We start from the raw sequence: 109,262 nt of genomic DNA on the forward strand, positions 1-109,262 counted from the left end.
TAGCTGCGACGCACGGGGCCCGAGAAAACAATAATCTATCTATCTAAATAAAAATGGAATGGTGTTTGTATGTCACGAAATGGCTTGAGAACGGACCATCGGATTTTGAAATTTTTCATTGAGATATGATGCTGAAGTGTTCCGACGTGTTTGTGTGTATAAAAACTCAGGGTGTACATCGGGAAAGTTAGCAAAATCGGGAGTGAATGGAGCTGCCAGTTTTGTATGGGGCGTTCCATGACGTTTCTCAGCAGCCTACTTGATGGCAAGACGAAGTTTGCCGGGACCACTAGTTATAAATAAATGTTGGTCTTGATTTCTACCGGATACATAATAAGTAAAAATTGATTTGCATTCCGTCTCCGTGATGAAAACTTTCGAAAACTCAAATGTTTGGCAACAACGTTTGACGCTGCGGTGTCGTCACTGGAATTGAGTGCCCTTGAACCGGTTCACTCACATTCCAGTACCGGTAAAAAGAGAACACGGTCGGGCGCGGCGCGGCCATATTGATTAATCTCGCTTCGTTCAGAGTGGTTTTTCTCCTTGCACCAAGCGGTTGTTATTCTCGCCCAGCAGCAAGCAGCAGGAAGTGTCTCCATCCAGAGTTCCTTTTTTTGCAGTGCAGCAGAGTTCCATACTGCTTGTAAAGAAGCCTGTTTCCCGTTTGTCTCGGAATTAGCGCCGAGTGTCCTTTTTTGGCGAACTAGAAGATTGATCTTTGATCCCTCCCCGGAAAGTGTTCCAGGGGTGCGCCTCGCGAGTTAGAAGTTCCGTTTTTCAGTTTTCTACCTCCGCCGCGCCGCGTTCGGTTTTTTCGGCGTTTCCACCCGAGAGAGCGAGAGAAAGGGAAAAGAAGAGCGGAGAAATCCGTGTGAGAGAGAGAGAGAAAGTTGGCAATTTTGCGCTGAACGCGGAGAAAAGAAGAAACCCAATATTCGCTGGTTGCGAAGTGCAGAAGAAAGAGTATAGTTTCGAACGGGCAGCATAAAGGAAAAGCCGGAAGCCTTGTCCCGAAAATCGTGTCCGACCTGATTTTGGTGTGGATTAGTCGGCCGTTTTTTCTTTCATTTCTCCCCCTTTGCACGGTGAAAAGTGAATCGGAATTGAGTGAGTGTTGCCGCGAGTGGCGTTTCGTGTCAAAAGTAGTCCTAGAGCGGATTTCGATTTTTTTCCCTTAGCGACCGGAGATTTCCGAAACAGATTCTTCATCCAATATGTCGGAACGCGAGAACAACATCTACAAGGCCAAGCTGGCCGAACAGGCCGAGCGATACGACGGTAAGTGGAACCTATTTTTTCTTCCCCAATTCCGATTTTATTTTCCACATCCGTGCGTGATGTCAGTCAAAAATCCATGAGGAGAGTGGAGCTTTCTTCTTTTTCTTTGCGGTCATCATTTCCATTTTTCCCTTCCCGAGTCTTGGAAGTGATTCCCGATCGAAACTGCGGAATGTAGCCTAGGTGATAGATGTGGGAGGGCTAATCCGGACAGGTTCACTGCCAATGTGGATCAGCTTTTGTGGATTCTAGGGTTGTCCGGATCCGGATCGGCAATTTTTTTTTGGGATGATGGCAGGCGGAAAAAAGTTGACGGTTCTTGGAAGTAGTGGTTTGGCTGGAAGTGAGAAAAAAAGCTGAAGTCTTGCACCAATACAGACGAATCATTGGATGCATGGGTGTGTTGGTGAAAGCGGTACGATTTTATGTGGGGGTGTGTTGGTGTGGTTGGCTGGAAGTCGTGTGCGTTTGATGTGCAGGGCTGCCAAAAATTTGGAATTTGCGGGAGTCGTTTATTTTCGAGATTTCAATTAGAAACAGGTGTTCGGGGGGAATAGAATGTCTATGGAGATGGGATTCAACTGAATGTTGGGTTGTTTCAACGCAATTCCGTAGTTGAGCCCAAATATTCAAATTTAAGTAAATCTTGAAAACCCTGCATTATTTTTCAATCTGACGTCTGTACAAAAATAAACAAATCTCGGTTACTTTTTCAAATCGACGTAAGTAACTTTCATACGGTTTTGAGAAAATTAATTCAGAAGAATAACAACCTGTCTTCTAAAACTGTTTTAAAATGAATCACCTTTGTAATATTCGCGTTCAAAAACTATGGAGTTCCTATTATTTCACACGAGAGTTTTATGACAAAATAATAAGCCGTTTTATTCAGTTACTTGCGACGTTTTTCTACCAGTGTAAAATCGACTCAAGTAGTGTTTTGTTTTGATTCGTGGTTAAGTCACTTTATCTCTCCATACAACGGAGCGGTGAAAGTAGCGGATAGGTTGCGAAAGTTGAAAATCTGAATTACGTCGTTTTGTAAATCAGAAAATTAAACGTTCTAAAAGTGAAAAATCAAGTTTGTTTAGAGTGGAACTTGTATAGTAGGGTCTTAAACCCTGTCCCAATTTTAGTGCCAACCGCTTCAGTTTAGGCCAAAAGCACAAATTTTGGGTGTATTTTGTTTTCCGTGTCTGCCGAAATGTCCAGGCCCATGGCAAGGGACGACTTCTAGCGTAGTCAACGTCTCGATGTGTTTACCCCATTTTCGGGTAAATTGAATCGAGAGTGCAATCATAATGCGAAGTTTTGTTTAATGTTTATGATCCGTCCGTAATCGAACAAGCGTCGCAATAAAATAACTGATTGGCTTGGAGGCATGCAAGATGCCTATAAATGTTTGCTCTATTTCCAAAACCATTGAAATATTGAATGTGCTTCAACTATTCGGCACATTATATTAGCTGATTCAACGATAGCAAAGATTGATAACCAAACCATAACAAACAATTAAACAAAGCAATGGTCTTTATTTTCACAGTTGTCACAACTGACAGTGGGCGATATTCAATTATTGCCCGGGACATCCTGGCTACGAAGAGCACTGTGTATCGATATATGGGTGTCTAGGGCCTGGAAATGTCAGATAGGAACAACCCCAGTGTTAAAACTCAAACCCCTGTGGTGTTTTTGTCGACTAAGCGAACGTCAAACATGATCAAAAGTGTCAAGGTTCATTTATGAACTCAATTTTTAAATAAAAGTTTAAATTTTATATAGCCGTTATTTGAGCCGGAAAAAATGCTTAAGTAGTTGCAGTAGCATGGTCTTTCGTGTTATTAAATAAAAACAAGATTTCATTAAATATTATAAGACCCTGTTTCACGTAGGATTGACAAACTAATTTTATTCACTCTTCTGACTTACGGCTTTTTGAATAAGTTTTCCAGAATTATGTCCTGTGCGCTCTTTACTCAGTGTTTACACCCCACTGTATACAAACCCTACGTTTGCAAAGCGACTAAACTATCATAATCGCTACATACGCTTATAGTAGAAAGACCTATGTGCAGAATCAAATCATAAAATTCATATCAGTAGATACTTCATACTGTTTCTGAATCTTTAAACATGTTGGAAATCAAGAGATTCGGATTCGCACAGCTGACGGGCGAATCAATGTGGAACATCATCTGTATTTGGTTTTACACTCAGGCAAATGGACTATCGATAAACATAGGAACCCCTTATGAAAATTCGCCACAAGGAATCGGGTGGAAATTCATAAATTTGCCTTATGAAACCGAAATTTGAAAACAAAAATAGTTTTCGCGGCAACCTGGAATCGAATCAAGGACCTTGCGATCGATAGACTCGTACGTACACCCCGCGCCTATCGACGCCTTGGAGTGGAATGATGCTAAAACGATACATAAAGCGTTCGTATTGCGATAATCGTTCCATCTTTCATAAGGCAAAAAGTATGAATTTCGATAGTCCAGTTCGCTGCGTGTAGGCAATATCTCTCACAAATCTCGCGTAACAATTTTAAAGCGCCAATGATCAAATTGTAAACGAATCTGATTTTTATACCATTCGATAGTATCTCCCAACACCCAGAAATTATGTAAACACTGCCAACATAATCATAAAGCTTATCTTTAATGTCCGCTTCTTTCCAAATTTTTCACTGCCCCTCTGTTTAAAACTAATTACGGTTTGTCGGATCGCTCCATAAAAAAAACGAAACATTTCGCTATCATTGGCCTTAGCATGGTGGGATGCCAATGACTCTTTCTTGCTCATTCGTCAGCTTCCGCGAATCTCTTATAAAGGATCACTAGTTTCTATAGGCCTTTTTACATGACGTTTCAAATAAGCTGATCTCGAAGCAAACAAATGCAAACACGAATCTGTCACAAGAAAAGGCCTACCAGGTACCCCCGTTGGTTTGACCACATTTAATCTGAATGGCCGGTACGCTGATCATAAGTACTGTGCAAAAGGATAGGACAAGAAACGGTCAAGGAATGATTCCGCTACCGAAATTACTTTAGCTGTACGCAGCTGAGAAGTAGAGCTGATTTCATAACGTCGGTAACGCCTGCCATACAAATCAAAGGGAGCTGTCACTTTTCCGAACGGAAAAATGTGGCGCTCAATTATTCCGCAAGTAAAAGTGACATTTCGCTCAAACTGAATCAGCTGTCAAAATTACTTTGGTAAAAAGGAGAAATTTTACTTGAGTGATTTACGTTTCAGGTCCGTACTTGGCTGAACACTTTGATTTGTACCCCGCTAATTTGCACATCGTTCAGATTAAAAAAGGGTTCAAACGTCATTTAGCTCATGGAACAGAGTAAAGTGAAATGGAAAGCTATGGAACGGAGCGCAGAATCAAAACAAAACAGTGAAAGAGGTAACCAGAACCACGTTGCTAGGGTGATTAGATGTTCAAATTAAAAACGAACCATGATGGTTTGCATAAGGTACCGTTCAAATTAGCGGGGTTGCACGGTATTTCAAAGCAAGTCTAGCATGTATGTATTTTCAATGGAAGGTCTCTAGTGTCACTTTTTCATTCTTCTGTCTGTAATGATGCTATGATGCTAAATCTCCAGGAAAAAAAAAAACTTCAAGAAACACTCACACAACTATTGCACAGATTCTTTAGAAATGTCTTCTCAGATTTCTCCAAGGGGTAGGTACGTATCATAGCTGGACAATCCTTAATATCCGTAAGACATGGCAAACTCCTGCACTGGCGGGACTCTAAATCACAATCCATACAGAAAAAAATCTACGCATTGATGAAGTGTAGATCTACCAAAAGTAAAAAAATACAATAAAAATTAGAAAATACAACAAAAATTAGCTACTGTAACCGAAATGAAGTGTGTCAATGAAAAGCTCAGGAACAGTTCTACACTCAGGCAAATACATTAACGAATTTCAATAACTTTCCCTCATGAAGCATTGAAGAATCTACAGAAGCCGATTTCAGAAGGCTAATATGGGTTAGCAACATGGACATTTTTTAGTTTTGTGGATCGTATGCTAGAAACATTGCGGACGTTTTTATTTTGCAAAGTTATCAGCGAAAGAGAAGTTCGATGAAGTCCGATAAGCCCTTTTGAAGGAACAGTATTGAATTATGACACAATTTCTGTACATTAAACGCGTTCAGAAATAGGTATTGTTCGCATAGTTTTTGATAAAGCGGTGAAAGTCAGCTTTATGTTACAACTGATGTACACCACTGTTCACGGTATCTTTTTCTTTTTGAAATCACGTCTACACTACTTTTCTGTCTAGTGTTGTTCTACGAGCGTCTTTATTACTGATTAGCAGAGCAGAGAGCTTTCTCGGTCAAAGTTGTCATTTTTGTGACAGAAACGATTTTAGCTATATCTCGAAAACTTATTCAAATAGTTTCAAGTCAGAAAAGTGAACAAACTTTATCGATCCTACGTGTTTCGCAGACGAAATTCTACACGTTCCGCTCTCACCCAACTAGATTTTTCACTTTTAGAACGTTTCGTTCGGGAATTACAAAACGGCGTGTAAGTAAGAATTTCAACTTTCGCAACCCAATCACTACTTTCTCCGCTCCGTTGTATGGAGAGACAAAGTGACTTAACCACGAATCAAAACAAAACACTACTTGAGCCGATTTTACACTGGAAGGAAAACGAAAATGAATGAATGAATGAATGAAACGGCTTACCAATTTGTTTTATTTATTTTTGTAGAAAATAATAGAAACTACCTAGTTTTTGAACGTGAGCTGATTGTATGCAAAATTTAAGCGATGTACACGGCAAAAAAGGTGATTCATTTTACAGTTTTAGAAGACAGGTTGTGATTCTTCTTAATTAATTTTGTCAAAACCGTATGAAAGTTACTTATATAGATTTGAAAAAGTAATCGAGATATGGACTTCATATCCAGGAAAGCCATGGTAACTTCTAACTAAAGATGCTGAGCTGTTCTCGAGTATTAATAGATTTTATATCTATTTGATAAGAAAATCTTTGCTCAATTCAAATTGATCCATATCTGTAACTAATCTAATATCCATAACAGTCGCCCCTGCTCTTACGCCTCTAACATAGTTCGATGCGTCGTTTGGAAGATTGACAGCGATTTGGAAGGCATGATTAAGGCATTTCAAGCTGCTATGGACCAATGCACGAGTTCACTTATTTGACGTTTGAGCGGTCCTGAATTCACTAGTTGCCAGGGTCACGTAAATAACACGGCACCGCTCAAACGTCAAATAGTGAAAATACGTCGGTCCATGGTAAGGCCTTAATCAAATTACACATATTCAAATGGTTGATTAAGGCTTGTTTAAAGCTAGCAGGAAAACTTTGACATACATATCTTGCGTTGAATATCCTTACGTTGTAACTGCAGTGATCGATTTGCTCTTTCGCTAACAGCCTAACCAAGCAATTGTTTTCGATTGCTTGTTTTGTTTAAGTAGTCTGGCATTGTAAAATTTAATAAAAATTATTTGAGTAGAAGGAAAGGAGAAAACAATGAAGAGTAATTAATAGTGCCAAGATTTTTCCTAGAAAAATCTTCCCTATGCAAGCTGCTGCAGAAACTCGCGTATCAACTCACTGTAATTTGCTTCTGACCTTATGTTTATGATGTGGCTGATATCATATTGACACTGGAGAATGAGTGGTGTGAGGAAAAGGGTTCCTATTTTAGCTTATCGTCTGCACAAATTTCAATAAGCTTTTTTCAAGAGCCGATTCAAATAAGCTGATCCTAAAGTTTACGCACCGATCCCAAATTCTCTAGGAATCTTCTTTACAAATTCTCTTCCAACTGGAAACTGGACAAAACCTGCTGCTCGAACCGTGTGGCATGTCTTTGTTTCAAATACACCCGATTCTGTTTTTGCACGGGGGATGCGTACCGTGCAAAAAAAGTTTTCAGTTCAAAATTTCAAAAACCGTGCAAAAAAAGTAACACCATTTCTCAACGTTTCATGCAAAAATAAGGTTTTGGCGAAAAAAATGTATGGAAACTTTTTTTGCACGGCCGTGTAAAAAAATCCGAATCGGGTGTAACGTGGACGTTATCACAAGGCTAAGGAAGTAATAATTCATGCTTGGAAAGCAACTTGATAACTGTAAAATTATTGTCAATCGATGTTTGGCCAAAATCTGAGAAATCCAAGTAACGATAAAGATAATTAAATTTCTAAATGATGATTTATGATTTTCGCCACAACCTAAAGATACGGTTTACACATTTTGTTACCAATTGCTTTCAGGACGAGGAATCAGAAATTTGCGCCAGGATGAAATACTGGCAACCATGCCTTGCCTACCTGTCAACCTAATGCATGTCTCCTCGTCAATGTTCAAGCTTCATCATAAGCTTCTCATTAGCATCTGCATATCATAAAAAAGCATGGCAACTCCATCACTGCAATTTGTACCTGACATTTACCTAACGCTGCATTTTCCCGACTATCCTCTTACATCAGTATTAAGTTTCCTAGAAATGTGCACTCTGTTTAGGAACAAAACCGGAGCATCACCTTGACATTAATGATGTGTTCCCGCTTCTTCCCGTCCTGGAACCGATGCGAACCATCTAGAAACCATGATTCCTACCGGTGAACCATGTGACACTAGAAACTACCGTTGTTTGCCTTAGCCATGTGGGGGCTACGTGCAAAACCTGAGAGACGAAAAAGAATGAAGAATTTTGCGTTTTTACTTCATTGCGGTGCGAAATTTGCTTACCTTTTTCTCGTCTTACTCTCTCTCTTTCTTTGCTATCTGGAGGAATCTGTGCCGCTACAGCACAAACACAATCATTCCGATTCCTGCTCCAAGCAAAGAAGGCCTTCTAGCAATTATCGCTGCTATCGTTTCCTCGCGCGAATAATGAGCTGCTGCCTTATTTCGCAGAGAACGGGGTGTCCACGACAAGGAATCAAGCAAAATTTGCTTGAAATCACAGAAAATGTTGCAGTTTCTTGGAAAACGTTGGATCATCAATCATAACTCAAATACCGAGCTTCGGCTTATCAGTTGTGGGTACGCTTGTCGGCTTCGGTATTCGCGTTGTTCTGGTTCTACCTTTGTAGCGGTTATATCATTTTGTCAACCGCAACGCATTGCATCGCTTCCGGTGGCTTCCTTTTACCGCCCCGGCGCCGATTAGTCACAATTCTCATCTTCGCCCACCGGATTCGAAATGCGTCAAACGTTTGGCTGAAAACAGTCCGGTAGAGTTGTAGAGTAAATTGGGGCTAAACGAACAAATGTTATAAATGTCATGATGGTTCAAAATACTGTTCAAGTAAGAGTCACTTCAAATATTATAAAAATCTATTGAGATTTGGAAAAGTTCTGGCTATTTTGTTGATTTTAGACTAAAAAATTGTATTTTTCCGTCAAACATAGCATGGAATAAAATTAAAATAAAATGTATTTTTTTTATGCAAGGACCTTTTTAGGCGTATCATAAGCATGCCTTACGATGTATTAGTTTTTATATAAATGCAAAATTGTAGCCGATGTTTTGAAAATTCACTTATTATATTATGATATTTATTTCTTCATAATGCTTCTGGTATTATTATTTATTCCACTAAGATCAAACTTTTACCCCCATTACTCTACAGTTTGAATCATACTTCAAGATATTATTTGATTTGCAGTGAGTAGTTGTGCGTTTTGCACCCGTTATGCTCGAAATGTGTCATTTCGCCACAACGGTGGCGGAGATTCTCGTCGAGGATTTCAAAGCACCGCAAGCATAAGAGTTGCACCTTCTTCCACTACTGTCACGATGACGGCAGTGTTCCGCAAGCAGCCAGCACCACCAAACTCTGGTTGGTGATATTTTCGATTCTGCGCAGAAGCGATCTGTCGAGCGAAACCCATCAAGTCGATGATGGCGTGGTACTGGGCGAACACGGGCGAGAAAATTGTGACAGGATTTCCCGGGAAGGAAGTTCCACACACGTGGTGGAATCAGACCAGTTACTCAAAGCCATTGCAGGATCTTCCCTTGCTCACGAGTAGAGTCGATTGGCATAGCGACAGCTCCAATAAATTTCAATGAAGCTTTTCAGCTTTGCAGCTGCCGGTCGGAGTTTTTCAACCCACATCGATACTATTGCTTATCGATTCGAATACATGAAACACCAATCTTTCTCGGACGACGTCACTGAGTGATTTTCATCCTCATGAATAAGCAAACAGATTGGGGGGTGCACCAATCAAATGAAGAAAACTACGACCTCGGTGCGGATCGTCCTGGCGATTGCAACAAGAAATGAAGCCATCATTTTACTAACTTTGCGCCAGACGACAGGAGAAAAATTTCTTTCCGGCACAGTGCGAACAAGATATCCAAGTTTGAAACTGACATAATAAAATTTATGTCCAAAACGACCAAAGTTCGGTCGACTATGATGTGTGCGATGGAGCTGCTTCTGCTGGATGGTCGGTTGTGTAACTTCATGACACAGAGACGTGTGACAGGAGACAGGAGACGTAATTCTATCGGAAAGACGATTTTATTCGTCATACTGTTTTTTGACTCAAAATTGACAACTAATTATTAATAGCTAGAACTTTAAATCTTTTGGCCAACATTCAAACAAATTTCTTAAAAAATTAGCGTCCGTGACTTGATCAAACATAGGAGTGCCCAAGTTGTACTTTACCCTAGGTGCTGAGTAATCGGGTTGAGTGCGATGAATGATTGAGGAAAAAGCGCTTTGTTGAAAATCGAAGCTGTTTTGAGAAACAGCGGGGTTCAGATACAGATCCATTTTATCGTGATTCGTGATTCAATGTAAGTCAAAACTAGCACAATTTTTGAATCCTCGAAAACTTATTCAAACGAAAACCAATATTCGTTGTTATTGAACATAGCAACTGACGAATCGACTAACTTTATAAAGTTTATATGGAAATTTACAAACCGATGCAGTGGTTGGAAACATTTTTGTAACTTATAGTAGATGTAGCAATAGAAAAAAAATGTAAACAATTCAAACATGATTTAAAATGCTTTACAATATACGTCGTTTTGATAAATTAAGCTTGATTTTGAAGTTTTTCCATGCTCAAACTAAGTTACGGTTTCCCATATAATGCATCCCCTTTTGGTTTTTAATGAGGGGGGTCAATGAATGGTTTAAAAAAAAGCGGTTATCGGCTATTTTGAAAATCGAGTTTATAACGGTAAGTTTTATGATTATGTTAATTATAATGACAGCAGTTTTTTTCATTCAAAATCAAGAAAATTAACAGAAAAATGTATTCACTGCATTCTATTCCCTAACCGAAACACAGTGAACACATATTCATCGAAAAAATTTTAGTTTTGAACCGAAAAACTGCTTTTGAAGTTTCGATGATTACGATGAAGGAGTGTTGAAAATGAAAGTAACAAAACACCCGTTGCCGATGGCCCAAAATAACTGTACAAAAATGTTCTATTTTCCGCTGCATTTCCCGCATTTAGAGGCCTCAATGACACTACTGAATTAGAAAATTCATGCAACCAACATAGCTTGATGAGATTCACGTTTTTGAACTACTGTACTGAAAAGAGCCACGTAAGTTTCGCGAAATTCAAGCCTACTACTAAAGGGTGTCCAATTTGTACAAATTACCAGGAACTCAAAAGTGCTTATTTGAGGCTGATATTTTGTGCAACTAATATCGCATAGGGTCGATGTACCAATAGCCGCATAGCTAAGAACAAAAATTCGTATAAAATCGAAAAATAACGCTATCGTCATTATTTTTTCATCATCTGAAAGCTTTTTATCTTGGTTTTGTGGGAAAAATAGGGAAGGTGAACCGGTATTCGCCGTGTACCATTTATTCGCCACCCCGGATTATATACCGTTTTACGACATATATGGTTGCCAATTGTTTAGTGTTCGCTAAATTGCTTTAAGATGATACGGATACAATCTTGGAAATCGCAAAATTTTCTCGGAAAATAATAGAAAAAAATCATTTCACCATTTGCACCTATTTTTCGCCATGGTGTTCCTGATTCGCCACCCTTCATTAGAAATCAACGTAGGTGGCGAATTCAGGAACCGAAATTAAAATCGTGTCGAATACTGGTGCAAGTGGTCCAGTATTCGCCACCCCCATTTTTAATACAAAAACACAATTTCAGATTAGTTTTTAGATTTTTCCTGCTGAGCATGGATTGAAAGCTTTCGTTTAATGTATTGACAGTAACCAAAGGTGGTTTGATTTATGTATAAACAATATGTTTCCTTAGGGTGGCCAAAACTGGTACACTTCCCCTATGAAAACTACGAAAACTCAAATGTTTGCATTTATTATCCGTGTGCCACTATAGGAATACATGTGCCTATAGTAGCACTATTTCTAATTTCTGTTCCTATAGTAGCACTAGCATCACGGCGTTGGCAAAATACTTATCAAAACCATATTTTTACAAATCTTTTATATTTTTCCTTCAAAGTATAGATCAAAAGCTTTCGTTTGATGTAAAAAAGTTTGTAATTTATCAATTATTTCGTATAACTAAAAAAAGTTTCTCTCAGTAGTGCTACTATAGGAACAATAGGTTTACTATAGGAGCAAGGGAGCTCAAATTTTAAGCAAAACTAATTATTTCGATCATTTTTTGAACGAAATCAAGGCTGTGTATCAATGGTAGTTAGATAAATAGCTCCTGACCTTCATGTCAAAAAATGTTTTGAAAAGGTTTATAGCAAAACGGCCGTAAAAGGCCACTAGTGCGACTATAGGGGACTGTCTACTAAGGGAACACCGACCCTACTAGGTGAATTGTCAGAAAAAAAAAATCATGTTTGAAATTATTCTGATAAAAATTACATTGCTACTACATTACGAGGCTCATTTATAATCTCAATGTGACTGTTATGCGGTTATAATTACCAATGTGACAAAACAACTTGGTATTTTTTTCGAATTTTCTAGAACAATCTCACAGATTTTAGTAAGTTGATCGAAAGTATTTATCATTTGATGACTATCCATGGTATTAACTCCAATTTGTCAAAAATGTCGAATGTGACTGTTTTGCAGTTATGGGCAGTATAATACATGATAGATTTTCATAAAAAAGTGAAATTTTTCAATAGTATTTCAATACCCGATGAAGTATTTTTATTTGTTTTAAACATTTTTTATGATGGTATTTATAATACCAAAATGTGGTATTGACAACTGAACAATATCTAATTATGGTATGATACCAAAATATGGTATGCATAAAGTATTTCGAGTTATTTGTTCCTCCTCGGGCCAGGTTAACAAGTTAATCCTATGTTGTAGATATGTATGATTGCGTAGGAAATTAAACTTAAAGAATCAAGTTTAAATTATTTAAAATCCAACGAGATTTATTAACGATTCTATTATTTTCGAGGTTTCTCTGAGGCCTCCATCACAATAATGAACTTACAATTTATTTGCAAAATCTCCTTAAACTAGCTGTTAAGAGAAAATGAGACCCATATATTTTGAAGACAAATTATGCCTTTTATACTTGTTCTGAACAACATTCTTCAAACGTTCAAATTGTCCAGTTGTTGCTGACGATTTAGGATTGAGACTCGACCCTAAATCAACCCATCATAACTTGTAAGTAACTCTTTCCTAACCCGACCACTCGACCCCCAAGTGTTATCGATCCATCTGTCCTACATTGCGTTTTCCTGCAATCACTTCGGATTCAGCAAACCCCCCAAGAATGAATTAGGGAAAGTGCGACTGGCTCGCTATCCCTTTGCCTTAAAACATACTTTGGTTCTCTTTTGGCGATACCCTTGCATAGTTCATTATTCTGCATGCGGTTGGAAAGCAACGAATCTGCGCAACAATTATATTTCTTTTCGTCAAGTTGAGCATTGCAACACACACACACAGAAGTAGAATTACAACTTTTCTTCAAGTCAGAGTTCTTTTGATAATGAATCGAGGTCGGATGGAGTGGGGAAAGGTTTTAGTATTAGTGGAAGGACTAAATCGATGATTTATATATTCTTGCTTGTGGTTTTCTTTGTGTCTAGTTTAGGAATAAACAAGAGACTGCACCTACAATAGTGGCGTTACGTCCCAACTGGAACAGAGTCTGCTTTGAAACTTAGTGTTCTTATGAACACTGGCCACAGTTATTAACCTAGAGCTTACTTCGCCAAATGAACATTTTTGTGCGTGTATAACGTGTGACAAGTACAAAGATACTCGACGCGGGGAATTGAGAACATTTTCAATCCTCGACAGGTGAGATTCGAACCCATGACCATCAGCATGGCCTTGCTGAATAGATGCGCATTCAACGCTACGGCTTTTGGAAAATTCTTTCGAACATTTTTTTTAACTGTGTTTGATGGAACAAATGTCGGGAAAGCGGTTTGTTTCACGAATAAGCCAATTAGATGCGGAATGTCAAAATTAATCATGTCCTAAATTCCATTACATATCCTAGTACAAAAATGGTTTTCGTGCTTTACCATCATCATGTTTTATTCACATTGCCTGTTGACGTGAGTAAATCTTCAGGGATTTTACGCCACGGTAAATCGCACCCATTTGTTAGTTTATTTGTTTGCGAATAGAATGAGTGTGTAGTGGACGAATACTTCTCGCACTGTTTGTTACATAGAAGTCCGGTGAACCTAGTTCACCAATATGTGGAAACAGGTGTGCCACCTCTTGGGAATACTGACCCGCGTTGAAAATGGCATTTTGCTAGGCAAACGTTAATGAATTGTTGATGAATGAGACTTGCTGGGCCAGGGCCATTCGGTAATTCCACATATAAACTAGAGAATCCGGAATCGCAGAACGAGATTCTTGTTGGTAGCTAGAAGAAAAATGTGCCTTGCAAGGACCAATTATAGGCGCTAATCCAAAATTCATGCAATATAATTTAATGCCTTTTATCGATTGTCGGAACAAGAGCTTCGTGGATTGCGGAGCTGCTCGGCAAGAGAAGCAGGTCAGTAGACTTGGAATTAAGTTTTCAGACGCCACCACCGACCGGCACGTGCACCTTTGCGTGGGTGGCCATGTGCTCCCCATCTACTTCTCTTCTGTTTAACCCGACCCGTTTAATGTGGGCGATAACGACTACGGTCTTCTGCGTCTGGAATAACGAAAATTGATTCTAGCCGGTTGGGTTTCGTAGCTTTGTTTGGCTAACAAATTGTTTGTCCCCGATGACCCCGTATTCTCTGTGTAGCTCTGTTAGCTAGCTAGCCATCGAGAGTCCTCGTGTGTACGCGTGCCATATTTCAAGAGCCGTTTCCAATAGTGCTGGGCTGTGACGTAGCACCGCAATATGATTGATTGAGTTGTTGTCGGCGATTCGTTTCGAGCAACGACGGCCACAAATAGACCTATCGAGAGTAGGTATTGTTCTCCAGTTCAGCCGCGCACTATCGAATTCGTTTCCACCTCTGGACATCCCGCGCTATCAACAATCAACGCTTGATTCGATATATTGAATAGCATCGTTGAAGGTGAAAAATTTGACATATCACATCGTACTTGTATGGAACGAGAGACACAAGCACTAATTACTTACAACTTACTTGAATACAATTCTAAATGGCCAATGATCCAATGAATCCATTCGATAGCATCTCCCAATTAACTGTGCCATCGTTCTCAACATAATCATAAAACTTACGATCATAAACCCAATTTTGAAAACGGTCAATAACCACTTTTTTTTTCAAATCATTCATTCATTGGCCTTAATGATGAATGAACGATTAGCTCCATAAAGAGGGCCCGAAATCTGCAAATTTTGTAAACTCGGTTATTAATACTGAGAAATAGGAATTGAAAATGTAGTGCACAATATTCACAATATCGAATTTTCATGTCACCTTGCACTTTCTTACTACCTGTTCAGGAACTGCCGCGAGAGCCCAGAGCAAAACTTTTGCTCAACGCAAATCGTGACCAAGAAAATCCCACTTGGTTGGACGGGACAGATGATGGACCCCTCTCGTTCGTGCACTCAGTTTTGCAGCAGAAAGAGAAGAGGCAATGCGACGCGAGTGTATAATTCGCACAAATTGATTGTGTACATAACACCAATTTGGGCGTGAAGAATGTTCGAAAAATGACTGTGATGTACGGTTATTGGCGATGGAATGGAGGTTGATGGACGATGAGGAAGCATATTTAGCCGGTTTTTTGTGTACCGTAGATGTACGCGAAAAGGATCACTATAATCAAGTTTGGTATGGGGTGAGGTTTGACAAAGTATTGACAGATGAACTGAAATTTGAAAGCACTGTTCGATTGACAATTCATTATATAAATGACAAAAAAAACCAATTCGGGTGGGATTTGAAACACCGATTGTATATTTGCTACATCGGTGCCCTAACCAACTGAACCACAGATCAATGTACAGATGAGTGGAATAGAAAGCTCAATTGAAATAGGAAATTAGGATTGTTTTTAGGTCTTTATTATAACATGTCTAACAAATTGGCGCTAAAAATAGGATTGAAATTGCGTTCTGTACTGTTTTATTGATTACCTTCGTACAAATACCATCAGTGCACCAGATTCCGCTCATTTAAGGGAAGTCATGTGTTAAAACGTTTATTATAATATAACTATTGTGTCGATCAATACTATTTTTATGTAACAATGTAGCTCCAAATATAGGTAATCAATCGTCGGCAAAATAAAAAGAATTTGAAAAAATTGCATAAAAAATATTTAATAGCATTTATTACTGCAACTAAGTGTTCCTATTTCCGCTCACGGTAAACAGATTTTGTGACGAACTTACTAAAAAATGCATTTTTTCGAATTTTGTTTTTTATCCTGATATTTTTTGTGTTCAAACCATAGCTACTACTGCAATAAAGAAAGCTACTAAAATCGACATTTCCTTAAAATTTTGTTTAATTTTTTGCATGAGCGGTTATTGGAACACACAAAAATACCAAGTGACCCAATAACCGCTCACGAGGTATCGTGTATTATATATAAAGAATTATCTTATCAATTGAAAATAATGTCAGACGACCTCATTTGAAAGTTTTTAATATTGCTAGAATATATCCGTGCGAAAAATGTTGGTTTTTGACACGAAAAATAAATGTTTACACTAGTGAGCGGAAATAGGGACATGAGCGGATACTGGTGCACTGATGGTAGTGTTACAAAAATAGTACAAATTTTAGCCAAGTCCTAGGTCAGCATCAAACGTGAAAACCTTCTATTATGTCATACCTAAAAAAATGTACCAATGTAACGTTTATTTCTCTTTCTGCTGACATGAAAATCCAATAAAAATAAGTCTGACTTGTCTGTAGAATGCCATTTGATAAAGCATTGGTTGTCGACTTCTAGTTCTCTTTTGCTTTATTTACCGTACTGAACGCACCAAATTGCATTGCTCCGCCACTCCTCCGTCCACATCCGCCATATCGTCCAGTACCCAAAAAACTATAAGGGTACAGCCCTATGGGGTTGTACGAACTGGTGACGTAGGACTACGATGTTTTGTGTTATTGGCATGCAAAAATATAAAGCTGCTGCGGGGAGCCATTTAAGAATGGAAACAGTGGATGTCGGACACTTTGATGTTTTGGAGCTTTTGAGTCAAATATTAAAATAGTTGCATACTAACCACTGGTGAAATACGTTTTCTGATAGTGTTACATTCTTTGATAAATAAAGATTAGCATTATGCTGTTATTGCATCCCGACGGCACTGCAGCAGCGTCCTCGGAAACATCCTCTAATTGCCGTATTGTCAATTATTCGCAATACATCAATTATTGTATGCTGCTATGAGATGAATTAAGAAATTATAGCAAGTATGTGGTAAACACATTAGGGAATATTACACAATTAACTCTTTAAAACACATTTGTTGGCTCTGGAAAGGGCCGATTGAATTGTTGAATTTGCGTAACACGGACACATTTTGACGGCGCACTGGTTGCGTCCTCCTCGCCCGATGAGATTTGCGGTGCGGATGACGATGTGCGCTTCAACAAGCGGCTTTTGTCGATTTTCTTCAGCCATCTCGAACAAATTTGGGAATATTACACAATCAACTCTTTAAAACACATTTGTTGGCTCTGAAAAGGGCCGATTGAATTGTTGAATTTGCGTAACACGGACACACTTTGACGGCGCACTGGTTGCAATCCTCCTCGCCCGAAGAGATTTGCGGTGCGGATGACGATGTGCGCTTCAACAAGCGGCTTTGGTCGATTTTCTTCAGCCATCTCGTACAAACAGCTTGCCTCTGGTAGCGAGCAGCTGAGCAGGTTTGGAGGAGCTCTTACCAGCTCGAAAGCGAAAACAGAATGAAACCGAATTCAGCGAAGGAGGGATGCTTTATACCCTTAGAATAGCAGGTGATGCTCCTCCTTTCAAATTCTTCGTTTTCTTATCTGGGAAATAGGCTGTATGAAACTGATGTCTGGGTAAGGGATGTACAAGATGAACATTATGCTGTTATTGCATCCCGACGGCACTGCAGCAGCGTCCTCGGAAACATCCTAAAATAGCCGTTTTGTCAATTATTCGTAATAAATCAATTATTGTATGATGCTATGAGATGAATTAAGAGATTATAGCAAGTATGTGGTAAACAAATTAGGGAATATTACACAAATAACTCTGATATTAATTGGTGGCTCTGAAAAGAACCGTTTTGATTGGTGGGTCAAAGAGCTTTTACATGAACAATTATCCTAATAACTCTCTTGATATTAATTGGTGGCTCTGAAAAGAACCGTTTTATTTGGTGGCTCTGTAAAGAGCCGTTTTGTTTGGTGGGTCCAAGGGCTTTTACATGAAAAATTATCCTAATAACTCTCTTGATATTATTTGGTGGCTCTGAAAAGAGCCGTTTATTTTGTGGCTCTGAAAAGAGCCGTTTTGTTTGGTGGCTCTGAAAAGAGCCGTTTTATCGTTCATTCACCTGGTTCATATAATATACACGAGCAGGAGTGAGCGGAACACGGAAAGTGACCAATAGTTCACCACGATTGATCTGGATTTTCCGGTCCTTGAAAAGTTGTTGCAGTGGTGGTTGTCGATGCTTCTTCGGCGGATGTTTCTTCGGCGGATGCTTCTTCAACTGAAGCTTCGGTGGCGTTTCCTTATCGTTTATGAACGAAGCCAAAAGAGCGGCAATTTGCTGCTTGAAGTTGCAAGGAGCAAATCCGCTCTTCGATTTCGCTCGAGCCATTTTCTTCAAATGTTGTTCGGAGCGCTGATCACGATAGAATGAGGCATGGCAGGGTATGTGAGCTGCTTTTATAACTGGAACCAATCACTTAACGACCAATCACAAACCAGTAAGGGGAAAAGGCGGTTCCCCGCCGGTGACGATTGGTTGTGCATTAGGCACCAATCAGAAGCAGTGTAAGCTCCCTCTCTTGCTAGATGATTTCGTATTCTGGAGCGTGCTGTTTAACATTGCAATTTGATCTATTGTTCGTCATGTTTATCAATGAAGATGAACGATTCTCCATTTAGAATAATTTATAACGCGATATAGTAGAAAATATACCTCTGTTAATATATGATGTCTTCTTGGAAGGCCCCCTTCGTAAGCTTAAGAGAAGTAATATTCTTTGCTTGGCATATAAGATGTTAGAAATAAATAAAGTGGAAATCTTACTATAACTCTTTTACGCACATTTTGGTGGCCTGAAAAGGGCCGATGGCTTTCTTAGCTTCGATGCTGTCACAGATGAATATTAATGCAATATGTTATCAGTTGATTGTCAAACGGGGAATCCCCAACGCAAATATATAAATTTTAGCAAGCTATTTGCTTATGCGACGAACCAGCTGGATGTTTCGTGGCTTGGATGGCGCACAACAGCAACGGGCTGTGGATCGCCGGGCTTAAGTCGAAATCTGGAAACGTTATTCATGCATTATCATGAGAAATTGATCGAACATGAATAGTTGGAATGCTTGCCATTTACTAAATATTCTATAGTTAGCTATTGATAATCGATAGTTTTCTTTAATATGAAAGTAAATTTTTGATCCATGGGTACCAAAATTATGAAAATTGAAACATGTCGCAATTTTGTTACATGTGATAATTTTCATAATCGAAGTGCTCCCATAAAATATGGCAAATCAAAGACACTGTTGGATGTGCCACTCTAGTTTAAATTCGTTGTGAAATGTTGAGCACTCACCCCGACGGCACTGCAGCAGCGTCCACGAATAGTCTCAAATTGTCGTGCCATCAATTATTCATGACAAATTAAATTTTGTACGAAATTGTGAGATTGATTGAGGAATATAAGATGTAACAAGGTCGGAAATATTATTCTTTCAACTCTTTTCCACAAATTTGATGGCCCTGACAAGGGCCGATGGCTTTCTTAGCCTCGATGCGGTCACAGATAAATAGCACTGCGGGATTGATCAGTTGATTTCCATGGTCCGTGGATGGCGCACAACAGCAACGGGTAGTGGATCACCGGGCACAAGGCGAAATCTGGAAACCATGCTCACTCTTGAAATCTTGAGCGATTTCCACCGATCACCAGACGCTGGATCGCTAGCTTCAAATCAGCAGGTGCGGACGTCGCTGCGCAGGATCGTAGCAGCTCTTGCCAGCTCGGAAGTCGAAACGGAATGAAACCGAATCCAACGAAGGAAGCATGCTATATACCCTTAGATTAGCAGATTATGCTCCTCCCTTTCGTGCTCTTCTCTTTCTAATCGACCAATCTGGGAAATGCATATGTGCCAATAATGAGTTGGACTTAGAATTACTTGATAATTGCGAAAAATGATAATGCGTGAGAAATTGGTCGAACATGAATGAAAGGGTTGACAATTACTAAACATTCAATAGTTCGCTATTGATAATCAATAGTTTTCTTTAATATGAAGGTAAATTTTTGATCCATGGTGCCAAAATTATGAAAATTGTTCAATGGGAATTTCTTTTCAAAAGCATTCTAAACATGTCGCAATTTTGTTACATGTGATCATTTTCGTAATCGAAGTGTTCTCATAAAATATGGCAAATCAAAGACACTGTCGGAAATTCCACTCTAGTTTACAATCGTTATGAAATTTTGAGCACTCACCCCGACGGCACTGCAGCAGCGTCCACGAATAGTCTCAAATTGACGTGCCATCAATTATTCATAACAAATTAAATTTTGTACGAAGCTGCGAGATTGATTGAGGAATATAAGATGTAATAAGGTTGGAAATATTATTCCTTCAACTCTTTTCCACAAATATTATGGCCCTGACAAGGGCCGATGGCTTTCTTAGCCTCGATTCGGTTACAGATAAATAGCACTACGGGATGTTATCAGTTGATTGCCATGGTCAAACGGGGAATTTGCTTATACGACGAACCAGCTGAATGGTTCGTGACGTGGATGGCGCACAATAGCAACGGGTATTGGATCCCCGGGCACAAGTCGAAATCAGGAAACGATGCTCACTCTTGAAAGCTTGAGCGGTTTCACCAGTCCGACGCTCGATTAGCAGCATCTCCTCGGATCAGCAACTCTGGGGGCTTCTGGTTTCTGGTTCCTAACGGGCTTGCTTCTGGACCACCGATCACGAGTCGAAATCTGGGAGCGCGGATAAATTTGCAGCGGCGATGACGATGGCTTGGACGCTTCTCCGAGCAGCAGTAGTTTGCCGCTCGGAGAAGCGCCCAAGCCATCGTCATCGCCGCCGCAAATCAATCTTGCGTCTTCCTCTTCCGACGACACAAATTGGACTGTGACGCGGGTGCAAAAGCAAAGCGAGAATGACTCGCCCGACCGTGTTCACTGTCCGACCGCAAAAAGAAGACTGAGGGAAGAAGCAGGGACCCGTTTGCTTTTATAGTGGGAAGCGACACCGTCGAAAAGTGCTCGAACGTGATTGGTTGGATAAGAAAGGGGTCAAATTTTCAATAGTTTAACAACAAAATTCACTTATCGGATATATTACTAACGATGCGTAGATACATTTCTGATCGAATGATACTAAAATCGTAATAATTGGTTCATAAACAACTGAGTTATTAACGTTCAAAATCTCCCCTAATTTCGTTACATGTCTCATTTTCCGTACTTTTAAAGTGCACCCCAATATAGAAAACAAAGACGTAGTCCTACGTCAAAAATCAGTCGTCCAATGAATTCGGAGGGCCACTATCTCTGTTACCAGTACGTTTTTTTTTTTTCGAAACAACCTTTCTCCACCCTTGGCCGATGTGTATGTCTTTGTGTTGGTGGATATTAGGTCCCCACTGGGAATCGAAAATCAGCAATCGATTTCGGTTCTCGGTATCATTCGAGGCTAAAAATAAAATGTATTTCCAGAGTCGAAAGAATAGAACGAAAAAAAACCTCGGAGCCTAATGCCCGCGCGCTCATCGACATGTCGAAGGCCATCGATATGAGCTAGCTGGTTGCTTTTCCCTGCACTCTTTTTTATCTTTTGATAATAGACAACGTGAAAACATGAAGCTCAAACTTTGCATGTGCTTTGAACCGTGACAACGATTGTTCCCCATAACTTTTTAGCGAACCGCGTTTTCCCTGACAAGCAAAACAAGGTCATGAGCAATTATCACAGTTTTGCTTTCGCTTCGAATTGTTTGTCGCTTTTATTCTGCGAATGAAATAGAAAATTTATTTGCAGCAAGGCGTCTGAAACTGCAATCACCTTTTTTATTAGCTATAACTGAACACTGCAAACAAAACTAAGTAATTTTAATCAAATTTTATTAGTTGTGCCGTTCAATAGTCTAAAGTTAAAGACGTCAGGCTGTTTTTATCGATTATTGTTGATTTTTTACAGAAAGTTGTAAAATTTCATAGTGGCGTCTTTGTTTTGAGTAAATAGAAAGTATGACGAACGTCTTTGGATCTTAAAATCCTTGTCCTTAAGCATTATCATTACTTCTGTAGTCTGTAACAAATACCAGAGTTGAATTTGCAGAACATTAGTGAAGTTACCATCCCCCTTAAATCACTAAAACGCTTGTGTTTGAGATAGATAAAATAAAACTGCAAACTGACAACATATTCTGTTTCTGAGCTGCATACTATAGACAGCTGTTCCCGTCAAGCTATCTATCCATGAAAATGTTAATAGACAGTACCTCCGTCAGTGCATACGGTGAGTTTCGCTTTCGAAGGGCGTGTGTCTGATACCTGTAAGCTACTTTGTACAACTAAGTAGGTGTGCAGCAAAAAATAGAATAGATTCAGTACATTGAAGAATGCAGACGGGAGGGGTCATCCGAATGCTTACTAGTCCAGAACAAGTGGAGCGTGAGATTGTCACATGTTGGGATTGGTTTTCATTTTTGTTTATCAATAGGGGAATGAAAGCTAGATTACTTAAATATCTGTGATGAATATCTGGATCGTTTAAGAATAAGCGAATATGATAATGTTTGTAACAAACGAATACGCTTCACGACCATTGAAGATTCAAGACCACGTAATTAACAGAAGAAATGCTTAAAGACCATTGAAGGTATCTTAGGGGCGATCCATTAATTACATAAGTAATTTATTTTTAATGAATAACTATCAAATAACAAATTTTTACTGCTTTTTAGATATTATTTGATAATCTTGAATCTTAGAATCATTTGCTTTGAAATTTAATTGCATTTTACATTCATCCCGGGATTATCGAGATGTTAGAAATTATTTCTCAAATCCCGGGATTTTTGTCCCGTGATGGACACTCTAAGTACGCTGCTATCTGAAAGTAGAAACTTTTTCCAATGAACTACGAACAGCGGCGATACTGAACAAACATAGCTCGCTTTTTTCTCCAGAAAAAAAAAGTCATTGCAATTGTCATAAAGTTTGTCTCCAATAACCTGACTATCTATCGTCTGTACCATCTCCTATCTCGTTATTACAGCAACATATGATGGGTGGCAATGATATACGGATGGAATTGAGACAGCCTGAATATGACTGATAGCTAGGATGACGATATTATCTCTCGTCCCCTCCTATCTTTTGCTCTGTCTGCTAGCCTGGGATATTCCATGGAGATGAAGACCAAAAAGTGAACAACTGTCGCATCTCGCTCACAGGAGCAAACAGAACGAAATTATTAATTTTCTTCGGTAAAATGAAGCTTTTCAGTTGATTGAAACCAATTACTTAGGATGAGCTCTCGTCGTGCGAGCGATGGGAACCTTTTGCTGTCTCATTTCACTAATTAAAGTGAAACAATGCCCAGGACTGTCAACGTGTTCTATGAATCGGATTTTTTTCCGTTGAGAACAGTGGCTTTTGTGAGTTCTGAAAAATTTGTAAGCGCGCGGCACCATGGCGACAAGTTGCCTTGTGAAAATTCTCAACTGAAAATGAGAAGAATGGAATTTGACCTGGTTCTGTGTTGGGTAACTAGCAGAACCACCAGTATATTGCGGTTCCCTCGGTTCAACTGACCTTGTTTTGTTCTACACAACAGGACGACGGTGATGACGACGATGCTCGTTAATAATTCCAGGTTGACTCGAGTGGGATTTTCTTTCCCCCAAGGATTTTCTCCTACTTCAACTGTGTGGAAGGGGAGCTCGTTTACCGTAGCTTTCTGCGTTCTCGTTGTTCTACGGTGGTGTAGGATGTTGAAAGATATGCTATTGCTGCGCAGTGACAATTGGCACACCAGTGTACAATACGCGCTTGTGTAGGCGACGTCTTCGCACATTGCACAATGGTCCTAATTTCGTTTCGTCTGGATGCAGCAGTTGCGAAGAGTCGAATAACAAACCAATAAAAATGAAATAAACTGGTAATGGAATGAGTTTAACTTCGTTCCCAACCCCGCATGCCGGGTCGTATCCAAAGGGGTATTCCCGGTAAGCCTTTTTGTTCATTCTTCGTAGTAGATCCGCCCTCATTTGTCCTTTGATTTTTATCCCGTTAAAGCTCGTCTATGGGACGGTGCTATCATTTACCATAGTAGCTTGAGCTAAATCTAAAAATAGCTCGACCAAGCTTCGCTGCCAGCATTAGCATGGATAAGAACTTGACACTCGGTGACTCGGTGTGCTCTTGGACCCCTTGGTGTCGCTACCGTCTGCCTGCCAAAACGTTGTCGCGTCCGGATTACGTTGCTCCAGGGGAGTTCACTGTCGGTATGCAGACAGCTATCGTCACTTTTCGAATCATTCCCTGGAATTGCCGTCGTCGCCCGAGGACACCCACGTCACCGTGCTCGACAAATGGAAAGAAAATTGAGGTAATGAACGATGCTGTGGTATTAGGTTTCACCAGTGCGGTTCCTATTTGTCTTCTTCTTCTTCTTTTTGGCATTACGTCCCAACTGGGACAGAGCCTGCTTCTCAGCTTAGTGTTCTTATGAGCACTTCCACAGTTATTAACTGAGAGCTTTCTTTGCCGAATGACCATTTCTGCATGTGTATATCGTGTGGCAGGTACGAAGATACTCTATGCCCTGGGAATCGAGAAAATTTCCTTTACGAAAAGATCCTCGACCAGCGGGATTCGAACCCACGACCCTCAGCATGGTCATGCTGAATAGCTGCGCGTTTACCGCTACGGCTATCTGGGCCCCCTATTTGTCAGTTTTCTTTATTCCGAGGAGCCGTAGCTTTTAACAGTTGTAGTCCTTCTTCGGTGTTTTTATTAGAGAAGCCAAGAAGATACAACATAACAACGGCAGTTATTTTTCAAGCTTTCCGTGAAATGGAATGCAGAGAAACTCTCGTTGTCGCTATGAAAGTGGTTAAAAGACGTAGATAATTATGTTCCGTTTTATTCTAGTGCTAGCCAAAATCGCAGCATTTCTTGAAAGCCATAAATTTCATTGTGATATAGTTCGTAATCGTAAATCGTAGGAATTGCATAAGTCATCGACAGACATTTAATTATTATTAAAGCCTTAAAGTTGAAGTGATGGTCAAAAACACACGTGCTCAGGTGGTCATTTCTATTGGATATTCAACTCTTACTAATGACGAACGTTATTCTAAGCGCACTGCCAGGGCTGGTAGCAGGTCTTTCTTTTAGACTCGATCTCTATTTTCAACGGAAAACCTCTGAATTTTCTATTTTAATCAAAAGTGGCCTTAGAGACCACTTTTTTCATTATTCTGCTTGCACTGGATTCTGCTGATAAATTCAAGAAGTTCCAGAGAAAACTTTAGACTATCACACGAGTATTTCAAAAGGTATTCCAAGAATTGCTTCTAAGATTCCTCGAGAAAAAGCTTCAGGAATTCGTCTAGTGATTTATGCATATATTCCTCTTCTTCTTGGCATTTACGTCCTCACTGGGGCAGAGCCTGCTTCTCAGCGTAGTGTTCTTATGAGCATTTCCACAGTTATTAACTGAAAGTTTTCTTTGCCAAAGTTGCCATTTTCGCATAAGTATATCGTGTGGCCGGGATTCGAACCCAGACACCTTCAGCATGGCTTTGCTTTGAAGCCGCGGAATCTAACCACTCGAATAAGGAAGGCCGCCCTGCAGATATTTCTTCTGGCATAATTTCAGGGACACCTGCTTCAGAAATTTCTCTAGTGATTACTCCACAAAATATATATATATAAAATCTTCAAGTGATGCTTGGAGAATTTGCTCTGTGGAATCACTCCAACGCTTCTACTTCCTGTAATTTCCACATGGATTACTGTGCAAATTTTCCCAGAAACAGTCTCAGTATTTCCTCCAGTATTGCTACAGGAATAATCCAAATAGATTAATTCTGGAGTTTTTAGACAATTGGGTGAAAGATTTTTACAGGAAGATCTACATGATTTCCTACACCAATTGTTCTAGGTTATCATTACAAGCTTTCCCATGTGAACTTTTTCAAGATTTTATCTACATGGAATTGCTCCAAAAATTCGTCCATGGATTATTCGAGGAAATCTCCTACATGCCCACTTGATTTAGCTGGCATAAATAAGAATGCAAAATTGGTTTCGGTCGAAAGAGCACTCAAACGTAATCAAAAATAGGGGTAAATATGTTAAATACTTTTCCAGGTATTCCTCAATGGATTCGAACTGAGATTCCTCATCCAATATGTCTAGGCTAAGAATTTCCTTAACTTTTCAACCACGGATTACTCCTGTAGTTCTTCCAAACAATGTTTCGGATTAAACAAATTCAGGATGAATTCTACAAGATACCTAAAACGAAACTCTTGAAGAGGGTTCAAACTTTAAATTTCTTTTTGTTTTCTTGGATCCAGAGGCGTCGCGTGGTCTAATTATCAACCTGTGCACTTCAGATTTAGTGTCATATTATTTTTGCATTATTGGGTTCGAACCATTTTTTTAAAGTTATTAAAAATGTGTAACCACTGGCTATTAAACTTCGTTTTCAAATATAATTTTCATCCGATCTCTCAGTTGATCCAAAATATTTAAGATTTTATGTGCTTAGTTTGATTTATCAACTCAACCAACATTTTCTCAATTTTAATTATTAGACATCATTATGGGTATATTTTAAAATTGAATATTATAATTATGTGGGTCATCAGTGACGATTTATAAAACACTGGATTCTAGCTAATATTGCAATACTACAATCATAGCTTACATATGTTTACATATAATTATTTCAAGATCGGTAGCATCGTGTAGTGCACACTTTTTGAAAAATGCTCGCTTTCAAAATACACCACAAGCGTCAAGATGTTGACGATGACGGAGGGCCCGACCGCTCTTGAGTTGATTTTCTAGTTTTCATCTAACTGATCATAGCAAGTACCCCCGCGCTATATGTGAAAAGCGATATTGTTTAAAAAACAGAAGCGCGAGTGCGAGTGCGAGAAGAAACTTCCTAGTAGGAAGCCACCCGAAAAATCCACCTGACTTCACACCACAAGCTTGGTGATGCTGAAGGCGCCAAAGTCAAAAGAGAGCAAGCAAAATAGATTTCTCCCGTAGACTGATTTCACTCTCTCCCATTCGCACGCTAGCCCCGATAGAAATGGTAATGTAGCAAAACTGTGCACCGGCCAGAGTTGACGCTTTGGCTACTTACACACTCGCATTTATAGCTCAAAAAGCTTTCTACCACATATACAGAATTGCGTGTATGATACCGTTTTGATTCATATTACGGACAGCTTTTAATTCCGGACACTCTTCTTTGTATGGGAAACATTTCACACGAAATTTTTCAATTTTTGCCGTTCAAAAGTTCGTACTTTCATGGCTTGTTTTAATAAGCATTTTTCATCGATATCTATGAAAATTTTCAAAGCCCAACTACCTTAGACGTCTGTTTAGTGGTTTAGCGATTTCAATTGATGACTTGACTTCTCGATTTATGGTTTTCATCAGCTATCCGGAATTTGAATCAAAGTGTCCGGAATTCAAGGCAAAAGTAAGGAAATGTCCCGAATAAGAATCAATGAAAGCCCACACATTTCTATTTATTTTAAATTATTCACGTTGCAGAATCAAAATCTTGACCCACCATTCGAAAGCTTAGGGTTTTAAAGATTCAACAACGCGTTGGAATCATACAGAATGATTTATTTTATATGCTTTATGATGATTTATACTTCGTTGAGGCCTTAAGTGTCCGTAATATGAGTCAAAACGGTACAAGGCAGCGCGTTTCCCGATGAGAGTGCACGCGTTGGTCTTCAAAGTGTAGCGTGGAACAAAATGTTGCATAGCATGCAGCATGCTGAGCGCGTAGAGAAAATATGGTCACAAATCGCGCGTCGCACCAAACAGCTTTTGCATTTAATTTGCATAGCAAAGATTTACCAACAGATATTTTGCCAGATGAAAATTGCGTTGCAAGCTATTAATAATAAAGATAACGAAATGGGCTAAATTTGATATTATTAAGAGAATTATTTAATTGTACTTCAAAAGTAGTACATATTGTAGGTGGTTAGGATGAACAAGTTACCACCTGTGCAGTGCACATGTTGCACATGTGGACGCGACGCCTTTGCTTGGATCCAATTATGGACCAAACGGGTCTCTTTTTTAAAGCAAAATGTATCTAAAGCTCCTATTGTCAACTTTCAGAACATTCAGGCAGTGCTTCGGAAAGCCCAAGCAAGACGCTTCGTTTTCGGGACGCAGGGAGTTTGGTTTTTGTTTCGCGTGTTTTGATGGGCAGTGTTTTGGAAAGTCCGAGCAAGACGCTTCGTTTTCGGGACGCAGGGAGTTTGGTTTTTGTTTCGCGTGTTTTGCTGGGCAGTGCTTCGGAAGTCCAAGCAAGACGGTTCGTTTTCGGGGCACCGAGAAGTTTTGCTGTTCGCGCTGTGTGAGTGCGAAAAATATTCGTGTTCAATAGAGGATGGATTACCAACTGGTGAGCCCGTTTCATGCTTATGATAACACATTTTTTCATGAAAGTGTTAGTTTTATGTAATATTCAATCAAACTTTGTATGGTTCGTCACTACAAGTGTCGGCATTATGCTTGTTTTATACAATTCTAATATACATATACAATTTTTGATATTACTTAAGATACTTTTTTAAATTGTTCGACATTATGAATGTTGACGTATTTTTTAAAACTTCTACCAACGACTTTTCTTCTTGAGACAAAAATGCACAGCAATACACTTATGTAATTTTCAAACAAAATATGTATGGTTCGTCACTACAAGTGTCGGCATTATTCCTGTTTCATATAATTTATAATATATGCATATATTTTTCTCTTTTCGCCATTAATAAAAACTTCTTTTGAATGGTTTGACATTATAGATGTTGACGTTTATTTTAAATCTTTTACCAAAAACTTTTCGAGACAAAAATAAAAACTAGCTTTAAGTATAAGTCGTATTTTCCTCCTTATCCATGGATCGCATCACCGACCAAAGGTGACTCCCAGATCTTTTCCTGTTCCACTAATAAACACCCTTCCCGTGATGATTGTGGAGATGTAGAGGTATTCTCGGTCTCTAGAAGCAACAATCATTACACCCTAACATTCCTTCCCCATCCCAACTGACTGTAAGGACTTGGCCGGCGTCGTTATTGATCAATAATATTAGATCTGCTAAAATTGCACTCCGAGAGTAAAGGCCCAAACGCAATGACAGCGGAACGGCAACGGAAAGCGGAACCGGTTCGCCAGTATGAACTATAGTATGCTAGTCAACTCAGTGTTGGTTCACTTTCATTCATTGACAGTTCAGTCGAGATGGTGTGATTCATGCTGGCGAACCGGTTCCGCATTCCGTTGCCGTTCCGCTATCATTGCGTTTGGGCCTTAAGCGGAAACTCCCATCCCTTATTCATTTGGATCGCAGTGCAATTATTACCAGTTCCGATCAATCACGGAGTAGCAACCATTGACATGTACAGTAGGGTGCGGCTTATTTTTCAAAAGTTCTCAAACCCAAAAATTCGTGTGCTTTACTGAATTCAAATCACATGAAACGAGAATCCTCAAAATCTGAGCCAAAAATATTAACATTTAGGGGTGGCGCAAGCGTCTTGAAGGTGAATTTTCAAGTTATAAAAAATAACCTTCAGTGAAGTAGACATAACTTTGTTATTTTTCAAGCGATTTTAAAACTTTTAGCATCAATACCTTCAAAATTAAATTTACGAAAACTTTGTAGAACATCAAATTTGTCTAAAATCAAAACAAGTTTTAGTTAAAAGTAATTTATTCCAAATTTTTCCTCATTTTGCTAAAAATTTCAACTTTGTTTGACCATAACTTCATGATTACTCAACCGATTCCAAATCTTTTTACATGCTTTTGAAGCTATTTTAATTGTTTTCAAACTGTTCATACAACACATTTCACTAAATAAATGTCTTGAGCAAGTTATTTAGCAAAAACTGCACAAAAACATGATTTTTTAACGAAAAATGCCAGTTTTTCCAAATTTTTGCCAGTTAAATATTATCTCTAAAGCTGAAACTGGTTTTTCTCATTTGTTAAACCTTTGAGAAGGACTTTGCAACAATTTTTAAATAATTTTGAAACAAAACTATAGTATCATATGTTGAAAAATATATGCTCTATTCAACACGTAATAAAAGAAAGATGCTTTCTAAATTTCAGTTTTATAGAAAAAATGCAATTTCTGGCGAAAAAACTTCAATAATCAAAAGAAATTTGATTTTTTCATTAAAAAATCATGTTTTTGGATAGTTTTTGGTGAAAAACTTAGGCAAAACCATTTTTTAGAAAAATGTGTTATATGAACAGTTTGAAAACAACTAAGTTCGCTTCAAAAACATGTAAAAAGATTCGGATTCGATTGAGTATTCAACAAGTTATGGTCCAACTAATTTGAAATTTTTAGTGAAATGAGTAAAAAATTGTATAAAAGTATTTTAAACTATGACTAGTTTTGATTTTAGACAAATTTGATGTTCTGCAAAGTTTTCATAAATTTAATTTTGAAGATAATGATGCTAAAAGATTTGAAATTGGTTGGAAAATAACAAAATTATGTTTATTTCACTGAAGGTAATTTTTTATAACTTGAAAATTCACCTTCAAGACGCTTGCGCCACCTCTAAATGTAAATATTTTTGGCTCAGATTTTGAGGTTTCTCTTTTAATGTGATTTAAATTCAGTAGAGCACACGAATTTTTGGTTTTGAGAACTTTTGAAAAATAAGCCGCACCCTAATGTACAGTCAGTCTATGCTATTGTCAAATTTCAGAACATTCAGTTCTTACCAGCCCTGCACTTTCTACCAACCTTCTGAAGATTGGGATGACGTTTTCTTCAATTATGGGTACTAAATTGCAACTATGCGTTGCGATATCCAGGGTTTTGAATACCCACGCAATCATCAACCGCAACAGCTGTTGAAACTCGTCACTCCAGCCAGCTCAACCTTTAGTCACCGAGGGCTGTGGGGCACAACCATATATTATCAGTTAGCTAGTGTGTCACCCGAGGCGGCCCGTGGTGGCTGCTATCATCGTTGTCATTTGGCACATTATTACGCAACATTCAACACACAAACACACATCGCACTTCTCCGATCCCTAATTACTCATGTTAGACTGGTTTCCCCCTTGGGGTGTTATCATTGCGATTGGACCTTCTCAGCACGAGCAACTCCACCACACCTTCGTTCGGTCCCCATTTCTTCCGCTTGCAGATCTGCTCTTTGTCTCCGTCATCGCCTTTCAGGTTCACTTCGCACAACAGCCGGTCTGGTATGGTATGGCACGCGTTACGAAAACGCGATTCGCTTGAAGGAAAAGTAACGAACCATTACGCGGTGCACTGGCTGGCTGGCTGGCTCTCTGTGTCGCCGAGCTCTGTCATTCCATGATGTCCCGTCAGAAAAGTACAAACGAAAGTTGCGAAACCAACACTAATAGCCTTTGCAGTGGTAGGTGCCAGAAGCTGTAGCAGCCAGCATCCGCAAAACGGCAGTACTGGCAGATGCTCGAAATTGTTCTGCTCTTATTCACCAATCTGCCATTGTAATCCGTTGTCACTTTTTAAAGAGTGGAATTTATGGAACTTGGATAATTATTTAAAGCAAAATTTCTTAACTCCTTCAAACTGAGCAAAATTTTTAAATTTCAGCTTGTCGTAGGAATCAGCATTATTGTATACTTCTAGATTTAGTCTACAACACTAAGAAATAAGGAGGAAGGAAGCGGAGCGGAGGAAGCTCTGTGATACCTGAGTGAAATGTTGAATCCTTAGATGAATACGTAGATGAGACGTGGTGAAATCGCTATGGAAATGTTTGGAAAAATCTCTAAAGAAATTCCAAGGAAATTCCAAGAAACTTCCCAACAAGGTGGTATTCTTGAATAAAGCATCTCTTGAAAAACTGGAACTTCAAGAACAATTTCTGGGAAATTGCTCGAGACAATCACAGCACGAATTTTTAAAGAAATTTCAGAGGTATGAGTTTAGTGGAGTAATCTCTGAAGAAATGGAAATCTCTGGATCAGGTAGAACAACCTGTACGTCGTATCGAACGACGACGGTCAACGATTCACGAAATTTGCAGCCTCTAATGATATGGTAGTCCGAAGCACCTTCTTCCCCTGCAAATATACCCTTAAGGCCACCTGGAGATCACGCGACATTAAAATCGAAAACCAAATCGACCACGTTTCAATCGACGATAAATTCTTCTCCGACATCACTAATGATCGCACAGTAGCCAACGGAAGGACAGCTTAGCGTCACCACTCTTGAAGATGGCTGGAGGCTACTACCAGGCCACTACCATAGGCAGCACCGGGTAGTAGTACTTCAGCGACTTTGAATCAAAGAAACTACTGGTTCGACGGTTAATGCGAGCAGTTGAAGTAGGGGCAATGGGGGCAATATGAGCCACCCCGGTTTTGACCACAAAAACAGTGTTTTAATGTCTAGTGTCGTTACGATCTGCTAAAGGATGCCTCAAATAGCCACCACAATAAAAACCGTAAGAATATTCGTTTAAACACTCAAGATATTTACAAAAATGTACAAATTTGTCCTTCGTCATGAAAAGCTTATAATTTTTGCAGTTTTTAATTAAGCCTATAAGACAATTATATTTATAATTCTGGTAAATTTTACCAATCCATTGAAACTTCTGATCGTAATCAACAGTTCGTGAGCGAAATTAGATTTGTTCGTAAACAAAATTATTGAAAAACAATATATTATTTTCAAGATGAAGGGGCGAGGCAAAATGAGCCACCTAGATTTAAGCAAAACAAACGATGTTTTGAACATAAAAATGCATTCCCTAAATATACCAGATTATTTTTTTACTGCATAGTCATTAGACTGGCCCAGCTCAGTGTGAGAGAAAAATAAAGTTGTATGATATGATTCCACGGGGCACCCCATAGGATTATTTCTTGGGGTTAGAGGAAGCCTTTCTGAAAAATTCAGCTCATTTGGTCGTTCCATGAGCTGGCGCATTTAAATTGAAGTCAAGATGGGATTTTCAGCTCAAACATATGAGCAACAGCACATCATCTACTGTTTGGTTCAGGAAAATTGATGATCGCGTTCAATTGGACCCAGAATGTCAAGAACACTACTTGATACAATAGCGAAGAATATTGTAGAAGATTGTACCATGATCAAAATTAATAAAGTTGGTGTTTTAACCATCTGAAGTATATCATGCAATACTGCTTGTATTTCTTCAACATTAGCTTGGAGGTAACCATTAAGCGCATCATAGCCAACTATGACGCTGGGCGAGCTGAGGCACATGTCGCATGCATATAAATGACTGTACGGGAGTGCTGATCTAAGCCTAACTTTCAACAACTGAAAAAGTAATGAAAATGAGATTAAATCCAGATACAATCTTCTGCAATTATGTTCATTAGGGTATCAACTAGTGTATTTGTCATTCTGGGCTTATTTGGACGCGAACAATTAGTATACGGAACGAAACAGTGACATAGGATTAATTTTCAATATATTTGAAACGAATATCCCATACAAACTTCATATCGATTGCGCCAGCTGGTGGAGCAACCAATTGAGTTGAAATTTTGAGAGAGCATTTTCCTTACCCTAAGGCTCATATCTAGGGGGTGCCCCGTTAAGTTTTACAACTTTTTTGTTTAATTGCCTGTCTAATAGTCATCTTTATGCACCATTACAAGTGGAACACTTTGCTAGAAAATACGTTGAACCAAGTAGCGCAATTTAGTACTAGTACAACATGGTCTGTTTACTATGTATTATGTATCTTTAAAAAATAAGCCGCTAGAATCAATAATTTCAAGTAAAGCTAATACAATTTCCTTTCCAATAATGTACTCTTCACCACTAACTCTTCTCTATACTGTTTTAAATAAAAGTCATTCGATTGAATGAGGTGACTCATACTGTCCCGTAGGGTGGCTCATAATGCCCCATATAGTTGGTGACGACGTAGAAAAACATGGTTTTCCAAAAAGTTCCTGAAATAATTTGCAAGTTGATGTTAACATTATTTATCGACGTAACATGGGAGATAACATTTTATAGTACAAGTCATTTGCATTTAAACCATATTTTTTGCTGTTTTTCTATGCATTCCATGACGTTTTTTTTAGGCGGCCCATATTGCCCCGATCACCCCTATGAGAAGAATACATCATGGACGAGCGAATTTCGTAACGAGGTACGACAAGCTTTGTTTGTTCGACATTGCTTTAGAAAGTGTGATAAGAAGATAGAAACGAGTGGCATGATCTTCAGGAAATCCATTCAGCTACGAAAACGTTCATCCGATTGAGGGCTGAGGTGTCTAAGACATGATAGCCAAGGATTTAAGAGAAAACATGCCAAGCCCTCATGAATTCGAAGTAGTCGAAGAATGTCAACAGAATGTTGGAAAACAACCCGTTGAAAATGGTTCTCAAAAACAATCTGATCGACACAAGGGGCACGTAGTGCGTAGCCTAGCATGATAAAGACCCTTTGCTGAATCTATGGCAGCGGGCAAACATGGACCAAGTCCGAATGGAGACGTCTCCTACGTACAGAATAATCTCAGCACAGACAAGCAGACGTGCCAATTGTGGGTTCCTAGTTGAAATGTAGAACATGTTCTATCCCAGTGTAGATAAACTGAGATGCATAACAAGATGAGAACAGAAAAGCATCACTCAGCTTTGCACCGCTGTAATAGCAAAAAATCGTCGAGTTCCTGGAAAGCGTTGAATCATTCATGTATTTCTTATCCTCCATGTCTATTCCTACGTTTACTCGAGTTCACCGCATTAAGCCGCGGATCATCCGCTGAATGTAGGCAGAAGCGCGCCCGATCCGGCTCCGAGAGCATTATACAACGTTTCGCAATTGAAAATTGACAAAAAAGCGGCATTCTCTGCGCCCCTAATCTATTTGCATCGGCTAACGTAAGTGTAAATATTTGTGAGAAAAAATCACAAACCGAACACGCGTGGTCTCGATAATACGCTGCTGTGCGCCTTGCCTGCGGTGTGATACACATGATCTCATTGAGCGCAATCCCCATGATGCGGAGCTTTGTTGAAAGCTTACCGCGACGGATGGAGGCGGGGAAGGTCAGTGAGGCCCTTTGGAGCGTGACAATCTGCTCTGGAATTTTTATGGCTTTTTGTAAGCCTACGCCAGAGTGCGCGTTCTTATGATCGGACGAGATTTGCACTCGCATTTTACTTTAGTCGTTCGTTCGCTGCTTAGTCACATGATTGAAGAGGTCAAGCCTGACGAGGGGTCCACCCACTGTCGACTACTCATCGCCCATTCATCATCCTTGGCTCGTCTGGCGATGTGTGATTACAGCAGCGCACTCAGTCATCCGCTAAGTTGTTGCCGCGATTATGTAATGATTTGAAGATGAACATCCCAATACGGGCAATTGGAGACAGCGATGCTGTCATCTGCACGTTCTTGTGGAATGATGAACTCATTCATTACATACTGCCTCACCATCGGTCAGTCAACGAACTTTCTGGTTCTCAAGAAAGTCGATTCGAGCTAACTACGGAAGCTTTAACCACCGCTTCGCACTGTGCAACTAGCGGAAACTTTTGGAATTCTGAATCCTAAAAATGTTGGCAATTTGCATAAAATCTCGTTTCACGTTTTTCTACGTCAACGTTCAGGAACTGTTGAGGATGTATTGGTATTGTGCTCCCCTTATCGAACATGCGACGCAGCAATGGCATTGCCTTGCCTGGCTATCGCTAGTTCCGTCCTTTCTTGGTGTCTGTCGTGAGCGCGAAAAACTGTTCTGAAGCGTCGTAATATAACCGACTGCTGTATTGGTGAGTTTTACCGGCTGCCGCTATATCGCCTCCGCAGAAGCGCTGCTAAATCTGCAAAGACAACCGTGTTGCCATCATCGCTTACAAACAATAAAATTAATTCATTGATCTCGGAACGGCCCCTCGAATTAATGTGATTTTAATTTACATCACACAAACTTTGTCTGACGGGATACGTTAATCCTCAAAAAAGTTAGTCAAACCTTCCCAAGAAGACTGTCCTTCGCGTAAGGTATTCTCATTCTCCGTTACCACCACCCACTCGGAAAGCTCCATCGCATGTCAGCCAGACTCCAATCGCTGTGTTAGTACGTACCCCCGTTTAATTAGTATGTGTAGATTCGAACTCCCGGCAATACGTCAACTCGATACCACTACACACCTGACAACAAAAAATCACTCGAAAACGTCACACAAACACACCCAGGCTGGGAGCGGGCGGTATCGGGTTCCCAAGTAATTTGAGTGGGCCATTCAAACCGAACCGTTGTTCGTCAAGTCTCCAGCCTGCAATCTCTCTCCATCATAGAGAGGAAGGTGACGAAACAAAGCGGTACCCACCTAGTGGAATAGATCTGTACCTCTACACCGGTTTCTTCCGCTCCCCACACATCGTCCATCGGCATCGAAGGCAATAAAATCGAACCGTCCCGAGAGTGTAAGCGGTCAGTGCCGATGATGATGATGATGCGCTTAAGCAAAAACTTGATTCGCAACTTGAACCCCCCGACAAACCAGTTCAACGGCAGGCAAGCAGCAGCAGTACGTACGGTTCAGTGGCTTGGCGCTTCCAGTTGATGATACCCGCACACCTTCCTATCATAGCAATTTCATCTGCAATCTGTTCGCACAATAAAAGTGCAGGCCGACGACGACGACGAAGTCTTCAATTAATGGAGCGGTCGTGGCGGTGCAGGAAGCGAGTTCAAGGTCGCCGTCAAGGTTATCTGATCCAGCTGACGATGATGATGGATGTTATACTAGTATGTAGACGACGCAACGGATGCACCTGTTGTTTGCATTCGCATTACAATACCCCGTTCCTATATGTCTCGGTTCATCAACCAGAAACAATCGCGAACTGGAATTACTTGTTCCATTGAAAACGTCATTTTGACGGCACATACGTTCTGCTTAGATGGGGTTGAATACCTTGAATTCCTAGCATTTGCCAACGAGAGTTTTGGGCACAGACACCGCTATCGCAGACTGCGCCTTCCACGTTTTCTGCACTTAATTTTCCGCTCCATTGAAGAAACAGGAACCGCGCCAGCAGCTCTCCTCTGCCAAACAATAGAGAACCGAAGTTTCTCGTTGTGTGAGAAGCAGGAGTGGGAAAGACCTAGCGACGCCAGGACCGCACCGATAATTGCTTTGCTCCGTTGCACTCTAAACGGCAAACATATGCGCGCTAACGTCTAGCAAAAAAGCCGTCATCCGTATTAGAAATTTGCTGCACTTGAGTGGGCGTCATCAATAGGAGTATTTCGGTTAGCCATCAACAAACGACGTCTCTATGAAATCGGTACGACCAAGCATTAGTGGAACAGAACGTTGACTGCCAAGGTGGCGATATGATTGATAGTTCACAAGCGTTATAGCTTGTTCAACTTAAGACAAAACATTTAAATCCATTTGTTTTCTTTTTTGGCAAAAGTAGGCCTCCTTGAGTCGACAAGATAGCCCCAGAATTGCTTGTTAGTAATTCTTTTAGGTGATCTAAAGCAATAGGGTATTTCTTAGTCTTGTAGTAGCGTCCGCGGCTACAGACAATACAACTGACTGCTCAGCCGAACAAGTTTTGGTTTGGTTCTCTCAATTGGAATAAGGCTGCTGAATCGATAGATCATACCTCCAGATATTGTTCGAAGAATTCTCTTAGACTATCAGCAAAGTTTTTTTTTTTTCATAATCATTTTCAAAAGATCCCTCAGGCTTTGCGTCAAGAAAACCTTCCGAGACTACTGTAGAAATTCCTACTAAAATTGTTGCGTGGGATCTTTGAAAATTTCATGGATAACGGCAAAATATCTAGAGTAACCAAATTTGAATTTCTACTACAAATTTTGAGTGAGTTTTTGGAAGATTCCTGGTGTAAATTCTTGAGGATTCAAAACTTCATACGCGACCCTTCCACAGATTCCATGAATAGGATCTCCAAGATTCCTCCGGATCCTTCTGGAAATCCTCCAACACGTTTTCTGGTGATTCGTACACAAATTCCTCTAGTGATTTCTCAAGGAATGCTCAGCTCAGTGGAAATCCTTCAGCAGTGCGATGTTAATATTGATTTTTGTTCTACTTTTGGGAATGAATGTGAGAATTACTAAGAGCCCAAGGATTTTCTAAAAAGATTCTTTCTGCGATTTCTACAGTCGATATCAACAGGAATTCTTCCAGGAAAATCTCCAAGCAATCCTACGAGAATTCCTGCAAAAAGTCCTATGTAAATATTCTGCATTTGTTCAAGTTATTTTCACAGGAATGTCTTCCAAAATATCTCTCGGATTCACTCCTAAGTTGCTCAAGAATCCAGAAATTCCTCTGGAAAATGTTTTGAGAAATCTTTCAGGAAACTTTTAGCCGACTCCTTTATGCAAAAGATTTTCCGGGAATTCCTACAGAAATTCCTCGAACAAATCTCAATCAATTCGTTTATGAAGTTGCTCCAGGAATTTCCCACAGATATTAATCTACCAATCATCAAAGATACCTATACTGCTGCCAGTGCACAGTGCACAGTGGCCCAGGAATCAGTTTTACGCGGAAAGATGAATTTTGAGCTTTAGAATGAAACATTAGACAAAAACGGTTTTCTACAAAGTTGTTTGTATTAGTTAGGTCCTTTGTTTGGTGTTATTGAAAATTAGGGTGGACCACATTTTCATAGAAATTGTGTAACTAACTTTCTTATTTGTAGAAATTATACTATACATGCTTCAGCAAAGTTGTAGACCATTCAATTTCAAGCAACTTTGCCAAAAAAAGTTTTTTTTATTTCTCTTAAATTGACCGATTTAGAGCTATTTTACTACGGTGACATAGGGTGGTCCGAACAAAATTGGTTTTCTGGCTCTAGAGTTTTCAATTCAAATTTCTCATCAAAGTAGTCTATGAAACACTTTTAGAACTTTGAAAAATGCGTAGTTTGGTGAGTGAAGAAACTCGTTATCTCTTTCCGTTTGGGAGTTATTGTTGTTTTTCTCTCAAAAACATGCCTACTTTGATTGTGAATATTTTTGATTGGGGCAAACATAAAAAATATCTTTTGACGGCATTCAACAGACAAAATAAAATTGTATATTATATCAAAAAATTACAAATGTGTTATTTTTGTAACTCTAATAAAATGCCCTTAAAAACAAATGATTTTAAGCAGAAAAACTTTAATAACTTTTGAACTAAAAAAGATATCATCAATCTTTTTGCATGAAAATTTGCGTTTTGTTAAGTTCTAAAAGTCGTTCATAGACCGCTTTGACGAGAAATCTAAAATAAGAAAGATAGGGCTTTAAAACTATTTTGAAGATTTTCATAGTATGTATTTCTTTATTATTTTGCATTTTGAGCATGAAAATAAAATTTTAGACAAAAATGATCTTCTACAAAATTGTTTATAAAAATGTAGGCTTTCATACTGAGTCATTCAAAACTAGGGTGGTCCACAATTTCACACAAATCAAATAATCAACTTTTTTATTTGCAAAAATACTGGTATATACTCTTGGGCAAAGCGGTGGAACTTGTAATTTTGACCAACTTTGCCAAAAAAAGTTTTTCTGTAGCTCAAAATTTGACCAATCTAGAGCATTTTTTCCTAATCATCAAAGGGTGGTCCAACAAAAATCAGTTTTTCACTTCTAGTGTTTTTAATATTAGTTTCTCGTCAAAGTCGTCTATGAACGACTTTTAGAACTTAACAAAACGCAAATTTTCATGCAAAAATATTGTTGATATCTATTTTAGTTCAAAATATTTGATTTTCAAGGTGTTTTATTAGAGTTACAAAAATAACACATCTGTAATTTTTTTTATATAATTTACAATTTTATTTTGTCTTTTAAATGCCTTCAAAAGATATTTTTTATGTTTGCCCCAATCAGAAATATTCACAATCGAAATAGGCATGTTTTTGAGAGAAAAACAATAATAACTCCCCAACGGAAAGAGATAGCGAGTTTCTTCACTCACTAAACTACGCATTTTTCAAAGTTCTAAAAGTGTTTCATAGACTACTTTGATGAGAAATTTGAATTGAAAACTCTAGAGCCAGAAAACCAATTTTGTTCGGACCACCCTATGTCACCGTAGTAAAATAGCTCTAAATCGGTCAATTTAAGAGAAATAAAAAAAACTTTTTTTGGCAAAGTTGCTTGAAATTGAATGGTCTACAACTTTGCTGAAGCATGTATAGTATAATTTCTACAAATAAGAAAGTTAGTTACACAATTTCTATGAAAATGTGGTCTACCCTAATTTTAAATAACACCAAACAAAGGACCTTACTAATACAAACAACTTTGTAGAAGACCGTTTTTGTCTAATGTTTCATTCTAAAGCTCAAAATGCATCTTTCCGCGTAAAACTGATTCCTGGACCATAGTGCAGTGGGACGGATTGGGGTTTTAGGAGGAAAGATGGAACTCACGCCTTCAATTGCGATTTTACGTAAAAATGGTGTTGTACAAAGTTGTTCCTATTATAAAGACAATTTTTTTGGTCGGAACGAAAATTAGGGTGGCCCTTTGTAAAAAAAGATAACCCAAAACTTTTTTATTTCAAGGAATATTGATATAGTTTGTTCTACAAAGTTGAAGATCGGAAAATTTTAAGCTGATTTGACAAAAAAAGTTTTTTCTTAGCTCAAAAATTGACCGTTTTAAAGCATTTTTCGCTAATGATGTAGGGTGGCCCATCAAAAATAGGTTTTTGTGTTTTACTTTTTTTATTTCAGATTTCTCAGCCAAGTTGTCTCCCCTTTGTCTTAAGAGCCGATTGAAACGCATATTTTGAGGCCTGTACAATTTTTACGGTGAATAGTTATAATCATTTTTTATGAAAAACAACGTTTTTAACATGTAGATGTAACTGGGGCAAATCAAAAGATTTTTTTTTTTTGCATGACAATAATTATCTTTCGGCTTTAAATATGAATTCAAACTATTTTGTTTCATATTCTTATATACGTACTTCTAAATAGAGTCAAAGGAGTTAAGCAATAAAAATAAGGAGATAAGTCGTTTGAAAATATCTTCTAAATTTACCGCCCGGTTGAATTTCCTGACATGGCTCCTCCTAAACTTCCGAACATTTCTTTTTGGGGATTTGCCAGGCTCTTTGAGAAACATTCTGATTGGATGTAACGAATGCTTAATTACCGCAAATCTGTTAACAAGTGATTTGTCCACCGTAGGAGATATATCGTATCTGAAACGGTACATTATTAGAGTACGATTTCTGATTATGACGCTGACTTTCCAGCCTAGATCAAGGAGAATAACTATGTGCATTATTTGATCAAGTATAGTTGTTTTGATTAATTAAGGCAATAGTTTAGAGATAGCCATGTCAGAAAATTGAACCTTGTAGTTTATTTGGGAGATGCTTTTATAATAACAGATTTATTAACGATTAATAACATATGAACCAGTCATAACATGAACAAACAGATCCGCAGAAGAATAATATGATTTTTATTCTTATTTTAGGCTGACAAACACTATCGTCATGCCAACACAATTCGTTTTGTTTCCCCAACTATACAAACATATAAAAATGTATTTTTTGTTATTAAAAAGTCGTCAACTTTCCATCAGTTAAAAATTGTATCATTTTTTTTTTTTGGTTTGCGTCCCCACTGGAACAGATCATACTTCTCAGGTTATTTTTGTTAATAGCACTTTAACAATTTTAAGCTGAGAGCTTTTTTGCTATATTTTTCATTTTGCATTCGTATATCGTATGTATTAGTATAAATGATACCTTATGTCCAAGAAAGTAAATGAAATTTTCATCACGAAAAGACTCTTGTATCTCTTTGTTTCCATTAGTTTTATATTTTATATTTTCGTTTCAATAAGCTCTTAAAGTGATGGGAAGACAGTTTTGCTGAGAAACTTTTAAATTTCAATTTAATAATGAAAATAAACACCAAAACCAATTTTTGATGGGCCAGCCTACATCAATTGCGAAAAATGCTCTAAAACGGTCAATTTTTGAGCTAGGAAAAAACTTTTTTTGTCAAATCAGCTTAAAATTCTCCGATCTTCAACTTTGTAGAACAAACTTTATCAATATTCCTTGAAATAAAAAAGTTTTGATGGTTATCTTTTTTTACAAAGGGCCACCCTAATTTTCGTTCCGACCAAAAAAAAAGTTTTTATAATAGGAACAACTTTGTAGAACATCATTTTCACGTAAAATTGCAATTGAAGGCGTAAGTTCCATCTTTCCTCCTAAAACCTCAATCAGTCCCACTGTGCAGTGCTGTTAAATGTCAAAATTTCAGAAAACTTAAAATGCTTATAGCGCTTTCCCATGCGAATTATCGTATCGGCAAATATTGCCAACTGATAATTCGTAGGCTTTTCCCACGACGTAGGGTGATATTCTTCTCTTCTTCTTTTCTGGCGTTACGTCCCCACTGGGACAGAGCCTGTTTCTCAGCTTAGTGTTCTTATGAGCACTTCCACAGTTATTAACTGAGAGCTTTCTATGCCAATGACCATTTTTGCATGCGTAATATCGTGTGGCAGGTACGAAGATACTCTATGCCCTAGGAAGTCGAGAACATTTCCAACCCGAAAAGATCCTCGACCGGTGGGATTCGAACCCACGACCCTCAGCTTGGTCTTGCTGAATAGCTGCGCGTTTACCGCTACGGCTATCTGGGCCCCAGGGTCATATAAGCAATATCCAATATTGTCAAAGTCACGTGATATTCATGACATTTACCAGCTCTTGACTGCTGCAACCAACTATGTCCCTTTTCGATTTAACTTTTAGTGGATTTTCCAAAGAAAATTATTTGAAGATTCTACTAGAAAATGCTACAGTAATATCTATTTCCAATTTTTGCTTTATACACACTTAGAATAAAATGCCGAATCTCGGCTTTCGAAAACCGAGATCCGCACAGCCGAGCGTTCGGCTATCATCTCGGTTAAATAGATGTAACTGATTTACTCGGTTTATGTGAGAGGTGCTAGTTTCTGTGTTTAACTGAAAATCTCGGCATCACATAAACTGAAATCTCAGCAAAATTTGAAAACAATCATTATTGATTTTAATATTTTTTTTTGCATTTATATTTTTGAGTAGTAAATCATATACGGATATGTTTATAATCGTCTCTTTGGGATTTTCCTAAGTATCCTATGTTTGCTTATCGACAGAAAATGTACCTATCGGGTATAGACATTGAGCCCTAAAAATAACACAAAAAATCATTGAGCGTACTTACTGAAGAATTTGCTTTGTACAATCTCACTTCCTTACCAGCGTTTGATTCATTTTACAAAACTTATACGCAATATTTTCACTACTTTTTTACGTAGAAACAAGACCGAAACAAGACCGAATATGAAGAAAAAACAAGATGGCAGATTGTCAAACAAAATGCTGAGAGTCTCGGTAAACTCAGGTGGAAAACCGATATATCAGCATTCAATAAAACTGAGTTCGCTGAAAACATTGTTAACGTATATGCTCGGCACACAATGTTGCCGAGCTACGGCTAAAATATAGAGTTAACCGAGATTTCAGTTTCACGTGTTGCCGAGACTCGGTTACAATTATTTTTTAGCTGAGTTTTCAGCAACATGCTCGAAAGCCGAGTTAACTCAGCAATTTCAAATGCCGAGCTCGCGAACAAATTTTAAGTGTGTACATTCCTGTAGCGATTCTGTCCAATGGTTCTCAGGATTTCTTTCAGAATAAATATTATCAACAGTATAATTTGGTGTTTGTCTCAATAATAGTTCAATTATTAAATAGTTTCTGTAGTATAGCTGGGGGCCCCAGATAGCCGTAGCGGTAAACGCGCAGCTATTCAGCATGACCATGCTGAGGGTCGTGGGTTCGAATCCCGCTGGTCGAGGATCTTTTCGTAAAGGAAATTTTCTCGATTCCCAGGGCATAGAGTATCTTCGTACCTGCCACACGATATACACATGCAAAAATGGTCAATCGGCAAAGAAAGCTCTCAGTTAATAACTGTGGAAGTGCTCATAAGAACACTAATCTGAGAAGCAGGCTTTGTCCCAGTTGGGACGTAACGCCAGAAAGAAGAAGAAGAAGTATAGCTACAGAAACTCTTTGATACTCGGCACAAAAGCCACCAAGTGCACGGACTGCTTGTAAAATAAGCAGAAGACATAAGAAAGACAGCATTTTCAATTTTTCTTATAGTTAAAGATTGATTTGAGATAAGAAAGGCCGAATGCTATCAAGTTTGAATGAATAAAACGCAGGCGAAAAAGATCGAAATGGTAAACATTGAAACGCAGAATGTATCGAAGAACTGGAAAGATAATAGATAGTACAACACAAGAAGAATGAAAAATGTGATAATTAAAATAAAAAAAAAAATAGATGACGAATATATCGAATTGTAGTTAAGACCAAGCATCAAAAAGTATCAAATCAATCAGAAAAACTAGGCAACAGAATGAAGAAATCGAATGATTGAAACTCCTGAAAGCAAGACAGTATGAAAATATGGAGGGACTAATAAACTGAAGACACAAATTGAACGGAAATCTGAAAGCCCACAGTGTCGATAGACAATAAAAAGAAGAGAGTTCATGATCAAGAACAACGTTTTAAGTGTACCCTTCGATTTTTTTAAACATTTGGTGTTCGATTCGACCGAAATTTCAAGCCCTGCAAACCTGTTTTAGTAGTTTTTCAATTCACACTGCTCGTTTTTTCTCGTGCTCCACTGTCGACATTTCCCTCAACCAAGCCATCACGCGCATTGTTAATTGTTCCGCCAAATCAAGCTTGCATCTCTTTTTCAATTTCGCAAAACTTCTGTTCGGGGTACGACCCACACCTTTGTAGCTTTACGGCGCTGTACCGTTGAACATGTTGGATTGGAAGGGTATCCTACTCTCTACGGTACACGGGGCGTGAAACAGCGCGACATCAACCTACTCTTCCGATTCGAGCCCAAGGTGGGCGGTGTTTCCTCGCTGGATTGGATGGATGACGAGTGTATAACAGCAATGACCGAGTTTGTAATTCCTTGTATGGATGAATGTGAATGAATGAGCAAAAAATTGTCAACAGCCATCGGTCGGTAGTTGGGCCGAGGCTGACCAGTCAGTACGCGGTTCCTCAGCAGCCGCACTATTGTAGGTTTTTGACGACAATAATGAGTATCGTAATGCTTGTTCTCCTCCACGAAAGGGAAGGGCACAACTGCCGATGGACATGCCACTGGAAATGCTTTTCAACGAATGGTGGAGAAAAGTGTTCTTCTGGCTCATTCTATAATTGTGCCGGGAGTAAGGGGCAGTCAGGTGTGTATGTATTAGGTGCTTGTTATATTGGACAAACGCGACATGGTTCATTACATCATCCTCGCCGCCGCCATATGGCACGAACATATAACGGGGTGCTATGCCAACCGGTAACTTTTCCATATACAGTCGGGTCTTCTATTAGTCCTTTCCACCCACTTTATACCCATCGCTGTTTCTCAGATGTCTTACAATCAAACAAATTGATATGAAAAATTCATAATAACATAATAATAAAAACGATATGATTGAATTTCATAAGTTCAAATTATGGCAGAATAAAGCAACAGACATTAACAGCATAAAGTTTCTAAGCGTTGATGGTCGTGTGTTTTAGTCACGTGTTCAGCTATCTCAACGTTCTTGGTCGATTCCAGTCTACATAATTCTGCGATTTTTTGGTATTTTTCATAAGATATTCTTTAAGGCATTCATACATATTCATCATTAGATTTTTTGATAAACTTCAAAGGTTAAAAGGATAAAGGTTGAGAGTGTATAATCGATTATCATATTTTCTGAGAAATTGCGGTTTTAGAAATATGGGTGACAGTGTCTTACAGGAGGCCTGACTGTAAGTAGAAAGATCAATTTGCTTCGACATAACCGGAAGGCAATTATTTATTTCGGTATTATTTAGTATTCCATTAAGATGGTGGAACATTCATTTCTAAACGGTAATCCAGAAGAAAATGACTCGCAAGACCATGTGTCAGCCTGAGCCAGAAAGCATATGATGCCCTGAAACAAAAATCGATATTCGCTGTGAGTGTACGTGACCTCTCCACGTGTTTTCCTCGCATATAAATTTTACATCGTGAATCTTCTGCTCTGCTTGGTGGTACCTTGAAATTCCCCGAAGGCAAATTCTGTTAGCATGCTGCCACATATTTTCACACATTTCTCTGGGTATCAGAAAAAAGGAAGAAAGCTCTTCTCATAAAGAAGGATGTCTGACCGACCTGTTCTTCAACGTCTAGGAAAAGGATATAATATATAACATATTTTTTCTTCTTATATTCTTACAGAAATGGTGGAAGCAATGAAGAAGGTTGCTTCCATGGACGTGGAACTCACAGTCGAAGAGAGGAATCTCCTCTCGGTCGCCTACAAGAATGTCATCGGAGCACGACGTGCCTCCTGGCGGATAATTTCCTCCATCGAACAGAAGGAAGAAAACAAGGTAAGAATTCCGACCCCGGGTGCCTCCTCGAAACGCAGGCCCAATTTACGGATTTCCTTCAATCGGTTCTGATTTCTCCGCAGGGCATCGAAGAGAAGCTGGAGATGATCAAAAACTATCGCTCACAAGTCGAGAAGGAACTGCGAGACATCTGCTCCGACATCCTCCAGGTACTCGACAAACATCTGATCCCGTGCGCGACGACCGGCGAGAGCAAGGTGTTCTACTACAAAATGAAGGGAGATTACCACCGCTACCTGGCCGAGTTCGCCACCGGTGACGATCGTAAGGATGCCGCCGAACACTCGCTCGTTGCCTACAAGGCCGCCAGTGACATCGCAATGACTGACCTTCCACCAACGCACCCAATCCGGCTGGGACTGGCTCTCAACTTCTCAGTAAGTATCCAGTTGATGTGTGATGCAATCGACAGCGTACTGGTAACTAATCGGTTTTCTTTATTGCTTGTCCCATTAATTAGGTATTCTACTACGAAATCCTGAACTCGCCGGACCGTGCCTGCCGCCTAGCGAAAGCCGCATTCGACGACGCAATCGCCGAGCTGGACACCCTCAGCGAGGAAAGCTACAAAGATTCTACGTTAATCATGCAGCTGCTGCGGGATAACCTTACATTATGGACATCCGACATGCAGGGTGACGGTGAGTGTTAATCTTTAATTCTAACCAACATATGCAGCGCATAGCCAATGAGTACCATTTCTCTTAGAACCCTAATCTTATAAATAATGAGTTACGTTGTATGTCAAAGCTACAAAGCGATCACCAAACTTAAGCCTGCGGGCCTATTTTGGATTTAATTGCGATAAAACCCGAATGTTACGACTTCATGACATATTTCGTTTAGAGTAATCTTAGTACACATTTACTGCGATTTTTGTATTCAATAGTTTTGAAGTTTCACCACAACTTTCTTCAAATATTGATGTTTTTTTTTTTAATTTGAAAAGTAGATTTTGAAAGGCCAACAGTCCATGCTTCAAGCAGCTCCGAGAACGCATGTTTCGAGTTCGGAAGGACTCAGGCGTTGATGTTTATCACGAACCAGTCGGAAGTTTTGGAATTTTGAAGAAGATCGGAATTGTATTTTAATGGATCATTAAAATATCCAAAACGGCCGCTATGGAAAGCATAGATAGCGCCACCGTAGCCTTGTGTGTTTGACAGAACAGCAATGCTGTCACAATGTTAAATTCCATATACAGTGGCGCCTTTGTTTTGATGCGGTGAGCACTTGCAAAAATTATCTTCAATGATCCATTGATATTAACTGATTATCCATCCTTCTGGGAGAATACCGGTTTGGTTCAATTTTACGCACCATAGGCGAAACTATAATTGCCAGGAGGTGAACGACTGTCTGACTTCGTATCATAACTAACTTTTGGTTATTTTTTTTTTCTAATATATTTTTATCGATTTCTCGTGAAATGCTTTGAAGATTTCGGACGCAAGATATTGAACAGATTCAAAGGAGATTTGTTACTTAATTGTTTGTTGAGATCTTTGCAGGAATCGAAAATTCTTTGAAAAATCATTAAAAAAAAATAAATAGATTACCAATAAGATTTTAAGTGCATCCTAGAAAAGATGCTTGGCTGTTTATCCTTGACCAGGGTTGGGAAAAAATCTGAAATTCACTCTACAATAGCCAAGCAAAGCCAATCACAGTCAGCGAAGCCAGTGAAACTCACGCCCATCGCTGCTGTAGGCAAAATGCCTTGAAAATTGCAAAACACCCGTTACTAAGGGCAACCCAAAACTACTGTAGAAAAATGTTCTATTTCCCGGTGCATTTCCCGCATTTTGAGCCTTCAATGACACTCATGATTTAGAAAATTCGTTCACCAAACATAGGCTACTTGATGAGATTCACGTTTTTGAACTACTGTACTGGGAGAGCCACGTGATTTTCGCGAAAATTCAAGCCTACAACTATTACCATTCCCAGCACTGTCCTTGACATTCTTAGTAGATTCGTAGAGTTAAAGCCCAAACAATATTCAGCTAATTTCTTGGGAGATTCTACTGATATCCTGGACATATTAAATTACAATTCTGTTGGGCGCCTTTCTGGAGTTACTGGACAATATGGGTTCTTGATGAAGCCATGTCTGGATTACTAATTTAACTAGTCCTTAATTTATGACAAAGTCCTTATGAGACCCCTTAAATTATTTCGTATGGATTACTGCTGCTGACAATTAGAACATTGGATGAACAAACTTCTTGTAGGATTGAATTCAAAGCAAGATCTTAAATGAAAAAAAAAATTCAAGCCGCAAGACGATTTTGTTATCGGGATAAATCCGGCAATTGGAAAATTGATTGATTGGAGAACCTGTAGATATCAACTTGAAAAGATGGTTCCAAGTTCTTATGTAGATTCCATGGATATATCTTCAAATCAATGTTTCTTCGCTTCTAGAGAGTAGTGTATGGTCTTTCGATTTCGTTGCATACTTCTATGGAGGGAGCGACGGAATCAAGACCAATCGTGTTCGGTTCGCGTTGTGCGAGTATGAACAGATATTCGTGTTCAGTACAGGATGGATTACCAACTGGTTGTTGTTGTTTGAGATGGTCCCGAAGGTCATTCGTCCCTTTTGACAACTGGTGAGCCCGTTTCATGCTTATGATAACACATTTGTCAAAATTACGTTTATGTAATTTTCAAACAAACTATGGATGGTTCGTCACTGCTAGTGTCGACATATAAACCCTTATTCCTGTTTCAAATAGTTTTAAGATACACAGACCTTTCTATTTTTCTCATTACTAAAATAACCTTTGAATATTTCGACATTATGAATGTTGACGATTTTTTAAAATCTTCTACCAATATCTACCATTATGTTTTCATCCGGAGATAAAAAAAATCCAAACTAGTTTTAAGTAAGAGTCGTATGTTTCCTTCTTATTCATGGATCGCATCACCGAACAAAGGTGATTCCCAGATCTTTTTCATCCCTAACTAATCAACAACCTTCCCTTTGTGATTATGGAGATGCAGAGGTATTCTCGGTTTCTAGAAGCAACAATCACTACACACTAACATTACTTCGCCATCCCAATTAACCTTAAGAACATGGTCGGCTCCGTTATTGATCAATAATATGAGAGCTACAAAATTGTGTACTTCGAGAGAAAGCGGAAAGTAGCAACCATTGACATGTACAGACAGTCCATGCTATGCTGCTATGCTGGATCAATGTTTCTTAGCTCCTAGATTGCACCATACACAGACAATATAGATACCGTAAGGACGCCATTCACCGCTCATGCTCCATTCACTCATTGAGTTACTTTGAAAAATCTGAACAAATTTTCGCTATAAAAGTTATTAGCATGTATTGGTATACCAAGAAGTATCAGAATGAAATTTATATGATTTATCATATAAGGTACCGTGGGGCAAGTGGGTAATGGAATTCGCATAGTTGAGATTCTTCCAATTCTAGGGACTTGAAATTGAAACAAATGAGGTTGTGTATATTTTTTAGCTTGACTCCCACCATATATAAGCAGCATGCTGAAATTGATTTTTATGAAAAATTGAAGAAAAAATACAGAAAAAGTTTTTGAAAAATGTGTCCTTACTTTTCACTTGCCCCAAAAGTGGGGCAAGTGAAAAGTTTACCGTTTTGAACAATAAATTCAAAAACAAACAGTTATATTCACGATTTATATTAGCTTTAACACTTGTTAAGGCTTCCCAATGAACAATAACATAAGTAACATGTAAACAAAGAAAATGTTATTCTTTTCACTTCAATTTTCTTCTGTTCAGTTATGTTAGTTGAAATGATTCGGCAACATTATAACTGCAACATTTCCAATGTTAGGTCTTACATTATAGGACAGCAATTGCATTTCTGCTCTGTAGAATTTCCACCGCTCGTTATTTGTTTTTGAGAAAGTCGGATATGACGTCGGATAACTCTTCGGGAGAAATCCAACGGAATCCTTCAATAACGTATTAAATACGTATAAATAAATTTTAGGGTCTTTTTTATGTGGATAGACCTATACCCCATTTTTATGTTTTGAACTAGGTTTACATAGACATTCTACGAGATTTCCGTGTGTTCTCTAATATTGCAACTTTTCAGTCAACGTCTTCCTTTTTATTGGCTGCCCGAAGTAGACATATTGATATTGTAATGTTTGGCAACATCTTTTAGAGAATTTCCATGATTTCTAATAGCTTTTAACGCTCGAGAATAGTGTTTCTTGAATTATCAGCACGTTATGTTTTTCTATGATAATTGCGAACCATGTTTACTTATGGTTACTTAAAGAGAAAACACAAATTCAATCTCTAATGATAAACTTTTCACTTGCCCCACCTGATAAGAAAATTGACGGTGTTTAAATTTAGTTATTTTTAGGTCTACGTCGAATTAATTCTAAAACTTTTTTTATTGCAGTTTGAAACTGTCACAGAGGACAACTAAGAAGTGGTACAGAAAATTATTTTCCGCAACTTTTTTCCACTGAAAATATTAAAATAAGATTGTACGCCGCTAACTTGTTACGGAGTAGCAGTTAACAGGTTAACAATTTTTCACTCTATTATGCAATAATGGCTAATAAATCTCAGAAATCTCTTACCTATCGTAATGTTCTCAATGACCTCAAAGGTTTACGCATGAGTTTGAAACGTTAATTCACATATTCAGTAAAATATATCAATTGTTTTCACTTACCCCATTTACCCACTTGCCCCGCGGTACCTTACATTTTTTCTAAAAAATAATTTTAGGCTCTTTAAGGCAATAAATATGAGTTCAAAAATGATTTTACTATGGCAGATCAAAAAATGCTTCTTAGCTGCTAATGTTATATATGTTTTCGTATTATAATACAAAGATAACAACCAGCTAATGATGAAAGTAAATTGATTCCAACTATTGCTGTGTATAGGGCCTCATACTTAGGATGAGCGGCGAATGGCGCCCTAAACCTGTATCATTGGCACACATGTCATTCGGTACCATTATACATTTTTCACCTTTAAACTTTTTTCCTACAAAAACAAATGGTTTATCTTGCGTCTAGCACAAAAAGTTATGAAAAATATCAAACGACTGATTTTTGACAAAATTTAACATGTTGAAATGCTGTTAAATGAGCGGTGAATGGCGTCCTCACGGTACTAGGGCTAATGATTTTCCATTAGCCAAAGGTGTTACTTACCTATACGTGTTTTCAACATAGGAAATCTCTAAAATTCCTTTTAATCCATATATTTTATCTTTTCAAAGCTTGATTGTTTCAAGTCATGATATTTTCAAGGTCTAACCTAACCTTGAAGTTTCTCTCAAAGCCTTAAATCTAATAAAGACGAAGCATTTTTTAGTTTTTTTTTCCAAAACTATTGTTTTTTTATTATAGTGTTTTTTCAGTGAATTGAGCATTTTTCTTCAAAATATTTTCCCCATACTTTGTGGCTCGCATAGTCAATAGTGTTGAAGATCACTGCAGTATGGTAACATATTTTCCAGCCCACTTGTTATCGACTGTCACCGCTCACTAAACCCACCTACCGGTGTTCGTTATGTTAAGATAAGCGACAACCACTTTTTTTCGTCACCCAACAATGAATGTATGTCGAATAGTAACACCCTTACGTGGCCAACAGAGGCAGGCTGACGTCAAACGAATTTGCCATTGGGATACAAATTGCTTACGTCAATTGAGTTCCCGAAAACTAGCTCGGGCGGCACATCTCTTTTGACCCATAGGACAAATACCAAGCGATAACGAATTCAATAAACGGATAGGACCCCCTTCGTAATTACTTGTGCTATCATGCTCTCCTATGTTGCCAAATAACACAGTTCTCTTCACCCACACGACCGATGCGAACTGTTTTCATGATCAATGTCAATTACCTTCTACCTTCAATACTTCCTCAGCAAACCCCCCCTTATTTACAGTATTGGACAACACAATACAGATTGACATATCCTTATTGCTTTATACTCGTGATTGGCATGATCACTCTTAAATATATGTTGAAATTTATGTTATGTCTGAAGAGCTGTGGAAATTTAATTCTAAGTTGACCGTTTTGTATGAGAAATCGAAAATTTTGCAAATTGTTGTCCGATACTGTATGTTTCTGCCTTACTCACTCCGCAACGCAAAGCAGATAATAGCAGCGCATCAGAAGCGAATCGATTTACTGGCACTGATAATGCAAAGCTTTCGGTGCAATCTCCCATCGCGTGCCTCCAACCGTCCGAAGGATAATCCACTGGATGGAGTAATTATTGTAATCCAAATATTCCCCCACATCGGGCCAACTGGTACATACAAAATCTCGATTGAAAATGATGACGGTCGGCATCCGTTCGTTTCGTGGCACGGTCAATAAAAATGTTTAAAATTTCCCTCGTGTCGATTAAATGTGGTGGCTTGAGAAAAGAACGTAAAGGGGAGGAGGGGGTTGGTCCGCAGTAGCTGTGCAATGTAGATCCAGTGCTCGTAATGAAGCTTCGTTTTGTTGGTTTAAGGTAATAGTTTCGAGCGCGTGAACGAGCTTGTTAAGCGGCGCGATAGCATGTTATTAGTAGTTCCGAGATAAGATAACGATCGAACGCGTGCGATGACAGGTTTGGGAGGGTCGGGTAAAGAAATGTCGGCAACAAAAGCGATCTACTTGTAGGGGGGTGACCCAGAGAAAAGACTAACTAAACTAGGTACTTGTCAGCCAGTAATTAACTTTATGCTAAATGCGTTTGTGAACTGATGAAAGGTGAAGCTTGGTGGGTATGTGCCATAACCTGGATGTCATTTGATATGTCGTTCATCAGCCCTGTGTTTGGTATTCAACGGCCAAAAACTTTTCCGGCAATATAATTGAGTTAAACATATCTTGTAAACTGTTTTGACGTAAAATTGAGAGGTTTTAATTGTTAAGCAATTGGCACATATTTTGTTCCCTTGCACCATAGTTATGCTCTTTTTGGCCGTTCTTCATGATATGCCAACTGGCCCTTGATTGTTTAATTATTATGCCAAACGACATTGCCTTTTGGGATGTTCCGTCTTTTGTTTTCAACTATACATTCAATAGTGCCCGGTGTAGTATTTCTATTAAGTTTGTAGTAGCCGTCCTGTCAAGTTTGTATGATTCCATTTGAGATTGTGCTACAGAATTGTCTTCATATAGTTGGAAAATAAAATAACCAGAGACGAGCTCTCAAAGTCAAGTCATGCGATTAAATCAAACTTTGGCAGATTTGGCCACAATATGAGTTTTATTGTAAAAATAAATCATGGAAGTGCCCAAGTAGTTCTTGTTTTATCTTTATTAACGATATTTTCAGCTCTGTGCTAGTTCATCTATGGGCCAACGGTTTTACCTCACTTCCGAAGGAAGTACCTTGTCACTATAACTTTTTACATCATAAGTAATTATTTTGGGGATGAGATTCAATCCCAGGTCCTCGGCGTGACAGGCGTGTGTTCTAACCACTACACCAGGTCCGTCCCCAGTTAAGTAGTTTTTTGCCGTTTCATAAGAGAAATAAAAATTGCTGCGTGAATTCTTGAAAAATCAAGATCGAACCCACTAGAAAATCCTAGAATTTTCTTTTGAACTTCTTGATAAATTCTTCTGTTGTCTTCGCAGATTTACTAAGGAGAAGCTTCTCAATTTTCCCAGTGATTCCTTCAGAAATTATTTCAAGTGTTCGCCAAAATGCTCTCAACTTGAAACTAAAGTAGTGTAGTGCTGTTGCATTTTTTACAGCACATGTGGTAAAACCTCGCTTTTCACCCTCAGCGGCCTGAGATGGCCTTGAGCTTGAGCTTGATTGGCCGCCCGTTGTTGGTACTCCAGTAACTCCAGGCACCTTCAATGTATAAGTGCTGGTCAGTGAGGGAAGGGGGAGGAATTGATATTGAATTCGAAACTGGCCCACAGTAGACCCGAAATACCCCTACATTTACGCCAGTTCATGCGAAAAGGTATTATACCTATAATAGGGATAAGGTAATTTTTATGGCAGAGGAGACTTGCTTTTGGTTAGCAGACTGTTAATGTATCAGGCGTAAGGAATGGTGTTGGCCAACAAATAAAAGGTCGTCTCACTGATTTTGATAGTCGTATATTCCGCTTCAAAACTACAATTATAAATCCATTAATATCAATTTTTACTCCTACAATCTTACTTACTATTTCAGTGGGCCTTGCAAGCTAATTGGCCAATAAATTCAATCCGCTGTTCCGCCACGTAGGTCGGGATCTATATTAGAATTACTAAGCCAAATTAGAATAATTGCACAATCGTATTATTGTATCGTATACCTTTAGTGATTTTAGGCTGCAACTATTTATAAAAATATAGTAATAAATTCAGGAAAAACTTTATAACAATGTTGTTCGATCAATGCTTTCTTTAGAAAATGACAGGTAGAATGATATGACAAGCAACTGAAGTAGTCTAGTCTATAAAGTGTAGACGGGCGTATTTACATCCTGACGGCAGGGTTGCCGATCATTGTCCTACGCCAACATCCTCCCCCGGGTGCATCTTGCTACCAGCCAAGACTGCACGATGCTCTCCTTCTACATCCATTAGCGCTAGCTTCGACACAGGACGACGTAGTTGACCGTTTGATGTTTGTACTATTGCCTGGCGTATTCTCCCTTCACTGTCCTTCACAACTTTAATTACTCTTCCACGAGTCCATCCGTTCCGTTTTTCCTCATCAGCAATTAAAACCAAATCTCCTTCAGTAACGGCTCGGACTTCACTGAACCATTTAGCCTGTCTACGGATCACTGGCAAATATTCGGTTAACCAGCGTTTCCAAAAAATGTCGAGTCTTCGCCGAATTTCATCCCACGTGTTTCGAATGATTCTTGGATACGACAAAATTGGTGCTGGGGGTTGCCTGACTCCACTCGAGCTTCCTAGGAGAAAGTGATTTGGCGAGAGTGCTTCAGATTCTTCCGAGTCAATCGGCAGGTACGTAAGAGGCCTGGAATTGACTAAGTGCTCCGCCTCCACAACCATTGTGTATAGACTTTCATCATCTAGCTTTCCAACTGAGTAGGCCGATTCCATTGCAGTCTTCACCGATCTTACCAGACGCTCCCACGCACCTCCCATATGCGGAGCGCCTGGTGGAATAAAGGTCCATTTTGTTGAAGCATTGGTGAAAGTATATGCAAGATCTTGACTAATTTGTTCTCGTAGAATCCGTTCCGCTCCGTGGAAATTGGTTCCATTATCGGTGAAAAATTCTATTGGAGAACCCCGTCGAGAGACGAATCTCCGAACACACGAAATGCAAGAAGCAGCAGATAAGGTGTAGGCGACCTCTAGATGGACTGCCCGAACCGTGAGACAGGTGAAGAGAACGATCCACCTTTTCACATTTGATCTTCCTACTTTTACCAAAAGGGGTCCAAAATAGTCTATACCGGTATATGTAAATGGGCGAACATGGTCGGCAAGACGTACTGAAGGTAACGGAGCCATAGGCGGAACTTGTGGAAGGGCCCTCCGAAGTTTGCAGAACTGACAATTGCGAGAAATTTTTCGTACCAATGTTAATGTTCGGAGTCGCGGGACCATGTACAGTTGTCGCATTTCGTTAAGCACTGTCTCGTGATAAGCATGCCTGTAAGTGCGGTGATACCAATCAACGAGTAGTGATGTCACAGGGTGTTCTTTAGGCATGAGTACTGGATATCGAAAGTCAGCGAGCAGATGTTTCGCCTTCCTCGCTCGACTATTTTGGCGAATTACACCCCTGTCATCCATCGTCGGTACGTATTGGTACAAAACGCTCCCCGAATCGATCCCTTTTCGTTGGTTTGAAGGTAAAACCGCATTTCTCGATAATATCAGCACCTCATCAGGATAGGTTTCCCGTTGCACTTGCTTGTGGATAGCTTCTCTAGCGGTTAGCAGCTCTTCTTGAAGTAGTGGTCCCGTGCGTCTCGGGTTTCCTGTTCGAGCGTTGTTAACGAAGCGGATCACGTAAGCCATTACACGGTGTAGCCTCTCCCAGCGAGAATCTGCACGAATTCATGATAACGCCGTAGTAGAGTCTGTCCACAAGCACCTTCTGATAACAGGAGTGTTGTGGTTCTCTAAGGCAAACTTCATCAAGCGTGTTCCAAGTACACATCCCTGTAGTTCTAATCTTGGTACCGACATTGGCTTTACTGGTGCCACCTTAGCTTTGCCAGCGACAAGAGCGCATTGTGGATTGCCTTCTCGAGTTAACGTGCGGAGGTACACAACACAGGAATACGCAGTCTCGCTGGCATCAACGAAAACATGCATTTCGGCGTAGTTATAGGTTTCCGAAGTGGCCTCTGGAAAGTAACAACGTGGAAGACGAATGGTTGAAATAAATTCGATCATTCTGGTCCATTTTTTCCAGAGTTCAAATGCGTTGTCGTCTACTTGCTCATCCCAATCTGCACCTGCTCGCCATAAGTGCTGTATAAGTACTTTCCCGTGTATTAGGAAAGGCGCCAACATTCCCAGTGGGTCGAATAAAGTCATCACGCATCGCAGTATTTGTCGTTTCGAAGGGCGCATATTGGTGGCGATCAATTTTCGCACATCCTCACTCATGTGAGTAGAGTAGCTTAACTCATCTGTTCGAGGGGTCCACAGCATGCCAAGGACACGTTCGGATTGCTCATTACCAACGAGGCTAAGGTTCTTACAGGAAACGGCTTTAACTTCTCCAAGGCGAGCTAGCACTCGCTCACTATTCGAACGCCATCCACGAAGAGTGAACCCGCCATTCCGGTGAACAAGACGAGTTTGGTTTGCTATTTGATAGGCTTCTTCTTCACTGTCGAAACTTTCTAAATAGTCGTCCACGTAATGACATTTGATTATACTCTGCGCTGCTCGAGGAAATTGGCCGGAATGCTCCCTCGCGTTAAGGTTCTTCACGTATTGGGCGGACGCTGGGGAGCACGTAGAGCCAAAAGTGGCAACATCCATCAAGTGGATCGTTGGCTTTTCGGAAGGGTCTGAGCGCCACAAGAATCGTTGCGAATGTTTATCACTTTCACGAATATGTACCTGGTGAAACATTTCTTGAATATCTGCGCTAATAGCCAGCCACATGGTACATACGAAATCGGAAAAGAACACCAGGAAGCGAAGCAAGCTGATCTGGACCCTTCAGCAAAGCAGTGTTGAGAGATACACCGTCAACTTTGGCGGCCGCGTCCCATATTATGCGTATTTTGCCAGGTTTCTTAATGTTGATCACAGCTCCCACAGGAAGGTACCATATTTTATCCGGATTCGCTTTGGAGAGTTCTTCCTCTGAAGCTGGATGTGCGTATCCCTTCTCACTGTATTCCTTAATTTGCCGATGAAGATTTTCTTTTAGAACGGGATCGCGCTCCATGCGCCGTTCTAGGCATTTTAATCTGCGTAGTGCCATCGAATAGCTTTGTGGAAGCTTGATGTTTTCTTCCCTCCACAGTAATCCGGTTTCAAATCGGTGTCCGATGCGTTTGGTCGTACTTTCTAGAAGGTATTGGGCGCGTTGGTCTTCTTCAGATAGAACGTTGGTCTTCGTTCCTTCGCCTACTGCTTCAATCTCAAAGAACTGTTTCATCGTTTCGTGTAGCTCACAGTTTTTGTTACATTCACACACATGGTAACTGTACGTTTCAACAGGACCATTAGGCTGCCCACCATACACACACCAGCCGAGTCTGGTTTTAACCGCTACAGGACCGGTTCCATCTCCTTCCTTAACCTTCAGTGGAACTGCCAAGCGCAAATTGTCTATCCCAATCATCAATTTGGGACGGCGTTTTCGTAACTCTGCATTGGAACTGTTTGCAAATGTCTAAAACGTTTCCTCGCCTCCTCCAGGTGGAAACTTTGACTGGGCAGGTTTAGATAATCTACAGTTCGTGCTTCCGCCACCTTGAAAAGTGCACCATGGTTCTTTCCAGAGATTTCAAATGAGACCATTCTCGAATTCTTCTCTCTTCGTGAAGTGTTCCCTGTCCAGTGAAGACAGAGAGGATGGGGATCACCAATCAGGTCCAACTGTTCTGCAAGGTCATCCTCAATTAGCGTTAACTGAGATCCTTCGTCTAAAAAGGCGAAGACGTCAATGGAGCAATTCTTTCCATGGATCGTGACCGGGATGATTCTGAACAAGAATCCCGAGCTAGATGAGCGATGAACATTATTTACTGCGTGTTCTACCGGCGTAGTAACTACAGCTTGTTTAGATGAATGGAGAAGGGGATGGTGTCGGTATGAACAGCCATCTACATCACATCGGATTGCGCTTCGACACGACCTTTTCCCATGCCTAAAAAGGCAGTTCTGGCAAAGTCCTAGAGATCGCACTCTTCGCCAACGCTCATTTACGCTGAGATTTTTGAATCCATTACACTCTCGTACACGGTGGCCTTCCATGCTACAGAATAAACACTCGTATGCTTTCGGTTCATTTGGCTCGTCCAATAGCTCCTCATCGTTCACCATGTGCGAATTCACATATCCTCTAGTCCTCGATTTACCAGTGATAATAGTTTTTCCAACATCATGATCATACTGAACGACGCTCGATGCATCTCGTACAACGTCAGCCATGTAGTTTGAGAATGTACTCAAGTCCACTGGTGCTGCCCCACGCCTGTAACCAGCCCACATAAGTTTTTGATCTGCCGGCAGTTTTCCCACTAGCTCTTGTAAAAGAGTGGAATTAGAGAGATGAGCTTGTTCTCCAGCCGCCACAACATGGTCGCACAGCGCTTGGACTGCCAAGCCATAGTCGAGCAATCCTTCGAGTCCCCTTGGAGCTGGAAGCGATCGTACATCCTTCAACAGCGAATTAATTAGCATTTCCGGTCGCCCAAACCGTATTCTAAGGGTTTCTATCACCTGCGGTACCGCTTGAGGCAGTACTAAGCGACTACGAACAGTGTCCAGCGCGGGTCCTTTAAGGCAGCGTTGAAGGCGAACCATGTTTTTCCCATCTGTGAATCCGCAAGCAGTCGTCGTGTAATTATAATTCGATATAAAAATTGGCCATTCCGATGGATTCCCTGTAAAGGCCGGAAGATCTCGCGCTAAGGATTGTCTGGCTGCGAGTTGCTGCGGAGTTGGTCCAGAGTTCATCATTGGTGGATTGCACTGTATATTTAACGGAGGAGGCTGGATTTGCTGATTTTCGATTTTTGGCTGTAGGGGCGCGCGTTCTATACGCTGCTGCTTGTCGACGTTTCGTTCACCAGTATTGATTCTTCTTTCGGCCCAGGCAAAACCAGGTGGGGGTCTCTGAATGCAAGGATCTCTCGGGTAATGTTCCAAACCGCTGCTACTCTGCATCCCCGGAGCGTTCGTACGAACCTTAGGCAACGCTCCCGTTGTTTTTACTGGAGTACTAGTTGTAACTTGAAGTTTGGCGAGTAACTGCTTACACTGATCTAACTGGTCCTGTAACTCCAAGAGTTGTTCATTTGATGGATTTGGTTGTTGTTGACAGTCGTCTAACTTCTTTTGTAAGTTCTTCAACGAATTTGCTGCACCATTCAGCTCTTGGTTTTCTCCATCGAGCGTATTTGAATTGCGTTGAACCCGACAGGCTGCTGGTGGCTCAATACTTCCTCCCACTGCGCCTTCTTCTGAGTACAACCAATCTTTTACCTGTGACATTGCCGTACGACGACTTACTTTACTCTTTTGGCTTCTTGTTTCTTCGGCGATGGTGGCATCCAATAGCTTCTGCTGTTCATCAAGAAATTGTTTCTGCAGTTTCAATTCCATACGCTGCTTCTCCAATTCTTGTTGTTCTTTCAGGCGATTCATAGAATCAGCCAACCGGGAAGCGCGCGTTGAAATAGAACTAATTGACGAGGCTTTCGATGGTATTCCAACGCACTTGGAGCAGCTCCACGGTTTATCATTGATGGAATCGGTGACACCAGCACATCTACAGTGCCACCAATCGTTGCAGGCATCACATTGGACCATGTTATCCCCTGTAGTAGGTTTATCGCAGGCGATGCATTCACAATCCTCATCGTGGTTGAGGTTAGAATTCCGTATTGGACTTCTCGTCACTGGCATCGTGAAATATTTTGAAGATTTTGTTGGCCAACAAATAAAAGGTCGTCTCACTGATTTTGATAGTCGTATAATCCGCTTCAAAACTACAATTATAAATCCATTAATATCAATTTTTACTCCTACAATCTTACTTACTATTTCAGTGGGCCTTGCAAGCTAATTGGCCAATAAATTCAATCCGCTGTTCCGCCACGTAGGTCGGGATCTATATTAGAATTACTAAGCCAAATTAGAATAATTGCACAATCGTATTATTGTATCGTATACCTTTAGTGATTTTAGGCTGCAACTATTTATAAAAATATAGTAATAAATTCAGGAAAAACTTTATAACAATGTTGTTCGATCAGTGCTTTCTTTAGAAAATGACAGGTAGAATGATATGACAAGCAACTGAAGTATATCTAGTCTATAAAGTATAGACGGGCGTATTTACATCCTGACGGCAGGGTTGCCGATCATTGTCCTACGCCAACATCATGTATGGAATAATAAAAGCGTATGGAAATGATTTCTCGTTTGTCTCTGGTTCTAACGAATGCAATGAACAAATAGTTTTAAACGTTATAGATAAACAGTGGAAGATAGAAGAAGGTGAAAGTTATAACTACAAAGACGGGTCTGGGATTGAACCCATGACCTATGCTTATGAAGCAGAAGCGGTCCGTGTTCCTCTTGAAAAACCTTCAGAAGTTCAACGCGTTTACCACCAGTAGTTTCTACAGTGATTGCTCAGAATATCTCCCAACCAAAATCATCAAGCCATTTCCTCAGGGACTTCTCCAAATATTCTCTCTAACAATACATGGTCCAGAATTTTCTACATAGATTATTTCAGGGAATCTTTTAGCATTTTTCTACCAATTGGTTCAGTAATCGTTCCAGGTGTTCTTCTAAAAGGTCTTCTGGTTCATACCTCCAAGGTTTCGTTCAGGGATTTCTCAAAAGAAGTCTCGGGATTTTCCCAGTATTTCAAAAAGAGAGACTTCAGAAACGCCACGGCTAAAAAAAAAATCTCGGTGCGATTCAAGATCTTTCGGTAAGGGAAATTTCTTAAAGTATTCGTACCTGCCACACGATATTCAAATGCAAAAATGGAAACTTTGGCAAAGAAAGCGCTCAGTTACTAACTGTGGAAACGCTGGGGGGGGGTTAATGTTCGAGGTTTTACAATGATATATCCTTCTTTTGATAGATAAGATGTTATGTACCGTATACGACCATTGAGTATTACGTCGCAGTATCTTCCTTTTCATACAATATTCTAATAATTGCATATGTTTTATTCCATTTGCAGGTGACGGCGGCGAACAGCGAGAACAAGTGGTTCAGGACGTCGAAGATCAGGACGTGTCGTAATTTGTTACACGACTCGTTTTATGTGTGAATTTATTTTATTAATTAAAGAAAATAAGATTAAGCATTATTAAATAAGCTATACATAAGAAAACAACAAAGAAAAGGAAGAAAAATACTACAGCATACACATAAACAACACTCCAAACAAAACAAAAAGAACAGACAAAAAACCGCAAGTCACACACAACACCCCCAAACAGAACCGATGAGAGCAACAAGAACGCAAAGAGCAAGAGAGAGTGAAACAAAAGCAGAAACAAAATGTCGAATTCTTACTTGTAAAAGTGAGAAAGTATCTCAATGGAAACAGGAAAAAAATAACAATTCGGAATCGAGGAAACCGGACTTCTCGCGTCACGTCGTGTCACTCATCTTCCTCTTTGGCAATATCTGGATCTGGGAGTTGGAAGGATAGAGGTCAACAAGACATAGCAATTGGAACACACACAAAAACTACAAGGTACGCATTTGTGCACTCCCAAACCACTACACAAAACACCGCAGACACAAATACTTACTACTACTACATCAAAAGAAACAAAAGCAGCGTATTAGAGCATATTGATTACTACAACTACTACTAGTAAAAAAGCTACAAAAATCAGCTGAGTGGTGTATAAAGAGAAACAGAAAATCATCATCCATTAAATGTGTATTGTTTTTGTCAATATATATTAATAAAAAATAAAAAGGAGTAATCCGCAAAAAATAATAAAAATGGAATCTAAATTCAAAGAAGGTAACACAAAAAAGCGGCAAAGAACAGTAGGAGAAGCAAGTATAGTAGGAAGCTACTATCCGCTAGTGTCATTTTCCGTATTTAACTTGAATTCGTCCTGCGATGTTCCGACTGGACGAAAGCCGGGGTTCCCTTCGAACTACTATCCCCTTGTGTGCGTGGAAGGAGAGTAGCTCATTTTGAAAACATTCCTATTGTGAGAGAACTTTTTTCGGGAAAGGAAAATCTTGGCGTGTTACCCACCAGAGTCCTGGCAGCGTTTTGTGAGAGTTTTGTGTAAGTATTATCAGTATTCGGATTTCAAATCCCAAGAGTATTCTGTTCACGCTAGAGAGAGGGCCCGATTCGGTTGGGTTGATTATCGCCTTTTCTCGATTGTTTGTGTTGATGTGAAATCCCGCAGTTCGGAATCGCGCTCGGTCTTTCCGAAAGTCGGAACACATGTCGATCATATTTGTGTTTTCATCCGTTGTTCGATATCCTTCGCCCCCTCGCATGGTGAGAAAACCAATCCTTAGCATTAGCGATATTTATAGGTGTGTAAAACATACTCCATTTCGGAATGAATGCATCACCGCACTCGACTCGAGATTTGTAACTAATCATCTCGCAATGTTTCGTTAATCGGTTTCCATTGTGTTTCCCGCCGTTTCGTTAAACTTTCCGTAGCCGAAAGACGGCAAACCAAACGATACATAAAGCAGGGAAATGAGTGTGATGGATATTGACCCTTATCCCGAGTGTTGCAGAACCGCCTCTACAGGCTTCGTTAGGAAACGCGGTAAAAAGGAGCACAAACCTACATAAGAACTTTGAACAATTGGAAAACGGAGCACGTTAGGTTGGGTCTGTTGCGCTTCGATTGGGGAAAAGTCCTTCGAGAACATCTAAGCTAAGGGAAAAGTGCGAACTAGTTTTCTAAAATCCAACAAAAGCGAATTTTCGAGGAAAATACGAAATCGTCATTGAATAGTCTAGTAAATTGCCGAATATAAACAAAATCATTGCATTTATTATCACACTCTCACATCAGCAGAATAAGAATCATTACTAACCATCTGACTCTCGTTGTAACGAATTGAAACTAGATGAATGACATTCATGACGAACCACACACCTACTGATGACGAAACAACAGTAGTAAGCGAACGATTACGTCTCTAAACAACATGTGCAAGCTATGTTTTATTCAGCTGGAAAATTTGTAATGAACAAAAAACGTTTCTAGTAGTAGCTATTGGATGCAGCTTTTTAATTGCTACTAAACCTGTATTTACGTGTGTTTTTCTCATAGCCTAAACTATACTTGATGTTCCCAAAACCATCTTCATCCTCTCTCACACACATATTCACACTAACAGTTCGTTTCCCAGGGTTAGCAAAACTGTTCCCCGCATTTTGGTTGTCCGTTCCCATTTCCATTTTCATTGACAAGAAAACCAAACGCTAGAGCGAACATCCGACGTATCAATTTCCGAATTAAATTTAAGGCGGTAAAAATAACAAAATAATAATTATTAAAGAGAACAAGAAAAAAACCTATTGATTATTATGAGTAGAGGTATAAATTTAAAGATAAATTAATTGAATAAAGAGACCCATGCAAAACTACTTAAACTTAACGCAAAGCAACCGAATCCTACAAGTACAGAACAAAAAATACGCTAGTAAGTGAATTACTTAAACATCCACACGAAAAAAAAACGTTACAAGAATCAGAAGCGAATAAGCACTTCCAAAAAAGAAACTTACGTTTAGTAGAATCTCGACATTTTCCAACATTCTTCTCGTTTGTTTTCTATTGATCCGGAATTTTGTTGATTGTGCCATCGTCGCAATTCGATCGGTTTCAGAGCATTTAAAAACAATCGAAAACAAAGCACACACTTTTGTTTCCTCTTCAGTGTTCGGAACAGTTTTTTTTTCTCTTATTTCTTGATCGTTTCACCGGATAAGAAAAGAAAAAGAGTCGCTCGCAATTCACCACGAACAGCAGAAAAATCAAATGTCTCATGGAAAATAAACTAACACACCCACACAGACACAAAAAAAGGAAGACTCACACACACCGAAAGCAAACATCAACAAACGAAAGTATTTTGCGCGCGCGAAAACAAAATGGTTTTATTTTTTCGTTTTAAGTTTTACTATTTGATGAGAGATGTAGAAACAAAAGGAAATTTAAAAATTCAATGTACATGGAAACAATGCTATATTCGGAAGAAAATGAAAACAATTCACACAACATCAACAACACACAAAAAAACATTATTGAAATGTAGTTCGATTGAGAACATTGCAATCGACGTCAGCTAATAAAAAAGAATAGAAAAAAAAAAACAAGAGATTACTCACACATTATGGGAAAGAAACAACATTCTCATTCACCGTCAAAAAATGAAATAATAAATGGGCGTAATAAGTTAATTGAAAACAATGGACGGCAGGCAAAAGCAGCAAAACAACTATATACAAGACGAAAAGCAAGTAAAAACAAGAGAACATTGAGCATGATGAAACCACAATAGTGAATTAATTAATATACATTAACGCGAAAGCAACAGAAACAAACAAAAAAAACATCATCAAACAGAAACAGCAACATACATGCAAGCAAACAACAGAAAAAGGAAAATATCGAAAAATAAAGCTCTAAGAAAAAAATACCGCTGGTGTTGTTAGTTTTATCCGAAAAAAATCCTTCAAATGTTGAATTAACAAAATTCAAGTATGTAAAAAAAATATGTACAGTATTTTTAGAATGATAGTAATGAAAGCCGATTTTCATGCAAAATGCTAAACCTTGATATGCTGTAACTTTGTTTCCCTATGAACAATCGGTATTAAATTTTGATAGAGATTGCTTCCAAGATAGATCCCAATCCTAATGGTGTTGTGTCCAATCCGCTAAATCTTCATCATAAGGGCTGCTTTTGAAAGAACGGATATAATTCTTATTGCGAATAACATAGGACAAAATACGACTCGGTAGAATTGGCAAAGGACCCACGCGACGAAATAAGGCCTACTATTGGAAACTTGGAACATGGAACTGCAAGTCACTTAATTTCGCAGGTTGCGACAGGTTAATCCATGACGAACTACATCCCCGTATCTTCGATATCGTAGCGCTGCAGGAACTATGTTAGACTGGACAGAAGCCGTGGGAAAGTGGGCATCGAGTGGCTACCTTCTACCAAAGTTGTGGCACCACGAATAAGCTAGGAAGGCTCCATAGTGTTGGGTAGGGTCAACGTAAGCATGTGCAAGATGAGGATAAAAGGCCGTTTCTTCAACTACAGCATTGATAACGTACACTGTCCACACGAAAGGATCTGAAGCAGATATATGATGTATACTCACCGCGCGCCGTGAAAATCATTGTTGGTGACATGGACCTATGCGTAAGACGAGAGGATATGTACATACCGGTGATCGGGCGGAACAGGCTGCAAGCCGTATCCAACGACAACGGTCCAAGATGCGTCATATTTGAAGCCTCTCGTGGTATGGTAGTCCGAAGCACCTTATTCCCCCGCAAAGATATCCATAAGGCCAACTGGAGATCTCCCGATAATCAAACCAAAACGACCACGTTTTAATCGATGAAAAATTCTTCTCCGATATCACGATATCACGATCGATATCAGCTTTGCGGGTCCCGTAGCCTCGAGGTTACACTTTCGCTTCGTAAGCAGAAGGTCGTGGGTTCGATTCCCAACCCCCCACACAAAAAACTCCGTCCAGCCACCAGAAGACGCCGCACGAGGGACCGTGTATTGGGGAACACATCCATCCTCCGTCAGTATCGGATGGTGACTGAGACACACTGACCTTTTTCAATAATTTGTTTGTGAACAAATCTAATTTCGCTCGCGAACTGTTCATTATGATCAGAAGCTTCAATGGATTGATAAAATTTACCAGAATTATAAATATAATGGTCCTGGCTTAAATGAAAACTGCCAAAATTATAAGGACGAAGGACAAATTTGTACATTTTTGTAAATATCTTGAGTGTTCAAACGAATATTCTTACGGTTTTATTGTGGTGGCTATTTGAGGCATCCTTTAGTAGATCATAATGACACTACACATTAAAACACTGTTTTTGAGGTCAAAACCGGGGTGGCTCATATTGCCCCGTATGTTCATATTGCCCCATTGCCCCTATGCCCTCAAAACTTTCAACGATGACCAACTCGCGTCGAAGCCGAACGCCGCGGCTTAACATCGAGCGGGCGGCTACGGGACTCAGAAGTAGCCCAAGAATACCAGCAGCAGTTGGAAGTGGCCCTACCAACGGAAGAGCAGCTTGGCACTGCCACTCTTGAAGATGGCTGGAGGCACATAAGATCCGCCATAGGTAGCACCGCAACAGCGGCACCGAATCAGAGAAACGACTGCTACGACGGCGAATGCGAGCAGTTCAAGAATGAGAAGAATACTGCGACACCGCACGAGAGCGAACGAGGCACGGTATAAACACGAAACAGACAAAACTCGATCTTCCGAAGAAAGATCGCCATCAATGGATGGGAGAGCTGTTCCGCGCTAAAGACACACCGAAGTTTTACGAGAAGCTTAACCGTTCGCGCAAAGCCTTTGTGCCACAAGCCGATATGTGCAGAGACTGTGTCGGAAATTTTCTCACGAACGAACGTGAGATGGTCGAAAGGTGGCGGCAGCACTACGACGAGGCCAGTAGCGAAGGTGGTACGGAGGGTACGGAAATAACTTTGGGAGTACGTGCGGAGGACACATTTTGAAGCGCCGCCTACAAGGTATTCCCAAATTGTATGCCGCCGTCTATCACCAACTGTAAGAGAATTCGATGGGCAATATCTGACAGAAATGTCCAGAATATAATGTACCCAAACATCTTTTGTTCACCGATTTTGAATCAGCCTATTATACAATCGATCGAAATCAGTTATGGCAGATTATGCACGACTAAGGTTTCCCGAACAAAATGATAATATTGATCAAGACGACAATGGAGCGAGTGATGTGCGTTATCCAAGTATCAGGGAAACGCGCTCAAGTACCTTCGAATCTCGCAGAAGGCACGGTGTGCTGGAACACACATATTATCGAACTTGCATGAACCTCCGATGTTTTTTCACTAAAAGTTAGCCTTTATAGTCAAGAAAAGCTTGCGGAATATTAAAAAATCTTTCATCGGCAAAAAATTGAAAAAAGTCGATTTTTGTATTTTTACCCTTCTCCCATATATGAGTTCATAGGAGAATATTAGAGTTACACTAATTTTGATGCATTGCAATAGCTCAAAGACTTATTTGATATACCTTGATCACGAATCGATTACAAGACGTTTCAAATTTAGCATAATTTCTACCTACATTCACACAAGGTGACCAGCCCATGGTGGTATGCCGTTTATTAACGACATCGCATTTTTACATAAATTTATTAAGGTAAACATACTACAGCTTATCAAATTTCAATCAATGTTTCCTATTCTACAGAATAATTGAAATCATTGGAGTTCGTTATTGAACATGAAGCTTTTTTAAGATAACAGACAATTGTATAATTACATGCAACCATTAAAATAAACCGCCATACAATTATATAGGGCAATGTACTGTTTAAATTTTGTATGGTGTGTTCACATCTAGCTGGTCTTGTTATTCACATTTGTTTTGATTGAAAGATGGAGGAAGATTCTACGTAAACCTGTATACGGTATGTCTACATCCAAAACAAGAACGCATACAAATATTGTAAAATATCGTTACATATACAGGGTTTATACAGAAAATGTAAGATGTGAAAATAAAAAAAACTATGATAGTCATATTTCTCATACAAGAACTCATACAAGAACAATATTATATAATACTTGTAAAGTTGTCATGCAGATTTAAATGGAAATCTTGCAGCCGCTGGTTGGGTGCGTTTGCTAAAACCTCACATCATTAAGGTGAAGATGAATCGAAGCCAAAGTTCAAATTTTCAAGAGCACCGATCTGGAGAACCAAACATCCGTTTGAGGTGAAAACCTAATCGATTGGTCACCACCAGCTAGTGACCAATCGATTAAGTTTTCAGCTTAAACGGATGTTTCGTTCTCCAGATTCGTGCTCTTGAAAATTTGAAGTTTGGCTTCGATTCATCTTCACATTAACGTATCCCTAGTTACATTCATATACTTAAAACTAAATACATACCATCAAACGGGGTAACTTTGATAGTTTTTTTTAGAGAAAATCCAAATATTTTATTTTTTATTTGTAAAACAAGCACTGGTTTGTTAGTTATCGATTGCACATGAAAGATTGCATAACGGTTCGATCTTAATGAATCTATAGTTTTTCATATAATCGAAAGTCAGTTTTTGGTAATGGGGTAACATTGATAATGAGTAGATAAGCACATGAAAATCCAAAACAAAAATTGTTTGACATCATCACAGTTTGAATTGGATTGGAGAATGTTAACCTTCCAGTCGTCGCGCGGTTTGCCACCGTCAGAACCACCACGCTGCTGTTGGGAACGAAGAGCGAGGTTTTTCCACCAGTGTTAAAGTGTTAAAAGAGAAACTGGATTAGATTTTATCAATTAAAGTACAGAATTTATTGAACAAGAAACATCTTTAAAACGGTTTTCAGTCAAACCAAACATGATAAACACCATCATAAATTGATAATAATGGGTATAAAATTATATCTCTGAATAGATATCTATCGATAATCATGTTTCGACATTGAATTCACCATAAATCAATCGTTTTTGGAACATGAATGAGTATAAATCGAATGAATCCCGTAAAGTACATGAGGCGTTGCATACCTCTAGGCTTTTAATGTCATATGGGAATTTGTGACTTTGATTACGAAAATGATTCCAAATTGTAAAACTGTTTTCCCTATGAGGTTTGATACCGGATTCATGTTCTACTATAGCTAGGCCATCAAGCATACGTACCGAACTCATTATAGTTTCATGAAATAGAGATAGTAAAACAGATTGTTTGTGAGCGTTTTGAAAGTACCAAAATCTCATCATTTTTAAATATTCGAATATAAAGCATCAAATACTCTCGATTGGCACAAAAACAGCTCAGAGGTGAAGTGTCACACTGATACCCCTTAGTTTCGTATTCGTTTTGCTTAACTGAATAACATAATTTTTGTTATTTTGTTTAGTACGTTGCGGATCCCGCACTATCAAAGTTAGCCGCATTTTCAAAGATACCTCGTTTTACGATACTAAAATGTATGTGTCCATGTTGGATATTGAAATTGTTGTGTCTATTTCGCAAAATATGCCCCCTCCATAAGTGCAAAGTCTTGAATAAAAGTGCTGAACTACGTTGGATCGATTTGTCATCGTCGCCACATTTATTATTCATCCTATGACAAATAATTGGAGTGATGACATAATGTCGATCCGAAGTAATCCAGCCCTTTTACTCGAAATCAGGCACTTCAAACCCCAAATATAATGTGCGCATTGCATTTGAGTAGATTAGTGACAGCACAAAACTTGTATCACGATGAGCTTGAGACCACATTAAGGCTATATAAGCCGTTTACTGTTAATCATGTTATAGTGAACCCTCTCTCAAGACTTTTGCGCGTATAAGCACATGAATATAGCCTATACTGCCATGTGTATCCATTTCTGGGAATTCCTATTCTGATTCGAAAACTTTACCGTATACGTAAAATATTACTTATTTGATTCAGAAAGAAGAATACAAAGCGTTCGTATGAGCTTTTCTGAAGTGAAAAGTGAAATTTCCATTATATAAAATACGGCATACCACCATGGGCCGGTCATATTGTGTGAGTGTATGTAGGAAATGATGCTTAATTTAAAACATCTAAGAATTCATTCATGTTAAAGATATGTCAAATTGATCATTAAGCCGTTAAAAGTCATCATATTAGTGTATCTCTAATATTCTCCTATGAACTCATATATGAGAGAAGGGTAAAAATACAAAAATCGTCTTTTTCCAATTTTTTGCCGATTAAAGATTTTTTAATATTCTGCAAGCTTCTGTTGACTATCAAGGCTAACTTTTAGTGAAAAAAGATCGGAGGTTCATGCAAGTTCGATAATATGTGTGTTCCAGCACACCGTGAGAAGGTTACGCCATTCGGCCATTCATGTTTACTGTCCAGCATTGCGTAAGAGGGTGTAATAAGAAAAGCGGAGATAGACACGAGTTGCACGATCTTCAGAAAGTCCGTTCAGCCACTTGGTTTCGCCGACGACATTGAAATTGTTGCATGGAACTTCGAGACGATGGCGGATACGTATATCCGACTAAGGCAGCGTCCATTTATTACGTAACGCAAAGACGGAAATTTTCGACTCCTCCCACCCGTCCGTAACGCTTTTTGTATGAAAATTTTCATTTTTTTGTATGAGCCGTAACGCTAGAGTCTACTGGGGGGTAGTCCCCCTACAGCATTATGTAATTTGTAGACGGCACCTAAGGGCTGAAGCTAGGCGAATCGGACTGAACATCAATATGTTGAAGACAAATTACATTATAGCGAGGGGCTCAAGAGAAGACACGGCATGCCCCCCACCTCGAGTTCATATAGACGGTGATGAAATCGAAGTTGTTGAAGAATTCGTATACTTGGGCTCACTGGTGACCGCCGACAACGACACCAGCACTTCCCATAACTGCATAACAGTCACATTCGACATTTTTGACAAATTGGAGTTAATACCATGGAGAGTCATCAAATGATAAATACTTTCGATCAACTTAATGAAATCTGTGATATTGTTCTAGAAAATTCGAAAAAAATACCAAGCTGTTTTGTCACATTGGTAATTATAATCGCATAACAGTCACATTGAGATTATAAATGTGCCTCGTAATGTAATAGCAATAAAATTTCTGTCAGAATTATTTTTTGACTATTCACCTAGTATATGAGATAAGTTGTATAAAATATCAGCCTCAAATAAGCACTTTTGAGTTCCTGGTAATTTTTTCAAATTTCAGTTTTCTCACATACTGCAATGAAATGCACACTTGGTATTCAATTTACTCAGTGCCTACTTTTGTCGAATGTTACAAATATGCAGTTATGGGCAGAGCAGAGAAATCTTGAGACGCATCGTTGCTGGAAATCGTGCCTACTTTGGACTCCGCAAAACGCACCGATCGAGCAAAGTTCTACATCTACAAGACGAAGTTCTACAATCTACAAGACGCTGATTAGGCCGGTACTCCTCTATGGGCACGAAACATGGACCATCTACGGAAGAAGACGGAACGTGGAGAAGGCGAATGAACCATTGTCCACCTCGCAAAAACTGGGAGGTTGCCGGGCATGTCACCAGTGTCGGATAACAACCCGGCGAAAATGGTTCTTGAAAACAATTCGACCGGCACAAGACGACGTGGTGCGCAGCGAGCAAGATGGGTCGATCATTTTTGGTGAATTAGATCACAAAAAATGTGATAAATACTTTAAATTTCATGTAAACATCAATGATACCAGTGTTTTATACAACTTAGAGATCTGTGGCTTTAAATTGCGACGTGCATTTCTTTTCATACATTTTGGAACATTTCTGAGAACGGCGTCAGACTCAGCGACCCCAAATCACATACATATAATTTGATCCTTGAGACACGCAAAAATGTAATTTTTTTTACGCTGTGTAGCTTATTGAACCTATAAACACCTCTTGGTATCGAATACTATGTGTCACTATTTGCGTTTCATATGGCTCCGCTGTGTATTCATGTAACTGAATGTAACTATCAATTACAATTAAATTAACTGAATACTTCCCCCGTGATAACAAGCCCATCAAGGATTGAACAGTGTGACCAAAGCACTTGCTGAACAATGAAAACGGCTAACAGCATGTTCGTATCAAAATAATTCGCAATTTGATTAGCATACATACCCACTTGCTGCTTACATACGCCTACAAAAGCACCTCGATGGCCTATCGCCTGACCTAGTGCAGTTCTGCAGCCGAAAGCCCCGGAATGATTCTTACCGCCCTGAGTTTGATATCGGTCGTCACCACATGGCAAACTGTTGGGGCCAATTTTTACGAGACCAGCATCAACGAACCGACCATTGATCATCACCATCGGAACGCGCTCCGATTGGAGGCCTACAAGTGGCCAGATGGTATCGTCCCCTACCGGTTTGCCGACAGTTGCGACCAGCAGTACCGATCGGCTGTTCTGGATGCAATGAATGTCCTCCATCAGGCGACCTGCGTCCACTTCATTCCGAAGACCACCGAACAGGTGGAGCACATTCAGTTCGGAAAGTCAGAGCTGGGCTGTGGTTCTTCGATTGGGTATCGGCCGGAACAGCGGGAACCGTTGGATGTGTTCCTGGATGATTTCTGTATCGGTTTACCGGGCGCCATACAGCATGAGCTGTTGCACGTGCTGGGGTTGTTTCATGAGCACACCCGACCCGATAGGGACGAGTACGTGGAAGTTCTATGGGATAACATCGAACCAGGTGAGTGAAGAAGACATGATTGACGTCATCAGTATTGAACGATACATTTGTATTTTTTTTTTCAATTTCCCATACAAAATGATCAACTTTAGTAGGCTATATCCAGACATGAGATGAACGGATATGGCTTATGAAGAAGATTTGTGGGAGCTGTTTGAACTTGAATTGGAAACTTGTAACTTTCTGAGCAATTGTCATCAAATAGCTTAGCTTAGTTGGTCAAAACCACACCTCTATCTAATCTACCGTCATTTAGAGTAGTGTGTGGTCTTTCGATTCCGTCGCATGCTCCTGTGGAGTGAGCGACGGAATCAAGACCAATCGTGTTCGGTTCGCGTTGTGCGTTAGCGTTAGCGTAGTTACGGTATACTTCGTAGATTGGCAATGTTCATGTTTCAGGATCCGTGTTCGGTTCGCGTTGTGTGAGTGCGAAAATATATTGATGATCTGTCGAGGATTGATTGCCACCTGGTGAGCTCGGTTCATGCTTATGATAACACATTTTTATCTTGACAACGTTACTTTTATGTAATTTTTAAACGAACTATGCTGACAAAAACCCTTATTCCTGTTTTATTTATTTGTAATATACACATACGGTAATTTACGGCTTCAAAACCATTCGACTATTATCGGCAACCGAATTTCAAACGCCAAATGCACAATATGTTCTATTAAAACACACCAATGAAAATATTCAAATGATTCTTTGTTCTGTCAGCTTCCCGCTGACGAGATTTCCGAGACTGAACAAAAAATTTTGTCAGAGATGTCATCAATCCAAATTATTACGCCTCAAAACGTGGCTGATTTAGAGCTGCCGAACAGATTTGCCTGCAGTTCTTATGGGAAAGCTGCCGAAGAGAATGAGGCTGCCGACAATAGTCCCACCGACAAGAGTTGTTTGAAGCGTTGTAAACACGTTTCCAAAATGCTTTTAAGTTTTTCAGTGTGAATTGATAGAGGATTGCAACGCATAAATGTAAACAGACAAACAAGAAATTTGTCTGCTGATGCCCGTAAAAATTACAAAAGAAAAGCGGCAGCGGCTTAGACTGACGAGAACACGTAAATTCCCCTTCCTTTCTCTTTTTGTAATTATTAAAAATAACCTTTGAATTGTTTGACGTTATGGATGTCGACGTACTTTTTTAATAATTACCGATCTTCCTTTATATTTTTACCGCGAAACAAAAAGGTAAAAATAGTTTTAACCTTCGGACTGTCGCGCTGTTGTATTTTGTACAACAGTTGTGATTTATATGCTATCATTTTGGAACAAAGATATCTATCGACACCAAACCAAAATGTATTCCTCAAGAATCTTCTTAAGAACAATACTCGACAGTTTTTATTTACAGTATGACCCTTTATAATACGGTAAAATCAATAAATGTACATGGAAGTCGCATAATAATGAACGCACTATGTACGGTCCGAGGAAACCACAGTTTGAAATCGTCATATCTCGAAATCCAGATAGTATACAAACTCGGGGTCTTTAGTATAGTTGTTCTGGAGGTGAAGCGCTATCTGATGGTACCTCATTTAATTCGGAATTTGACCGCTAGGTGACACTAGTGGGCATGGAAGTTTTACTTTTGTTTTGCAGATTTTTCAGAATCCTGACCATTTAGAAGGATGTCGTCTTCGACAAACTTGTTTAGTAAGTTAAGGACTATCATTTTTCGAGCTAGTTGATTCAAAATTTTGCCACTAGGCGGCGCTAGTGAGCATGAAACTTTTATTTGCAGATATCTCAGGAGCCTAACCACTTAGAAAGATGGTGTCTTCGGCAAAGTAGTTTGGTTGCTCAAGGGCTATCATTATTTGAGCCAAGAAATACAATATTTTGCCATCAGGCGACGAGTGAGCATGAAATTTTTGTTTTGCGGATACTGCAGGATCTTGACTTTTTAGACAGGCACCTTTGGCAAAGTTGTTCAGAAGCTCAGGGACTATCATTATTTCAATAAATCTCTAACTTTAAGGATTAAACAAAGAAAGAATTCGAGCTACTGAACAACTCTGCCGAAGACACCATCTTTCTAAATGATCAGGCTCCTGAGATATTTGCGAAACAAATGTTTAATGCTCACTAGCGCCACCTAGTGGCAACATTTTGAATCAACTAGCTCAAACAATGATAGTCCTTGAGTTACCGAACAACTTTGCCGAAGACGCCATCTTTCTAAGTGGTCAGGATCATGAGATCTGGGAAACAAAAGCTTAATGCTCACTAGCGCCACCTAGTGGCAAAATCCGGACTTTCTTAGCTATGATAATGATAGCCCATAAGCTACTGATCAATTTTGCCGAAGACGTCATCTATCTAAGTGGTCAGACTCCTGAGATATTCGCAAAACCAAGGGTGTTGTACAAAGTACAACGCGCGACTACTCGCGTTACAAAAATTCGCGCGACGAACGAAAGGTTAAGTAAGCGTCGTATTTTTCCTCCTAACCATGGATCGCATCACCGACCAAAGGTGACTCCCAGATCTTTTTCCTCCCCCATCAATCAACAACCTTCCTGTAGTTATTGTAGAGATGCAGAGGTATTCTCAGTCTCTAGAAGCAACAATCACACACTAACAGTCCTTCTACAACCCAACTGACTGTAAGGACTTGGCTGGCGCCGTTATTATTCAATAATATGAGAGCTGCTCCGATGGTGCGAACGTTTAGGGGTCGTCCATAAATGACGTAGCAATTTAGGGGGGAGGGGGGGGGGCTTTTCGAATTTGTGACGATGTGTGACGAGGGGGAGGGAGGGGCCCCAACTTGTGGACGTAGCATTTTGAATAATTTCGTTAAAAAGAGTAGAAAAATTTAACAAACCAATTTTTTTACCAAACTTTTTTGTCTGAATTTTTAAACTTAACTTAAAAAAGGTGATTCACCTTCAAAACATAAATATTATAAAATTCAAAAAATTCTAATAAATTTTTAATTTTCCTGACAATTAAACAGATTTTATGAAGCTTTAAATAGTTGTGAATGTGAATTTTATATTGTATAAATATAATATAATATTGTATAAACAAATTTGTGTCTAAACTATTTTATTTGTGAATCAACAAATTAGAAGTTCAATAAGTTAAGAAAAAATAAATGCTTTATCGACTTGGAAAATATTGTTTTTCCATTTTTTCATAAGACAGAATAAACTGTTCTACTTTAATTCACATTTTTTGTTGGAGCTTTATTCTCTGAAAAGAATATAATATGCTCATTTAGGTCAGTAAAACAAGATATTCGAGTGCGTTCAATGTAACAGGAGTTCTCCACTCAGTCAACTCAACAATTCGTTTTGATATATCAATGATCTTGATGGAACAGCCTGGATAATAATAATCAGTATAATCTTCCCAGGACTACCAGAATCCTCATTTCCCATTATTTTCAGGATTTTCGTGCATTTTATTTTCCTTTAGGTTGTTCATTACAAATTTATTCCAGTATTTCTTTTCAAGTTCTCCCAATAAAGATGGTGTACTTGAACTTACCTGTCTTCAATATTTCAGTATAGAAGACGATGATGAAGGATGATTGTATAAAAATCGCTTATTTTAAATATTACAATTGTTATTTTTTCTCTATCTAGCCACTATTTGCTGAATGGATTTGAATTTAGCGAATGATTACGGAGATCCTTAACAAATAAAGGTAATTTGTTGATCATATTCACTGAAATCTATTTCTTAACCACGAAAAATTTAAGAAAAGCTCTAATATAACAACAATTCTCTTTAATATATTTTGAACCCTTACTCATTGCTGTTAGATTTATCAATCCGAACTTGTTTTAGGTTTTAACAAAAGCAAAACTAGTATAAATCAAATTCAATCTAAATTTAACCAAACTGCGAACCAAAATTATGTAACTTAATTATTTTTGAGCGCAACGGTATATCAAACTATCATTCGTCAGATTATCCAGACGTTTCAGTAAGTAATTAATATCAAACTTCGAAATTCTGGATTTTAATGTTTCGTTTTAGCCAAATCGCCAAATTAAAAAAGGGGGGTGGGGGGGGGGTGGGGGTTGCTTCATATGCTACGTATTTTCCAAAGGGGGGGGGGGTTTCAGCATTTGTGATGAAATGCTACGAGGGGGGAGGGGTGTAAAAAACAGTGAAAAAAAGCTACGTCATTTGTGGACGGCCCCTTAGAGGTAATCATACCATCTACCAGAGCTGCGGCAACACACGTGAGTTGGGAACAGCTTTTATAGTGATGGGTGATATGCAGAGGCGTGTGATCAAGTGGTGGCCGATCAACGGAAGAATGTGCAAGTTGTGGCTCAAAGGCCGGTTCTTCAACTTTAGCATCATAAATGTGCATAGCCCTCACTCCGGAAGCACTGATGATGACAAGGACGCATTTTACGCGCAGCTCGAACGCGAGTACGACCGCTGCCCACGACGTCAAGATCATCATAGGTGATTTGAACGCTCAGATTGGCCAGGAGAAGGAGTTCAGACCGACGATTGGAGAGTTCAGCGCCTACCTGCTAACAAACGAGAACGGCCTGCGATTGATAGATTTTGCCGCCTCCAAGAATATGGCCATTCGTAGCACCTATTTCCAGCACAGCCTCCCGTATCGGTACACCTGGAGATCACCTCAGAAGACAGAATCGCAAATCGACCGATCATTTTGATCGATGGACGGCACTTCTCCGACATAACCTACGTCAGAATCTATCGTGGCGCTAGCATTGACTCCGACCACTACTTGGTTATGGTGAAACTGCGCCCAAAACTATCCGTCATCAACGATGTACGGTACCGACGCCCGCCTCAGTACAATCTGGCGCGACTGAAACAACCAGATGTCGCCAATGCGTACGCGCAGCATTTTGAGGCAGCGTTGCCGGATGAGGGCGAACTCGATAGGGCCCCTCTTGAGGACTGCTGGAGGACAGTCAAAGCAGCCATTAACGACGCTGCCGAAAGCATTGTCGGATATGTGGAACGGAGCTCAAGAAACTATTGGTTTAATGAATAGTGCCATTAGGTTTTAGAGGAGAAGAATGCAGCGCGGGCTGCAATGCTGCAGCATGGTACGCGACAAAACGTGGAACGGTACAGACTGAAGCGGAAACAGCAAACCCGCCTATTCCGGGACAAAAAGCGCCGCCGAGAAGAGGTGGAATGCCAAGAGATGGAGTTGCTCTACCGTTCTCAAGAAACGCGGAAGTGATATCAGAAGCTCAACGCATCCCGCAAAGGCTTCGTGCCGCGAGCTGAAATGTGCCGGGATAAGGATGGGAGCATCTTGACGGACGGACGCGAGGTGATCGAAAGGTGGAAGCAGCACTACAACGAACACCTGAATAACGCACACAGGTACAGAAGGTCAGGACAGCGAAGGCGATGGCTACCTCAGCACAGCGGACAGTGGAAACCAATCAGCTCCCACGATGGGGGAAGTTAAGGGTGCCATTCAACAGTTCAAGAACAACAAGGCCGCTGGCAAGGATGATATCGGAGCCGAACTCATCAAGATGGGCCCGGACAGGTTGGCCGCTTGTCTGCATCGGCTGATAGTCAGAATATGGGAAACGGATCAGCTACCGGAGGAGTGGAAGCAAGGCGTTATCTACAAAAAGGGCGACAAACTGGAGTGTAAAAATTATCGTGCAATCACTATCCTAAACGCCGCCTACAAAGTGATATCCCAGATTCTCTTCCGTCGTCTATCACCTATAGCAAACGAGTTCATGGAAAGTTATCAAGTTGGCCGCACGACAGCAGACCAGATCTTTTCTGTGCGGCAAATCCTCCAGAAATGCCGTGAGTACCAGGTCCCTATGCACCATTTGTTCATCGATTTCAAGGCGGCATACGACAGTATTGACCGTGTAGAGCTATGGAAGATCATGAATGAGAACAGCTTTCCCGGTAAGCTTACAAGATTGATTAGAGCAACGATGGACGGTGTGCAAAACTGCGTGAAGATCTCGGGCGAACACTCCAGTTCGTTCGAGTCTCGGTGGGGACAACAACAGGGCGACGGACTTTTGTGTCTGTTGTTCAATATTGCGCTTGAAGGTGTCATGCGGAGAGCCGGACTTAACAGTCGAGACACGGTTTTCACGAGATCCGGACAATTTGTTTGCTTCGTGGACGACATGGATATTATTGGAAGAAAATTTGAAACGGTGGCAGATTTGTTCACCCGCCTTAAACGCGAAGCAACAAGAGTCGGGCTGGTGAATGCGTCGAAAACAAAGTACATGCTGGTTGGCGGAACTGAGCGCGACAGGGCTCGCCTAGGAAGCAGTGTCACGATAGACGGTATCCCCGTCGAGGTGGAGGACGAGTTCATCTACCTTGGATCCTTGTTGGCGGCTGACAACAATGTTAGTGCCTACTATGGGCTCCAGAAGAAACTGCGGTCAAGCAAGATTCACCCCCGCACCAAATGCACGATGTACAAAACGCTAATAAGACCGGTAGTCCTCTACGGGCATGCGACGTGGACTATTCTCGAGGAAGCTCTTGGGTTTTTCGAACGACGAGTGCTAAGGACGATCTTTGGCGGCGTGCAGAAGAACGGCGTGTGACTGCGAAGGATGAACCACGAGCTCGCTCAACTCTACGGCGAACCCAGTATCGTGAAGGTAGTTAAAGCTGGAAGGATACGCTGGGCAGGGTATGTTGCAAGAATGCCGGTCAACAAACCTGTAAAGATGGTGTTCGCTACGAATCCGGTCGGAACAAGAAGGCGTGGGGCGCAGCGAGCTTGGTGGATTGACCAGGTGCACCAGGACCTGGAGAGCGTGCGTCGCAGTCGAGGATGAAGAGAAGCGGCCATGAACCGAGTGAATTGGCAAAATATTGTTGGCGAGGTTTTATCAAGATAATTGATGTAAAACAAAATAAATAAATAATAATGATAGCTGCTAAATTGTGCACTTCAAGAGTAAGCGGAAAGTCCCATCATTTATTCATTTGGGTCGAAGTGTAATTCTTACCAATTCCGACCAATCACTAAATTCCCTGAGAATTACAGGTTTTTCCTAGGTTGAATAAAATTCCCTTATGTTTCCAGATTTTTCTAACTGGTAGACATCATGTTTATGCTATGTTTGAGGAGCAATGAAAATTTTAAATAACACATCTAACTCTGAAGTTGACCATTTTGTATGGAAAATCGAAAAAGTTGCAAATGTCTTGTTCAATACTGTATGTATTCCCTTTTTGTGCAGAATTCCGTCGGAACTTTGTCAAGGGCACGTGGGACTACATGGAAACGTTCGGACTGCCGTACGACTTCGGAAGCGTGATGCACTATCCGTCGTATGCTTTTGCCAGGCCGGGAACTACGGAAACGATGGTCTCCCGCCAGAATCGTACCGCCCAGCTGGGACAGACCGATGGTGCCAGCGAGTTGGACCTGGAGAAGATCAGACGGATGTACAAGTGCGACGGAGTGTCATCGAGCAAATAAACTCGTTTTCATTAATTGTTAGGATAATCTTTATGTTAACGAAAGCTTCAAAGGAATGCGTCTACAGATAGCGGATAAAATAATCATCGGGCACTTTAAATACTTTGTTGTTTTATTTCTAGATGCGGGTAAACCTAGTTTTTTTTTTTTTTTTTTTTTGCAGTACGTTATAAAATACAAACTAAGGTTGATTCGGTTTAAATTCGTGATCTCATCTTTTCCAGCAGTAGCTGCAGGCATTGTTTCTGGGAATCGGATTGAGAAACTTCGGCCAGATGTTCCGTGTAAGACAGGATTTTTTGCTGCGAAGGACATGCAATTGATACAAACAATATTATTGAATATCATACCATGATCCCGCCGTTACGTTTAAAGAACAACTGGGGTAACTGGGGATAGGCTAAATTTTGCCTTAATTAAAATGCTTATAACTATTCGAAAAATGTTATGGAACAATATTGGCTATGGATTCCAAGCTATTTCACCTTAAAGTTACACCACTGTCTTGGAAAAAAAATATATAAGAAATTATATAGAAACTCACCAGCTGCTTTGCATCCAGCGTACTCCGATTCTTGGCCGCCAGATTCCACAGGTTGTACGTCAACGTGAACATGCGATCCACAGTCAGGTCCGCTCCGGTGATAATTTTCAGAAACAGATCCAACGACAGCTGACTCTGCTGTCGTATAGCGTTAGACTCCAGCAGTTGTTTGAGTATCTGAAGCACTTCATCGCACACCTCGCAGCTGATGGCGTGGATTTCGGCCAGAAACTTTGGATCCGACCCGTAGAGTTCGTCGTTAGAGATCACGTTCACGATGTGATAAGGATAGACCTCTTGGGCCGCAACGGATAGGAAATCCAGAACGTGCAGGTATATCGAGGAGAGGGTCTCTGAGTTGGGCTCGAAAGGATATTTTTTAATTACTTCGAGAAGAAGCCGAAGCAGATAGAGAACCCCTTGAGTGGGATTGTCGGGAACGATTACGAGCGTGGAAAGGAAATTCATAAGGAACGATTTGAGAAAGGGTTCGGTTGATTGGGGTTTACCGTCCTGCTCGATGGTTCGAGGGATCTCCGGAATGAGATTCAGGGCGGCCTCGAAGCATGAATCCGCTTGCTGTAGGCACACGTTCAAGAGAGCTACCTGACCAGATTGCAGGTAGAGTTCCATTCGAGTAGTGACATCGATGATGGAAGGAATCGTGATGAAGCAGTAGGCAGCACAGGCCTTCACGAAGGCAGCTGTTTTGCTTGTGTGTTGACCTTTGACGATGCGTCGCGTGCTAGTAGCTAGCCGATTGACGCAGTGGATCAACGTCGAGTACACGGGGTCCAAATTTGAGAAAGCAGAACGAGCTTCGACATAGAATGAGAGCTGTTGTTCAAAGTCGCGCCCAAAGTCTACTTTCCGTATGAAATGGCTGATTAGGTTGCTGATCTGGCGACGCTCGTCTTCACTCGTGAGGGCACTGAACAAAATATTTGATAGTTATTATAACTAATTTAATTGTTCGATTATCATACTTACTTCACAGAATCGTTCAACACTTTGCTAATATGCATAAGAGCGTTTGTGACAACCGGATCGGAAATGTACGAATCAGTTGAAGCAGTTCTGTAGCTCGTTAGAATGCTTTTGCAAACGTCCAGCTTGATGGATTCCTTTTGGAACAGGTCCAGCAATGGCAAAAAGTTGTCCTGCAATTTTAGAATCACGTGTCAATAATCTCAAAATAAGAAATTAGATGCTTGAACCTACCAGAGACAACACGCCATGGATGTCCTGTGCGTTCGAAACAATCTTGTCGACGATAACCTGTAGCTCGTGGTAGTGTCGTTCGTAGGCTCGATTAGGGGTCATATGGTACAGGATATCTCCCATCAACGCGTTGACTTCACGGAGCTAGAAATTTAAATTACAATGTAACAGTTAATTTATTCATGGTGAACCATCCTCGGTATAACGTAACTCATTCAAGTAAATGAAAATCGAATGTAGGTAGTACTATATCATTTAGTTCAACTGGAGTTTTTTATTCTCTGACAGATACCCATATTTCGACCTCTGTAAGGTCGTTTTTAGCGCTGGTGGTAGTAATACATTTGATTTTCACTTACTAATAGCTCAAAGATTTGTTTTCAGTAACTCAATTTTATCTAGGTTATATCTAGGTTTTCCAATCCCGGAAAGGATTCCCGATTCCCGAGAAATTAAATTTTTGTTACCCGGGATTCCTGGGAAGTTTTATTTTAATTAAGAGTTGACCACTTGGATTCAAAGAATAACCACTCTTAGTTTTCATGTAATCTCAACTACCTAATGTCGTCTTTACTAGATCTTGAAATAACATACATTTTGGAGGTTTTTTGCACTTGTGTGCTTGTCTATTATATGCAAAATTCATGGAGAGATCTATTTCATAAATTGGACATAATTATTAAAATTCTGGACATGATTCTTCAAATGGCCTATTTAGGGCATGATTCACATTTACCTTCTCTTCGTCTTCAATTCTGTGTAGCTAACTAACTAATGTTTTCTAAATACAATTCATTCGATGGCGTTAAAATTTAGCAAAAGAAATTGATCGTAAAGATAATAAATCGTTTTAAATGCGTTTTTGAGAATTTTCTGAGATTATTTTTCGTTCGATTTGCTTTCTGCCATTTTTCTTCTAATTTTTCTGCCATTACTTTCCTATTGCATCAAAGTCTAATTATCAGCTTATAAGCTGATAAACTATAGTTTCTAAAAGTACTTCCATAGTTGGGATGTGACGATAGTCCAATAAGTTTATCGTAACTTCCTGGATCTCACTAAGCATAAAACAGCCTAGTGTCTGCCATACGATATACAATGCAGAATTGCAATTTAGACAAAAAAAAATCTGTGAAAGTGGTCAAAGAACAATAAGTTAAGAAGCACGATCTGTTCTAGGAGTCTGTCGCCGGTCGCGGATTTACTGCAGAAATTATTTAAGGAATGACTGAAGAAATCTGTGTAGAATTTTTTTTTCCAGTTTGCACTGGAGGGAGTCCTGAAACACGAATATTCGGTGGAGACCCTAAACAATTTCAAAGAACACCTTGAAGAGACCAGGAATATATGAAGAAATCCCCAGAAGACTCCCTGGACAAATATCTGGAGATATCGTTTGGGGTATCCCTACTGAAATTACAGAAGAAATCCATGGAAATCTCTGGACATTGGTAGAATTATTGAAGTAGTCCAGGAATGAATCAAAAGAGCATAGGATATGAAAATTCTAGTCGAAATTGCTAGGGAATTTCCTGGAAGACGTGTCAGAGGATCGTTTAGAGCTTGACATTACCGGAATAATCCCTATAGAAATGAATTGAATTATCCCTTGGAAAATGCTTGGAGTAATCGGTAAAGGAGTACTTGAAGAAAAATCAAAAGAAATACCTACTAGAGTTATTTCAGGCATCTCTAAAACGATTTAATGTGGATCAGTTCATAATTATTATGTTTAGTGTATTTTGGCCAGTTTTGGAAATTTTTATTGACGCGATCTAGGAAAGAGATAGGGGGAACGTGGCGTAGTTGGCTACACGTTCGCTTTATAAGCGGATGGTCATGGGTTTGATTCCCAGCCCTCTCAACAAAAAACTTAGTCAGTCTGCTCAAGAACAACACGTATGAAAGCGGACTGACATCTGACCCTTCTCTGAGCGAATGCTCAACTGCACCCGGATTAACGCGGCAATCGACAAAAACGGTTTTGAACACTGGACTGGACTGGACTGAGAAAGCATCCCTATGTACTCTTCTTCCTGCGAAAAGTAGAAAGCGCAAAGAGACAGCGTAGCATCAGATCTAAAAATAGATTAGGTAATAAAATAGTGTGAATTTAGGCGTTGTGCTCTAGTAAGGACTGTTCATTTTATAAAGTGGACACTTTGTTTATGCTTTTTTATTTATTGATAAAATCGTAATCGGTTTTCTGTGTATCGTTGACCTATTATTCTAAAATGCTATGAAAATATAAAATCTTTGAAAATGCTTTTGGTTGAAGAGCTAAATAGTTTTTCCAAAAACTCTTAAAAAAAGCTGTCCGTCAAAGTTTAACATTATTTTTCGCAAAACAAAAATCCTTATTTTTATGAACAATTGTATGTTTGTATCCTTTACTATTCTACTAAAGGTAAAGCTTTAAAAATATCAATTATATTCCAACATTCTATGACATTAGGTAACTTTAGTGATTTACCCATTTATGGCCAAATTTGCTGATACACCATCCTTTCACTCCCAGCAAAAGAGAAAAGTAAAAAGCGTGTTCAAAACTAGTTTGGATTACTAAAGAAACTATATTAGTATAAACGAAAGCTAAATCGTGAGATTAAACTACAGTCTTAAGTATAAATTTTACTGTTTATGGTAGTTTTACTAAAAAGTCTCATACTTTTAAAATCATGTACGCATATTTATCGATCTACAGCAAATTGTAAACAGTTTTCTCCGAATTTTTCAATTGGTAATCTCAGAATAACATATTATGAAAATAATATGTGGAAAATAAAATCGATTTTATTACAGCAGTGTTGCCAATTTTGATGATTGTCAATGTACTTTGATAGGTCTTCTAAGAATAAAACAATTGTGTTTCTGTTGTGCTTTGAATGTGACGTGGGGACTTACTAAGTAACTCTATGAAGGCGTAAGTTATTTTTCATATTAATACTAATTAGGACTTCCGTCAGGACGTACTTTTACACAAAAAATTCTACTCATATCAATTCCCATCAAATTTAAAAAAAAATTCTTTAAAAATATACGGGAAAATTGATTTTATTATATCTGTAAAATTGTTGCTCCAAAAATAACTTGATTTTTTCCATCAGGCTTCTGAATAATGATGCTTTCGAAGAACAAGCCTTTTTTGAAAATAGAAAATATAAATTATCGAATTTTCCAGCCAATTTCTTACAATCATTGATTTTGATAACCTCAAAAAATCGACCAATCTAATCGTTGTTCCATATTCGTGTGAAATTTAATTATTTTGGAGAATTTTTATTATCACAACATTGTACAATACTAGTCGAACGATGCGTAAAAAACCGATTGAAATTTCATTGATTAATAAGAAAGATACAGCATGCACAAGGTGTCCACTTTATAAAATGAACAGTCCTTACAACATTTAAATCGATCCTCGCACAAGTAATGCCCAATGGCGAAATGTGCTTCCAATTAGAATATAAGTAAATCTAGAATGTGATGATGGAGTAATCAGTAGAGACTCTATTAAAACATACTAGAATTATCTCTGAAGGACTTTTCTTGGAAAAGTGAAACTAATACCGTTTTGAATCATATTACGGACAGCTTCAAATTCCGGACACTCTACTTTGTATTCACACGAAATATTTCAATTTTTGCTGTTCAAAAGTTCTCACTTTCCAGGCTCGTTTTAATAAGCTTATTCCAATCTATGCAAACTTTTAATGCCCAACTGCCTTAGATGTCTCTTTAGTGACTTGACGACTTCTACTGATGGTTTGACTTTTCCATTAAGGATTTCTATGAGCTGTTCGGAACTTGAATCAAATTGTCCGGATTATGAGGCAAAAGTGAGGAAGCGTCCGGAATAAGAATCATGAAAAGGCCACACATTTCGATTTATTAAAAATTATTCAACTTGCGGAAGCGTATTCTTTACTCACCATTCGAAAGCTAAGGGTTTCCGACGCTCGATAACGCTGAGAAATCATACAGAATGATTTATTTTGTATGCTCTATACTAAGGTATACTTCACTAAGGCCTTAAGTGTCCATAATATGAATCAAAACGGTACTTGGTAGATTTCTGTCGGTATTCCATGCGAAGTTCCTAGATGAATACTTGATCAATTTCGGCAGAATTCCAGAAATAATTCCTAAAACAAACTGGACCCATCTATTCCAGGATAAAAAGCGCCGCCTGGAAGAGTTGGAGTGCGAAGAGATGGAGCAGCTGTATCGTTCTCAAGAAACGCGTAAGTTCTACAAGAAACTCAATGCATCCCGCAAAGGCTTTGTGCCGCGAGCCGAAATGTGCCGGGATAAGAATGGCGGTATCTTGACGGACGAACGTGACGTGATCGTGGTGGAAGCAGCACTACGATGAACACCTTAATGGCGCAGAGGAGGAAGACCAAGGCAGCAGGAGGAATGGCTTTATCAGTACGGCGGATGAGGGAGACGTGCTCCCACAATAGGTGAAGTTAAGGCCAAGAAACATTTGCCTATTTTATAATCATTTATTAAGCAATTTTTCACAACTACATACTGAATAGTTGCTTCGTTATATTACTTTGAAGCTGCTACGCACACATTGTTCCGGATGCTGTCAAACAGCTCAAGAACAACAAAGCAGCTGGAAAGGATGGTATTGGAGCGAAACCTATTAAAATGGGCCCGGACAGGTTGGCCACTTGTCTGCACCGATTGATATCCAGGATCTGGGATACAGAACAGCTACCGGAGGAGTGGAAGGAGGGAGTATTAACCCAATACATATACAAAAAGAGTGACAAGTTAAAATGTGGGGGCCCAGATAGCCGTAGCGGTAAACGCGCAGCTATTCAGCAAGACCAAGCTGAGGGTCGTGGATTCGAATCCCACCGGTCGAGGATCTTTTCGGGCTGGAAATTTTCTCGACTTCCCAGGGCATAGAGTATCTTCGTACCTGCCACACGATATACACATGCAAAAATGGTCATTGGCATAGTAAGCTCTCAGTTAATAACTGTGGAAGTGCTCATAAGAACACTAAGCTGAGAAGCAGGCTCTGTCCAGTGGGGACGTAAGGCCAGAAAGAAGAAGAAGAAGAAGTTAAAATGAGAGAACTATCGAGCGATCACCATTTTTAGCAGTATACCAGGCTGTAACGTGAAGCAGAGCGGGTTGGATTGAAAGTTAATCCATCGAAGACGAAATATCTGCTAGCTGGAGGAACCGAGCGCGATAGAGCTCGCATTGGCAGACGCGTGATGATCGACGGGGATGAGTTCGAGGAGGTGGACGATTTTGTCTACCTCGGATCATTGATAACGTCGGATAACAACTGCAGCAGAGAAATTCGAAGATGTATCATTGCCGGAATTCGTGCTTACTACGGACTCCACAAGACCTTACGGTCTGGTAAACTTCACTTCCGTACTAAGTGTACCATATACAAGACGTTGATCAGACCTGTAGTACTCTACCGGCATGAGACGTGGACAATGCTCGAAGAGGACCTGCAAGCGCTAGGAGTTTTTGAACGACGTGTACTTAGGACGATCTTTGGCGGAGTATGTGAGAACGGCGTATGGAGAAGAAGAATGAACCACGAGCTTGCGCAACTGTACGGTGAACCCAGTATCCAGAAAGTCGCCAAAGCTGGAAGACGAAGAGGAGCGCAACGAGCTAGGTGGTTTGACCAAGTGGAGCAGGATCTTGGAAGTGTGGGGCGATCGAGAAACTGGAGGTTAACAGCCATGGATCGAGTTCATTCATTTCATTTATTTAGTAAAAATCTACACAGATAACACTGAATCAACAATTTCACGCCACAATACTCAGTTTGGGCCGCATCTCTCCATCCTCGGTTCTGCCCCACGCTCGCCAAATCGATACGCACTTGATCCGCCCACCTAGCTCGCTGCGCTCCACGCCTTCTTGTACCAACCGGATCCAAAGCGAATACCATCTTTGCAGGGTTGCTGTCCGGCATTCTTGCAACATGCCCTGCCCATCGTATCCTTCCAGCTTTGGCCACCTTCTGGATACTGGGTTCGCCGTAGAGTTGGGCGAGCTCGTGGTTCATCCTTCGGCGCCACAAACCGTTCTCCTGCACACCGCCGAAGATCGTCCTAAGCACCCGACGTTCGAAGACTCCAAGTGCTTGCAGGTCCTCCTCGAGCATCGTCCATGTTTCATGCCCGTAGAGGACTACCGGCCTTATGAGCGTTTTGTACATGGTACATTTGGTGCGGGCGTGAATCTTTTTTGACCGCAGCTTCTTCTGGAGGCCATAGTAGGCCCGACTTCCATTGATGATGCGCCTCCGTATTTCACGGCTAACGTTATTGTCAGCCGTCAGCAAGGATCCAAGGTAGACGAACTCGTCGACCACCTCGAACGTATCCCCGTCTATCGTAACACTGCTACCTAGGCGAGCCCTGTCGCGCTCGGCCCTACCAGCTAGCATGTACTTTGTCTTGGCCACATTCACCACCAGTCCAACTTTTGCTGCCTCGCGTTTCAGGCGGGTGTACAGGTCTGCCACCTTTTCTAATGTTCGGCCGACGATGTCCATATCATCCGCGAAGCAAACAAATTGACTGGATCTCGTAAAAATCGTACCCCGGCTGTTAAGCCCGGCTCTCCGCATAACACCTTCTAGCGCAATATTGAACAACAGGCACGAAAGTCCATCACCTTGTCGTAGTCCCCGGTGGGATCCAAACGAACTGGAGTGTTCGCCTGAAACCTTCACACAATTTTGCACACCTTCCATCGTCGCTCTTATCAGTCTCATGAGTTTCCCGGGAAAGCTGTTCTCGTCCATGATTTTCCATAGCTCTACGAGGTCGATACTGTCGTATGCCGTCTTGAAATCGATGAAAAGGTGATGCGTTGGGACCTGGTATTCACGACATTTTTGGAGGATTTGCCGTACAGTAAAGATCTGGTCCGTTGTCGATCGGCCGTCAACGAAGCCGGCTTGATAACTTCCCACGAACTCGTTCACTACGGGTGACAGACGACGGAAGATGATCTGGGATAATACTTTGTAGGCCGCATTTAGAATGGTGATCGCTTGAAAGTTCTCACAATCTTTTGTCGCCTTTCTTGTAGATGGGGCAAATTACCCTTTCCTTCCACTCCTCCGGTAGCTGTTCTGTTTCCCAGATTGTGCCTATCAGCCGACAAATGGCCAGCCTTTCCGGACCCATCTTTATGAGTTCAGATCCGATACCCTCCTTACCAGCAGCTTTATTGTTCTTGAGCTGGTGAATGGCATCCTTAACCTCCCTCAAAGTGGGGGCTGGATGGTTTCCATCTTCCGCAGTACTGACGAAGGCATTTCCTCCGTTGTCCCGTCCTTCATTGCCTGTGCTCTCAGCACCATTCAGGTGCTCGTCGAAGCGCTGCTTCCACCTTTCGATCACCTCACGCTCGTCCGTCAGAATGTTCCCATCCTTATCCCTGCACATCTCGACTCGCGGCACGAAGCCGTTGCGGGATGCGTTGAGCTTCTGATAGAACCTACGCGTTTCCTGAGACCGGCACAGCTGTTCCATCTCCTCGCACTCCGTCTCCTCCAGGCGGCGTTTTTTCTCCCGAAAGAGGCGGGTCTGCTGTTGCCGTTTCCGTTTATAGCGTTCCACGTTCTGCCGGGTCCCTTGCTGCAGCATGACCGCCCGCGCTGCATTCCCCTCCTTCAAAACCTCCTGGCACTCCTCGTCGAACCAATCGTTCCGTCGACTCCGTCCCACGTACCCGACGTTGCTCTCAGCTGCATCGTTAATGGCTGCTTTTACTGTTCTCCAGCAGTCCTCAAGAGGGGCTTCGTCCAGCTCACCCTCTTCCGGTAATGCAGCCTCGAGTTGCTGCGCGTATGCCGCTGCGACATCCGGTTGCTTGAGCCGCTCTAGGTCATACCGGGGCGGCCGTCGGTACCGTACGTTGTTAACGACGGAGAGTTTTGGGCGCAGTTTGACCATCACCAGATAGTGGTCAGAGTCGATGTTAGCGCCACGATAGGTCCTGACGTCGATAATGTCAGAGACATGGCTTACCATTGGTACCTCGCGTACCTGAAGGAATAAAATAGACCCCTTTGTGCGGTCCTTAGCCTCTTGCCCAGCAACTCCTATCCCTACCTCCTCGCGGTACTGGTCGGGGTACGAGTAACCTTAGAGAAGATCGGGTAACCAACCCCCAATGGGAACTTTGGTCGTATGCTGACAGGGAAGGGGGGGTTTGCTTTTGCTTCTGCAAACCTTGAGCGTCTGTACTCCATGTTAGGAGCGGCTCACAACAGCGTCTGTTCCCCATGTCAGGGGCGGCTGATCATCGTCCGAGTGCCAGAGAAGGACTCTAAGCTTATCTGCGCACTATGGTCCTTCGAACATTTAGGGGGAATGGTCCTCCGGAAATCTAGGTGGTTGGTGTCAGGCCCTGCAAGCCAGCCGTAAAAAAAAATCAAGCAACGAATAATCAACGAGAGAATACGAACCGGGACAATCGGCGAAGACCACAGCGTCGTAAATGGACTAGCTCGGTACGTGGAACTGTATACACTTAAACAGAGGCTATGAGTTTGGTAAATAAAATTACCGAAACTAATCTGTAATTCACGAAACTACCGATGATTCGGTAAAATTAACGGTTTTTGACAGTGCGTCATTTTTAGAATTACTGAAGTTCGGTAAACTGAGATACATCTGACATCATATTTACCGAAACAACTGTGAATTCTCAGCATTACCGAAAACGGTAAAGTATTCTGCTGAAACTTCGGTGATCAACATGATAGATCACCGAAATCGGTAATGTCGTAAATTGAAAACGTCAAACCGTGACGTGTTTTTTTTTTTTCGTTGCGAACAAGTTTTTGGAGCGGCTGGGTAAATTGGGTCCTAAAATTTGTAATGAAATCTTGTTTTTATTTAATAACACGAAAAAGCATGTTACTGTAATTACTTTAGCAATTTTTCCCGCTCAAATAATGGCTTTATCATGTTTAAACTTTAATTTAAAAATTTGGTCCATAAATGAACCTTGACACTTTTGATCATGTTTGACGTTCGCTTAGTCGACAAAAACACCACAGGGGTTTTAGTTCGACCACTGGGGTTGTTCCTATCTGACATTTCGTAAGGGACACGGAAAACAAAATACACCCAAAATTTGAGTTTAAGCCAAAGGATGTGACAAAATCTAATAAAAATGTTTTTGGGCTTAAACCAACGGAAAACATTAGAAAATTGAGTAAACATGTGTTTTTGGCCTAAACTTAAGCGTTTGGCACTAAAATTGGGACAGGGCTTTAGGACCCAATTTAATCATTTTGTGCGTGAATAAATACGAAGATTGTAAGTAATCTACAGATTTGAAATATTCTATGTAATGATCAACTAAATTATTTGCAGGCCGGCCATCTACGAGTGCTGTTTTGGGTAGATTTTTCCCGGATCTCTCGGACGATACCGCTTCTGGTTGATGCAACTGAAATCGCTTCCATATGCGTACGAACTTTACTGCGTGACCCATCAAGTTCTAATGCTATAAATGTTTGAATATTTCATCTCTTCTATATTCTCTGAGTGAATACATATTTTCATTGATTATGATTTGTTTTACGCCTGATGAAAAATTTGGTATCCGAGAAAAAAAAACGGGAGGCCGGAAGCTACAGTTTTTCGGTAAACTATTACCGAACGGTCGGTTGTTTTGACAGCTGCACTCAAAAATGCAAATCATCGAACAATCGGTAGTCTGTTGGATTACCGAAACGATTACCGACAGATCAGCTGTTGAGATTTCGGTAAACAGATTACCGATGTCGGTAATCTGAGCTAAGTGTTTATAAATCTCTCAACTTCATCGGGAGCACACGCATACTCGCCGACGTGCTGAAGGACCGCGGATTCGGCATCGCAGCGTTGCAGGAAGTGTGTTGGAAGGGATCGATGTGTGAACGTTTAGAGGTAACCATACCATCTACCAGAGCTGCGGCGACACACACGAGCTGCGAATAGCTTTATTGTGATGGGTGATATGCAGAGGCGCGTGATCGGGTGGTGGCCGATCAATGGGAGAATGTGCAAGTTGAGGATCAAAGGCCGGTTCTTCAATTTCAGCATAATAAACGTGCCCAGCCCTCACTCCGGAAGCACTGATGATGATAAAGACGCTTTTTACGCGCAGCTTGAACGCGAGTACGACAGTTGCCCAAGCCACGACGTCAAAATCATCATAGGAGATCTAAACGCTCAGGTTGGCCAGGAGGAGGAATTCAGACCGACGATTGGAAAGTTCAGCGCCCACCGCCTGACGAACGAAAACGGCCTACGACTAATTGATTTTGCCGCCTCCAAAAATATGGCCATTCGTAGCACCTACTTCCAGCACAGCCTTCCGTACCGATACACCTGGAGATCACCACAGCAGACAGAATCGCAAATCGACCACGTTCTGATTGATGGTCGGCACTTCTAGCTATTTACCAACCATGGACCGAGTTAGTTGGCGTAACATTGTGACACAGGTCATGTATTGAAGGACGCGTAGCGTCATCAGAAGTAAGTAAGTAAAAAACTGGACGAGTAATTCCTCCTGGAGGTATTCAAGGTGAAGTTTCAATCAAAAACTTACTAAAGAAATTCCTAGTGGAATCCGTGAAGAATTTAATTCCACATAAAATACAAATCTTGAATATCATAAATCTAAAGAATCAGACAGAAATTCGTGCTGAAAATTTAATCGCTTGGTCACCGCAAGCGAGTGACCAATCGATCAAGTTTTCAGCTGGCACGGATGTCTAGGATCTCTGAATCTACTAACTCTCCAAAGACTGATCAATGCAGGTATTCAAGGAACATGCGATAAACCTTATTACTGAATGAACCTACTTATTTGAAATGCCCTTTTTTTTCTTAGTTTACAGCTGGGCGAGGATGAGGCTAGTTTTCCGATGCATGTTAAAATATATAATAATCTAAATAATACTAATGATTTGTTTCTCTCAAAATATGGATCAATTATGAATGATAAGGGCCTTCCTTGCCTTCTTTGAGTTAATTCTATGTGAAGGGTCTAAAAAGCAGGACCTTTTTAGCTTATTTGATCCATCAGTGTTTCTGAGGACACCAAGCAAGAATTGTATGGAAACCGTTACTTTATTGCCTCTCGATGGAATTTGAGTAATACGACTTCCACTATACTAAAGATGGGTGAGGGGCAAGGGTGATGTCACAATAGACCTAAAAAGGTGGTCGCAGTGCCGGATCCGAACAGGACTAAAACAAGTACAAGTAATTTGTGGAGCAGTTCCTAGATAACCATTTATATAAACCTATGCAGAAATTGATAAAGAAATATCTGAAGAAATATTTAGAGGATTCAAGCGCCGTAAGGAATTTTGGGGTCTTCCGTAGCCGAGTGGTTAGAGTCCACGGCTACAAAGTAAAACCATGTTGAAGGTGTTTGGGTTCGATTCCTAGTCGGTCCTGGATCTTTTCGTAATGGATATTTCCTTAACTTCTCTGGGCATAGAGTATCATCGTACATGCCACACGATATACGAAAGCGAAAATGGCAACTTTGGCAAAGAAAGTTCTCAGTTAATAACGTGGAAGTGCTAATTAAACACTAAGCTGAGAAACAGACTCTGTTTCAGCGAGAAAGTAATGTCAAGAAGTAAAAAAATAAGAAAAAAATAACTACTGGGAAAATTTAAAGTCTCCTTTAATTCTCTCCTTGAAAAAAGTTGGTAGACATAATCCATGCGAAACTGTTTGCAGAAATTCTTGGACAGGACAGGTAAAACTGTTGGTCTCGAGATAAACTAACAAAAAATAGTCATTGAATGATGACTGTATTCAATGATAGATATCAAAGACAGTGGTATTGCTCTGACTAAGTGATGGTAGGTAGTTAATTGAAACTTTATATACATTTTATTAGTTCATAAATCACTAGAAAAAATGAGAGCCAAAAATAAGTAACACTAAATGATAACCAAAACCACAGAATACTCACCCCAAAATGCTGACTAGTGTACTGGGCCCACATCTCCGCGCACTGGATGTACTCTTCCGTGTTACCCATGCCGCTGATGGTACGCCAGGCCGCATTCAACACCAGTGCCCTCTGCTCGGCCGGAGGAGCCGTCTGACTCAGAATACTTCCCAAACAGCGCAGCAAATGTCCCCGTGACAAGCCTTCCACCGAGATGGTGGATAAAATCTCCACGAATGGCACCGCCCGTAGCGCTATGAAATCCGGCCGGAAGGATTGCATTATCGATTGCATGAGTAGGGCTGGGTGCTTTTTGTCGCGACATCGCTTCAGCACATCGTCCAACTCGGCATCGGTACTGAGAATCGTGACACCTTGCATGAGCCAATCCAGCGCCGGCAGAAATAGCGATATGTATCCATTCAGGGTTATTCTATGCTTGGCTATTTCCGATCTGATTCCCCCGTTCAGGATGGTGTGGTAGATTGTGAGAACGTCGTTCAGATTTTCTTTGATATAATCGCGATCCGTCGTTATGGCCATTCCCACTCGACAGAGATAGCATCGAGCATAGATATTGACCAATGGGTCACCAATACCTCGGATCATTTGAGTCAGTCGCATCAGAATTGAACTGAATTCGTTGGCCGTTAGAAATCTATAGCTCTTCAGTATGGCCATTTCTACGTACAATCTGGAATATTGTAAATGTTATAAACTACTATTCTATAATGAGAGCTGGTAGCAGCTCAGTCTCCTTTGAAGACTTGGTCACTATTTGAACTTGAATTTATAGAAAGTCTATGTTTAATGAAAAATGTTGCGATAGCATTTTACCACTTCTGCTATTAACAATAAGTGGCTACGTGAGAACCAATATCTGAAATAATTTATAGAATAAGAATTTGCATATGTGAAGAAAACAGGAATTAATCAAATAAATAGTCTTCATTAAGTTTATATTATAAGCAAGTAAGTATATTCTAGCTAAGTATTTGAAGTGCTGCAATATAGTGTTTGAACTACCACAGCAGAGACTGAGAAGATCCGGCAAAGCCGATGCCAACTGAGTTTACTGATTTGGATGATAGGGCATAACTGGTGGTTGCACTGAAAATTTGTAAGATGATGTTGAGCACGATTCATGATATTCAGCTTTAGCTTATCCACCAATTTGCGGAGTCCGTTTGATTTGCTCAAAGAAGTTCAGCCCCCGACCAGTCGCCCTACCTTTTGGCAACGGAAGGCATATAATAGTCTCTATAGTATATATACTATAGACTTCGAAGAAGTAAAGAATCGCTGGAGGACTTCCCGGAGGAGCCTTGGAAGCAGTCTCTAGAGCAATTTCTGAAGGTATCATTAGAAGAAAATACTACCCCTTATAAAACATCGGACGGAATCGAAAAAAAATGTAGAATTGGAATTGCTGGAATTGCGGAATCATTGGAATAATTGCTGAATGTGGTGTGAAACCCTCAACAAAATTTGTAGATTCATGTAGATTTTACTTAGGAAATTACTTGGGAAATTAGCAGACTTATAGGAGTATAGTCAATTTTCGTTCGTTGCACTAAACCTGTAGCCCACTTAGTGTAATCCTAGAATAAAATGTTAAAGAAACTCATAGAGATTTTTTTTCATGGAACTAGTTCAATATGCCTTCAATACCTGTTTTTTTTAGCCTAATCCTAGAAATTGCTCCAGATACTACACCATGATTTTCTTCAAGAACTTCTCCAAAGATTTTTTCACAAATTTCTCAAGAAAATCGATCTCATAGGATTTCATCCAACATTTCCGTTCAGGACATTTTCAAAAACTAAAGTAATAATTTCTCCTCCTCCACTGATTGCTCTGCATCCAGAATTGTCGCTCACTTTTTCCAAGATTTCTCTAATGATACCTCTAGAAATCAGTCCATAGATCCACTGAAAAAAACGGAAGGTATCGCTAAAACAAATCCTATATTGATCTCTAATGAAACTTCTAAAGAAATTTCTGATGAACTCTTGCGAGGATCTCTGAAAAGCTCCTTATTTGATGAGGAAGACATATAAGCGATTTCTTCACCAACCTCTATGCCTTAAACATAGTTTAATCATATGGGTAAATGTGGTTTACGACTTAAGCAAATGTGGCGAATGAAAAAATAATAATTATTTGAACTGCAGAACTTTCTACAGCTATTCTTAAAAAAACTTAGAACAGAAATCCTGAAAAATAATTTGTCGTAATGGTCGGAATAATTGATTTTACAACGGTGTGATCGTACTAGGACCGTCGCGTGGTGTTTTCGTGCTGTGGATAAATCGCAGGTTTTCGGATCGATTTGATCGAGTTCGGTCGCGAAAAGTATGTGAATCGCGAAAGTGTGCTCGTAATTAGCGTAATCGGTACACGGATGGTGTCATTCTGTGGATTTGAGCCGATAAAAGAGAATTTAAGGACATTATAAAGCAAAGCCAAATATGGCGCCTGATATGGCACCTACCGCACCTCTTCCCACTTTCACCCCCTTCGCCACGCAACTGGATCGGGCGATCGAGTGCAAGCATATTATGCGAAATAAATTCTCCTTACCTACCTGGTTGAGGCATAAAATTGCTACAGCTGGCTCGTGCATATACATTGTACCTGCTGAGCCTCCGTTTTTTTTTCATTTAATTCCATTGCTAACAGAGAATTCGTGCGTTTTTAGTACCTTGCTAAAATATGTTTCTTCCAACTTCTGGTTTTATTCTTCTTCGCACCAATCACGTTACACATTTTTATATGGCATATTAACACTCTATAACAAAAGATTCACCGATGAAATTATAATCACTTGAATCGTTGATTTATCAATGTTCCATCACTACACACTCAATCTGTTCGGTAAAAATAACTGGGTTTTGGAACTACCGAAAAAGTCAGTAAACTAAAAATAAATGTCAGAAATCGAAAAACAGAGATTTTTCACCGAAATTTTGCAGAGAGCTTTCTTTTTATATCATATATCGGTAAAAAATAAAACATGGTGAAATTTGCTTTTCAATTACGCGTAGCGACAGTTTTCATTTTACTGACCTTTTCGGTAGTTCCAAAACCCAGTAAAATTTTACCGACCCCAGTAATTTAATCTAAGTGTGTACAGTTAAGTTCACTGCTCAAAACTTAAAATCGCTAGGAAGTGCTTAAACATTTTTACTTCCAATTTCACTCCTACAAAATGTAAACATTCACGACGGCGACTGCTTGCTATCGTGTTGTTTTGTAGTATTGGTGGCTTTCCTAGTAGCGACAGTATGGTTTTACAATTGTATTCATGATATGTTTTCTCCCTCACAAACATTATCACTGTTTGAAAAAAGTGGCTGTTTAACAAATACTTCTGCAGTAGTCTACATGGCTTCCTTTTATAATGTCCTTAAAGTCATCGATTTGTGACCCCCGCAGTGCGAAAAGAAGAAAGAAAAATCCAGACGGGGCGGTGCACGGTTGTGTACGTATATTCGCTTGGTTGTGTTTGTACAGCAAAGCACAGTGAACACGGAGCAAAACACAAATTGAACTGCTGCTTGTTGGTGTTTTTGATGGGAGTGTATAGCACAAAATCCGTTCGCAAAACGTCACGGTCACGACGGTTTGCTGTGCGTACTTAGATTATTGGCAACCGCCGAGGCTCCTGTAGTGTCCGTATCACGAACTAACATGGAACAATAAGTGAAATTCTGCCGTAGTCGTTTAATGCTGTGCTAAAAACGTCACCATGTCCGACTCGTGCTATGCATGTGGCCGTAAAAATCCTCCGACATCCGGCAAACGGAAGAAGAATTCAAAGAAACCAACTCTGAAAATGTAAACTGGATTTGTTGCGATAGCTGTGCCAAATGGTGTCACACTAGTTGTGTGCGTATCAATGAAGTGATTTTACCAGCCTTAGCACATTTCTGGTTTTTCTGTGCTGACTGTAGCATCATCGGAAATATTATTCCGAAGCAGCCTTCTTCTCAAACTTCACCTGCTGCGCCTTCTGAAGATCTCAAGCAAATCACCGACCGCATCGAAGATCTAACATCAAAGATAGGAAAGCTGCAAACTGAACTCGACTCACTACGATCGAACAACAAAAAACTTATCGATCGTCTTCAAAGTCGTCTACAAGAAGTTAGTGGAGCAGAAGAACGACAAGCTTTGCAGCAAAAAGTTTTGGATGATGTAGGACGTAAACTCGAAATAATCGAATCCGGTGCCAAACTCGCCCAAACATGCTCCCAAAGTGTGAACAACTTCAGAATAGCAGTCAACAAGATCCCATATCGGACCGGAGAGAATGTCACGGGCATAGTAGAAGAGCTCTTTGGTTTCCTCGGCATCCCCACCTTAATGCCGCACGTTGTTAAATGCTTCCGACTACCAGTCAAACCCTCCAAATGGTCTGATCGGTCCCTCACCCCTACTATTATCATCATTCTAGATGACCACGATGCACGCGACACAGTTCTACGCCGGTACTTAAAAAAATATAACGACGTTAAGTTATGCCGGATCCTACCCGATGTGCCACTGGACTACCGGTTCACACTCAACGAAGTACTCCCCGTCGCAACATTCCGGATTCGTAATCTAGCATTGAGAATGAAGCATAGAAAGCTGATCCAGTCGGTTTTCGTTTGTAACGGTTCAGTCTCTGTTCGACTACCGAACCAACCCCGTTACACTAAAGTAAAAGACGTCGACCATCTCATCGAACTGACCCGGCCCACGGATGAGGGGAACAATTCTTCAGTATTTTTTGATGCAGTAGGTTCGGATTATTCTGCCGTATCCGTTTCTACATCCTAAAAGCACTTGCAGACAGACGACTACATTCCAGGCCTTATGTCCAGAATCAATCACGCTAACCTCCGTATCGGGCACCTCAACGTCAGAAGCCTAGAACGCCATATCGATGGCGTCAAAGTTTTGCTCGATTCCTCCCAATACCACTTCTTTGCCGTAACGGAAACTATGCTCCGTCCTTCATCAGCCACCGGCCCAATAAGGATCCCTGGGTTCAACTTTGTCCGACATTCTCTATCCTCTGGGCGTGGACACAGAGTAAGAGCATTCGATGGTGTCGGACTATACGTAAAGAAAGGGATCAAAACAACTATGTACCATAATCAAGTCAACCTACGAAGCTGGAGAGAATAGCGCTACTCGACTCGAATTCCTTACAGTACAAACCAAAATCAACAACTACAACATTTGCATTGTGGTTGTGTATAATCCGAACGGATCAAATCCATTGTTTGCCCAACGCTACGAAAAACTTCTCGTCGACCTACAAGATTTCGATTTTGATAGAGTCTATCTGGTTGGTGACTACAACATTAACGTTGCCGCACATCACCGTTGTGGAAATGCAGACGCCCTCGCTCGCATTCACTCTACTTTCAATCTAACCGTTCTGCCAACAGCTGCTACACGAATCACCGAACAAAGCGCAACAACTATTGACCTCCTGGTGACCAATTCTCCATCATCGATCCGTACGTCTAAGACTCATTACGGAAGCTCCATCTCCGATCACGAGGTTGTTTATCTTATTGCCGACATCCGAGTACCACGAGCAGCACCCCAAACAGTAAAAGTCCGCAACATGCGAAGAATTGATGTGGTTCGACTGCAGGTGGACTTTCAAACGACAGATCTTCAGGAAATCTTCGACGCAAACGATGTCAACCGGAAGGTCGAACTGACAACTGCAAAATTACAGTCCCTACTAGACGCTCATGCTCCTGAGCGAGTTATCCAAGTGCGGGATAAACGAACACCTTGGATCACCCGAGATATTGAGCAAGCCATCGCTGTGAGAGATCTTGCTTTTGCGTTATACGTCCGTAATCCCAACCGATCCAGAGACAGCAATCAGTGGCGAGAATATGAACGTGCCCGTGATCGAGTGAAGTCGCTGATTAATAGTGCCAAAAAGCAGTATGGCGATACACATTTTTCAGCTGACCTTCCTGCCAAAAAGCTATGGAGTAATATGCGTAGAGAAGGAGTACATATCAGGGTGAAGAAAACAGATTCCTCCAACGACTTCGACGCGCATCAACTTAACCGTTTTTTCACTGAAGGACACCTAACACTGCAAAACAGTGGTGTCACTCCAACAGCGCCAACAATTCGAGAAGCTGCACCAGCCATCGTTCAAGAAGAGCTACGTTTCCAACCCACCAGTGTAGAGGAAGTTGCCAAACACATGTTTGAGATAAGTTCAAATGCAACAGGATGTGACAATCTCCCAATCTCCTTCGTGAAGATGCTGAGCCCATTCATACTACCATTATTGACTCATATCTTCAATACGATCATTGCTGACAAAACTTTCCCATCTTCCTGGAAACACCGATCCCCAAATCGCCCAACCCTACGTCTCACAAAGATTTCCGCCCCATCAGTGTTCTTCCATCAATCTCGAAGATCCTTGAAAAGATTTTGCTGGCGCAGATCTCCCATCATCTGGACAACTCCAACCCTCACCTCATGGCCTCACATCAATCAGGCTACAGACGCGGTTATAGCACCACAACTGCACTGGCAGAAGTGACACATAATATCTATGCTAATCTTGACAATCACCACTGCACAGTGATGGTTGATGATGTATACTATCCAGCATTAACGGAAGCGCTAAAGCAGCAATTACACCGAAGCTTCAAATCAGCCGTACGATTCGTCTACAATCTTCGCTGACGTGACACCACAGCTGACATCCGTCATACGATTCTAGGCAGAAATCTCCTAGACAATTATAGACTGCGCGTCTGCTGCTTCCTACGGCGCGGATACCTTCGAGAGCTACCCCAATACTTACTACAGCACCTCCAACCAGGAATAAACAACCGAGCACGCTCCTTCGTCTTGCCACACCATACGACGGCCAGTAGGAAAAGTGTGCTTATCAGCGGAGCTTCAACATGGAATCATTTGCCTTTAGCCCTTAGGCAACAATCGACGCTTGCAGCGTTTAAGAGAGACTTCACGTAGATTTATGGAACTAGAAATCTTACTTGTAATTGTACTGATTCCCTTTTAAATTCTCTAGACAACACCAAATTTTTCCGATTACTTTAAATTTCCTTTAAACCTTTCCTTGACCTGATCAAAAGTTTTTAACTAACAGGCTTACGTTGAATGAATGAATAAATTACAATTTACTAAATGTAATATTTGCGGATTTCTTGAAAATCTCCTAACGAATTTCAATATTAAACCCTTGGAGATTTCCTTGAAAGATTGGAAGAATTCCTGTAGGAGGCTTTGGAAGATCTAACAGCTATTCTGGAATAATATTTTGCAAAATTTGCAGTGCAATCTCTGTGGAAATTCGAATCAGTACATACTACAAGGAGATGGGAAATAGTGACTTTAGAGACCATGTGCATTAATAAAGAGATAAAGAGACTTTGAATACCTTTCATTTAAAACAGATACTTTTTAAAGACGTGCATTAAAATAGATAACAATTCTTTAAAAAATGACCTGATACCAGGCCTGGGTCTCTTTTTAGAGACTTGGTCACTATATCAATGCAAGTTCCTCAGAAGTGTATTATTAGTGGAAGGCCTATAAAGCTCTTATTTTTTAACAAATATGGTATCTAAAGTCACAGGTCACCCTGGTGCAAAGTTTTAGAGACTCTTGAGCAATTATTACAGATAAATTTATTGTCAGATTACTCGTGGAAAAGCTTTAAGAATTCTTCTATTGTTTTCTCCAGAGATTTCTTCTGGAATACGTTCATTCTATAAATCTTATTTTGGTGGGTGAGTGATAAGTGATCTGAATCTAAATGGTCATGAATATTTTTTTCTAAAATTATTGGAGAAATTTCTGATAATAATCCTTGAGTTATCACTGATGAAACTTCTAAAGAAATTTTTGATAAATTCCTGCAAGAATCTCTGGAACAACCTCTGGACTCTTGAGTATTTCATAGACGATTTGGTAAGATAATTGGAACAATATTTAATCGAATCCCTGGATAATATACTGCAATTTTTTTTTAACGACATCGGATGGAATCTCTAAAAAAAAAACAGTATGAATGATAGCAGTAATCATTGGAAGAATTGTTAAATGTGTGTGGAATCTTAAGATAACTTTTGTTAATTCATGGTTATGTTACTTCATAATACACCATAAATGTTTTGAAGAACTGGTAGAGTAATCTCTAGACGGAATGCTGGAGGAATTCCTAGAGATTTTTTTTGAAGAACTCCAAAAGAAAGCCCTGATTGAATTTATTAAGGAACGTCTGAAATAATGCTCAACAGATTTCTTGGACCTTTCATTTCCGCCCTAAATGCTTATCTGTGACAGATACACGTATTTCGACTACTACTTGTAGTCTTCTTCAGTGTCAGTTACTCGTATCCCCTATCCATTTCTTGGAATAATACCTAGAGGATTTTTTTAGGCAATTCCTGAGAGAAATTGATGTTTCCTTTAGGAAATCCATATGAAAACGGCTGTAAGAATTACTAAAAAAAAAAATCCGCGTAGAACCTCCTGGAAGGACTCTTATAAAATTCAAATCAAGCTTCTTCATAAACTTTCGAGGATTAAATCCTAAAATTTTCCTTGGAAGAACTGCTATAAACTTTTGCAAGATCTCTTAGTTAAGGACCCAAGTAAAAATGGTGCAAAAGTCAAAACTGGAAAAGCAATTTTCTTTTTTTAAACCAACAAATCGAAGAAAATAAAAACACCTAGCTGTTTTATTTGGCAAATAATAGACCTGTGTGTTTTTATTTTCTTCGATTTGTCTATTTAAAAAGAGAAAACTGCCTTTTCAGTTTTGACTTTTGCGCCATTTTTACTTGCACCATGAATCGTTGGAAACATGTTGGGGCAAATACCGGAGAAACTCATACAAGCATCAAATATAAAATTCTAGGAAGAATTTCTGGATGAATTGGCAAATAATTTTCTACAGTTATTTCTTCAAGGATTCCTAGAAGAGTTCCTGAAAGTTTTCCTCTATAGATGTCTGTAAAATTCACTAGAGAAATCGCTTAAGGGATCGTCCATTATATAAGTAAGGGATCATGGAGGAAGGGGGTGGTGAGATTTCTTACACGCCATACAATTTATTTTTAGTTTTCATGGTGGGTAGACATTTCTGACGAACTTGTGGAATAGTCTCGTTAGAGTGTCTGAAGGTTTCTCTGAAGCCTATTAAAAATTTGTACCAGGATTGATAGTGGAAAAATGTCTTTATAGACAATTTTGGTTTAAAAGTGACTTCAGAGATCTTCCTGACCAACTCTCTAAAAAATCTATCCGAAAACCCCTTACCTCGGCAGCAGTTCTCGAATCGATGCTATCTTGTAGAACCAGTTCTGGCACGTCTCTTTGGCTGACTCGGGCACCATATCGGGCGTGAAGTTGTCCGGCAAAGTTGCCGGTCCCCTAGAGCCGCCCGGCTTCATCGACTCCCCCGACTTGACCAGCAACCGTTCGTAAACCAGCTTTCCGAAAATGTCCAGGATGTCCGTTATCAGGACGAATTTCGACGGATAGAATTGAATGACCGACGTATCTGCCAACAGTTTCGAACACTGGATCGCAATCTTCAACGCTTTCACCCGTTGATCGGTGTTCCAAGCCTGAACCAGTTCGTGGTTCAGCTGTTCAATCTTGATCACGTATTCCTGCTGGGACAGATCCAGCATCTGCCGGATGGTTCCTTCCTCAAACTCGTCCAATTGCTCTAGCCGATGTTTCACCTTCTCGGCCATGGTCGTTTGTGACTTGATGGTTTCTCCGCCGTTCAGGAAGCTGGTCACAATCGACAACTTTTCATTTGTGGTATACTTGTTCAATATGGGACCCCTCCTCCCGGCCCAGGGCTCTATCAAGTCCAATTCCAGCAAATTAGTAACTTCCTTCTTCTTGGATTTAGCACCGGAAGACACACTTAGCGCACCATCAAACTCGGCTGCCATCTGCGACAGTGGATCCTGGGCGGAATCCTGTCGGGCGAATTGACTCAAAGGGTCAGACCCATCCAGGGCCAAGCTGAGCGGATCCAGCGAAATCGTGGAAGAAGATCCACTGTTACTGTCGCTGAAATTGTTCGCCGGTTTCATCCGGGTCCCTTTGCTTTCCAGCACCGTTATAGTTGATTGCTTTAGCGGATGATCGAACACTTTAAACTGGTCCAGATAGCGCCGGCATTCGTCCTGGTTGCGCCGGATGCATCTCCTACAGATTTTTCAAAATGAAGCCTTATTATCGCAAACGCAAATTTTCAAGAATAAAACTCATTCAACTTACCATTCAGCAGACATTCTTGCTACACCAATCAATTGGAAAGGTAGTTAGAAATTCCCGAGAGATTTTCAGTGCCACTTTTTAGATGAATGTAAGTAAAACACTTTCCTTGCTGATAAGGATTTTAATTGAAAATAATCGCATATCAAAAGTGCATTGATAACAACAATAAATAAACGGGGAGCTCTCAAAATGCAACAAACTGTCAAAGTTCGAAAAGTTTTCGGGTTTTCGTTATCAAAATAAACGGATCGAGGGGTAGGAATGAGACCATGACCAAACGAAAAAAAAACATCGCTTAGCGACAGCACTGGGCACTTCGCCAAAATATCGAAATTATATAATCGGGGTTTTAAGCTATTTGGACGGCGATTTGAGGAACGGCGGTTTAGAACCACCGTGTCAAATCTGGAAATCTCCGTACAATAACACAGGGGTAAAATGTACTAAATTGATCATTATCACCAAACACATGGTAAATTTGTCAATTATGCTGTCAAACCATAGAGAATTTTACAATGGTATAATAATGCCAATAATAAAACGTGTTCTGTAAAAATCATGTGGTAAAAATGTCGAATTGGTCAGCATTACTATGACTTTCTTTTCAGTGGTTTCGGATGATCAGTCAAATGAATGCACAGAAAATGATGTAGTTAAATAATCAATTTATATTTATTTATTGTGCTCTGTAAGACAAATCCACGATATGCGATTATCTTAAAATGTCTATAAATCGTCGCAGTGATTATAAAAATCATCAAATGGTTCAGATTTAACAAATTTGGAACATTAGCGTCCTTATAGAACGAAAAAAATCCAAACCTACTTGAATTTTGACGTTGTGTTTGTGCAGCCGCTGGATGTGAATTTACAATGAACGCCGCAATATTTTATTTATTTATTTGCTTCATCTTCAACATGGGAGTTGCACAGACTGATAAATTGACTTAATCCTATTCCTCTAAATTAATTTACTAATATTAAAGTCGAACACATTACACGCTTGATTGAACAGTCTACAACATATATCAAATGAATTATTCAGTCGGTATAGATTGCTATGGCCAGGAATCTACAACAGTTGGTGGTTTAGAAGCTGACGAATGGGCACGTGCAGGGGGTGGGAAACTCGGCTCACTGTGCCCGGCACAGTATTCGGCACAACTCGGCACATCTGGGCACCCTTCTAATCGACAGTGAATTGGATTTGACAGCTGAATCTTTGTTTTTGCTTACTACAGAAAATGGTCGTGCGGTTCAACCAGATTGTTGCTATCACGAATTTGTTTAGTAAGTACAAAATTAAGAATTTATGTATACACTCAGAAGATCCTTCTGTGCCACCATCCGAAGAGGGTCAATCTAACGAATGTGTCTCTGTTATGCAGGCAAAAAAATCACATCCACGATGAGATCCGAAACATTATCGTCCATCCAATCATCTTGCCGGATTTGTTTGTGACCCACTTCTGAAAAGGAACAGGTTTCAAAATCTCTGCCAAGGAATGCTGAGTGTAGACCTGGAAAATATAATGAAATGGTACTTGCATGGAATCCAGTACTGGGCCGATACAAGACTCCCCCTTGGATGAGATGCCGGCCGAGGTAAGACAGCTGAATAAGAAGAGGAAGAAGCTGTGGAGGAGTCTAATGATGGAGAACGTGCTTAAATGGATATAATTAATTTAAAGTCGTGGGTATATGTATAGCCATAGCGGTTCAAATATATTTTTCAAGTTTCAAAAGACAGGGTGTATCACATACCATTCTGATACAACTAGTCTTTGGCATACATATCGATAATACGAGTCTGCATTAACCTGCTTCAGGTCCCGCGCCGTGTACTGAAGCTTCCACTGAGAAGCATCAACAACGGCTTTTCATGGGCCCGTCACATCATCGAAATGATTAAATCAGTAATAACAAAAACCAGTAATTAATTTTATTCCCTCTACACCACCCTTTGGTCGGCAATACCCAAATATTACGTTCCAGTCGTCCTTCAGCGCATCGGTGCCGGCATTGTTGATAAGTAGTGTGGTCGCAACTCATAATAATGACCGTGCCAGATTATTTCTCAACAATGTTCAGAACTTCCACAAGAACTACTCATCTATGGGGCTTCAGATAAATCGCCCTTCTTGATCAGCAGCTTTTCCTTATCGCCCTGGTGGGTATCCAAACCAAGAGATTCTGAGCTCGAAGCAATCGTACAGTTTGTCAATCTCATCCGGATCAGTCACGTAGTAGCCCGGAAAGGGGAAGTCCTCCAGCAGCTCCAACAGCCCCGTCCCCCAAGGAGTCCAACTCATCCTCGACATCACACGTATCTTCTTTCTCTTCCTCAGTGGAAAATTGAAGACCAAGTTGGTTACGTAGTTGGATTATATTTTCCCGCGTGAACAGGTGCGGCATCAGATCCGGACCGTAAGGAGGAGCAAGATGCTTTTGCACCACAAAATCAATGTTCGACTCCGAACGAATAATGTGCAGAACGCCCACAGATCAGCTTAGTTTGAAACTGCACCCGATTATGTGCGTTCCGTTCAATCGCTGGAAGCAGTGCGCTCCGCTTATCAGGGTGAGCGTGTTGTCCTTGATTTGTTGAGAATGCACTGGTTATATGGAAGGGGAGTTTGAGTCATTCAAGTTTCTCTGCCGGAGGATAATCCGAAAGACTCACCATCGTCTGATCCTAACACTTCCAGCAGTACGACAAACGCACTGTAAATGGACCTCGAAGCTCGCATTTCCACGATCACGGTCACCCACTACAATTCGGAAACTATTTTGCAAATCCACTATCATCCAAATCTACGATCATTATCCGCTCACTTTCTTTGCCACTGGACTGCAAAATTATATTAATGTATTATTGAAGGCATAATTTTACATAAAACTTACCAGAAATCTAAATAGCGGCCGATCGTCAATCAAAAACCTTAGATTTTATGCTGTTCAAACGAATTCGATCAATCGATGATTTTGAAAATAACAAAAACAATCTGCCATGGAACGAACAGAGTTGCCAGTTATTGCATTGCAGCCAGACAAATATGACATATCGATACGGTCGCTCACTTCGGCACAGTCGGCACAAATCGGCACAATTTTAGGTGAGCCGAGTTTCCCACCCCCTGGAGACGCCTTAACGCCGAAATGGCGGATGAAAATCTGACCAGAGAAGGCAATAAAAATGTTTCGCCTCATGAGAGGGAAACGCCTTAAAAACGGTTGAAAAACCATTTGGAGAAGGCAAGTTATCTCTCTTAAAAAGGGAAACTGATCGGAAAGGCAAATGGGAGGAAGACAAGTGAATTAAAATCCAAACGAAAAAAGCAAACCTCAGAAAAAAGCCTTTGTATTAACAGAACCGTTTTCAGAGTACTGAACAAAATTTTCTTTTCTTTAAATAGGCAGCTATAAAAAATTGTTAATATTCAACAAAGACAGGCAAATAAGAAAGTGACGGAGTAGTCCTATCTAGGATAGGAAGGCGAGTTTAACTAACTCACAGAAAAACATGGAGCCATGAATGAAACAAATATTTACCCAAATATTTGTGAAGGGAAGCAAATACTTGGAAGGGAGCAGTTATAACGACTGTTGTGAGCTGTCAGGTCCTTTGAAGGGAACATTCAAAGCAACGGATACGATCCGTTGGGTCCAGCGGTAAAACTCAAATGCTTACTTCAAAAGGAAGCAGTCTTAATCAACCGAATACCAATCGAATTGAGAGAAAGAATGTGAGCTCTGGAGAAAATTGGTCGAAATAACAGAAACGATACATAGTGTAAAAAAATAGAAAATGATGTTGCCACAAATAGGGAAAATGAAGAAGTATATTGTATCAGAAAGTGCTTCGAAAGTAGTCAAGCAGGAAATTCATTTTGAAGAAACAAATTTGAGGCTAATTCCAGAATAAAAGGTTCAATGGCAAGCATACTACATACAAATATATTGAACTCAGATGTTTATATAAATAAAAGTTGTCTATTCAGAGCAAATGCACATCTTCTGTCGTAGAAAAGGAGATGTGGTAGTTTGGCTTTAAACTGAGCAGGCCGAGCGTTTGATAGAATTCATTATTACTCAATCTGTCAAGTCAACAAGTACCACAGTATTCAAACTCGATTAAATCAAATTTAAAGCTATAAGTATGCTGTTTCGCTCAAGAAAAGTAAAGAAATTCCTCGACTGAATGGGTCAAGAAAAATCCAACAGAGATTCCCTTTTGAAATGAGATTTCTTCTCAACTGCGTACTGCGATCAGAAAAAAAAAATGTGATTTCTGGACCATTTCTG

At 40.1% G+C, this 109,262-nt stretch overlaps 3 protein-coding genes and 1 long non-coding RNA gene across 4 annotated transcripts; 3 read left to right on the forward strand and 1 right to left on the reverse strand.

Moving 5' to 3' along the window:
• The first annotated feature begins 517 nt into the window (after positions 1-517).
• Positions 518-65,479, forward strand: LOC5574404 (14-3-3 protein epsilon). Its single transcript, XM_001655061.2, has 6 exons — positions 518-1,110; positions 1,182-1,281; positions 46,575-46,729; positions 46,813-47,127; positions 47,211-47,391; positions 62,143-65,479. Exons 2-6 carry the CDS (start codon positions 1,218-1,220, stop codon positions 62,202-62,204), a joined length of 777 nt encoding a protein of 258 aa, XP_001655111.1. The 5' UTR covers positions 518-1,110; positions 1,182-1,217; the 3' UTR covers positions 62,205-65,479.
• Positions 65,480-72,881: 7,402 nt separating this feature from the next.
• Positions 72,882-81,065, forward strand: LOC5574405 (low choriolytic enzyme). The gene is made up of 2 exons (XM_001655062.2): positions 72,882-73,436; positions 80,655-81,065. The coding sequence occupies exons 1-2, from the start codon at positions 72,944-72,946 to the stop codon at positions 80,894-80,896; spliced, it is 735 nt and encodes a 244-aa protein (XP_001655112.1). The 5' UTR covers positions 72,882-72,943; the 3' UTR covers positions 80,897-81,065.
• On the reverse strand, positions 81,020-105,167 carry LOC5574406 (UPF0505 protein CG8202). The gene is made up of 7 exons (XM_001655063.2): positions 104,958-105,167; positions 103,977-104,885; positions 94,665-95,337; positions 82,662-82,805; positions 82,431-82,600; positions 81,441-82,371; positions 81,020-81,198 (listed from the first exon to the last, which is right to left on the reverse strand). Exons 1-7 carry the CDS (start codon positions 104,969-104,971, stop codon positions 81,094-81,096), a joined length of 2,946 nt encoding a protein of 981 aa, XP_001655113.1. The 5' UTR covers positions 104,972-105,167; the 3' UTR covers positions 81,020-81,093.
• Positions 105,168-106,079: 912 nt separating this feature from the next.
• On the forward strand, positions 106,080-106,911 carry LOC110678370. The gene is made up of 2 exons (XR_002501535.1): positions 106,080-106,247; positions 106,346-106,911. It is a non-coding gene; the product is annotated as an uncharacterized LOC110678370 (long non-coding RNA).
• The last annotated feature ends 2,351 nt before the right edge of the window (positions 106,912-109,262 follow it).

This window comes from Aedes aegypti, chromosome 3, assembly GCF_002204515.2.
Source record: "Aedes aegypti strain LVP_AGWG chromosome 3, AaegL5.0 Primary Assembly, whole genome shotgun sequence".
NCBI classification, from domain to species: Eukaryota; Metazoa; Arthropoda; class Insecta; order Diptera; family Culicidae; genus Aedes; species Aedes aegypti.

What these genes read in the sequence shown, in the direction of transcription:
- LOC5574405 (XM_001655062.2), top strand. Translation starts at nt 72,944, where the DNA reads ATGATTCTTACCGCCCTGAGTTTGATATCGGTCGTCACCACATGGCAA. An exon ending in ATGGGATAACATCGAACCAG is followed by an intron (nt 73,437 to 80,654) that starts GTGAGTGAAGAA and finishes CTTTTTGTGCAG; the next exon opens with AATTCCGTCGGAACTTTGTC.
- LOC5574404 (XM_001655061.2), top strand. Translation starts at nt 1,218, where the DNA reads ATGTCGGAACGCGAGAACAACATCTACAAGGCCAAGCTGGCCGAACAG. An exon ending in ACAGGCCGAGCGATACGACG is followed by an intron (nt 1,282 to 46,574) that starts GTAAGTGGAACC and finishes ATATTCTTACAG; the next exon opens with AAATGGTGGAAGCAATGAAG. An exon ending in AACAGAAGGAAGAAAACAAG is followed by an intron (nt 46,730 to 46,812) that starts GTAAGAATTCCG and finishes ATTTCTCCGCAG; the next exon opens with GGCATCGAAGAGAAGCTGGA.
- LOC5574406 (XM_001655063.2), bottom strand. An exon ending in ATTCGAGAACTGCTGCCGAG is followed by an intron (nt 95,338 to 103,976) that starts GTAAGGGGTTTT and finishes ACAATATTCCAG; the next exon opens with ATTGTACGTAGAAATGGCCA. An exon ending in ACACTAGTCAGCATTTTGGG is followed by an intron (nt 82,806 to 94,664) that starts GTGAGTATTCTG and finishes TTAAATTTCTAG; the next exon opens with CTCCGTGAAGTCAACGCGTT.